Source organism: Panthera leo, chromosome B3, assembly GCF_018350215.1.
Source record: "Panthera leo isolate Ple1 chromosome B3, P.leo_Ple1_pat1.1, whole genome shotgun sequence".
Classification (NCBI taxonomy): domain Eukaryota; kingdom Metazoa; phylum Chordata; class Mammalia; order Carnivora; family Felidae; genus Panthera; species Panthera leo.
This window is the reverse complement of record NC_056684.1, coordinates 103,326,068-103,433,207: the sequence shown is the minus strand read 5'-3', so window position 1 is coordinate 103,433,207 and position 107,140 is coordinate 103,326,068. Positions and strand designations below refer to the sequence as shown.

Sequence of the window (107,140 nt, the reverse complement as noted above, 5' to 3'; positions counted from 1 at the left end):
AATCTAGTTACAGATATGTAAGAAAGAACCGCATCCTTGCTGTCGTGAGCTGCCGCTCATCTCCAGGCCACCCCTCCTCCACTTTCTTTACCTGTTCTCCCTGCCACGTCAGGCACCGCAGTCTCTCAGCTGTGTCCACAAAGTTCTCTTTGCTAGCTCCTTCTCCTCAGCCCTGAAGCCGGCCCTGTTCTGTCCAATCATTACATTGACGCCTGGCCCTCCTCCAGGAATCGGCCTGTTTCTCCTTCTCAGCCTGATTTCCTGGAGACCTGTCCGTACCAGCTGCTCAACCCCCCTGCCCCACCCCTCCACACTGAAACTGGGTGGGTGCCTCTACCCTCTCGTGAAGCTGCTGTCCTTGGACTGCTTCCTCTCAGTCGTACTTGACCATGGACCACTTCCTCCCTGCCGGGCTCGCCCGCCTTGGTCGTCTGATGCCACACGGACTGCTGCCTCCCAGTCTCCTTCCAGGGCACCACTTTCTCTGCTTTTCTTTTATGTTCCCTGGGGCTCCTCTTCTTCTGCTACTCTCCGCCCTGCAAGTGGGAGATCACAGGCACTCCGGAGGCGGCTTCGTGCGCCCTCTATCTGTCCGTGGCCTCCAATCCTCATCTTCAGCCCAGAACTCACTCCTGAGTGCCAGACTCGTGAATCCAGATTCCTAATGGAATCTCATTCCTTTATTCAACAAACATCTGACTGAAGACTCCTATCTGCCAGACACTGTTGTAGGTGCTGGACAGTAGTGAAAAAAAACCCGACAAAAAGCCCTGCCCTCATGGAGCATCTATTTTACTAGAGTAGGGGAAGTCAGACAATAAATAAAGAAGCAAAATAAATACTATGTTAGAGCCACTGGAAGGCGATGAACAGAGGAGGTATGCCATCTGCCCATGTTTTTAAAGACTCACCCTGGGGCGACTGGGTGACTCAGTCGGTTGAGTGTCTGACTCATGATTTCAGCTCAGGTCATGATCCCAGGTCATGGGATCGAGCCCACAGCGGCCTCTGCACTGAGTGTGGAGCCTGCTTAAGATCCTCTCCCTCTCTCTCTCTCTCTCCCTCTGCCTCTCTTCCCCACTCACATGCTCTCTCTCTAAACTTTAAAAAAATTTTTTTAAAAATAGAGGCTCACCCTGGCTGCTGTATTACAAATAAACAGGGGTGGGTGGGGGTTGGGCAGGCAGAAATGGGGATACTAGTTGGTTTCTATTTTTGAGTGCCCTTAGAGGCACCTCAGACTCAAAACTCCAAAACTGAACTCATTATTTTCCCCAAGCTTGCTCTTTCCCTGTGTTCTGCAGACCAGTGAAGGGCACCCGAATCCCTGACTCCAGCCAAAACCTGGAATCCCTGCCCCTTCCCCTCTTATCCAGCCAGTCACCAATCCAGTCCATTCTACAGTCTAAATATACCTCATTCATTCTTTCATTCATTGTTTCACTCATTCACCAAATATTACTGAACACAGAGCTGGTTTCAGACCAGTATTAGAGAGGTGAACGAACAGATACGATCCCTGCCCTCTTGCCCCTTAGAATTTAATGTGGGAAAGAGACGATAAAAACAAAAATGAGCCAATAAATATATGACTGCCTCTCATGGCAAGGGCTATAGAGAAAATGAGTTAGTTTCAACGAAGAAAAAAATTGAGAGAACTAGTTTCAATAAAGAAAAAAGTCAGCCCTATGCCTAGTGCTGCCATAGCAAATGACCACAAACTGGGTGTCTGAAAACAAGAGAACGGTATTCTTACAGTTCTGGAGGCTAGAAGTCAGAAATCAAGATATCAGCTGGGCCATGCTCCCTCTGAAGTCTCTAGAGAAGAATTTTCCCTCATCTCCTCCTAGCTGCTGTGGTTGTTGGCACAATTTCTGCCTCCCATCTTCTCATCGCCTTCTTTCCTCTGTGTCTATCTTTGTGTGACTTCTCCTCTTCTTATAAGGATACCAGTCATTGGATTTAGTCATTGGACGCCTTAATCCAGTATGATGTCATCTTAGTCACATTTACAGAGACCCTATTTCCAAAGAAGGTCACATTCTGAGGTTCTGGGTGGACATGATCATTTGGGAGCCACTCTTCCGCCCGGTACAAATGGCAAGATCTTTTTCAGGCAGATGGAGCAGTTTTCACACAGGCCCTCAGGTAGGAAAGGGCTTGGACCATTTGGGGCCAGGCAGGCTGAAATGTGAAAGGACTCAGAGGAGGGAGCTTGGAGAGAGAGACAGAGCCGGATCATGGAAGGAGGAGAGAGAGAGACAGAGACAGAGAGAGAATGAGACACCAGTGATGCAGAAGAGAAGATGCTTAAAGGAGCAGAGTCCTTGAGAAGGTGGCCAGCCCAGGATTTCAGGCTGTCATGGGTGTTGGCTTGTGATGGGAGGAGGCCTCGGGAGTGGAGAAGGGGAAGATGGGCACAGACGCAGGTGGGTGTGATGGTGAGGGGCAGAGAAATCCTTTCTAATGGCTTCTATTTTCTCAGCGACATAGGAGACAGCTAAGAGGTGAGGGAAGGGGGCCGGAGGTGAGAGGAGAGAAAGCAGCTGGTTGTGTTGACTGTAAGAGACCAAGCTTCCGAGGATTGTTGGCAGGCTTGCGGTTCTCCAGGGTATGCCCGTTTCCTTCATGCCCACCGCCACCCAGCTCAGGCCACACCAGCACCTCGCTGTGACCGCAGTCACCTGCAGTCCTCTTCCTCCGGCCCTGCCTCTGCTCCCAGGCGATTCCCTCCAGTGCCACTGCCCTCATCACTCTAAATTCACAGGGCATCACGCCCCAGTTGGAAACACTTCCCACAGTGTCCCCTTGCCTTCAAGATACAATCCAAACTCTTTAATGTGGCTCTTAAGACCCCTTACGAGCTGGTCCATTTTGGCCCACAGCTTCATTTCTTGCCACGTCTGCCTCCAATTCTGCACCTCCACCGTCTGCGTCCCTTAAATGTGCCATTCCCTCTCTCCCCTCCAAGGCTTCGTACTCGCCATTTCCTGCTTCCTGCGGTAGTCTCCCTCCCGACGTGCTGGCCCCCTCCCCTCATCTGTCCGGCTAATTCTCCTCCCATCCCCGAAGCCTGGCCTCCTCCCCAGGCAGCCCTCCCTGGCATCCTCCCACGTACAGGTGAGGGGGCTAAGTGTTCTACATAATCCTCTATGCCACCCTTACTATAATGCAATTGTTTCTTTACTTATCTTTGGCCCTCACGAAGTTATAAACCCCCTAACGTACTATATCTATGTTTTTCATATTACCTGACATATAGTAGATACTTCAGAAAAACCTGTTAGAAGCACCTGGGTGGCTCAGTCGGTTGAGGGTCCAACTTCGGCTCAGGTCATGATCTCATGGTTGGTGAGTTCGAGCCCCACAGCGGGCTGGCTGCTGTCAGCGCAGAGCCTGCCTCAGATCCTCTGTCTCCCTCTCTTGGCCCCTCGCCAGCTTGCACTCTCTCAGAAATAAATAAACATTTAAAAAACCTGGTTAAATAAGTAAATTAATGGAATCATTAAAACAGTTTATGTCTACGCTGAAGGTCACAAGTAACTCAAAGCTTCAGAGCAGTTGATCTTGCTTCCCCTCCAGGCACAACGCAATTGCACTTTATTTACTTATTTTTTATTTGTTTTCATTTTTTTAATGTTTCTTTATTTATTTTGAGAGAGAAAGCACAGGCAGGGAAGGGGCAGAGACAGGGAGAGATAGAGAATCTTACGCAGGCACCACACCCAGCGCGGAGCTTGACATGGGGCTTGGCTCGATCCTACGACCCTGGGATCATGACCTGAGCTGAAATCAAGAATCAGTCACTTTTCTTTTTTTTCCCCCTTCTCCTCCCCCATGGTCTTCTGTTAAGTTTCTCAGGATCCACATAGGAGTGAAACCATATGGTATCTGTCTTTCTCTGTATGGCTTATTTCACTTAGCATCACACTCTCCAGTTCCATCCACGTTGCTACAAAAGGCCATATTTCATTCTTTCTCATTGCCACATAGTACTCCATTGTGTATATAAACCACAATTTCTTTATCCATTCATCAGTTGATGGACATTTAGGCTGCTTCCATAATTTGGCTATTGTTGAGAGTGCTGCTATAAACATTGGGGTACAAGTGCCCCTATGCATCAGCACTCCTGTATCCTTCGGGTAAATTCCCAGCAGTGCTATTGCTGGGCCATAGGGTAGATGTATTTTTAATTTTTTGAGGAACCTCCACACTGTTTTCCAGAGTGGCTGCACCAGTTTGCATTCCCACCAACAGTGCAAGAGGGTTCCCGTTTCTCCACATCCTCTCCAGCATCTATAGTCTCCTGATTTGTTCATTTTGGCCACTCTGACTGGCATGAGAGAGGGAAGGAGGCAAACCATAAGAGACTCTTAAAAACTGAGAATAAACTGAAGGTTGATGAGGCGGTGGGAGGGAGGGGAAAGTGGGTGATGGGCATGGAGGAGGGCACCTGTTGGGATGAGCACTGGGTGTTGTATGGAAACCAATTTGACAATAAATTTCATATTAAAAAAAAAGAATCAGTCACTTAACTGACTGAGCCACCCAGGCACCCCTTTTTTGATTTTAGAGAGAGAGTGTGTGCATGAGCAGGGGTAGGGAGAGAGAGAGAAAGAGGGAAAGAGAGAGAGAGAGAGAGAGAGGGAGGGAGGGAGGGAGGGAGGGAGAAAGAATCTCAAGCAGGCTCCATATTTCAGCGTGGAGCCTAATGCAGGGCTCAATCCTATGACCCTGGGATCATGACCTGAGGCAAAATCCAGAGTTTGATACTCAACAGACTGGCTCACCCAGGCGCCCCTGCACTTTATATTGGTGACATCAGGGAACCACACTCTGTGCGGCCATTCAGACTCAGCTGACTGTTCAGGCTCTAATTCTCAGGTGGACTTGTGACCGTCCATCTCAAATTGCATGAAGCTTTGTGAGGTTTTCCCGGGTCTTTCTGGTCTTATCTACTTCCTGTCTCTTCTGCAACCCTTGGTCTCTTTCATTCCATTGCAGGTTATGCTTTTCTTTATAAGTGGCCTTCCAGCTTCTGAAAGCCTTGGGATTGTGTATCTATTGTAGTTTCTTGGTCACTTGATTTTGAGTTCCCAGAAATTCTTTTTTTTTAAGCTGTTCCTTTCCTGTATGTTGTCCCAGTTCTGACACTCGAGGGGCGCTTCCTACTCTGCTTTCCAGCAGCGTCCCAAGGATGGACTTCCACTCACACCCATGTTGTCCTAACATGGCTTCTCAAGTGACAATGCCGAGTGGACGATGCTCTGGGGTCTGTTTTGTGCTTCTTGCCTATGGGCAGGCCGTCTGATCTTTCTCGAAGTATGTTCATTCTATTGCTCCTGTGTGCAGACCCAATTCCTGCAGGTGGCCGTGACTTTACATCTTTAACCCATTCCATTAATGATGTGGCTGTTCCTTCTCTTACTTCTAGTCTTCACAGCAGGAAACTTCCCACCTGCTTCCATGTCATTAGTGGGTAAAATCAGCTGCCTCTTGCCCTTCCGCTCCGTGTTCTAGTTATGTACTGATTACCATCGCAGAAAGTAGACACAACACATTGATCTTTGCTAATTCCTCTATTGCTAGGACAGAGGAAATAAAATAATTCCCACCCTCCCCTGCCCTTTTTGTGTTAACCTCAGTACCTATAAATTCTTACTGGAAAAATCCTGCATTACTGATTTGTCCATTTCTGAATGCACATTATTTTTATTGAAGAAAAGAAGCTATTTGTTCTTGTGTGTAGTTTGTAAATAAGCTTCTTCAAATAAAAGTACGCTTTCACCTCTGTACTTGTCGGGACTGTAGCAAATCCAATGTATTAACGTTCAACACTTACTCCAACTACCTTCTAGAATGCCTTCTGTACTGTAGAAATGCAGTGAGAATGCAGTTGTCATTTCCCAGAGGCCCTTGCAGCTGGAGTTCCAGATGTGAGCACAGCTCAGCCATTCAGATGCACTCCATGGGATTTGGGAGGCAGGAGGAAGAGATAGCCCTCGTTTCTGCACTTCTCTGGCAAGCACAGTCAGGCACATTTAGCTCCCCTGTGTCTGATCACTAGCTTTGCAAGTGTCGAAAGCAGTGGTGGGATGGCCACTTGCTGGCATGATTTCCAGAGGGCACTTGGGTGGTTCTGGCTGTAGCAGGGGCAAGGACCTCCTGACCATGGTGGCTTCCTGAAGATGACAGTGATGTTAAGGTTCTGGAGTGGAAGGCAAGAGCCGTAGCTTCCAATTTTAACAGAGAGCTTCCTTGTTATAGAAGGGTATAGCTCTGATGGTGGTCAGGTTCTGCAGAGCAGTGCTGAGGTCATTCTGGAAGGTTAAACTTGGAACCTGTCTCCTCAGTCCTTCCTGTGATCCTGAGAGCCATTTAGTGCCTTGTAACAGTCCCTTTCTAGTTTCCCTAGCTGGCACAGGTTCTGTCCTTTGTAACAGGAGCCTGACTGATATACCACAGGAGTACTTATTTGCAATATTAAATATAGTTTCTGATTAGAAAGATCTGAAGGCAGGAGAAGCAGCTGAGAGGGAAGATTTAGGCATTTATTAACAGCTGCAACTATATAGGAGCCAAATCAGGACACTTGCCATTTTGGGCACGCATGCGACTTTCTGCGACAGCAACACCTATAGGATCTGGGGGCGTGGGTGTGAGGCAGAGCCCTGGAGACCCTAAGTCTCACATTAACTTGAACCTATCCTAAAACTCAGCCCTAAATCCATAAGCCTGCAGGTCAGATTCTTCTGCCACAGCCTTTTCAATGACGAATGTCCCCTCCCCATTCTCTCCCTGTTGTCTCTCTTTCCTTGCCTCCTCTCCTGCAAGAGTCCTTCACCACCATCTATTCCCACAACAAACATGCGTGGGAGACACCCAGACACCAGGGGGAGGAGTCCATTTGTAAAGAAACCTTGTGATACAAACAACACACAGAAGTTTCAAGGGAGACATGTGAACAAGATCTGCAGTCGAGCACATACCTGGGAGAAAGCGCTATTACCCCTATGTGAAAAGCACAAAAAGGGGGCGTCTGGGTGGCTCAGTCGGTTGGGCGTCCAACTCTTGATTTTGGCTTAGGTCGTGATCTCACTGCTCCTGAGTTCGAGCCCTGCTTAGGGCTCTGCGCTAATAGCACAGAGCCTGCTTGGGATTCTCTGTCCGCACCTCCCCCCCATCACCCCCCGCCCACTCTCTTAACACTAAAGAAATTAAACATTAAAAACAAAAGCACAAGAAGGGGAAAGTGGTTCACATGGCATGGGGAGAGGCTGTCCACAAGAACGGGTCTAGGAAAGGGCAAGTCTCTTCTCTTCTGTAAGTGTCGGCTCTATTTCACTACAAGTTTCGTATCAGGCAATACTTGCTCAAGGTGCACAACTTACAGCTCAAAATGACACAGCGTGTCTCCTGACACCCTTGAGCCCGCGCTCCTGGCTCCCCACCCAGAGGCTACCTCTCTGGCGAGTGCCTTCCCCAGCGCATTTTCCCCGTGGGGTGCCTCTGCTCCGGGGGTTGCGTGGAGGCCTCCGAACTGGTGGGGAAGCGCTCCAGAGGGGGACGAGGTGTCTGCGGTGGGGGGCGGGGGGTCCCGACAACCAGGATTCCAGACCCCCCCCCCCCCCCCCCGCCCCGGCAGTGCCTGGCCACGGGTCAGATCATGCACGTGGGCAGGACACCAGTGGCTGCCCAGTCCCAGTCACCCCTCAGGAGACGGCTGATTTGCGGGCAGGAGGTGGGCGCACGCCTTTCCTTTCCTTTACCTTATCCAAATAGGTAACGCCGTTGCCTGTTAGTTTCATTACGCTGTGCTCCGCCCTCTCCCCCCAGCTTTCCCTTCAGGTTACAGGGCTTGTGGCAGGTGTCTGTTTATGTATGTCATGTTGTTGTTCTTTGGGGTCCAAATACGTGCATCTGAGGCCGAAGACTGTTTGTTTTGTAACCTAAGTGGGCCTGCCAAACAACCCTCTGCCTCGGTCGTGGAAAGTCGCCCTATTCGGCATTTACACACGACAAATTGTGCCAGTTATCGCAGGTATTGAGAATGGGACAGAAGAAGAGACAGGGAACCTGAGTAATCCTTTGGCAAGTCTGAGTGTGACACAAGATTCTGTTCCTTCTTAGCCATTCTGTGCCTCGTTCCTGATAATTTTGGGGTCTGCTCTGTCTCTTGCTATGAGAATTAGCATCAGCAGCTTTCAGAATGACTTACCAGTTAACCCCTCCAGAAATCTTAAGACATTATTCTTTTCTTCTCCAAATTTCCCATCCCTAAGCCTTCTAATTCTCCTTCAAATTTCCATCTGTAAAGTTAATACAATCCAATAAGAAAATAATGTGCTCTTGAGACGTTGACATGCTCAGAGCCATTTTATCCTGCCCTAAAGCCTGGAAAGTTTGAATTTTCCTTAGGATAAAAAAGTAAGAAATAATAGAATAATTCACTGTACTGTAACAATTAAATCCAGCAATTTAACATTGCGCATTGGTAAATATAATGCTCGTAACAACCAAAAGTCTCCCATGTATTGACAGACAAAAACAAAGTTATAAATCTAAACCTCCTATTCCGAACCACATTCCTAAATGTAAATAAGCATCCAAGCATGTTGCTACATATCTTTACAGAAGCAATTACAAACAAGCCTTATCAGTCGCTAAGTCACCAATGCACACAACGCTTATCTGCTATGCCCTCTACTGGATAGAGTACACAAGACAAGTCGCATTATTTCCAATTAATTTTTGGCATGATCACCCTGCATCTGCTTTAGGAATGCAAGGCGTGAAATTTATAGTAGCAGGTTTAATATTCCAACCAGCCAAAATTATTTCGCTACAAGGACTTACCTTTGGTGGAATATTTGGGGTTGGATTTTTTTTTTTTAAATACATAGATTGCTTCTCCCCGTCTTGCAACCCACTGTCCAAACTCTCAAGCTGTCACCAAACTCAGTACGTGGCAGGAATAATTTCATGCTGAGTAAAATGTGTTTAATTTCACATCCTGTAAGAATAATTACTTAGCATAATGCCACTTAAAATGTATTTCTATCTGCAAATGCTAATGAAGCTACAAAAACCTGAATCATCTTCGGAAAGAATTAGGGTATTAAGGGGGCTTCTCCTTCACTCCCTCTTCTCCTGTAGTGACTGCCTGAAGAGAGAAACCGGGACCACAGGAATAATCCGAGACTAGATCCTGCTGTCTTTAAACTGGGTGTGAGTCCAGTGGCTTGCGGGGAATTTAATCCCACAGACCTCTGCTGAGCCTCCCTAAGATGCTGGAAATAGAGCCAAAGGCTCCCTGGAGATACCCAGTCCTCACCCAGGTCCCACTGGATAGGCACCAGCAGGTAGCTGAGGCCCAGTGCCAACAAGGACCACCTACCCTGATGGCAGGGCTGGGGGCAGGCCTGTGGCCTGTGGCCTTTGGCCTTAAGGAACTTGTCTCTTGATCATTGGTGTGGCCAAGTAGTGTAGACCACTGTTCTAACTACTGCTCATCTTGAGGCTGAAAGCGGTCAACAAAGAACGACAAGGAGCAAGAGGAAATAGGAGTACTTTGCCTTTAAAGAAGTTAAAAAAAGAAAAACAAACAACCTTTTTATTTTGAAATAATTTTAGGATTACAGAAAAGTTGCAAAACTAGTTCAGGGAGCTTGGGGCGCCTGGGTGGCTCAGTCGGTTAGGCAGCTGACTCTTGACTTCGGTTCAGGTCATGATCTCACAGTTCGTGAGTTTGAGCCCCAAGTCGGGATCCTCTGTCTCTCCTTCTCTCTCTGTCCCTCCCCTGCTGGTGCGCGCGCTCTCTCTCTCAAAATAAATAAACTTAAAAAAAATAGTGCAGAAAGCTCTTCAATACCCTTCACCCAGCTTCACCTAATAGAAGATCTTACTGACCACAGTACAATGATCAAGACCTAGAAACTGTTAGTACAATGCTGTTAACTACACTACAGACTTCAATGTGAATTTCACCGATGTTTCCACTAATATCTTTCTTCAGTTCTAGGACCCGAGCCAGGATCCCACATTGCCTTTAGTTGTCATATCTCCTCAGTCTCCTTTAATCTGAGACACTCTGTCCTTCCTTGCCTTTCATGACTTTGATACTTTTGAAGAGTATTCGTGGAGTGTCCCTCAGTCTGGTTTTGTGTGATGTTTTCTCACAGTGAAACTGTGGTCACACATCCTGGGCGAGAGTACGACAGAAGTGCTGATTCCTTCTCACTGCTCTGTAGAAGTGGGACCTGCTCCCTTCCTGCAGGGAAGTTCAAGGAGGCAGTGTGTGGAGGGCCTCAAGGAGTCAGTGCGCCTCTAGAACCTGAGTGGTGGGTCTCAGGAGAGTTAGGCACCGAGCCTAAGAGCACCTGACAGGCTTCTCTTACCCGCCTCTTCCTTTCTCTGTTACTATGAATGGTGACGGGAGACGTGAGAACATTTCCTTGCTATAGGAAGGCAGCACCAGTGTTTTTAAGTAATCTCTACGCCCAGTGTGGGCCTTGAACTCACAACCCTGAGATCAAGAGTCGAATGCTCTACTGACTGAGCCAGCCAGACGCCCCAGCACTAGTGTTCATTTAATCCGGTGCCGATGAGATCTGCAGAAGGACAAGGGGCAGCCAGGGAAGGCAGAGTATGGTGGGTGGTGGTGGGAAAAGGTGGTGTGGGAAGAGGACCACATGGCGGTGGGTCCAGTGCCTCCTTTTGTGGACTCAGCAGGGCTCTAGATAACCTGAGAATGAGATGCAGACATCTCTGTGGGTGGGAACTTGTTCATTTGTATGGAGGGAGTGGTGGTAAAGTTTCCAATCAGCATTTGTAACAGTGAAAAAACAGGTTTGATATCCTCAGCGGGGGCTAAAGAGTAGTAGTGGTGGCAAAAAAGGACCTTTGGGCAGATTTTTAAGACTCGCACTTTGGCTTTCTCCCCCTCTGGAAATGGAGGCTCCACAGGGGACAGGCCCTTGTCTGTCTGGTCCCCCTCTCCCTCTGAAAACCCAGTACACGGGCCTGGCACCTTGTAGGAACTCAAAAAATGTTTTTCCTTTCTGTTAAGTATTTATTTGTTTATTTACTTTGAGAGAGAATGCATGAATGGGGTAGGGGCAGAAAGAGAGGGAGAAAGAATTCCAAACAGGCTCTGAGCTGATAGCACAGAGCCTGATGTGGGGCTTGAACTTATGGACTGCAAGGTCGTGACCTCAGCTGAGATCAAGAGTTGAATGCTTCACCGACTGAGCCACCCAGGCACCCCCAAAATGTTTTTTTAATTAAATGAATTCATTCATTCATTCATTCGAAGGAGAGAGAGAGCAGTGTGAGCCAGGGAGAGGGGCAGAGAGAGTAAATCTTAAGCAGGCTCCACACTCAGCCAGGAGCCCAACTTGGGGCTCAATCCCATGACCCTGGGATCATGACCTGAGGCAAAATCAAGAGTTGGATGCCTAACTGACTGTGTCACCCAGGCGCCCCAAATGAATTAAAAAAAAAAAAAAATAAGCGAGTTAATGTAGTACTCAGGCACTCCAGTCATCCCCACTGGGAAATCTATGACTTTGTCCCAAGCATGGTTTTGAAAGCCTAGCACAGGTCCTGAGATGAGGACTCCAAGCTTTCTGCCCCATGTCAGTCCTCTAAGCGCTGTGAGAAGGTGTGTTGGGAGGAGACTACTCTTTGAGAGGTCTCTGGGACTGACAGACTCCACACTGTTTGGGGGAAGGTAGAAACAGATCAAATGTATAGATGGCAACATCTAAGTTTGGAGACGGAAGGCAAATGGTAGTAGTTGAAGCTTCCTTCCTGGTGGACCATGCTCTGGGGAAGCCAGTAGGAAGAGGGAAGGACCATTGTGGCACTGGGCTCACACGGGATGGATCACACTTGTGTGCGTGCACACACATGTTCACATTGAGACATTTCCCTTATCGATGAGACTGATTTCATTTCTTCATCTGCTCAGTGTTTCTTGGTTACTTTCTTTTAATTTCCAGTCTTCCCTAGAAGTTAAATAGCACATTACTTATAATTATCGTTGCAATTGAAATTGAATTGTCTATTTCATGCTTTCCAGATGCATATTTAGGGAGGACTTTTTTAAAAATTTCTTTTTAATGTTTATTCTTGAGAGCGAGGCAGAGCATGAGCGGGGGAGGAGCAGAGAGAGAGAGAGAGAGAGAGAGAGAGAGATACAGAATCCGAAGCAGGCTCCAGGCTCTGAGCTGTCAGCACAGAGCCCGATGGGGGCTCGAACTCACGAACTGCAAGATCATGACCTGAGCTGAAGTTGGATGCTTAACCGACTGAGGTGCCCAGTGCCCCTAGCGAGGACTTTTTCAAACATACAAGAGAGAAGCAAAGCAGAAGGAGGCTCGTTACTCATTTTACTCAGGTGTATAAAATGGATGAGAGCTGGTGTTACCGGCATGTTAATGAAAGCAACTGGCATTGTGAATAGTTGCTACGTGCCAGGTACTCTTCAAAGCACTTTATACATATCGACCCACTTCATCCTTGCAGACATATCATCAGGTGAATCTGTTATATCACCCACTGTACAGGGTGTATATACCCACTGTATATACCCAGGTTATATCCCCACTGTATGGAAAGGGAAATTAAGGCACAGAGACACTTGCTCCAAGCCATCCAGCTAATGAATGGCAGAGCTGGGAGTCCAGCTCTGAACATGGTACTGTCCAGTGCTTCTAGTGCAACCCAGAAAAGGCCTGTGCTTTCTGGAACAGCCTGTAACCTGGGAAAGTGAATGGAAGACTTGGGAAAGACTCCGTTTCTACTCTCTGCTCTTTCAGGGACAAAATGAGCCCAGCAGGCACACATCCTTACGTGTGCTTCTTCGTGCAGGCAGTCAGGACCCGAGCCGCCCTTCCCTCACTGGAAGGCCATGGGGTGTTCCTGCAGGAGACTAAGTGCGGTTACGGGGACCTTCAGGGATGAGACGAGGGTCTTTGTGAAGGTATTTATCTAATCCTGTGACAATCCTGCACTCTAATAAAAAAGGAAGATAGAATCTCCATCCTTACCAAAATTTCATGAAATTGCTTTAAAGCAAAGTTCTGGTTTTGTTTGATTCTTGTATAGGTCACACATTTTGCTTTTTTCACAAGTTACCTTGTATTAGCTCATAGTATTCGACAGATTTAGGTTCTGTGGATCAACTCACTGTTCAGAACGCACATGCAAAAGGAGAAAAGTAAGGTCACATAAATGTTAACCCTGTGAAATAGGTCGCCTTTGTCAAACGCCCAGGGGGCACGCAGCGTGGTTCGGGTGGTCTCTGTCTCATGGGTTATACCAAACTTCCTTGCCTCCCAAAGAGGAAGGCCAAACTACTTTCAACTCTCACAACTCAGTGTGGGAAATTTAGGTGATTTCAGATCACTGAAGCCATTCAGTGGATACTAATTGGAATTAGTTGTTTTGTCAACAACAGTCATAGTTATTGATATGACTATTATTATTGTTTATAGAGTTTTACAAATCATATATAGTCAAGAGCCAAATTTGGAAGAAATCACCATTACCTAAAGACTGAATTGGTAACGTTCACAATTAGAAAACGAAACCGTTAGGTCTTCAAAGAGGAATCTGCCTTTCTGGACACTTAAAAATATTTAATAGAGTGGCTGAACCAAACAGGATAATCATGGACACTGGCTCCCGATGGCCTTGGTTTCTAGGGAGAAGAGTCTAATTCGCAATCAGTGAACATTCCAGGGGAGCTGGGACATATTTCCTTCTGTAACACACAGAAATACTATTATGTTTTGAATCCTGCTTCGGAGGGGTAAGGAATATATAGATTAATGCGACATTTTTTCAATTGGAGTTTCCAGTAGCTGATTCAGCTGGAAGGTAATTTATGCTAACAACTTCCAAGATTTTAAAGCGACTTTTTCTTAACACACGAAAACCTTTTCATTTCGGTGTATGTTCCTAAGTCCAGAATGGGTAAGGAAATCCTCTGCCAGAGACCAGGGATACAACTGACTCTGTCTAAAACGGAAGGGGAAGAAAAGAAATTACATCCCAGAGGTCTGGAGAAGGGGAAGAAAGGAACTCAGTGGATGGCTTTTAAACCGTGTCCTACAACACAGTTCTTGGTTTTACATACCATTTGCCTCTAGAAAAGTTTATCGTAATTTTAATAGGGCCACATCATTTGGGGACTTTAATGTGACACACAGTTGACAGCGGAATGCAGCGGTTTTAGTGGACTGTGATGGAAAAAGGGGAAAGTACACCAGATTGAGCGCAAAAGCTCATGTTCTCGTCCCAGCACTGCCATGACCTAGCTGTGTGATATAAAGCAAGTCTCTTAGTGCAGGCGTCACTTTTCTCATTCATTAAACTAGATTACTTGTGCTAGTTATACTAGATGATCCCTTATTAGCTTTTTTGGCATTAACGGTCAATAAAGTTGGGTAAATTCTCCACGGCCAGTGGCTCTCCAATTTATTCTTTACTGTGATCCACAACGAGAAGTACCTTTTCTATTATGACCCAGTTCACATACATGTATAGATTTATATATAAAGGTCTTACACACACACGCACACGGATATATAGTATGATATATGTGTTATACGTGTAACCACATACACATGTATAGGAAATGAAACTGAAAGTTTCATCAAAGAATACCCTTGTCCCCTCAGATGCATCTTGATATTTGTATTCTATTTCATGAAGAAAGAGATGGTCAATTTCCACTAACTTGACTTCATGACCCAGGATGACAATCACCATGACTAGGCACAGTCCTGCACTGTGTGGAACAGCCTCAAGGCGAATGCAAGGTGACCGCATAGGCTAGTGGTGAGAATGCTGACCACTGAAAGGAAAATATAAAAACAGTGTAGATACCAGTCCACATATTGAAGGAATGTATTCTAATTTTAGTAAAAAAAGTTGTGACACACTAAATAAAAACAACCACTAGGTACAAGTACTCTCCCATCAGTGAACTTTCCCATTTTTTTAAGTAATTAAAAAAAAATTTTTTTAATGTTTATTTTTGAGAGGGTGGGGGAGGGGCAGAGAGAGGGAGACACAGAATCTGAAGCAGGCTCCAGGCTCTGAGCTGTCAGCACAGAGCCCGACGCGGGGCTCGAACTCACAGACTGTGAGATCATGACCTGAGCCGAAGTTGGACGCTTAACCGACTGAGCCACCCCAGGCACCCCTTAGGTATTTTTTTTTAAGTTTACTTATTTACTTCTTTTGAGAGAGAGCAAGTACATGCGGGGGAGGGCTGAGAGAGAGAGAGAGAGAGAGAGAGAGTCAGAGAGAGAGAGAGATTGAGAGAGGACCCCAAGCAGGCTCCACACTAACAGCGCAGAGCCCGATGTGGAGCTCAAACTCACGAACCGTGAGATCATGACCTGAGCCGAAAACAAGAGTGTGACGCTTAACCGACTGAGCCACCCAGAGCGCCCTGAACTTTCTTGTTTTTAAGTGATGCATAATTGAACTTTCGGTTTTCAATCTTTTTTTTCCCCAATTATTTATTTTTTTATTTGAGAGAGAGAGAGAAAAAGAGAGCGAGCTCAAGCAGGGGAGAGGGGCAGAGGGAAGAGTGAGAGAGAATCCCAAGCAGGCTCCCCACTGTCAGCAAGGAGCCCAGCACGGGGCTCAATCTCAACAACAGCGAGATCATGACCTGAGCTGAATCAAGGCAGCTTAACTGACTGAGCCACCCAAACACCCCTTCATTCTTTTATAGACAAAACTTCTTGAAACTTTCTCTCACCTGTTAGACTGGTTAACTCTTAAATCAAAGGAAACCTAGTGCTTTGGTCAATGAATCATCTTCCATTTATAAACAATTCCTTTTAGCGTTTTCCATAGCTTTTGCTAGAGTATTTTAAAAGAGCCCTTGTTTCTTATATATTAACTTTTAAAAGCACTGTTAATAATAATACAATAATATAATGCTTCCCTTCTATTTTCGGAACCTATTTTGAGGGAAGATACCATAAGAAGATTCCAGTCCTTGTGTCTTTTACCCTGTCTTCACATCCTAGATCACCCTCTGTTGGAGTTTTTGAGTTCACGTCTTGGCATGCCAGAGTATCCTTGGGATTTCTGTCACGATGCTCATGAATCTAGGGTACCAGGTGACACCTGTAGGTCCCATCACACCATAAGCCGATGATGAGAAAACTGGGTCTCATTTCCCAAGCAGCGTTCCCCTTTTGGCTTTAATCGCTCACACTTTCCCATACAAGCAACCCCCACAGGTATTAAGGGTATTTTCAGTGGTTCGACTGCCTAGGGAATATTTCATTTAGGTGAGAAAAATCTCAAAATGTCTTCTTTTTTAGAAGGTTACATGCAAAATAACCCCTTGTAAGGTAACACTTCTAAACACAAGATGATCATGGTGTGCATATTTTTAAAAACAGGATATAATGTCCATTTATTAGTTTAAAATCTGTACATAATACAAAAATAACTGATTGATATAAAGATTACACTGCATCTCTTGTACTTCTTTCGCCCGATAACTACTTACACAGATTTACAACAAATTATAAACAACTGAAATTATGAAAGGGTTAAATCTCAGATTTCGATTTCTATTGATTGTTACAATGTTATTTAACGCTATCCTCCCCTAATGGCAAGTAAGTACAGGACTGGAGAATACCGGGCCGCTCCAGAAGCTGGATCACTGGGATGGACACCATCCTCTGTGTTCCATCCATCTTGTGAAACTTTCTCAACCTTATCAACTCAACTTTTCTAACATCATCACAGTACCTATGTTATTGAAAATTAACCCCAACCATTCATGCTTTGGATCTGCACAAAAGATCCAGATAACTCCACGTATAGGTCAGTAATTGTAGGCTTCCTGTTTATAGTTTTAGCACCTCTACCCATCTCTCCCCCTGACGTTTTTCTTTTTGCAATAGGACATAAGCTAACCCTCCCAGTACATATAATTTCCACCAGATATACATTACATTGTTGAAGAGCAATCAGAATTTTTTTCAGAAAAATCCCTTTCTCAAGATATATTCCTATTAGTTTGCTTTCCTATATCCAGGTAAGCACATTGTGTTATTCCTGAGGCTTTTTTTTTTTTTATACCATCCTATGCTGATCCAAATCAAACAGACCTTTAGAGGGTACTGACAATGACGTCTTCATTAAATATGATCGCTGCTAAAGCTTTAGCTCCGTGTTTGCTCTGTAATGCTGTGCCAAGATATGGCCTTTAGATGTTCCCAGAATCCCTGGAAACGTGACTTATTTGTTTGTGAGCACAAGCTTTAGAGTGATTTTTGCAGCCACAACAAAATATGAGGATGAATCTTTCACTGGGCTGGAAATTTTGTCTTTACCCAACCATTGGGCTTGGAGCCACTTAGAAGAAGAGGACTACTCTACATTGGTGCAACTGTAAAACATACCAGCATTAAAACAGAGCAAAAGGATTTGCTCTAACAGCGAATTTTCATTTCTTCTGAATATTAAAAGTATTAACATTTCTAAATTCCAATGGCTATTGGTGGGAACTGTAAGGAAGGCCTCACATTGTAACTTTCAAAATACAAATTTAAAAAGCCGGTCTTCATATCCTAGCCTGATGACTTAAAGAAATCAGCAGGGTATCAAAAAATAACCCTAACACTCAAAATGGGCTTTGTTTAGGTATCATAAAGGCTAAGTCAACATAGTGGTTCTACCCTAGGAAGATGGCCAGAGATAACATTTCACAATTTCTACTAGAAGATCTCAAGAAAGCATACTAGTAATTGATGTCCTTCCAGTTTGGCTTTATTTTGAGTAATAGGACAAAAGCACTTTAAAAAAAAAAAAAATGAGACCTCTGAAGAAAGCAAAGGAAAGAGGAAAGTCGAAAGTAAGAACCAAGCACAGCTCCCATCAGTGGGAGTGCGGCTGGGGGGGCTTTGTCAGAGGGCTCGGAGCCACAGTCCCCTTCCCTGCTTGCCTCCCGTGTGCGCCAGCCTCCGCGCCAGGCAGGAGGGCACTGCATCGCGGGGAGAGGCAGACAGTTTTGTCGGCTCCCACTTGCTCTTCAGGCCAAAGTCCGGGCAGAAGTTGGCCTTATGGGGTTCCTGTCGCCCTGCCAACCCGTGGCACTCCAGGGACATTGCTAGGAGAATCCTGGCCAAATCCTGCATGAGAAGTCACCTCCTTCACATTGTCTTCCATGTCGGGGGGTTAGACAAAAGAGACCCCTTCTGTCAGGTTTTATGGTGTTTGTGCACCAGCCGGGGAAAAGTATGAGAGAGAAAAAGAAAGCAACTTGTTTAACCTCGCACAAGAGAAAGGAGAGAATTCTTCAAAATAGTTGATCTGGGAATGAAGCCCAACCTCCCCAAATCTCAGTTCAGTTTGCTATTTTTTCATTTACTGTTGGTTTTTAACAATTTAAATAATTATCACCCTATCTACTTGGGGCCATCATATCATTGCTTTCTCAAAGAGAGAGTGGTCCAAAGCCATTGTTGCCCAAGTACCGTCCAGAATAAATCCATGCACCATTTGACAACAGTCAGCACACAAAGCATATTCAGACGTATATATGTAGCACCACAGTACAGACACAAATAAGCCCATCTTCTCGAAGAGACTTTTATTTGCCGTTCTTAAGGCCATGAACAGGAAATACTACTTTGAATGAGGTTCTTCTGACGCCACGTGTATATAGATGCCCAAATGCATTTTCACATCCACCTGTATAGAGATGTTCAGAAACAAACACGATCATCTCACACATGCACGCGATCTCTTTGCTGAACCAATAAAAACAATGCACGTCCAGGAAATGTTTATTCGAATTTTACTGTACCTTTCGTAAGCAAAGTGGAAACCATAATCTCACATGATTTCTTTCAAATGGATAAACTTAGACAATTTATCAATGCCTCCTTAAATTTTTACACCACACTGAACTCCAACAGGTTTTTGTTTTAAGGTAAACCAGGTTTTCGGTTCTTCCCCGTGGAGAAGTTACTTTCAAGTCAGTGAAAGTTCTTGGCCCATGATTAAAAGTCTTTGCCAATTAGCACTCAACAACTCCAATTCATTTTTTTCTGGTTCAAGATGAGTAGGAGCCTAATAAGGCTGTGATAAAAGGGCAAAAGGCACTGAGAGCCAAAAGCGGATTAATGAGCTCCTCCGTTTATTTGTCTTCCTAACAGCTGAACTGTTACAACTATTGACACTCTTCAAAAGGTTCCGCTCTGAACCCTGTCCAGGCACTGCAGGCTCCAATGGACATCTTCAAATCCAGAGAATGGAGGGGCAAGAGCTTCCCCTGTGTGATGCCAAAACCAACAAAGCCCCATGGATCAGGTAATGAAACTTCAGCTTTTCCCCCTTTGAGATTTATTTACTGGCAGCTGACAAGGGGCAAATTCAGCTCGAATTGTGCAGTCAAGGCCCTGTCAAGCTTTGAGAGGCACCCTTGTCTTGAAGCACCTTCATGACTGGCATTTCACTCAAAAGCCCTCGGCGCTGGTCCTTAACAGCTTATGACATCACAAAGGACACTCCAGACAGATGCCTACATGGCATCCTGCAGCATTTTAAAAGAGAATTAGTGGTTTTAATTATGGTCGTAGTATGAAAGGGAACCATGCAAGCTCCACAGGAGACCTTTGATCAGACCCTTTTGCTAGTACAATGCCACGGAACTGTGACTATTCCTGGTAAGGGGCCTTTTCTTGCTGAATGACTCACCAGTGATCTTTGAATGCAGACAAGCTTCTAGCCCTCCCTCTTCATTAGTGAGCATTTCTATACAGGGGCCTATATAGCGCTTGGAGTCTAGGAGCTATACAATTGGGGGGAAAAGAATCCCTACAGATTCTGGCCTCTACTTAGGAAGTGCTGAAGGACTCGGAGTGACTTTATTCATTAAAACAGGTTGCTATTAATTAACTGTCATAATAAAATAAAGAACTATTATTTGCATTTCTTACTATGTTCTCTTTAGTAATATGTATAAAAGATGCTTGTAACAGAAATGAATTTATTGAACAACTTCCCCCATCCCCCCCACCGCCCCCCAATCCCCGCCTTTTTTTTTTTTTTTTTTTTTTGCATTTTGGCCGCAGGAGCTTACTAATTATTGGGCCCGGATTTATGAATCCAAATAGAAGTAAAACATAAATATAAAATTAAGCAAGGAACTACAAGATTCTTTTTATTTGCCACTTTATGCAACTGAGAGAAAGCAAACAACAGCTTAGCTTTATTTTTTAATGATTTCAGAGAATCATCAAAGACAATAAAACCCCAACTTTTTTCAAAATATCACTGGGTTGGTGTTTAGCTTGAAGTGTGAGATTATGTAATAACCAGAGCTACTCAAAAAAAAAAAAAAAAGTATTTTAACTTGAAGAAGAGCAAGATTCACTCTTAAAAAAAAATCGCTTTTTGGGAAACAGAAAATGTGTCTTTGGTCTGGTATGAATGTTTCAAGAATTTAACCTCAGAACGGATCCCAGTAAAAGGGCCCTTAAAAAGATCCACAATCGATATTTAAAGTATATGAAAATAACCCATTCTCTTCTAGCATCCAATCAAGCACAGTCATTAGGTGAAAGACGGAGGAAGTAGGAAGGTTTTTCTGAAAGATTCTCACTGAAATGCTAATTTGGTAACACTGGATAAACAGAATTTGCATAGGGAGCACATGGCAGTAAGGAGCACAGTGTACTGAACAGTATACTGCCTCTGAACAGTATACTGCCCTACCACGTTGCTGATATCTGGGAGCTGACTCGGTCTTCGAGTTTTGTGTACAATTTCTTTTCTTGGAGGAAAAACTTTTGGACTTGGGAATTTTGGAAGCGGGAGGATGAGCAGGTTTTTCACATTCTGCTGCCTCAGACATTTTTCTTATTCCTCAGACTCTGCAGTTCTTTTCTCAGGTGCTTTAGAGCAACTAAAATATCAGGCAGCTGTGGATCATTCCTTGCTTTCTGAGTGTAGAGACGGAAATGTCTGATGGTTTCCGATAACAAGACTTCAGGGTCTGAGTCTCCTGCCCGAAGGCGTAACATCCGCTCACAGGCGATGGCATAGTTCTTGTGCCAGTTCACCGGGTGCTCCTTTCGTAAATAGACAATCTCCTTATAGAGCTGAAAAACGGCAAAAATGTTGGTATTCCATTGTTATCCCTTGACTTTTTTTTTCAAAAACCAGAAAACACAGAGGAATTAATAACACAAGGAAAAAAAAATCCAGGCGGACGATAGTCAAAATCTAATCATTGCTAGGCCATGCAGAAAATGCAAGAATGTTACTGTAATTATGACAGTGGCAGGAGGCAAATGTACTTCATCTAAAACTGCTTCTGGGGTTTTCGGATGTGCAGAGGGAACCTAAGACACACGGTGTCAGGACATAATGCTCTTCCTCCAGAAAGATGTTCTGGGAAAGGGATTTAGTTCTAATTCATGGAAAGCTATTTACTCAACAGGCAGAAAGGTTGAAACTCTAAATTTAGCTGTTAGAGGAAAAAAAATAGCTTTCTTTAGAAAACTGCATGGAAAAAGAACTTGAAGGAATTTAAATTTTGACCCTCATTTTCACATAGATTTCTCTCTACATTAAAAACAACAGTAATAACAATAGCAACAATAAAACAGCTCAAACAAATCCGTCATCGAATAGGCTGGGCGTAACAGAATTTAAGAGATGTCCTCACGGCGAGATGCTCTTTGGAGCACCCTATAATTATAATTTTAATAGTTAACACTTTGCCCACAGGAATCAGGAATTTTGTTTTTCCAACATCAGAGATAGCATTAATCGGACAGAGCTGGAATCTTTGGTATTGAGTTTTCCAGGGAGAAACATCAAAATTCAACAAATGAAAGACACAAATCTGCACAACGGAATATTAGACTTGCTTATTGGGAAATTTCACAGCCTTCCTGAGGACTGTCAGATTGGACTCGGATGTACAGGAACTTGAGGTCAGCAGCAGACTCAACGCGCAGAACAAGCAATGATGCTTTTCTACAGGCACAAGGGCTTTTGCAGTTAGAACTGTATTCATCACATCATTCAGCTGAAAGGAACCCAACAGGTTATCTACTGGCCCGACTTCTACTCCAGGGCAGATAAATGCATATGTCATCTTGGTATTTACTAACCTTTAGTCTCCAAGCTGGCCTTTTTTTTTTTTTTTAAGTTTATTATTTTGAGAGGGAGAGAGAGTGAGAGTGAGGGAGGGGCAGAGAGAGGGAGAGAGAGAAGCCTAAAGTCTCCGTGCCGTCAGTGCAAAGCCTGGCTCATAGCTCAAACTCACCAACCGTGAGGTTATGACCTGAGCTGGTATCAAGTCAGATGCTTAACGGACTGAGCCACCCAGATGCCCCCAAGCTGGCTTTTAAAGCAGTTGGCCCATGCGCTTCTTTCACTCCATAACAAAGGAAACAGTCACCTCGCACTTGCATGTACGTGGAAACTGTGACGCTATCTTCCACTCTTCCATTCTCTTGGTCAGTTATCCAATGTTTCCCTGTCTTTCCTCAGGTTTTTTTTTTTTTTTTTTTTTTTTCTCTGTCTGCTGCTTCTTTTTCCAAGCCTTGCTGCCAGGCACAAAGCAGGCACCCAGGAACTGTTCAGAAAACGGTTCGGCTTTCAGAATCCCACCTGGGTTCTGGAGTTCAACACAGAGGCCAGCCCTTCAGTGAGCATTTCCCCAACGGCTCAAGAGGATGAGAGGCTCGCTCATGACCTCCCTGTTACAGTCATTAGATAACAGAATGAACATACCACCCGTCTCTCGAACGCTTTGTTACCGACGCATCATCAACTTCTACCAGGTGGCCCGTTAAGCCACGTGTGCTGCATCTTAAGAAGCCGGTCATTTCTCATCACATGGAATTACGTTTCCTCCTCTATGTGAATGTTACCGTGACATTAGTCTTAGCAGACTGTATTCTATTTAGTGGGGACACCAACTTATCGAATGCATTCCTAAAGCTAATGGGGATAGTCCCTGCTCCCCCACTACACCTGAACTTAATGTCTCCTGAACTGAAAGTTCTGCATCAGCTATTGAGTGGAATACTATAAATCATGACAAAAATGTCTTACACCTAACAAGAACGTTCTTGAAATACCGGTACTGGGGGGGGTGGGTTTGTGTTGACCCATCAAGTATTTGACTTCATTTGTCTTGCAAACAAAGTCACATATCTGGAGGCATATGCAAAGAAGACACCCACGGACTTGTGTCCACTGGAAAGAGTAAAGCTTCCAGGTCCAAAGGGACAATGAATCCGTGAATTAGCTTCAGTGGCGCCCTAGCAACGGTGGCCATGGAACAGGTCACTGATGAGAATATGAAGTATCAGTAAGTCTCAGGGATTTCTCCCAACTAAATACTATTTGTTTTTCAAGGAATCACAGGGTATGAGAGATGAACAGGATATGACATGACCAGGGCGTGAGAGATAATTAATAAAGCTTAAAGCCCACTTCTATTTTTAGAAAAAATCGAGGCCTGGAATGCTTAACTGACTTACGGTTGACAATTAGTGGTGGAGTAGGCCTTGAACCTGGATCTTCCAAACGCCAGACAGAACTCCAGCTTGCTGCCTCCTACAATCGATCCCTTGCTGTCCTCGAGTGGGCACCTCGGAGGGTTCTGCCTTTGTCCCTATCGACTGTCCTTCCTCGCCCACTCTCCCACTACCCTGCCCACAGTCTGTCTGGCTAGCTCGTCTGAGCTTTCAAGATGACACTCCAGTGACATCTCCGAAGACTTCCCCCTCCTTCCTCACCACCCCTCGCCAGGGGGGTGTACTCACGTACAGTGTGCTGTTCCCACAGCACCTCTGCAAGACTGAATGTAACCGAGGACTCTACCTTCTGTCTCCCTCTCTAGCCTGCTACCTCTTTGGTAGCAGGGACAATACTTGGCCATCTCCAACACAATATTTGGCACAGACTGGGCGATCAATAAGCGCTCTGTGAGTAAATGAATAAATGAACAATGAACCCACGATCACAAAATTTAGGAGTAAAATGAGTCCTACGGATTGGACGCTGTGTGATTTTGACTTAGCTCTAAACCACTGCCCTGGTGAGTAGACCCACAGCACCTAGAGGCTGCAGAAACACCTCAGGTGCTCACGTATATGGCTCCCGGGCTCTGGTCTCACTGGCCCATGCCAGGACATCTGTTTCCTACATAGTAGGCTCCAAGATGATCTCTGAAGGTGTCTGAGGAACCCAGGGCTATAAGTCACAGAAAAGAAGGGGCTCATTAAAACGGAGCAACAGCAAGCCTGTGCTCCACCCTCTCTTTTCCCGTCAGTGAGGACCGCCTGCACAAGAGTCTGTGTGTGGCCGGGCCATCTGAAGGTTGGGCTGGCTTCAGTCAGAAGACAGGGCCACAGTCAGAAGACAGAGCCTCTTGCCAAGACCCTTTATCTTTCTCATGAAATCCCACCCAGCCAGTAACCTATCCTTTCGAGTGCAGCCAGGGTCATGACTTTTGTCTAGAGGGCAAACCTGTCAGAACTTGTCTGGTGGTGACTGTTTCCTGTTCCAATGGCTTCCTATTAGTTTTCTCTGCTGTTGTAACAAATCAGCACAGACATAATGGCTTAAGACAGTATACATTTATTATCTTACCCTTCTGGAGGTCAAAATGCATAAAATCGAGGATTTTGTAAAAGCAGCAGCGCTGTGTTCTTCGAGGAGGCTCTAGAATCTGTTTCTTTGCCCTTGGTGGCTTGCAGAGGCTGCCTGCACTCCCTACCTTGTGGCCCCTTCCTCCCATCTTCCAGGCCAGCCACGTAGTGTCTTCGAATCTTTTCCTCTGACCTCTGCTTGCATCATCACGTCTCCTTCTCTCTGACCCTCCTGCCTCCTTCTTAAAAGGGCCATGTGATTATGCTGGGTCCACCTGGATAATCCAGGATAATCTCCCCACCTCAAGATCCTTAACTTAATCACATGAGCAAAGTCCCCTTTGTCACATAAGGCCGTATATTCACAGGTTTCAGAGATTAAGACATGGACATCATTTGCCAACCACACCGTTTACTTTAGACATTATTTGTGATGTACGAGTAGTTTTCCATTTACACTGCTTTATAAAAGCCAAATAAAACTAGAAACAAAAAAGTAAAAACTCTACTGGGATACACACTCCCTCCGTTCTAATCCCCACCACCTTCCTCCCAAATATATTTATATATATAAAAATGGAACTTACGTTATATGCGTGAGTGTAGAGTTGAGCCTTCACATTTGGAGGTACGTTTGCTGTTTCTGCCAGGTTAAAGATGAAGAACGGGGTTTTCATCCTGGGAGTGCGGGGGTGGGTGGGAATCTTCATTAAAACCATGATGTCAAATTTCACACGTACAGCTACATCGACCAGATTTTTCCACTGATAAGGAACACACCAAACCCTTTACTGCATGGTTTGTACCTCTCCCATATTCACAGAAGTTTATTCTGAACCAACAGCAACTCCTTCTTTCCCCACTGCCAACACGCTGCATCCGCACTGCTTGCCAAAGCTTTTAGAAAAAAAGCTTAAATTCATCATCGCTATTATACATCATTTCATTCTTCCTCCAGATGCACATTACTGTCATGCAGGAGCAGCCAGGAAGGGGGAGACTTGCTGAGTTTGTCAGCACACCCCTGAAGGGACCCATCGCCACGGCTCAGGCCACGTGTGACTAGTTCTTCAAAGGTAGCTGGACTCTTTGACTACATGCACTCATCCAAACTGTATTCAGCACGCCAGTTAAATCAATACCTGCCTGAATAATGACTTGCTTCCTTCTTTTAGGTGATTTCTCCCCCAGCTTTCCTACATTCAGTCACAGTAAAGCGTTGTACAAACATACGGTGCGGTGCATCTTTGATCAGTTCTTCAAAGCAAGTATTTGTCCCTATAGCTAAGCTGATAACTTGAATTATGCTGTTTTCTGGCTTTTCAAAAAACACTATTGCATAAACCACAGTACATCTATTTTTGTAATTGCTATTTTGGAGCGGTATTTCTGGACACTTTTTTTAAAAGCTCTTTAAACTTATGTAAATCCTTTATATCATAACTCAATCCTCGGTGTGGAGCACAGTCCCGGGCTCAGATTGGGCACCCTTCCTTTGCTGAAGGAAGTACTTCCTACGTACTTGGTATCACCCTCTGTATACCATTTAGGACTTTCATATTAATATCCAGGCCAAAGTCTGTTAGCGTTAGAGATTTTTGAATGTTTCAAAATAATGGCAGTCAACAGCATCACCACAACGTGTTCCATACAGGCACAACAGGAAAGTATAGCATCTAGGACGCTGATATTCAAATCTGCTCCCTTAGACTGTGAGCCCCTCGAGGGCAGGAAATGTGTTGTATTCATATGTGTAGCTTCCAAGCCTGGCATGGTGTCTGGCGTCTGGGAAGTATTCAGCAGGTGCTTAATTAAATTAGCACATTCCACATGGATCCAGGGCAGTATTAACTGACTCTCAACAATTACACTCGCTTTGGTTTACTCGAGGCGGAGAGCACCGGAGCACAGTGCTGTGCCTGAGTCAGGGAGATGTGAGTTTCATACTCCCATCACTTGCAGCAATCTGGCATTGGCCAGTAACCTCTCTACCTCCAGTGTGTTTCTTTTATAAGATGGGGATAAAAGTAACTTCTTCATAGGTTGTCGTGAGGATGAAATGGGATAATTAATGTACAATGATTAGCACAACGCCTCAAACAAAAGGACTGCTCATAAATGTTATTTTTATCATACCACTGACCCCCTACCCTACTGGCTGCTTCCCCACCATATGAAAAACAGACCACAAACACGTAAGTGTAGGATAGTCACCTTGCTTGCCACATCTCTTCGTTGGCCACAGATTCCCAAGAAGATGGGTCAAACCTGCAGTTACAAGAAAGCAGTGAGAGTTTTCTGCAAGCTACATTTATTGCTACAGGCAGGTATGGAATCCTTGTTTTATAATCTTACAAGGCAATAAAATAGGTTGGATCTTGAAGTACTGATAGGGATGGAAATAATAAACTTATCCTAGAAAAGTCTGATCCTTAGGAATTTGAAATTTTGGTAAATGTATTCTTAATCTGCATAATGAGCCCCGGTGCCTCATGGGAGCAAACGAAGGATTAGTGGGAAGAGGCTGGAGGCATCTGAGGAACCAGCTGTTCCCAAGAACTGCACGATGGGCAACAGGGCAGGGGCGAGGCCTCGGTCACTCTATGGACACAGCTAAGAGCCAAATAGCTGTGAAGCTAGGGGATAAGCTTGAGAGAGGGGACTCCTGGCTTTGATAAAAATCACTGCTGGAGCCAGGACGCTGCTCAAAGAACAATGGCTAAACCATCTGCTGGATTTTGACTTCTCTTAATTAAATTTCTTATTATGTGTCTATTTTGATGGAATGGAAATAACGAGTGGTGTCCTGTATTTGTACTATGGTCACTGTTTGCAGAAAAGGTTATTTTCTTTCTTTTTTTTAAAGTAAGCTCTATGCCTAAGGTGGGGCCCGAACGCACAACCCCAAGATCAAGAACAGCACACTCTACTGATTGAGCCAGCCAGGTGCCCAGAATAGATTATTTTCTAACTCACAATGGTCATGGAGTGCTTTTTTTTTAATATACATATGTAAGTTTATTTATTTATTTTGAGAGAGAGTGAGCAAGTAAGAGCGGGGGGAAGGTCAGAGAGGGGGAGAGGGAGAGACTCCCATGCAGGCTCCCCATTGTCAGCATGAAGCCCACCATGGGGCTCGAACTCATGAACCATGAGATCATGACCTGAGCTGAAATCAAGAGTTGGACACTTAAATGACTGAGCCACCCAGGCGCCCCTATGGAGTGCTTTGATATAAACCTACTTATCATCTCTGGTTGGTGCACTGTGGACTGTTTGCACATATTGATTCAAAAAACCTTTGTAGCATTTTTCATATGATCTCGCCTGTCCTTGAATTATAAGCAATAATTTTTTTTTAATGTTTATTTAGTTTTGAGACAGAGAGAGACAGAGCATGAACGGGGGAGGGTCAGAGAGAGAGGGAGACACAGAATCCAAAGCAGGCTCCAGGCTTTGAGCTGTCAGCACAGAGCCCGACGCGGGGCTCGAACTCACAGACCGTGAGATCATGACCTGAGCTGAAGTCGGACGCTTAACTGACTGAGCCACCCAGGCGCCCCTATAAGCAATAATTATCTAATCTTTAAGTAATTCATAACTTAAGAAATAGGCAAGAGAAGCACATTTCTAGAGATGGTGACTCAATTTCCATATGGGTGAGAGTCAGCTCTATACAGATGCTTCAAGGAAGACTGATCACACCCACAAACAGCATAACCAGGATTAATGACAAACAACATAACCAGGATAATGACTTTTTCCTAATGAGTAGGAAAAAGTTACTCAAGGGCCAGTCTCCCCTATAGACAAGTTATGTGCTACTCCTGAAGAGAAGAAAATATGGCAAGTTCATGCACATAAAACTCTCACGGGAAACAGAGTACCTTCTAAAGCTCTACTGCAGTTGATGGATCTCTTCCACCTTTAGGGTGCGAGACAGAGGATGGTGGACAATATGGCGTCACAAGAGCTGGAAGCGGAAGGTGCAGGGCACCAACCTGTTGTGGTGCCCACTCAACCGCAGCCCCCCCTTCCCCTCCCATCTCCCTACTGTTCTTCAAACATGAGAACAAGAAATACATGTTCTCTGTTACAATTCATGTGGGCAGTAAATAATACTAATAACTAATTAAAAAAAAATCAAAACTATTCATAGGCATCTCAAAATTTAGTTTTTTAAGCACACAAAACTGCCATACTCTGATGAAAAACAGAACTGCTGTTCCTACCTTCCATATTCTTCGGTCCAGTTATAGATATTTCTTGTGAGTTTAATCCATTCCTCAGGGTTGAATACAATCTCTGAAGGAACTAATTTGTCACAAGAACCCCAAGGCCAAAGTGAATAGTTCTTTTTCCAGGTTGGGTCACCTTCATGAATTCCTATGCAAACAAATGTTTTTTTCCTATTGAAAACAGAAAAGAAAATATTTTTAACTCAAAGTTCTAAATGTTAATAAATACAACTCATAAAGGGTCATTTTTGACTCCTTGAACCTTGGTTAGCAATAAACAATTGGTAAACCTTTCGGTTTATTTAAATCTTTCCCAAATAGACCGTTTAGAATTTATATTAGTGCAAAAAAAGCTGTTTGGGGAGAGCTGGGAAGAAGTTAACAGACATAAATAATAAAACCTACCTGCTCAAAACATAAGAAATCATTTGGGGACAAGCATTATTATAATGAAAGAAAGCTTCTGTGGTCCTGTTTCACATGTAAACTTAAATATTATTTGACACCTTTCTTTTTTCATTTTACAGGTGGAAATATAAGTCTTCATTTGTTTCCCTGCTTAGAAGTGGTTTCTCCTTCCTCAAATTCCCATTGCACTTTCTTCTTCTCTTTTATTGTTACTGTATTGTACTTATTGTTTGCATTCACAAATCTCCCCAAGTAGCCCAGAAGCATCCTGAGGATAGGCTCTCTATCTCTGAATTAACTCTAAACCACACATAGCAGGATGCTTAGCTAATCCACAATATTTGCTGACTAAAATCAGTTAGATTGAATAAACTATAAAAAGCTTCAAATCCTGCAAAAATTAGGAATAGAAACGATTTAAAAAGGTTGGTTTAAACTCACTATAATCGAATAGTTCTGTTCCGATTTGTGGTGTGTGACTGGGTAGCTATTATGAAATAGGAAAAAAGACGTATATTAGAAGAAATTACTTGAAAGTAATAAAAGACGCCATCAACTTTGAAACAAGATACTTCCGGCTTAGATTTTAGGTTTTTTCCCACCATCTCTGACCTCTGTGATTTGGAGGAAATTACTTAACTACCTGTGTCTAGTCTCCTCAGCTGTGAAATGGGCAAACCCTCTCAGAAGCTGTTTAAGATTAAGTGGGGATCTGATACCAAAGTGCGGTTTTAAAACAGAATAAGAGTTCCGGTTTTGGGGAAGATGGAGGAAGCACGCTCTACTCTGTCTCCCCCACTGCATACTAGACTTCTTGGACAGCATGCCTGGAATCTGAGGACTCTGAAGAGTAAATGGCAGAAACAAGCACGGGGAAAGACACCGGAATTCTGAGTTCTACCAAACCTGTGGGGAGTTTACCATTTCCCCGCTGCTGATATTGCCTAGCCTGGACTTAAGGGAAGCCTAATGCCAAGTGAGGACAAAAAGAGCTCCAAGAAAAGCCCCTGTTTTCAAGCCCAAGAAGGAGGAAAGGGAAGGTTGGGGAGAGTAGAGGAAATCCCCTGGATCTCCCCTCCTCTCCTTCCCCAGGCACCAGGAAGTACTGTGCCAGCAACAGAGGCAACAGCCCAGTGACGGCAGGGGCAACCAGCAGGTTCCTACAGTTCTGAAGGAAAGGAACACCTCTCTAATCAGAGTAGCTGTGGCTGCAAGAGCCAGGAGCAAATCCTCACTGCTCTTTACCTCTGTGCGGCCTCTGGCAGCCTGGCTCCAGACACAGACACAGTCACAGGATTTGCGTGGCAGGTGAGGGAAATTAAAGCTCCAGCTTTCTGGCCAGACAACCAGGAAAGAAGGCTCCAAAGAAGGAAAAGGGCAAGAGTGAAGACAGAAAGGAGGGAGGTCAAGAGAGCAATCCCATGAAGTTGTGTAGGAACTCCTGGCATATCTCTGAGCTCAGCATGCATGGATCTGACCCTAAATAGACTCTGAGAAATGAGTCACTGGACAGATGGCCACCCAAGTCCCAGACTGAGTAATGGGCAGCACACAGGGATTGATTCAGATCGCACTGCAAATGCTTTGAAAACAGAACCAATATTGGAACTACAGGACACAGAAGGCAGGTCAGAATTTGCAGCCTGAGATTTACCTGGCTGACAGCCTGCTACACCAACAAACAAACAAATCAACATTCTCGTTAGGATTTAAATAAGGCCCAAATATCCAAAATGTCCAGGATATAATCCAAAAATGATTTGGCTTATAAAGAAGCAGGAAAATCTCAATTCACAAGGGAAAATATAATCAATAGATGTGAATTCCAAAATGGTACAGATGTTAGAATTGCCAAAGACTTTAAAATATCTATTATAACAATGCCCCAAGAAGTAAAGGCAAATACTCTTGAAATGAATAGAAAAATAGAAAATCTCAACAAAGAAACAGAAGATATAAAAAGGAACCAAGTAGAAATTACAGACCTGAAAAATATGATGGAAATTAAAAATTCAGTAGATGGGCTTAATGTAAGTCTGGAGAGAGAGAGGGAGGGAGGAAGAGAGAGAGAGAAGCAGACAGTAAACTGAATGGTGACAGATCAAGAGAAATGAGACGATTTAAACCACAAGCAAAAAGACTGAAAAAAAAAAAAAAGTACAGTCTCATGCACCTGTGGGACAGTACCAAAAGGTCTAATGTTCATGTCATCAGAATCCCAGGTGGAGAAGAGAAAAAATGTGAAGCAGAAAAAGTATTTAAAGAAATAATGTCAAAAAAGCTCCCAATTTTTGTGAAAGACACAATCTTACAGATTTAAACAGCTCAGCGAACCCCAAACAGATTAGACTTAAAGAAATCCATGCTCAGATACACCATAACCAAACTGCTAAAAACCAAAGACACAATCTTGAAGGCAGCCACAGAAAAACGACACATTTCACACAGAGAACAATGAGGATGATATCCTGGGATCAAAAGAAGGGCAACGGATATGATAAATACCTTAAATTATTTTTTCTCTTAAATTAAAAAATATATGTATGACAGGTGAAAACAAAAATTATCAAGTATCTGGTATAATTAATATATATGATAACACAAAAGTAAGGAGGTTAAAGAGACTTATATGGCAGTAAGTTTTCTATATGCCACTCGAAGTAGCAAAATATTAATCCTAAGTAGACTGTGAAAAGTTAAGTATGTATACTGTGATACTCAAGATCAACTGTTAAAAAAAAATTTACCAAGAGACATAGCAAACAACTCAATAATTTGAAATGGAATACTAAAAAAATCAAAATTTCCAAAATATGACAGGAAAAGGGAAGCAGTGGACTGAGAAACAGAGGGAACAAACTGAGAGCAAATAATGAAATGGTAGACATACATCTAAATATGTCAATATTTTCATGAAATGCAAATGGTCTAAATACACCAATGAAAAGATAGACATTGTCAGAATGGAAAATAAAACAAGACCCAGATATATGCTGTCTACAAGAAACCCACTTTAACTATGATATGGGTGGTTAAGAACAAAAGAATAAAAAAGATATAACATGAAAACACTACTCAAATTAAAACCCAATCAAAAACCCAGAAGAGTTTTTTCTTTTGTAGATACAAAGATGAAAATGCCATTTAATGAAGAAAGGATGTTTTCAACAAATATTAGGACAACTTGACATTTATACACAAAAACAAAACAACAACAAAGAATCCCCAAGAACCTTGTCTTAATCCCTTGCTCCCTTACAAAAAGTAACTCAAAGTGGATCACTGATATGAAATGTAAAAGATAAAACTATTAAACTCCTAGAAGAAAACACGCAAAAATCTTTGTGACCTGCCACTGGGCAAAGAGTTCTTGGATACGACACCAAAGAGTATGATCCATAAAAGAAAAAAAATGATAACTGGATGTCATCAAAATAAAGAATTTATGTGCAAAAGCCACTTCAAAAAAGAATAAAAGTCAAGCTACAAAATTTATGAATCACATATTTGCTGAAGATTTGTACCTACCATACAGAAAGAATTCTTAAAACTCAATAGTTAAGAAAACAAACAATCCAGGCACCTGGGTGGCTCAGTTGGTTAAGAAAACAAACAGTCCAATCATCCCACTCATGCTCACACACAAACCTGTACATGAATGTTTACAGCAGCTCAGTCCCCAACCTGACAACCCAAATGTCCTTCTACAGGTGAACTGATAAACAAACAGGAACATCTATAGAATGGAATACTACTCAGCGAACGAAAAGGAACTGTTCTCTATCCTGATTGTTGTGGGGGTTATCCATGTATCCCACATGGATCTGCTCTGTATCCTAATTGTTGTGGGAGTTATATAAATGTATACATGTGTTAAAATTCATAGAACTATACATAAAAAAATATCACTGCATCTTAAAAATAAAATAGTAAGTGTTCAATAATATTAGCTTTGTTCCTTTTAAAAAGTGCCCATTTAGAAAGCTTTCGTGTGATGCTGATGGCTCAATGCTTTGGGGAAAAAAATCTCTATCAAGTGCCTTACAATTGTTCATGTACTTTGACTTAGTAATTTCACTTCTGAGAATCTATTCTAAGAATTCAAACTTCTATCCCCTCCAAAGAAAACTATATACACAAAGTCATTTGTTGTAGTATATAATTTTATGATAGTTAAACATTAAGATATTCTATTAACTATCTACTCATAGTTCCTTTCCCCTCTTATTATTAAAATATAGTACATGTACCTACTAAGAATAGTTTGTAAAAACATTAAAAAATGGTTTTATGATATTCAATGGAAAGACAGGATTCTTCCACATTATGCTTTCAACTTTGTAAAATTTTTGATTTATTTGTATATGTGTAATAGAACCATATTTTTTCTAGTTAAAAAATTTTTTTCTTGGGGTGCTTGGGTGACTCAGTCAGTTGGGCGTCCAACTTCGGCTCAGGTCATGACCTCACAGTTTGCGAGTTCGAGCACCACGTCGGATTCTATTCTATTCTATAATGAACAAGGCTAACAATAAACTAAAAATTTTATTTAAAAAAATTTTTTTAATGTTTATTTATTTTTGACAGAGAGAGAGAGAGAGACAGAGCATGAGCAGGGGAGGGGCACAGAGAGACAGGGAGACACAGAATCCGAAGCAGGCTCCAGGCTCTTAGCTGTCAGCACAGAGCCCAACGCGGGGTCGAAGTCACAGACTGCGAGATCATGACCTGAGCCGAAGTCGGATGCTCAACTGACTGAGCCACCCAGACGCCCCCAAAATTTTATTTTAAAAACTGATACCAATAAGCAATATTTATCTTGAGGCCTTGGTTAATCAAAAATATTAACAAAAATTTATGGGCCAGAAAGTTTATCACCATGCTATATTATAATAGTCAAAGTCTTCTAGACTTCACAAAAATGTCCAAAAATAGACTATTTGTTATCATGCATCTACATGAGAATATTAAACAGTCAAGAAATGATGGTAATAAAAGCATTTTTCTGAGTACATGGGGAAATGCTTATGATATGGTATTAGGTGAAAAAACTGAACAGAAAACTATTATCTCAGCTAGTATTGTAGCAGTCTGTGAGAGTGTATATGTGTTTGTAGAAGTAAATAATTGATGTTAAAAATGAATGAAATTCCAAAAAGCTTACCAAGATGTTATCAGTGGATATCTTAAAGACAGATAGTATTGATCTTCTTTATATTTATTTGCCTGTATTTTTTAGAATTTCCACATGGAGCATAGAGTATTTCTGTAACAGGGACATGCCTCATTCATGCCAATGGCCAATGGGGTAATGCCTTTCACAATCTGGGCCTCCCCGTGCCTCCCCACTCATCTCTTCACCTAGCCCTTTAAGCCCGTGCCCCAAGCTTACTGGACCACTCCCAGTTTCCCCAGGGCTCAGCAGGCCCTTCCCATGACTTTGCACATGGACTTCCCTTGAATTGGCCTTCTCCTACCCACTTGGCAAATTCCTACTTAGTCTTTAAATCTCCAACATTTTGTCCATACTGACACTTCCATGCTTACCAGATGACAATGTAATTTATCTGCTTCATATTTACAGCACCACCTGAAACCCTCTCCAAAAGACTGCAACAGCAGGGGTCATGCCCACGCATCTGTAGCTTATATAGTTGTTGGGTCATTTTGGACAGTCAATTATTTATTAAATAAATGCTGAATGAATGCCTCCAGGCAGAATTAATTGCTTCTTCACCCATGCTCCCAGTTAAATCATCCTCAGTAAACACATATTGAACATTGACTGGGTCTCACACTTCACAAAGCTCAGCTAGCATAGTAGAGAGCTTACCCCATTATATTACAGCCAGTTATACTCATATCTATGTGTATATACAACAAGATTGTGGTCTACTTAAACTTGGAACTGAGTCTCACTTTATTGCCAAGGCCTAACATAGGCTGGAGCATAGTAGATTCAATAATGTTTGTGGGGTTGAATTAAATAAAATTAACCAAAAAAATGTCCATTTAGGGATGTTAATGGCTCTTAATATCTTATTCAAAAATAGAACAATTAAAATTACTCTCACAGAACATTTATACTCATTACTTATCACTTCATTAGCCACAGTAAACTTCAGGTTCTGAACACCAAAAGTACCATGTTATCAAATTCTTAGTAAGGGATAATTTAACTTGGGAATTTAGAAAGAATTTCTTAAATCCCCTTTGTAAGAGAATAGAAATTATGAAATACGTTTTCTTTTTCACACTCTGGACAATCTCAAGCATTTCATGGATAGGAAAAATGTTCAACACTCTACCACTGAAGGAGTTATTTATTCTTGACCTTAACTATGAATAATTTTACGTTCTTAAGTCTAGAATTCACAGTTCTCATATGTTATCTCAGCCAGCATAACTGTAGGTGTTTTTCTTATTTACAAAAATGCCTTATCCTTTATTAGAAAAATCCTTAAGCTATTTTTATATAGTGATTATTCCTGGAAAAAATTTGCTTTACACTTAAAAGGGGGCCATGGTGTTGATCGGGGGGAACTATAATTGCTTGAGATCCACCTGCAATGATTTCAAGTAGACAGGCACATCTCCAATTTCTCTGAATTATACTAAGATCTTATTTGCTATTCTTGTTAATCTGTCCTTATTTTTCCTTTACCCAGAACAATAACATTTATTTCTGCCTGGCCTCATTTATGCACAGATATTCAATTTAATTACAAAGATAATCTCACCGGTGACAGGGAAATAGGTGTAGAAAATTGGTCTTTTGGATGAGGCACAGCTGCTACATAAACAATTTTAGAAAAGCTTAAGATTTTAGAAAAGCTATTATATGAAAAGAATGCTTACTGTTTATTTATTTCAAGAAAATGATAAAGATTAAATGTGACCATTCCACTAGGTAACATTCCTTCCACAGGATTCCACCGGTTTCCAGGAAAGCTGACACCTGGTAAGTGCTTTGCCATCTTGGGTAAATACCACTCATAAGTCATCATCTATCAGAAAAATAATAAGTGATGTCATATTTTTGATATACTTCTTAAAAAAGAATCAAGTTGACCAAGTACAATGAAAAAGTTCTAAAATATGGATATTATACTCATTAAATATTAACATGATTGAAAAATATGAACAAGCACAACCGAGGTATTCGCCACTGACTACTCCTCTAAATGACTTTAACCTTGGATTTCATTTCTTAAGCTGCGCCTACTATTGGTAACCTAAGCACTTAGTTTGATCTTACCTGCATGCACTTGACGGACGCACTGGCCAGAATGACCTTCCCCCGTCTCACACCTAGAGAATGTGTGTCCAACTTGCAGACCAAGCTTAAGTATCACTTCATCCATGATGCCCTCCCCAGGTTCCACCGCAGAATGATAGGCTCCTATAGCACCTTGTACCTACCTCTGTCACAGCTCTTACACTACTCACTAGACTGTGAGCTTCTCGAGGGAAGGGACTGTATGTTTTCATCTTTGTGCCTCTGCACCTAGCACAGTGCCTGGCATTGAATGGTTCTCAGATTATGTTTGCTGAAGTTGGAAGGTCTTTGGTGGCCAGGCTAGACAACCTGGGCAAGATACAGAGATGTGTCATTACTCGACTCTTTTGTTCATCCATTTACTCCAGAAACAAGTACTGCCCACCTACAATGAAGAAGATAAAATCCCTGCCCTTGAGAAGCTCAACGTATGACAATCTAGACCTCAAAGAGAAAAATTATCTGAATGTATCAGTATGTCCAAATTGTACATTCTCACATGGCCTTCTGATTAAAATAAATCATCAATATCAGGAAAAATCATTATTTCTTAATTCTATACTTAGTATATCCTTATCTATACTTTCATATGTACAGATTTACTTTTTTTTTTTTTAAAGAAAAGACTCCCATTTACACCTTCAAAGCTTTGTTATCGTTTAGATATCACCTTTTGAGCAATTATGCTTATGTGTTACTTGCTTTATATAAGTAATTTAACTAGAGATGACAAATTAATTTTAATCTAGGTGTACATTGTAAATACTCAAACATACTTATTGAATTAGATTTTATGACCCAATAGTTTCAGTTCTTAGGGATATTAACATTAATTCAACACCTTCTATATGCTACAACCTTAACATTTCTCATTTAATTCTCATAGTAACCTTATTGCATAGTAATCACATTAGACACTGCTGGGTGCCTACTCAACAGCTAATACCCTCTTCTTCCTCACTGACACAAGCCTGACTTTGACCTGGTAGTCCAGGGCAGCTCCATCCTTGGGTCTAGTCTTTCCCTTCTGCCAGCAAGGAGTTTAGGAATTAGCATATGACCCAATACTGATTAGAGGGCGGCCCTCGGGGTGGTCTGCTAGGGGCTTCTGGGGCACATGTTACTCTCAACAGAGAGGGAAAGAGAGATAGGAGGTTGGTGGGGGGCAGGGGACGGGGGAGAGAGAGAGAAAGAGAAAGAGGAGGAGAGGAGAGAGGAGGAGAGGCACTTTGCTTCCTTTTAGGATGTGATGCTTGGAACTGGACATTCATCAGTTCAAGATGGATGTAGAAAAGTGGGCCTGGAACACTGACATCACTTGAACTGCTTGTATTATCCATCTTAAAACCTCCTATCTTCAGACTACTTCTTACGGGAGATTAAACACTCTATGGTTTAAGCTACTCTTAGGTATTTTGTTTCTTGCATTCAAAAGCATCCTAACTTAAATGATGATCATTTCCATTTTATAGATCAGGAGACAGAAGCTCTGAGAGGAAAAATCATTAGCCCCATGTCACACGTCCTGGAAGTGACAGAATGAGGACTTGAATTTAGGTCTAATTAACTTTGAAATCCACGCTTTTCAACGATAGTGACTGCCGTCCTACACAGTATTTTAAAATCATGGTGGGATACCACATTATCAACTAATAACCTCGCTTTTGTCAGAAGCTAGGTTGAAGATCAAATTAATCAATTTGTGTACCTGATATAAAAGCAAACTGCTTACAAAAAAATGTGTAATTTGCAAGTTTCCCCATATTTGCAAATCTGTTTATCCAGTTTTCTCCAAAAAATTCCAATTATTCATTAATTCAACAAAATTTATTAAGTATTGTGCCTACTAATTTGCTCAATAAAACTAATCATAGTATTAAGATTAGTATAAAGATTAGGAATTCTCTTTCCCTGATGACTGCTCTAAAAACACTAGAGATAGATTTGTTCCCTTTTAGGTATTTATGGTTTAAATTAGAAATCTTATAGTTTAAATATATTTATTCAGTTCCAGAAGATTGTTTTAATAGACCTGGAAATTTTCACAAGTCCTCTCCAAACGTATTTTTGTCACAAGACCAACAAAGTTTACTCAAAATTCTATAGCAGAATTGGGGTTAATAATTTCTACTTAGAATGAAATGTTTACTTACCTGCAGTATAACTTATTTTATATTCAACCTAAAATATTTTAACCTCTGGACCAGTGGGCAGTGTTAATTTGAATGGCTGTGTTGTCCAAATATATTATTTGATTCTACCATAAAAACATTAATTCTTAAAACATTCAGTTTAGAAAAGTTTTTTTAAATATTTATTTACTTTTGAGAGAGAGAGACAGAGACAGAGTGTGAGCAGGAGATGGGCAGAGAGAGAGGGAGACAGAATCCAAAGCAGGCTCCAGGCTCTGAGCTGTCAGCACAGAGCCTGATGTGGGGCTCAAACTCACAAGCGGTGAGATCATGATCTGAGCCAAAGTTGGACACTTAACCGACTGAGCCACCCAGGCGCCCCCAAACATTCTGTTTAGATGAGAAGGAACCAATTCATATGGCTTATACATTAGTTAAAATAAACAAAAGAACATGATGTATATTCTATCTAAGAGTTTTCATGAAAACTGTACCCATCCACTGTTAAAAAATAGTTTAAAAAATATTTGCTTTAAAGCGATTACTGTTACTATATTCTAAGTATATTTTTCACATACTTACTTCCTGATCCACTAGTGAAATATCTGGCCTCAGTCCCTCGCAATAATGCATGTAACGGAGAGAATTCCCTGGCAAATCTCCTCTGAGTAAGATAATTGCATCATGAGGCATAGAGGCTAGAAGGTTCTTTGCAAATTTATCAATAACATAGTTGGTCCTTTGGTCACAAATGCTAAACAAAAGAATAAAGAAACATTAAAATAGCAACATATGGCTACAGTTTGAACAAGACTGAATTTATTTTCTGCACCATTCTTTTCCCATTACGCACTCTACATGTACTGTTTCAAAGTATTCTAATTTATATCTTTTAAGAAGATAAATATATTTGAAAAAAGAACACTATCATCTGAAAGAAAACTGATTGTGCAATTAAACAAAAATCAGTGGACTGCTTTGCTTCTGGAATTTATCATTTCTATAAAAAGGGAATCGGTTAGTGCTTAGAAATCAGTCCTTTTTTCCCCCCTAAAACCACACCCAATTTCACTAAAAAGAAGTAAGTCTTCTGATTTCACTTGGAATTCAAGGTAATGTCATGTCAACTTCATTTAGACCAAAGGACTTTTCAGAAATTGAAAGGAAATCTACCAATTTCTGGCATAACTTCGTATGACATTGGTCTGACTCTCTTGCATGCAAGGTTGATCCTTTTCACCACTTCCCCCGCACCATAGGCTCTTCTCTCCTTTCTAGACTGAGAACTAACTCATTAGGGAATGACACCAACAAGAAGGAAGGGAAGGAACCGCTGGTTGAGTTGTTTACTTCTCTCCAGGCATTTTTTGCTATTGCCAACAACAGCGGTACAACTCTTTTCAGTGATGGAGTGGACTTTCTAACTTCAAAGAAAACTGGCATGAATTCTAAGAGCTTCCCATGAAAAAAGAAATAGACTACAAGAGAGTAAACGCATCAAAACACGGAACAAGCAATGTCCTTCCTGTTATTATCAGGTCTGTTACATTTAATGGTTTGGAGACACACAGTCTAAAGTTGAATCACTGGGCTAGCGTCACAAAGCAAATGAACACTGCTAGGAACAAAATATTAACCCTTGCCTTTGAAACTGCTGCAACTGCTTCCTGCTAGGATTCCCTACTTCGCAGGGTGATGCCTCACATTTTGCCACCTAGTGAAGTTGCCATCTATTCCATTCCCCTGGGACAAATACAAGAATCAAAACAAAATAACCCAGCCTTGTACAAGCATCCCTGATGTCGAACCTGGATTGCCCTAAAGACCCGAGTCAGGAGGAGATTGGGATAAAACAAACGTGGGAAACATGTGGGCTTTGCAGACCCTTGTTAAGCTAGCTATGGAGTTGTGCCTGGGACACACGTCCCCTTCCCACCAGACCTCCTGTGAAGCAGCCTTCCCAACACTGGCTCTACCCTGGTATTATAAAGAACATCAGTTTTTAAAGTTAAGTTGAAAGGGGACATTTAACCTTTTAATCATTATTTTTTAAAGGCTTTAAGTATATATGCATGTATATATGTATGTATGTATTTATGAGAGAGCAGGCACATGAGTAGCAGAGGGAGAGGGAGAAAGAATCTTATGCAGGCACCACCCTACCCCCCCCCCAGCACAGAATCCCACGCAGGGCTCGATCTCACAACCTGAGCCAAAATCAAGAGTTGTACCTGAGCCACCAGGTGCCCCAGAAATTTAACCTTTTAAAATACCAATCAGTGCGCCTGGGTGGCTCAGTCGGTTAAGTGTCCGACTTCAGCTCAGGTCATGATCTCGTGGTTCGTGGGTTTGAGCCCCATGTCAGGCTCTGTGCAGACAGCTCAGAGCCTGGAGACTGCTTCAGATTCTGTGTCTCCCTCTCTCTCAGGCCTCCCCAACTCATGCTCTGTCTCTGTCTCTCTCTCAGAAATAAACATTAATAAAAAAACTTTTTTCAATACCAATCAAATCTCACTATCATAAAACTCCAGTGGACTCTTTCCACCTCTGTAACGTTTACTCAACGCTGATGGAAATAAATGAACTATCATCTAAAACTTGGACATCTCTTATGTTAGACTGAGGTTTTCATTGGCATGGTTATCAAACAGATTTTTAAAAGTACATATAATACTAATGCATAAGAATGAAGAAACTTTTAGAACTTCAATGATTTCAAAATAATTAATATTCACTGCTATGGAGTGAACTAGAAAAGGGCCAGGTGTTACTCAAAAGATGCAATCTTTGAAGGATAAAGGGAATTATTTCAGGGCATACAAAGAGGCCCAAATGCCTTTACTCTCCATCCAAGTGGTATTTAAAAAAAAATTTTTTTTTAAACGTTTATTTATTTTTGAGACAGAGAGAGACAGAGCATGAACAGGGGAGGGGCAGAGAGAGAGGGAGACACAGAATCGGAAGCAGGCTCCAGGCTCCAAGCCATCAACCCAGAGCCCGACGCAGGGCTCGAACCCACGGACTGCGAGATCGTGACCTGAGTCGAAGTCGGCCGCTTAACCGACTGAGCCACCCAGGCGCCCCCCAAGTGGTATTTTAGATCATGGACACATCACGGACGCATCCTCCAGATCCTACAAAGTCTCTCTAGGGCTCCTTGGGGGGGAGGAAAATATACAACTGGTTGGTATGTGCCACCCAAAGCCTTGCTGGCAACGCCCTGAAACTACGCATGAGTCAGGCTGAGATTCTGTTCAGGCAGAAGCACCGCATCCAGACCAAGCCGTCTCACTCTGAAAACCAGTGGAGGTTACAGGTGCAACAAAGTCCAAGGATCTAAACATCCAAACATCTCTTGTTTGGGTGAGACTTTTCATAAAATCAAGCATGTGTTACCTGAAATTAGAATATATTTGGTACATTATAAAAAGCGTTGCTGAAAGCCACTCCAGACACTGAAGCCCACTGGTGCTCAGCACTCGGTTGCTCTCAGAAACTAGCGCAGCCAAGCCGACGCCGGCGAGCACGGCCACCACAGCGTTGCTCTGCATCCAGAATCTTTCCACCTGTGCAAGAGACACAAGAGCAGCACGTCCGGCTGGCTGCTTTATGCAACCAATCAGGCACCTGTCGACTTAAAAAAATACACCGCGTGTGCCTAGCTGCTTAGGCCTGCTGTCACGCAGGTCTTGTTAACTGACTCTCCCCAATCCGACTCCACATCCCTCTAGCTTTCAATTTTCAAATATTTCCCCTTTCCCGTTTGACACACGAATCTCCCTTTTTGGATCCACACATTCTTTTCAATCCCGTGGCCTGCGCCTTGAACTCCTGCCACTTGTAAGGTGGAGGGGGTGGAGAAATGCTTTTGCTTTGCTCCTGGTGTCTCCTCCCACGTGGGGAAGCGCCACCAATGTAACACCCCTCACTTCTTTCCCGAGGGGTGCAGGCACTGAGCTGACAGGGGGTGGGGGGAGTCTGGGAGCTGAGGGTGGGTCCGCATAGCCCTCCCCTTTCCTCTTTCTCTTGGAAGTGATCTGCCTACAGGATGCACCTGTCCAGGGGCAGACTCTGTCCCTGTGGCGCCAGTGGGGTGGGTGTGGGGTGGGGAGGGTCTTGCCCTGGACAGTGCTGCCTGTGACTAGTAGGTGGGTCTGTCCATTCCAGGAAGTGCTATGAGGACGCCCCCTTGCCCGCAGACATAAACCACACTCTCCAATCTCAGAGTGATCAGTGATAAAGGTGATTCACCCTGGTTTATCTCATTTCTCAGTTGATTCAGGATTCAGATGATCAAATAGGGTATTGTTTATTAGGCCTCTCGAACACACACACACACACACACTGCATTGGTTTCCGCCATTAGAGAAGAGCTATCTACATTTATAATTTCTACTACAAAGAGAATACGCTAATAATTTTTGATCTATAATAAATTATACACAATTTTAACTATTCTAAGATAAGTCACTCTTCTACAAGATTCGTGAAGACAAGATTGTACATTCCTAATCACCTTTTGGGTCAAAGGGCCATATCCAAGTCAAACTTACCACACCCATGAAAAGTGGTTTTGAAATATCTAAATTCGCCCTCCAAGCGAAGAACAATGAATAAATGCAAAACATTCCAGTAAAAAGCCATACTAATGATGGGTTCTGTCTGTCCCTATAAAAAAATTTAAATATGTCCAAAATTATTTATGTGCATGAATATTAATGACAATATCACATAGGTTTAAACTACAGGAAAAAAAAATTAGATCCATAAAACTTTCCATTTTTAACTAGGGACAAAGAAAGATCTCAGTTGAAAGAAATCTGAGTGGGAACATATAACCAAAACATAGCCATTCACTACACACTGTAATACATATCACAGACGACTTCACTTGGAACTATACAGCAACAGATAGAAAGTTAAGATTTGCAGAAGAAATACAGGTTATTAATCTTGTTAAATTTGAGATGCAATTAAACATATGCAAAACAAAGGAATAATGTCATGCATCAAAATAAGATTTTACAATGACAAACCTCAATATTGGTGAGGACGTAATACTGTGAAAGCATGTGTTATTATAATCTTCAAGAAAAGATACTTTGATAATATATATGAAGAGCCTTAAAAATAATCACACTCATTGACCTAGCAATTTGACATGTAAGTGTAAATCTTTAAGAAAAACCAGAAATGTGGATAAAGGTTAATCCATAAAAATGCTTTAATATTACTTGTAGCAGAAAGAGTGGAAGCAATCTGAAAATTCTCAAATAGTTAAAAGTTAATTCTCCCAGGTCACAGAATGGAGTTTTACACAGACGTTTAAATGATTTTAAGTGTTTTTATGATACGGGAAAATGTTCACAATATAACGTTAAGTGCCAAGGAAACACAACTACAAATGTATGTACATGTATAAATTTACATAAAACACTTAGACTAGAAAGCAAATGAACAAAAAATTAATGGAGTGTTGCATTTTTCAGGTTTTCTTTTATCATCAGAGGTTACTTTTTTCTTCAGAGGAATTCAAATTATGGCTTACTTCTTTTGCAATGCAACAATAAGTGGCTATGGGCAGAGTACGGGATCAAACCAGAAGTTTAAGACATCAAATGACTTGCTTACTTAGATTGTAATGTAATGAATGCTCAATCTTCCAAAATCATTAATTTATAATCAGGAAAAAAAAAAACTAGCAAGAAAGCAATAGCTGTAACAAAAGTGTCAGAGTCATTTATATTTAATATAAAATAATACTTGCAATGTTCTACAATGACATATTAAAATATGAATGGAATTAGTGAATATGGGGAAGAGAACAGGGAAAAATTATATTACTCACTTTCTTGCTAAAGATATATTTGCCCAAACTGCGAGGGCTTGAATGTTGAATGAGAGTTGGGTCCTCATACTTGTTACTTGAGAACTGTAAAAGACAATCTAACTTATTGTTGGTAAAAACAAACTTGGTTAGTTCCAAATAAAACATTATTTGTAAGACACACCTGATAATGCACTGAATACTTTTAAGGGCTGGAGTCAGATTTTAAAATTACTTTGTCTTCTCATTTTAAATTTGGGAGAAAAGGTAGCACAAGAAAGAGTTAAACAGTTCTTTTTTTAAATTTATTTTTTAACGTTTATTTTTGAGAGAGAGAGACAGACAGAATGTGAGCAGGGGAGGGGCAGAGAGAGAGGGAGACAAAGAATCCAAAGCAGACTCCAGGTCTGAGCCGGTAGCACAGAGCTCAACGTGGGGCTTGAACTCACGAACTGCGAGATCATGACCTGAGCTGAAGTCTGATGCTTAATCACTGAGCCACCCAGGCACCCCAAGGGTTAAATAGTTCCAAGATGTTTTCCAATTGTGACATTGGGTTACCAATTTTATATTTGGCTTAGGATCAGAGCAAGTAATTCTTCTGTATTTGTAATATTGGTATGGTGTATCGATATCATAAACCAATTTGTATCCTCTGATTGGTTTGGTAAGAAGTCATCAGAAATGGGTTTTGGAACTTCTGTCAGCATTGTACACATGGCCTCCTGTGATTTCCTAATTGAAAACAAAATTAATTCAAATAATTTTCTGGAGATCCAATCATAAAAAAGGAAACAAGAACAAGAGAGGTGATCTCCCTTAAAAGGCTTCCTTGTTTTCTATATTATGTGGTTCAAAAATGTTGAAGCCATCTCTGAGAAATGTATTCTTTTTCCTATAATTAAACTAAATTCTTCCATTAACTAATAAGGATTTTCCAACTGCTTTCTGAGTTCTAAAACAGCTCTAGCAGTCTCCACTTTTCAAAAAAGAAACGACTCTATACACCATCTCAAAGAACTTTCTTCTCCCTACCGGCAATTTTGCTGGAGAAAATGCGATGCCATAATTATGGAAACCACACAATGTGTCTTTTACTAATGGAGACTCATCTACTATGAGAAGATATTCTTACCCATTTTCAAATACACTTGAAAAATTGATTCCAGCATGCGGCCCATTTCAAACCATTCTTCAAAAGGAATGAAGTCAGTCTCAAAATTAATTCTTGGAGATCTGTTGCTTAAGTGTTAGCTCTAAAACATGGTCACTGCCTAGGGTTAGATTCAATAATTTCCTTGTACAGGATTGCAATTTAGAGATATGCATGGGGAAAGAATTTAATTTGCTTGACTGGAAAAGGATAGATGATTAGGTCCCATCATTTTGAAGGATTTTCTAGTAGGTTAATTATGAGTTGCTTCTCTCAACACTCCTGTCCACCTGAAACAATTAAAGGCTAGAAATTCTCTCCCTCAGTCAGAGAGTGCTAGGATTAAGCCTCCATGCTACATTATGATTTGGTTTGAACAAATAGCGTGGGTGTGAGTGGTCATTACTGTTGTCATGTCTTTTTTCTGGGCATATTTAACTGCTATTCCTTCGCTATAAAGGAAGCTTTTGTGTTCCCCAATAGATGACTTTTATGTGCACCTAATAAAAGTTAGATGTAAAGTCCAGCATTACTCTTTTTTTTTTTTTTTTTTAATGTTTCTTTATTTTTGGGAAAGAGAGAGGGAGGAGAGGGGCACAGAGAGAGAGGGAGAGAATCCGAAAGGCTCCGAGCTGTCGGCACAGAGCTCAACGCAGGGCTCAAATCACAAACTGTGAGATCATGACCTGAGCCGAAGTCTAATGCTCAACAAACTGAGCCACCCAGGCGCCTTCACAAAGGTGCCTTACTCTTGAGAGTTCTTTGGAGTTCAGGTGGGATTTGTGAAGGTAAAATATACTAGCAATCTTCAGTGTGATAACCCTGTGAGGTGGGTAAAAGAGAGCAGCAGTGAGTCTTCTGGCATGGAGCAAAGCAGAATAAAATGAAAGTCCATGGCCACTGGTAAAGCTGTCTTTATAACTGAGCTTCTGGCGACCTTTTCTCCAAACGAAAAAGAAAAAGGACCCACAAAGGTTCAGTCAGACATAAAAAAAAATATTCAAAATTAGTTGTGAGAACCAACAAAAGGTTACATAAGAATAATTGGTACCAGGAAAGTGTTTTCAAATTACAGTATAAAATGAAAACCAGCAGGCTAATAAAACAGTATGCATATTACGATGCCATTTTTAAAAACAAAAACAGAGGAAATATTGGAAGGACACAGACAAAAATGTTACTGGATTAGCAACAGTGGTTATCTCTGTATGTTGGAATTATAATAATTTTAATTTTCTTATTTTTACTTACCTGGATTTTCTAAACTTCTTATAATGATTATGCATCATATTTTGGGAGTAGGGAAAAGGGTCATTTAAAAAGAAAGGAAGGATGGCAGGAAGCAAACAAGTTAGCAAGTTAACAAGACAGAAACTGTGAGAACCTATGAACTGCCTTGTATACAGAGTTGAAATATTCTCCCCATATTTTAAAAATGGTTTTCAGATTGGGGCGCCTGGGTGGCTCAGTCGGTTGAGCGGCCGACTTCGGCTCAGGTCATGATCTTGCGGTCCGTGAGTTCAAGCCCCACGTCGGACTCTGTGCTGACAGCTCGGAGCCTGGAGCCTTTTCAGATTCTGTGTCTCCTTCTCTCTCTGACCCTCCCCTGTTCATGCTCTGTCTCTGTCTCAAAAATAAATAAATGTTAAAAAAAAAACCAAAAAAAACAAAAATGGTTTTCAAATAGTCCTGGGAATCCCACATTAATAATTACTTAGGAGATCACCTGTGATAGAAGACTATTTGCCATAATTTTATATTGAAAATATTATAAAAATAGTAAAGGATTGGTATGGATATTTTTCAAGTTGTCTTAATCTGTGTGTTTAAAGCAAATATTAACCCATTTTTCAAAGAACCCTAGTGGGTAATGCAGATGAAATTTATTTGCTTAACCTGGCTCTAAAAAAGGCTGGATATTAAAAATATTTAAGTCCAAAAGAGAGCTTAAGGACAGCCTAAAGAAAAAGTCTTAAGAGACATCAAGTAAATAAAGCTCTCAAGAATTAAAGAACATAGCTCAATTCTAAATAAAAATAAAATAATCAAATTGCTAAATACAATGTTATAAAATATCTCTGAAAAAAAAGCATATATAAAACCAGAACAAAGAATAAATTATGTATAAAGAAACAGTGCATTGGATAATTTCGTATCCAAATGAAAGTTGAAACATTTTAGTTGCGTAGGTTCTATGTAGTCTCTTAATAACTGCTGTATTTATTACTCACTTCAATCTTTACCTTATTGAAGGAAATGCTAGAATGTTTGACAGTATACACACACAACTGTTACCTGTACAGGCTAAAGCTACTTCTCAGACATACTGCTTCACGAAGAGATAAACCCAGAAAACCCAAAATTCACTTAAAGGAATGAATAGAGAATTTACTTAAAATCAGTTTCAGGGGCACCTGGGTGGCTCAGTCAGCTAAGCATCTGACTCTCGATTTTGGCTCACATCATGATCTCAGGGTTTGTGAGATCGACCCCAAATGGGGCTCTGCGTTGACAGCCAGAGCCTGCTTGGGATTCTCTCTCTCCCTCTCTCTCTCTGCCCCTCCCCTGCATATGCACGCTCTCCCTCTCTCTCTCAAAAATAAATAAATAAACTTAAAAACAAAACAAAACACAGTTTCAAATATTTCATACTCACAGCAAAATTTCAGACATACTGGATCCTATTTCAGATTTGGCCTAAACATAAAAGAGAAAAATTTACTTGTGCAAGCATTAAACTGAAGCTTTGTTAGGCTATTGTATTTTAACTACCTTGATTTAAAATATGCGTGTTTTAAATAGACAAAGCAACATCTCTCTTTATTCAGTCTTTACTTCACAGCCTTGCTGAGTTTTTGCAGAGAAGTCAATGAAAACTAAACACTTTCTTTAGGAAGAATTAATGCAGAAATAATGATTGGCTAAAAATCAGTTAAAATATTTCCAGCAGGAATGATTAACACATTAATGAATTAACAGACTTTACACTTTTGTTACGGAGTCTCTTTAAGGCACTTTGATTAGAGCTCATTATCACATGTTAGTCTATAATTTCACAATTACATGTGAATTATACAAATTTCAAATCTGGAATGGCCCTCAAGCAATATTGTAATGGAATAACCAATATAAGTAAGCCAGAGTATAAATTTAAAGTATCAAACTTTCTAAGTCAAGAAGTAATTAATAATTATCCTTTCATTAACCTATTTTATTATGAAATATCTCCTCCATACAAATAACATATATAATGTGTATTTAAGGGATAAACAGTTTTTTTTTTTTTTAAAGTCTATAGAGCCACCATTCACTTAACAAACAGAACTGCACCAATACCATAGGGTATCTCACAAAGCACTCATCAGCCTCACTTTTCTTACCCCCCAGTGGTAACTATTACCTTGAATCTGGTGTTAATTATTCCCCTACTTTCTAATAATATATAGTTCTACTTCTTTTGTATGTCTCCTTGAGTAATAGACTGTTTAGTTTTTGTATGGTTTAGAATTTTCTATCAATGGTGTCAAATAACATGCAGTGTTCGGAGATTTGCCTTCGTAGAAGGCACAAAAAACACAAACCATGAAAGAAAAATCCGAGACAACTGTCTCTATTAAAAACAAAAAACAAAAAAAACATGAATTTGTCCTCCTATTTTTCAGATAACCTTTACCGTAACCACACTCAGTGTTTTGCCCTGACTTATGTTTTAGGGACAGTAGGGCCTTTTGAACTTTTATAACGCAATTTTAGTGAAATTATATTTTATAAAGTATTTACACATAGGTATTACAGTAAATAGTACCACGAACACTATTTGTCAAATGTGAAAAAAGGAAGTGTTTTGGTCGAGGTAGATTAAGAATTTTGAGTTTTTTTTTTCTTTAATCTTTTCCAAATATTTTTAAATCACAGACTGAGGGACCAAAGTGATACCCGATGCTAAGAATGAAGTGTTTCAAGTGCTGGCGGCAGAATCTTTTTAACTTTGTCATACTGAGAAATATATTCGAGATATACGACATTATGATGTCAGGTTTGGGGATTCCAATTTTTTTCTAATGTCTGTTAAAGGCCATATTCCAAGGAGCAAGTCTGTTATGTAAATAACTGAAATGAAAATTCTCTGTACTGTCATTGATAAATATTGTTTTTTTCAGTCAAAGCCCAGGCAGAACACTGAAGTTTTGCCATTTACTTCCTTAAAAGTGTTTTACTTATTTTTAAGAGTTTATCTTATTTTTTAAGTAATCTGTACACCCTACATGGGACTTGAACTTACAACCCGGAGATCAAGAGTCTCATGCTCTACCAGCTGAGCCAGCCCAGTGCCCCAAAAGGGTTTTAAATATAAATTTACCAGACTGAATGTTCCATATTCTTCCCTGAGAAAATGCGTCAAAAATCCTAGCAATGTTGTCTGGTCTCCCCAGGTCCAACGGGCTTGATTGAGGTAGGACGAGACAGGAAGGTAGACATAGGGCAACAAGCCAGCACCGAAGCACAGACTCAGCTTCAACAAAGAGCCCAGGGAGAGTTCCTGCATCAGAGCACATTGGGTTGTATAACAACGTTTATTTTAGTCCCTTCATCCCGGAACTTCCAGAACACAGCGAGGAAAACACCAAAATGTTTACTCAGAGCTGATCTCTCAATTTATAGTTAAGTTACCCCAGAATCCTATGTTAAACCTTCTGAGTCCTGTGGATTACTAGAGAATTGCATCAGCCTGAATTCCTTTGCATGGCAGGTGAAGCAAATAATATTAGTGAAGACTCCCGAGTATCATGTGGATTGCATCTTTTATATTTAAAACCATGTCATGACATGTATTATTCTAATACCAATTCACTTCACCACCATCATCGGGAGTAGGCTTCAACTATATTCTCTCTTGTGATTACACACTGATAATATGATTCTCTCTACAAGGGTTTTGGATATTTCGTGGAAATATTGGGCACAAATGAAGCTAGCTTTTAAATTACCTCCCAGCTCATCCAAATGCTTTCTCCTCAGTTTACATATAGGAAGGAGTACTGATGGAAATTTGTTGTATGTAACAATGCTGTTACGTTCGTATGAGAATGTATTTTTTCATCTGCACATTTCTAAAATAAAGGACAGTACTGACAAAGTCTCATAAAGATTATATCCAAAAGAATTCTGATATGCTAAAGATTCAAAGAGTGGTTGCTTTAGTAATTGGGAAAGGGAGTCTCTTACAAATATCATAATTGGAAATTGCCAACTTTTCCTTTACAAAAAAGGAAAATTCATATGTGACAATGAATACAAGAACTAAGGTTCACAGTCACCAGAAGTAGAACAGGCAGTTGACTTATATTAACATTTTCAAATAAACACTCTTAATTGAAAATGGAGTGTTTTTATTATAGTACTGATTTCATTAGATATTTCTAAAGAGGTAATGAGATGCACAAAAATGATGCATGAAAAGAGTGTAAGAAATAGCTAATCGGATAACATGTCTTTGCTATTCTTAAAAGTAATTTTAAATAAAGCAAATGTTTATATTTTGACAGTTCCTACATGTTATAAAGTTTGATTTAAAGTGGCACGATGCACAATTTTCCTTTTGTGGGGGAAATACACAGGGAGACAATTACATGAGAGCGTTTTCAGAGAGCACTGGAGAGTGGCTCAGAGTTCTAGCTGCACAGACATTAGAATCATCTGCAGAGCTTTTTGAAAATATTAATGCCTGGGCTTCACCCCAGACCAATTCAAACAGAATTATTTTAGGGTGGGATCAGCATAAACACACACACACACACACACACACACTATATATATATATATATATATATATATATATATATATATATATATATATATATATACATGGATGTATACATGCACATACATATATGTACACACATATACACTCTTTTTAAAAGCTTCCTAGGTAATCTGAGTAGCGAGGGTTGCAACCAACTGACTCAGGACTTCGTACTCTGCCTCAAATCACCTGACCAGTGAGATCCAAGTACCCTGTCACTTTACTGGTAGACCTTATTCTAGCCTCTGCTATTTAACTAGTGAAAATGAAATGCCCTTTGAAGAGTCATACTTCCCAAAATGTCATCATGCATCAGTAGCTGACCTAAGTATAGGAAAAACAGGCTCTCAGACAAGGCTCCCACCTTATCAACTCTGAGTCCTGCATGTTTCATAGAAAGAATATGGCTCTTCTTTCAATTAACTAACACAAGACATTTCCTTTTTTTGTTATTATATTTATTTATTTTTGAAAGTGAGACACAGAGCGTGGGTGGGGGAGAGGCAGAGAGAGAGGGAGACACAGAATCCGAAGCAGGCTCCAGGCTCCGAGCTGTCAGCACAGAGCCCAACGTGGGGCTCGAACCCACAAATGGTGAGATCATGACCTGAGCTGAAGTCGGATGCCTAAGCCACCCAGGCGCCTGAAGACATTTACTTTTTAAGTTCCTGACTGTCAATGCACCGCTCTGGTATCTGAAAGCGCCTTCTCTGATGTCAGAAGCCTATCTACGAGTAAGGCCACCAAGATGGCAACATAGATCATTCCTGACTTCAGTCTTCCTCACAAAAACACCAGCTAGCAACTATCCATAGACAAGACATCATTGTGAAGAATCCCAGGATTTAGGGGTGAGGCTGAAGCGCACTGTGCACCACAAGGACTAAGAAGGGCCGTGTTAGGAAGAAGGAGGAGCACTCTGACTACATCACCCCACCCCTAGGCCAGCACCGCACTGCACTGGCAGAGCATCCCTGGGGCTAGTTTTTCCAGTGGGAAAAGACAGTCCCAGATGGACATCCAGCTCCCCCAACATGCAGGACACTTCCCAGGAGGCTCATTCAGTTCTCACCTCATGAGGACCATGGTGGGGGAAAGGGGTTGGCTGGGCTCAACCACTGGGATCACACAGACAGGAGACGGGGAGCAGGGTTTTCAGCAACCAGTGCTCAGATTTGGCAGATGGTGTCCCTCCTGGCAGCGGTGCCCAAACAGAGATCCCAGCCAGGGTTCACCCACCTGCAGGGCTGAGCCAGTAGCTGATCCCACCCTAAAATAATTCTGGTTTAATTGATCCGGGGTCTACTTTAACATAACAAAGTCCGCATATGACAAGTCCATAGCTAACATCATACTCAATGGTAAAAGAAGGAAAGATTTTCCTCTAAGATCAGGAATAAGACAAGGGCACCCACTCTTACCAACTCCTGTTAAACACAGTCCTGGAAGTACTACAGAGTATTCAGGCAAGAAAAAGAAAGAAAAGGCATCCAAATCAGAAAGGAAGAAGGAAAACTGTCTCTGTTTGCAGACGACATGATCTTATATAGAGAAAATCCTGAAGACGCCACCAAAAATCTGTTAGACTAATAAATGAATTCAGTAAGGTTGCAGGATACAAAATTAATGCATAACATTAGTTGTGTTTCTATAGACTAAAAATAAATTGCCTGAAAAAAAAGAAAATTATCTCATTTACAATAGCATCAAAACCAATAAAATATCTAGCAATAAATTTAACCAAGGAGGTGAAAAATCGATACACTAAAAACTAGAAGGCATTGATGAAAGATATTGAAGAGGGCACAAATAAATGGAAAAATATCCCTTGTTCACAGATTGGAAGAATTAAAAATTTTTAAGTGTCCATAATACAAAAAGCCGTCTATAGATTCAATGAAATCCCTGTCAAGATTCCAATGGCATTTTTAACAGAAATAGAAAAATGAACCCTGGGGCGCCTGGGTGGCTCAGTCGGTTAAGCGGCCGACTTCAGCTCAGGTCATGATCTCGCGGTCCGTGAGTTCAAGCCCCGCTTCGGGCTCTGTGCTGACAGCTCAGAGCCTGGAGCCTGTTTCAGATTCTGTGTCTCCCTCTCTCTGACCCTCCCCCGTTCATGCTCTGTCTCTCTCTGTCTCAAAAATAAATAAACGTTAAAAAAAATAAAATAAAAAAAAAGAAAAATGAACCCTAAAATTTGTATGGAACCACAAAAGACCCCAAATAGCCAAAACAATCTTGCAAAAGAGGAATGAAGCTGGAGGCATCACACTTCCTGATTTCAAACTACATTACAAAGCTTCAGTAATCAGGAGGCAGTTCAAGATGGCAGGGTAGGAAGATTCTGAACTCACCTCCTCCCATGGACACAAATTTACAAAGACCTAAAAACTACCTGAACAAGCGCCTCCACAACAAAGAACAAAAGGGCCACCTGAAAATGGGTAGAAGAGGCAGAGACATGGTCTTACAGAAAACCTCACCCCAATGCTGCAACCCACAGTCAGGACGGATCTCATAAATACAGGACTTCTCCCTGAGGGGTATGGGGTTTGTGCCCCACATAAGGCACCCCAACCTTTGGAACCTGCACCAGAGTAACAACCCCCCACCAAATGTCTGGTTTTGAAAGCCAAAGGGGCAAACATTCAGGAAATTCACAGTGCTGTAGGAAACACAGACTCTGTTCTTAAGGGCTCAACGTGTAGACTCACTCGCCCCAAAACCTGGTACAGAAGCAGCAGTCTAGAAAGTGCTAGACCATAAGTGAAGAAGATTCATTTGTTAATCTTTTTTTAATTTTTTTTTTTTAACGTTTATTTATTTTTGAGACAGAGAGAGACAGAGCATGAATGGGGGAGGGTCAGAGAGAAAGGGAGACACAGAATCTGAAACAAGCTCCAGGCTCTGAGCAGTCAGCACAGAGTCCGACGTGGGCCTCAAACTCACGGACCGCGAGATCATGACCTGAGCCGAAGTCAGACGCTTAACCGACTGAGCCACCCAGGTGCCCCTCATTTGTTAATCTTAAAATGTCTGCTGTAGGCGCAGAAGCCTGGTAGAACTCTCTCTGGGGACAGAGACGCTGGAGGGTACCATTTCTGGCATTCTTTCTTGACCCTGTTATTGCCAGTGAGTGCGTCCCACTCCTGTGTGCCACTCCATCGTGGCTCTACCAAAGCCAGCCAGTGTGCACAGCCCACACAGGGGATGCCCCTTCAGTGCGTGGATCTGGTGATCAAGGGGGATTGCATTTAGGAGTCCTATGGGTCTGAAACCATTGGAAAGACGGTTCTTAACAAGCTACCATCCCCAAGGGGCTGCACCGACAACAGACTAAAACACACTCTTAGCCTTCCTGTGAAAAAACTTCAGCCGGAGGGGTGGGGAAGATTCAGATTTACCACACATCTAAAGGCTACAGAAGTGCTCTCAGGGAATGCTGGCTGAAGGATACCACCTTTGAGCTCTCACCTGGCCTCACTACAGCTTGCTGGCATCTCCCAGAAAGAAGCTCATATACTCGCCTAGAGCCCCGAATTTGCATCAGTTCCTAAGGGGAGGCCTCCAGATTGCTTGGTCTGGAGGCCAGCAAGGCCTATGATTACAGTCCCACGGGACTATATATATATATATATTTGCATACATTAAAGATGCTAATTGAAGTTCTAGTTTCCAATCAGCCTGAAACTAGGTGCTGAGATCCCTCCGTCTGGAACACTCACAGGCCTTGACACAATAACTGGAACCTACCAAGGAAAACCCAGGCTGCTCAGACAATCACAAAGGTTTGAGAGACAACTAGAGCAAGGTTAAACAATGAGGTACATCCCCTACACGATGCGACTCCTGCAAGACTAGGAGAGGCAGCCATTTTGCCTAGTATAAAGAATCAACCTCAGAGAGTCAAGTAAAATGAGGAGACAGAGGAATACATTTCAAATGAAAGAACAAGATAAAACCCTGGGGAAAAAAATCTTAATCAAACAGAGATAAGTAACTTGCCTGACAAAGAGTTAAAAGTACCGGTCATACAGATGCTCACCAAACTTGGGAGAAGAATGGACGTACACAGTGAGAAGTTCAACAAAGACATAAACATAAGGCAGTGCCAAAGTCACAAAACCAAAGAATACAATAACTGAACTGAAAGATACACTATAGGAGTTCGAGAGCAGGCTGGATGAAGCAGATAGAATCAGTGAGCTGAAATAGGGGGAGTGGCACTCACCCAAACCAAGCAGCAACAAGAAAAAAGTTGTAAAAGTGAATATAGCTTAAGAGATTCACAGGACAACATCAAGTAGAAAATCATGTGTGTTATAGGGGTCCCAGAAGGAGAAGAGAGAAAGGGGCAAAAAGCTTATTTGAAGAAATAATTGCTGAGAACTTCCCTTACCTGGGAAAGGAAAGAGACATCTGGATCCAAGAAGCCCAGAGACTTCCAAAGAAGATGATCCCAAAGAGACCCACACCAACACACATTATAATTAAAATGTCAAAAGTTAAGGAAGGAAAGAAGGAAGGAAGGAAGGAAGGAAGGAAGGAAAGAAGGAAAGAAGGAAGGAAGGTGGGGAGGAAGGAAGGGAAAAGAAAAAAGAAAATTATAGGCCATATCAGATATCCCTGATGAACATCAATGCAAAAATCCTCAACAAAATATTAGTAAACTCAATTTGACAATACATTTAAAGGATCATATACCGTGATCAAGTGGGATTTATTCCAGGGATGCAAGGATGATTCAACATCTGCACATCAATCAACATGGTACACCACATTAATGGAGTGAAAGATAAAAATCATATGATCATCTCAACAGATGCAGAAAAACCACTTATAAAATTCATTTACCATAAAAACTCCCAACAAAGTAGGTATATGGTCACTGAAAGGCCATACGTGACAAGCCCACAGCTAACATCATACTCAACAGTGAGAAGCTAAAAGCTTTCCCACTATTGTCAGGAATAAGACAAGGATGCCCACTCTTAACATTCTTAATCAACATAGTATTGGAAGTCCTAGCCAGTGCAATTAGGCAGGAAAAAATATAAAATGCATACAATTGGAAAGGAAAAAGTAAAACTGTCACTATTTGTAAATGACATGATTTTATATAATGAAAACCCTAAGGACTCCACCAAAAAGCTGTCAGAACTACTAACCGAATTCAGTAGAGTTGCAGGGTACAAAATCAATATAAAAAAGTCTGTTGCTTTCTTTTTATACAGTAACGATGAACTATCAGGAAGAGAAATTAAGAAACCAATTCTGTTTACAATTGCATCAAAAAAGAATAAAATACCTACAAATAATTTTTTAAATAATTTTATTTATTTATTTATTTATTTATTTATTTATTTATTTATTTATTTATTTAGAGAGTGAGCAGGCAAGAGGAAGAGAGAAAGAGAATCTTAAGCAGGCTCCATGCTGAGCATGGAGCCTGATGTGGGCTCGATCCCACAACCCTGGGATCATGACCTTAGCGGAAATCAAGAGTCGGACACTCAACCAAATGAGTCACCCAGGCGCCCCTACCTACAAATAAATTTAACTAAGGAGGTGAAAGACCCATACACTGAAAACAATAAGACACTGATTAAAGACACTAAAGAAGACACAAATAAATGGGAAGACATTCTATGTTCATGGATTGGAAGAGTTAGGACTGTTAAAACATGCAAAGCAGTCTACAGATTCAATGCAATCTCTAACAAAATTCCAAAGTCATTTTTCACAGAAATAGAACAATCCACTTGTATGAAACCACAAAAGATCCCAAATAGCCAAAGCCATCTTGAAAAAAAACAACAAAGCTGCAGGCTTTTCAAACTATGCTATAAAGCTACAGTATTTAAAACAGTATGGCACTGGGGTAAAAACAGACACAGATCAATGGAACAGAATACAGAGCCCAGAAATAAACCCAGGCACACATGGTTAATTAATTTATGACAGAGAGGCAAAAATACACAAGGGGAAAAGACCAGTCTTTTCAAAAAATGGTGTTAGGAAAACCAGTCACATGCAAAAGAATAAAACTGGATCACTATCTTACACCACAGACAAAATTAACTCAAAATGGATTAAAGACTTGATTGAAAGACCTGAAACTACAAAATTCCTAAGAGAAAACATATATACACACATACATAATATGGAGTATTATTCAGCCACAAAAAAGAAGGAAATTCTGCCATTTGCAACAACATGGATAAAACTTGACAGTATTATGCTAAATGAAATAAGTCAGACTGAGAAAGGCAAATACTGAATGACCTAACCTATATGTGGGATCTTAAAAAACTGAACTCCCGGAAACACAGAGTAGATTAGTGATCACTAGAGGTGGGGTTTAGGGATTGAGGGAAGTGAGTGAATGTGGTCAAAGTGTGCAAATAGTGATGAAATGAGAAAGTTATAAAATGAGTAAGTCTGGGGGATGGTCATTATAGTATTGTACTGTACATTTGAAAGATGCTATGAGAATAGATCTTAAGAGTTCTCAACACATACGCACACACAATTTTAACTACATGAGGTGATGGATGTGTTAAGAACCGCATTGTGGTAACCTCATATATCAAATCATCATCCTATATACCTTAAACTTACACAATATTATATGTCAATTGTATCTCAATAAGCTGGAAAAAGAAAAAGGAAAAAAATGAAGACTGGAAAAATAAAAAAGATGCCGGCTAAGATCACGGACAGCAGGGTGTGAGGGCACCCCCATCTGTGTATCTGTCAATCTGCAAGGAAAATATTTGTGCCTCCTCAGGTTTGTACTCTATAGAAAAGTCTTCACTGAATTATATATATATTTTTTTAATTTTTTTTTTAACGTTTATTTATTTTTGAGACAGAGAAAGACAGAGCATGAACGGGGGAGGGTCAGAGAGAGGGAGACACAGAATCTGAAACAGGCTCCAGGCTCTGAGCTGTCAGCACAGAGCCCGACGCGGGGCTCGAACTCACGGACCGTGAGATTCCATGACCTGAGCCGAAGTCGGCTGCTTAACCGACTGAGCCACCCAGGCGCCCCTGAATTATATTTTTTATGTTATATCTCCAACTTTAAAAATCAAGGGTTTATATAATAAAAGACCAGATAAAGAACTTTCTGTATATTCTATAATACCACTATTAGACACTGCCTGCTACGCTAATATTCCTTACATAATGGACGTGATTGACTTCACAGAATCCAGTTCCAAGAAAAAGTTGATCTCTCCTGTCAATTGTTATGTTCCGTTTTTTTCTATTTTTGATCGCATGAGAATTTTATAACCTCCATGTTATCCTTTTTGCTTTGTTGCCAGAAGCTAAGGACAAAATATGTTCAAGTACAGTAAATACAATTACCTAAAGTTTTGGAACAATTTCCCTATTTCTGTATAATAATTTTATTAAACATGTATTTTCTAATATAATTCTGACTATAGCAACAAACAATGAAATGATAAATAAATGTAGCTGACAAATAAACAATAATTAACAAACCAATAAACAATAAGTAAAATGACTCCAGTGTTGGCTTTGTATTTAGATTGTTTCCACCTCTGGGAGGAAGACTGACAGAATAAAGGGCTTCTGTCTTTCCAAAAACTCACACCAAACTCAGCTCCCTGCCTTCTTACGTACATCTCCTAACGCCTTACAGAGTATAGTAATTTTCTCATGTTGCTTTATACCGCTATTTAAATTAATAATAATTTTTCCTTTGAGAGAAAGGAAAAGCTGAAATAAATTATCTTGAATTCTACAGAAATCTCTTCTGAGAAAACAGGATTGTTATTAACCAGAGATTTTATTTTTTGGGTCACAATAGCAGTGGCAGTGTCTTGTTTTGTTGGGCGCTGCATCCCTAACACCTAGGGTAGCATCTGGCGGTGAGCAGGGGCTTGACAAACAGCTGGATGAATGAATAAACTATTATGAATACACTATCCTCTGTCTTAGAACATATAATAAAACAATCAAGGAAATCTGTTACTAGTGTTGTAACTCCTATTTTTATCAAGGTGCTGTTCAGAATCACTAAGAAAATGATGAAACAGGCGAGATGCCACTGCAATCAATACTGCATTTTTGTAAATCCTATTTTTTTTCCAGTCAATGTTGTTAGAGCCCAAGGTCACTTACACATTATAGAAAACTAAAAAAAAATTTAAAGCTACACATTTTCTGATGCCATAAGTGTTATATCGGGCCTTAATAAAATATTATGAATTTTCATTAAAAACACTCAAAAACCTACCTTCTCTTTTAAAAGTCGGAAGAGAATCCATGGTATTATGCACAAAATATAGAGTACTATTGTGTGCTGATTACATAAGCTAAGGCCACAGCAGAAAGCACCAATTTTAGCTACCTGAAAAAAAAAAATCTAAGTTAAAAATTTATCTAAAACTCGTAAGTAAGTACAATGGTAAAAAACTATTCTTTATATTAAAACCAAGCACTTGTACCATAGGTCAGGCTGAAGTCAACCTCTTAGACACAAGCAGTCACACTTCAACAGACACTAATATTTATCACCATTATTTTTTATAATATTGCCCATTCTCGTCCAATCACTGCAGTTTGACCTTACATGACTGCCTTCAAATTAAGTTTCCGAAAGTTCTGTGTGATGACTAGATAAGTCCTAACAATAATAGGATACTGTGTCATTGAAGTAAAACCTGTAACTAAAGCTCAGTCATTCTTTCCGTTTCATTTTTTCTCCTATTAAATAAAGCATAATAGGGACGCCTGGGTGACTCAGTTGGTTAAGTGGCCGACTGTGATTTCAGCTCAGGTCATGATCTCATGGTTTGGGAGTTTGGGAGTTTGGAGTTTGTGAGCTGCGCTCACAGCTTGGAGCCTGCTTTGGATCCTCTGTCTCCCTCTCTCTGCCTCTCCCTCTCTCTCAAAAATAAATAAATGTCAAAAAAAAATTTAATAATAAGTAAAATAAAGTATAACACTTTTTTATTTAGAAACCAAATCATGGGTGCTGTTTTTGCTTTTTTTGAACATGTGCAATTTTCATAATCAGAAAAAGTTATTTTGAACAAAAAGTAAACTCTAAAGCAGCACAGAACTGTTTATGGAAACCCCAGATAAACCAGGGTATTCTTCTGTTCATATATTCTTTAGCAACAAAAAGTTGCCTATACTAAGATGGTTTGGTACTTTCCAATGTGTAGACTGTAAGCTCCTAGAAGACCGGGTTCCTTCACATTTCAAATGATTCTGATATTAGCATTTGCCTTACAATTTATTGTAACCTCTTCTGAACTACTTTGTTTATACATTTGATACTCTTCTTATAGTTAAAAAATAGTACAATATTTTGGGGTTTTTTTGAGGGAGAGAGAATCTTAAGCAGGTTTCTCGCCCAGCATGGAGCCTGATGCGGGGCTTGATCTCATGACTGTGAGATCACGGCCTGAACCGAAATCAAGAGTCGGATGCTTAACTGACTAAGCCACCCAGGTGCACCCCGCCCCAACAGTACAAATTGGATCTTTTTGGCAATTAGAGAGTCAGTCAATGTACCATATTGGCATATAACCTAAGGTGGTCAGTCTGGAGCTTGGCCTCTTACGACCACACACGTGCACGTGCACACACACGTGACGGTGGGGCTAACCACCAAGCCTATCTCTCCCATAGGACTCGGAGGGGGTTCCAGTCCTCTCATTCTCCAGAAAGCTTCTGAACTCTGAGAGGAAAAAAAGTCCCATGTTGTATAAAGGCTATCACGGGTCACCGTAAAAGCACTCAGAATATTTTCTCTCTCGACATGCCTAGATTACCTTGACAGTAATCAGATCAGATACACAGCGCCCAAACCAAAGTTAAAAGGAAATATAGCAACTGCCTAAAAATTAAAACAAAAAGTGATTTCACTTTGATCAAAATAGGTTACCTTTGATCTTTCTTTGGCGGTTGCTGCCTCCTCAAAATGTACAGTAAGAGCCATAAGCAGCCCCACAAACAGATTGTTTAAGCTGAAAACCTCTGCTGCAATGGACCAGTGCCATGTTAGACGAGAGAATGAAAACACCCCCGCAGCAAGGATTCCTCCAGCATGGGAGCCAGAAAGCCTGCAAATACAGATAACATGAAATCTTCTTTCCCAACAAAAAGAACCGACTTTATTTTCCTTTTTAGAAACTGTAGCGGCAGAAATTATGACAGTCACCCAGCCCTATCCCAACACATTATATGGTTAATACATTACTTTCATGTAATAATTTCTTCCCACACGTTTTAATTAGCAAGTCCATATATTAACTTATCAACAAATGAGGGAACGAGCCGGCTGGGTCTTCCATGCACTGAATGAGGTTTAGTTCTCAGATGGAACCTCTAGGATTCGAGCCAGTGCAGAAAGCCTGAAGTGATAGTAGGTGGAGAGATAACAAGTAGTAGCTGGAGAGATACTGAGTCACTTTTCTTGCTATAGCTGCAAAGAAGGATGGTCTGGTTAACACGGAGCTATGCTGAATTGTAAAAATTAATGAAATGGCAGAAGATCTATTCAGGAACACCCTTTCCCACTTCTTGTGGCATGTACGGACCTAGGCACCTTCCACACGACCACACTAGAGTGTATCCCTCAACATATGGCAAAGACATCTTCGTCACAATATTTGGTGATTTTAAGATCTTGAAAGTTAAGGTCTTAGTTTCTAGTGATTTCTTCTCAACACAAAGTTGAAGTTGAAAACAGGGTATCTTCTTTTAAAGACAGGGATGGGAATGTGAACTTCATTAACACAAAGAGAACCAAATGCTACACTTGGAAACAAATTTCTCAGCCCCAATGCCAACGAGAGGCAGACATCTCAAATAGATCAGGAAGCTGGATCTCAATCCAGAGATCTGATTTGAGACTGGCAACGTGATGGAATATGTTAGCACAGCAATGTCCTATCTCACTAGAAGTCTAAAATGATGAAAGAGCTGTTACCAAATATCTCTAACACGTGTTGTGATTCAGTAAGCATTACCATGTCTAATAGTTACAATATTATATAGCCCTAAGTCATCACTTTTAAACTATATTGTTTTGTGTAAAAAGTGGAGTAATTTTGTGAAGTAGTTGTGGCTTTTAATCAAGCATTTTAGAAAAAAAGTTAAAATACAATTTTGATATCACTGAACCTGTTTTTGAGGTCCTCTTTGCAATTTATTTCTTTTCTTTCCCTTATAAAGGTCACCAGTTTCCTATTTCTTTCAGGGTTCCCCATTCTTCCAATGACCCTGATTCAACACATTAAAGCATTTCTTCCTTCCAAATTACATTCCAAATTCCTCTCAACTTGTCCTCATACTACCCTAGACTCAATTATTTTAATAGTTTCCTAAGTTGTCTTCTGTTTTCCAACCAATTCTGCAATATAACATCACATTAAACTTCTTAAAACATGCTCTTTATCACTACCTAGCCCCCCAATTTAAGGACTCTTCGTTGCCTGTAGGAAACGAGCCAGGTTGGAATCCACACTCCCAGCGAATAGTACCTAGCCGCTAATTACCAGCATTATTATCTCTACCAACCAGTTAGGCTCCTCAAAATTCCCTAATAAGACATGCTTATTTCCAGTGCCATACCTCTGCTCATGCTGTACCCACGAACTGAATGTCGTCTCAGCTTCTATTTATTCAACCTCTACTCTTTTCTCAAATTTCTCTTCAATTCCCAGGTTTCTAGCTCATCTTGGAATATTTATGGCATGTTAACTGCCTACAATAATTATTCTGACATTCTTTTTGAGATGTGAACCGGAGTTAAACTTCATTTATATTGGAAGTCTTTAGCTCCAAGCACAGAAAGGAAACTCAGTGAATGAGAGAATGAATTAATCTTAAAGAATGGTAACATTTTTAAAGGAATTTCCATGTTTCATCTGTCAATATTATTTTGGAAAGTCAGCATAAGATATAAGATTCCTTCCTCTACTTAAAACATAAATTCAGGGTGCCTGGGTGGCTCACTTGGTTAAGCGTCCTATTTTGGCTCAGGTCATGATCTCATGGTTTGTGAGTTCAAGCCCCGCATCAGGCTCTGTGCTGACAGCTCAGAGCCTGGAACCTGCTTCAGATTCTGTGTCTCCCTCTCTCTGCCCCTCCCCGCTCACGCTCTGTCTCTCTCTGTCAAAAAAATGAATAAGCATTAAAAAAAAACTTAAAAAAACACACACACACAAATTAGCTTCCTTGGAAAACTGGCTGATTCCAGGTCTGTGGTAGCTCAAGTATAAAATGAATCTGAACTATCTTGTGCCAGAACGTAAGGAAGTGTTCAAAAGGGGACATGACAAAAGGACAAGGAGTCAGCTTAAAGGGGCCAAATCAGGGATAATTTAAATATCAATAATTATAGTAATAGATTGCAACCCAACGAATAAATAACCTATAGTGATATAAACAAATAAACAGGAGAAGAGAAAGTCCATAGAAAGTCAACAACTAATAACTGTATAAGAAATGATGGAATTTGGCAGTGATCACCATCAGAATAATGGATACCAAAATCAGTGGGTAAAAGTTTTGCAGTAACAGAAATATGTACATAAGTCGAAAGGTGTCTGTCTAGAAATAGATTAACTACAAAAGGAAAAATGCTAACGTTACAGTGGCAAACCAGGCAGACACAATCTTAACCACATGATCAAAGTTAATGCCCAGAAATGGGACAAACATCATATACTTCCTGATCTAGTCCCATCAAAAGAATAGAGCATCATTTCTATGGTAATCTTGCCAAAATGTATTACCTGAAGCTACAGACAAATTCAAATTGAAGAACATTCTATAAAATAACTGGCCAATATATACCCCCGAAAATGTCAAGGTCTTGAAAGACAAAAACAAAAAGCAAAAAAAAACACAAAAAACAAAAAACAACATAGGTCCATATGAAGACTAAAGGGATACAACAACAGAATAAAAGTATGATCTTGAATTTTCTTCTGTGAAATAGGATATTATTGGAATAATTGGCAAAATCTGAATCACCTCTATAGATAACAGTGTTGTATCAGTGATAATTTCCTGACTTTAAGAAATGCACTGTGGATATGCAGGAAAATGTGCTTGTTTTTAAGAAACACCCCTTGAAGTATTTAAGGGTAAAAGGGTACCATCTATGCAGCTTACTCTTAAATGGTTAAAAACAAAACAATACACACATATGGCTTGTGGCTAATGATATTGAGCATCTTTTCAAGTGCTTATTGGCTATCTGTATGTCTTCCTTGGAGATGTTTATTCAGACCCATTGCCCATTTAAAAATTAGGTTGTCCTTTGTATTATTGTACAGTTCTTCTCAACTTCCTTTTGATACATTTCTTTTCTGTGAAACACAGCCAGAGTCCATTGCTTGCATCCAAGAGCCCTGACTGAAACACGCTGCCTTCCCTCTTTGTTATTTCCATTACGTTTTCAAGGGAAACTATGTGAGCAAATTCTGAAAATAAATGCTGAAGATGCCATAGCTTTGTGAAAAGCAGAAGAGACAGCAGTATGTCTAAGAACAGAATGCATGCATACATACATAAGATATGAAGAATACAAAACATTTTGGAGGCCTCATCATTTTACTATGTGATTTGCGGTTTTCCTAGCAATGTATATAAGCTAAGCTTATACAAATTTCATTGATTTCAGCAGCCTTTTGTAAACAGTGAATATCCATTAAAACACACGTATTTCAACAAACTGCCTTTAAATCTGCTTTATGCTAAGATTCAGAATCAATCACCATTTTCTCGACCATGTAACATGTATAAATGAGTGGGTTAAAAAAACAGAGACATGGCACAAGAACAGACACTCAGATCAATGGAACAGAATAGAGAACCCAGAAATGGACCCATAAATGTATGGTCAACTAATCTTTGACAAAGCAGGAAAGAATATCCAATGGAATAAAGACAGTCTCTTCAGCAAGTGTTGCTGGGAAAATTGGATAGTGACATGCAGAAGAATGAACCTGGACCACTTTCTTACACCAAACAAAAAAATAAACTTAAAATGGATGAAAGACCTAAATGTACGACAGGAAGCCATCAAAATCCTCAAGGAGAAAGCAGGCAAAAACCTCTTTGATCTTGGCTGCAGCAACTTCTTACTCAAAACATCTCCAGAGGCAAGGGAAACAAAAGCAAAAATGAACTATTGGGACCTCATCAAAATAAAAAGCTTCTGCACAGCGAAGGAAACAACCAGCAAAACTAAAAGGCAAACCGACAGAATGGAAGAAGATATTTGCAAATGATGTATCAGATACAGGGTTAGTATCCAAAATCTATAAAGAACTTATCAAACTCAACACCCAAAAAACAAATAATCCAGTGAAGAAATGGGCAGAAGACATGAATAGACACTTCTCCAAAGAAGGCATCCAGATGGCCAACCGACACATGAAAAAATGCTCCACATCACTCATCATCAGAGAAATACAAATCAAAACCACAATGAGATACCACCTCACACCTGTCAGAATGGCTAACATTGACAATTCAGGCAACAACAGATATTGGCGAGGATGCAGAGAAAGTGGATCTCTTTTGCATTGTTGGTGGGAATGCAAGCTGGTGCAGCCACTCTGGAAAACAGTATGGAGGTTCCTCAAAAAATTAAAAATAGAACTACCCTATGACCCAGCAATTGCACTACTAGGTATTTATCCACGAGATACAGGTGTGCTGTTTCGAAGGGACACATGCACCCCCATGTTTATAGCAGCACTATCAACAATAGCCAAAGTATGGAAAGAGCCCAAATGTCCATCGATGGATGAATGGATAAAGAAGATGTGGAATATGTATACAATGGAGTATTACTCGGCAATCAAAAAGAATGAAATCTTGCCATTTGCAACTACGTGGATGGAACTAGAGGGCATTATGCTAAGTGAAATTAGTCAGAGAAAGACAAATATCATATGACTTCACTCATATGAGTACTTTAAGATACAGAACAGATGAACATAAGGAAGGGAAACAAAAACAATATTAAAACAAGAGAGGGACAAAAGATAAGAGACTCTTAAATATGGAGAACAAACAGAGGGTTGCTGGAGGGGTTGTGGGAGGGGGGATGGGCTAAATGGGTAAGGGGCACTAAGGAATCTACTCCTGAAATCATTCTTGCACTATATGCTCACTAATTTGGATGTAAATTTTAAAAAATTAAATAAAAAAAATATAAATAAATAAAGGAGAATCTCCCCCACCCCCCAAAAAGAAAAATTAAAAAGGAGACAATTCAAAACATCTGTTGGGGGGCACCTCCACAAGTCGAGGAGGGACACATACAAGGATTTGCAAGTTGCAATAAATGCTCAGGGAGGGTGTGGAGTGGCAGGATCCATGGGCGTGGCTGTGGAAAGGTCTGAAGCAACCTGAGCTGGCCTGGAAAGGCTGGATAGAGACAGGGTTAGTGGCTTTACTATGTGGGTAGGACAGAAGGGCAGGAGGGAAGGGAGTCTGTACTGAACCATGGGGCCTAGACTGGGTAGGGAAGGAAGCAAAGCAGCAGAAGGCTGATGAAGGCAATAAAAAGGATGAGCAAAGGGCTCTAGGTCTCAGTTAAATGGAAGACAAGTGTAGAGGCATCAAGGAAATGAGTGAACTGAAAGCTGAAGTCACTCCAGGTAGTGGAAAGTCAGCTGGGGAAGGGGACATCGAACTGGTAAAGGGTGGAACAGCCTGTTAAACAAGAACTCGATTCTATTATTGAAAGCAGGGGATGGGAAATCCCATGCTAACAAGGACATGTGATGCCCCACATCGGCACACTGCAAGCTGAGTCTGGGTTCTGCTGACAAGTCAAAGGATGATGTCTGCAATGGGAAGCATGAGGACTTTCTGAAGACTCTGGCGGTCTTCAGTTCGCTCACTGACTGTGCACAGCCAGGCAATCTCGGTATATTGTCCAAGGCATATTTCATTATCTGAGCTTTCTTCGTTTCACCCGAATGGACAGAGCTAACTGACTAGAGAGCAAGTTGAAGTCAACGGTGATTTCACGAAGACATTTCAGGATCATTTTCAGGATCATTAGCTTCCTGTTGTCCACATCCGTAGCCTCTATTCTCTGTTCTCACCTTAGCATTCTCTTGAAATAGCACCCAGTTATCCAACTGCTAAATACAACAGGCCCCCAGGACCTCTCTGCTGTACTGATCCCAGACCCAGACCCACTCTACTGAGTTGACCCGGGCTCTGCCTCCCTCTGATGTTCCTTCTGTGTTTTCTCTGAATGGCTCCCCTTCATCCGTTATGTCCTTCAAAGCTGATGTTGCCAAGATCTCATTCTCAGCCAACTCTTCTCACGCGTACATACTCCACATGGGTGGCCTTATCCACTCGCTGTCTTGACTTCGACTACCGACTGCAAACTTAAGTAACCAAATCTGTCTCTAGTACTGCCTCCCCCTTAGTTGCAAACTGACGTGTCTCCAACTGACTGCTGTACACCTCACAACAAAGCCACTCCAGCTCTGGGTGTCCCACAGAACCTGAATATCAACATGCACAAAGTCAATTTCTCATCCTCTTCCCTAAATGATTCCTGCTCCTGTATTCTGTCTTAGTGGTTTTCAGTATCTACCTAGTTTAGTTAGCTAAGAAACCTAAAGTCGTTGTCAAAGCTCCTGTCCCTATCTCCACGTCGAACATACCATTTCCTGCCAGTTTTACTTCATCAACGTTTTAAAAACTCATTCGCCTCTCCGTCCATACTGCTACTGCCCTATCTCAGCTGTTAGGCTCACATCAACTCGACAGCTTTGCATGTTGTGTGCCTCCAGCCCTCAGCTCACCATTGCCACCAGAACGAAGGATCCAAAACATACTTGCTCTTGCATTCTGCCTCCAACCCTGTAATGACTCCTCTTTGATTATAAAACATTTTACAATGTCCTCATTACGACAGGCAAGACCTTTCGTGATCTGGTCTCAGCCTACGTGCAGCTTCATTTTTTGACATAACCCATCTCATAGTTTGTGTTCTAGCAACACTAGGTGAGTTTTAAGTTCCAGTACTTACAGGCTGTTTCTACTCCATCTCTGGGTTTCTTTGCCAATGAGCAGTGCTGCTAGGTACATTTTTCCAGCCAGTTTTTCCTAAAGTACTTTCACTAAGACTAGGGTAGTTTGCTCCTTCTCCAGATTCTGTTAAGTCAAATGTATTAAGTGGGTACTGAATAGACATGTTTTTCTGTATTCCCAAAACTGTACAATCCTGAGGAATAGAAATTTTTAACCGCAACCTAATCAAAACACAGTTAAGGAAGCCAGATATGGGGAACTTGAAATCCTCTAAATAATGTATTACAAAGCCAACAGAATTATTTTTGGACTACTGAAACCACTGTATGGCCATTTCAGCATATCTGTATATTTTAAAAATTAAAAGCATATCTCACTTTACATATGTGTGCTTGTCCCTAAAAAAGCCTTTTGATTTTTGGGAAACTAAAGGTTTTTTCACCTATGTGTTTCAGACATTCTTTATCTTTAGGTTTTGATGCTCTCTGAATAACAATGGTTTCTAATTATCTCAACATAAGTCCAAGTATTTCTAAATAAAGCTTTTATAAAGTTACATATGCCACTATTTAGAAGTTGATCTTTTTTTTTTTTTCATTGCAAAAAAACTGAAAGGAAAAATGTTTTGGTATCGGGGTAAATTTTGTTTACCAATCATGTTGTCTTTCATTGTTGTGCTTTACTATTATAAAAGTGCTACCTTAGTAACAAATGAAATTGAGGGAAATATTAAAGGATTCATGTTTGCTTCTGTTACATTAACTTTTATTATACTAGTTTTTGTTACATTAGTAACAAAATTTTATTTTTAAAAAATAAAGCAATGTCCATATGGATGTATCTTACAGAAACTAGGGAATAATCCATTTTTCCACCCCGTACTTTAATTCAAGTGTTTCAATATTCTCTTGGCAAGAGTATAGAAATCATAATTTTACCTAAAAGAATTTTATATTACTTTGTTCCTTGTCTAAAGTGAATATTTCAAAGGAGATAAGAAAGTAGAGATTTACAGTTACTCACATTGCCTTTCACATACTAATGTATAAATAAAGTCCCTTAAATTTTCTCACGTTTTTCAGAAATTTCAAACACAATAGGTTTTCACCTTATGTCTTATTGAGCCAAATATCAATGAACCATCCATATCAATAAGCCACTGCAAGTCTAAGATAGAAGACATTAAATGTGCAAAAGATTTACTTAAGTGATGATGCAAAAATCACACTGATGAATACGTCTGAAGGTGAATCTTGTTTAAGCAAACAAGATGACTGAGCAAACCCTTTTATTATCTGTTTATGTATGAATCTTTAAAAAGGTATTTTTGAGGGCGCCTGGGTGGCTCAGTCGGTTAAGCATCCGACTTCAGCTCAGGTCGTGATCTCATAGTTTGGTTCAAGCTCTGCGTTGGGCTCTGTGTTGACAGCTCAGAGCCTGGAGCCTGCTTTGGATTCTGTGTCTTCTCTCTCTGCCCCTCATGTTCTGCCTCTTAAGAATGAATAAACATTTAAAAAATTAAAAAAAAATAAAATAAATAAAAAAGTATTGTTGTATGAGCGTACAGAATACCTACAGCCTCCAACTAAGCCATCATCTATTCTGATTCCTGGGGTCTTTGTTATTTTATGAGCCTGGACAAAGATGATCCCTCTGAACGAAGGGTGCCCAGAGTAAATGATTAGGCAAGTCAGCTGTAATCTCTTTTGGGGAATAACCATTTTTTATCTATTTATTTATTCATTAAGAACAATTTTTTTTAGACAGGGGGAGAGAGAACACGTTGGAGAGAGGGGCAGAGGGAGAGAGAAAAAGAGAATCTTAGCTCCCTGCTCAGCATGGAGCCCCAACGCGGGGCTGGATCCCACGACCCCAGGATCGACCTGGGCTGAAACCAAGAGTCCAATGCTCAACTGACTGGGCCACCCAGGCACCCCTTGGGGAATAATTCTAACCAGAACACATATTCCGCAATTTTTTTTTTCCCTCAAAAGGCTACAACATATATTTATAGTTTGGGGTGGGAGGGCAGAATTAAATTATGTAAGTAGAAGGAAACACTATTCATACACATTATGGAATACAATACTGTTAAGTGAATTGGTAGTCTAAACTTCTGGCTAAGTAATCTTTCTTTCAAAAATATACAGAAGGAGGGCTGCCTGAGTGGCTCAGTCAGCCGAAGTGTAGGACTCCTGATTTTGGCTCAGGTCATGATCCAGGATCATGGGATTGAGCCCCGCCATGGCTCAGTGCTGAGCACAGATAGAGCCTGCTTGGGATTCTCTCCCTCTCTCCCTCTCTCATCTCCCCCACTCATCCCCTCTCTCTCTCTCTAAAAGAAAAAAAAAAAAAAAAAAAAGAAAAAAAATATATGGAAGAAATTTCCAATCTGACATTATTACTTAAGCATGAGATTTAAGTAAAATTGTTGTTCTGGGTCCACAAAATGAGCTGTTTGGTATCAATCCATAAAGTCAAATGTACAGATGGACTATAAATAGACGTAAATCCAAAATAAGGTAAAACAACTGTCATCTACCCATAGACGTAGTCTGAGGATTTTTTTTTTTCAAATTAAAATGACATAATTAAAAACACCATTGTGTTTTCACTCAGCAATCCCAGAGTCCTACTTTCCATTTTCATTTTATTCTTTTGAATAAATATGCTTAACCATTTTTTTACAAAGCAACTAAGGAGTTAGTAAATTTATTTATATATACTTAATGCATTAAAGTGGCATCTTAAAATGAGCTCACTAAAAAGAGGCACATTTATCTACTGACATTGATGAAACTGCTTCAACAAAAAAGAAAAAGAGAAGTTCAAATGAGGTGGTGAATAAAATAAGAAGTCTCTTCACCAGAGCTCAAGAATAAATTGCAAAACAGTCTAAACTATTTTCCATTTTAATTTAAGGACACCTTATGATATGAGAAAAAATGTTTTCCATTCTCATTTTGATTCTCACAGAGACTCATAGAAGGAGGTCAGAAAACACATTTCTTCAACTGAAATACGTATTTTTAGAATCTAACCTGACTTATAGAAAGATAACATGTTATGAAGCTGTATGAAGAAATGATCGCATCCTTAAAACACCATTGCTGTGATCATTTTAATAACACAACCGCTATATTGTAAAAGATGGTCACATGTCAGTACTAACAATCAAAATCCAAGTTGTTACACTTTGAGAGAGGGATGCTGAATTTAAGGGCTCATACTAATAGAGTAAAGCAATGATATAGATGATTCAAAACATCCAATAATCTAAAAGTCACTGAAGTATGTTTTCTTTTATATAAACACATTTTTATGTTACATGTAAAACATATTTTCCAGTATATTTGCAGTAAATAAATCTTCCAAATTGCTTTGTGCTCGGGTTAACACTAAATGTCATGCAGTTCACATTCTAGTAAAGTACAGTGGTTAGTCAATAAAGAAAGACAGTATGGGAAGGGTGGTCAAGTATTTAAAATTTCATCCAGATAATGCAAATAACAAGAATTCTCCACTGGGGTACGGAATATGGGGTAAGGATTAAGATCGTCCTAACAAATGTGAAGCTCAGAATTCTATGGTTAATACACAAGTGCCTTCTTTTTGGTCCACAAAATCCATGAGACCTAGATAAGATTCCTAGGAAAGGTACTGATTGTGCAGGAGTTTTCTCACTGATGGAATACTCTTCATCTGTTGACACAATGGATAAATCAGGAGGTTACAATTTACACCATTGACACAGGTTTGCTATTGATGATAAGGTATATTTTTCTTTCTACTACGTGGTATTTGATTTTCATGTGTAGTCACATGTTTGTCTAACCCACAATCAAAAGGCAAATAACAGAAACCTGAGATTCTTTCAGAACACACATTTGACGTGCCTCATAAAATTCATGAATGTATTTGTCTTCAGTGTTACTTGCATGCAAAGGACCCAACATGGAAGGTACCCGACACTCCCTTCTACGCTGCAAACTCCTGCTTGAAGTAAGCAGGACCGAGCAGGCAGGCCACAGTGCAGCATTCGAGAATTACTGTTAAGTATTTACTATTAGCGTCAACTCTTACTGACAACTAAAAACACGTAATGGCTTACAGGGAAGAAGTAAGGTAAAGCAGGACACAACGAACAGCACATCTACCACCCTACCCTCCCAAGTTCTTATCCTTCTTGTTCACGAAAACTATATAAATGTTACTTCTGGCTCAATCACATAATCAACACTTATCTAGGTATCTCTTCAGTGCACCTGGAAAAAGGTCAAACTGGGAAGCCAGCTACTGCTGAACCTCTCTTTCCATGGTCGTTCACTCACCCCCAGTTATAACAAATACACACTGAGCATCTCATATGCTCCAATACTCTGTGGGCAAATTACAGTCAGTGGCCAGTTTGGACCTGATTAACATAAACCAATCATTGAGGGCAGGGTATATTAAAGTTACATCATGAAAGATAATTAATTAAAAAAGTAAAGTTACATGTTGGAAGCCACCACCACTGCCTCTAAAAAAATGTAAAATACTTCCACCTTTAATAACTTGGCAAACAATCCCTTTTTCCACATTTTATAAAAATTTACTTTCACTCCAGATAAAATCCTACCAAGGTTTGTTCCATTTCATGAGATTCAATCAAAAGGAAAACTGGTTCTAGCCTGAATTTTCAGTTACATAAGTATCAACTACTAAAAGTATGCTAAAAGGAAAAGTATGAAGTATTATTCCTGATTTTAAGCCACTAAATAACATTGGGGGAAAAACTGTAAAGTCCTCAAAAACACCCAACTGAAATGGAAGGAGTAAGATTATGAATATCTTCCATAAAGTATAATCACACAATTCCCATTAAAATTCAGATTTATGCATTAACCACTAAATAATAAAGTTACTCAAGGTTTAGAACAATTCCTTTTATTATAGCTCATCAACTTACACCTAAATGTCTGAAGGAAAAAACACTGAACTGGGCTTTCTAGGAATCACCATCGTACGCTTCACTTTTTACTAAGTTTTCATGGTATGCCAAATAATTTGCACAGTGGGAGGCACGATTTCTTGAAAGCAACCAACTTCAAAATAACCCCCAAATTACAAATTTTCATCACATTTTGTCTGAAATGTTTAAAAACACAGAAGACCCCCAAACAGCCTATTACCCAAGCTTGATGGCGTATTTTGTGTTCAGTAGCAAACCCGGATGGTTAAAAAGTGTACTCCAGCCGATTGTTCTCAGAGCCCTTGGCCATGACACGGCATCACGCTAAGTCCCTTTAAACCCAAAACTTAGAAGATGCTGCATACTTTTTTAAACAATTAAGATACGAAACGTGTACGAAGGAAACTTAAAAGATCCAAATAACTCAACTCAGCAGAATGAGCGTATTAAACTGTTTTCACCAGCAACACTAACCAACTCAATAAACAATAGAGATTTAATGTTAAGTAGTTTCATTATGCAAAGTTATGAAGCATATCTTAATACTTCCATTCCTTCAGACTGCTTTGTTTTTATGGCTTTGAGAAGTAGCAAATCTATATGAGTTATGATCTATAATTTTATTTGTAATTTTAAGAAATATATGCATTTATGATTATAGCCCTAATGACTGATGACTAGTTCCAGTGGCAAAATCTCGGCAGGAAACAGATTTAGCAATTTGAATGTTTTATAAGTTTTTGTAATTGAGGAAACTTTTCATAATCTGACATTTGTTAAAACCACTTATTAGAAATTATGCAGCACAGTAGCTGTGGAAATATGAGCTAGCTTCACAATTATAAAGTCAGCCTATGTAGCCCTTTCCTATTGTATATAGTGGCATAAACCCCACAGCGGCCTATCAGCTAACTGGCAGGCAGGGGGCTGCTCTATTCAAAGTGAGAGATACAAGCTGCAGGGCAAAAACCTGGCAGCTCCCATCTGACCCCACAATCCCCTACTGGTGACAGCTCCAAGCTCCATGGCAAATTAGGCCTTCTCATATTACAATTGGAGAAGACAGATTCCATTAGCAGTATCTGAAATTGAGTGGAGAGCTGCACTGTTATCAGACTTGACTCATAAGCACTGCTATTAATCAGAGCTATGATAGCATTTATATATTTCAAGCTATCTGCTGCCGCTGTGATATTCTGCTACAAAGGGTTGATGGGACTTAGGAAAGTGAACAATAGAGCTTTCTGGGAAAAGCAGAGTAAATCAAGAAAGTCTATGACTTCCGCACATTCTGAAGGGATTGTGGTTTACATAAATTTTCTCCCAATTGGAGATTGAGCTCTTCCTCATCTTACACATGGGATTTAGTTGTCACTCAATGGTAACAGCTGTGAAAAGGTGAAGCGGCCCACCGCTCAGAATATTGCCTTCGCTTTTAAAGCAATTAACCCATGAACAGGAGGATACCTGGTGATATCAAAGGGATTAGGCCAGCCAGTGCATTATTAACATTTCCTTGAACTAATTCTAACTCTGACTAGCTGTCAGAAAAGACTCTACAGTCTTAAAAAAGAGTTTTTGCCCTGCTTTTTTTCCCCTTCAAAATGAAGTGCTGCTATTTGAGCCTAATATGTCCCTCTACTTATAAGAAAATGCAAATGAACCAAGCTCTTAATATGCTTAACCAGTCTGAGTCAATGCAATTTTAATACAAGTATGAGAGAAATATATGATCAATTAACCAGGGATCAAGACAGATATTCTCCTGAATGGAAATTAATGCTCCAGTACTTTCCATTCTTCTTCAACTACAAAAACTTGGGGCCTATTTGTTACTTATGCATAGTTACCTCTGAAATTAGGAAGAGCTTCACATTATTCTCTATGGCAATAATCTAAAATACTCTCTGAGCTGGAAAATCCAAATGTCCCTTAAGCAGGAGATTCTACATTCTCTAAGGTATGGCATTTTAATTTTCTATTCTTTATTGAATGGAGTCTTAGCTGAAGCTCAAGAGTCGCAGACACAGGGCTCAGAATCAAGTATTCCTCTTCTAAAAGTTTAAGCAAATTAATTTTTAGCAGCAGCATAATGTTTAGAATTATATTGCTTATACAAAACAAGATATCCCACAAATAAAATACTGGCACAAAACAACCTGCCGGAAGATATTTAAATAGCACTGAAACTGGTTAAGTTCTTTGCAGCAAGTAGGCAGTTTCAATATACCTTTAATTATTATTTGTACTCATATTCTAGCTAACGTGGTTGACATCAAGAGACCTGATTTCTTACTGTACAGTGTTAACAGTGTTAGAAAGTTTTCTTTATGCAAGTGTCCTAAAACAGTAGTTCCTAGAAAAAAAAATTGAAAACCTGTTTAATGGTTAGCGACTTTGTCTTAATTCCTTTAAAATAAGCACTGAATTTTGATTATAAAAACTAAAATAGTTTTACTTTTGAGCCACGTTAGTCCTCAACAAACACTGTTGAATGAATTCTTCTATAGTTCCACTTGGTCCATAAGAGTTTGGAAAGGATATGCTGACTCTCAAACCTATCGAGAATATATTTCCTGCCCTGTAACTCCCAAAATAAACGATACAAGATAACACCCTCATCTGAGATCATAGGCAATTTAAATCTTCCCTGAGGTAAAGAATTTTTAACAATGCTATCAACATACTCCATCTTCTTTTAGTGATACCAGAACATATGAGACGTAAGCATGTTGACGTTTAGTGACCGTGATTTCAGCGCTCCTTCCTTATTAAGTACATAGGACCGAGTGTGATACTTCTTAGGAAGTAAGTTTGAAATTCAAGTAGTAAGCAATGCTAAGGCTTACTCATGTTCATATTCATGATTTACAAGACCTATAACTTCTTAAATTTTGTATTAATAGGATTTGTGAATTTCGAATATGACACTTTAAATATTGTGCCATTAAACTTAAAAATCATTTGCTTTAATGGCCTTAAAAGAGAAAATCCCAGTTCCTACGAATCACTGACTGCGTTTCGTAGTCTTAAAAACACAGATGTACATATTAATAAAATGAATACTATTTCATATAAATGAAATGCATTAAACTCTCTTAACATAATGAATGCTTAAAAATACCCCTGAAGGGGACAATACATAAATAAATACATACAGAAACAACTGCCATGATCTTACTATTTTTAATTCAATAAACTACAATGACACATACAGCTTTCCACGTGCTGTTTTCCTCATATGCTTTCTACATTAAGGCAAAGCACACAGACATGAGTTCTTGCCAACCATTAGGAAAGATTGACAAAAAATGCAGTGTTAATGACATCTTATGGCTTTTAAAAGCAAGAGAAAGACGCAAGGAAAGCAAAAATTACATCGTAATTGGAAACAACGAATAAATTGTTCTTTCAACCTAAGTCATGTTTACTGAAAAAAACGCAGCTTTTTACATCAACACATTTAAACAGAAATTTGCTTTTAAAATGCAATCTTTGTTTAAAAGGTACAGAAGGTCTTTATGTCCACCCCAAGAGCTAAATATAGTGAATGCTATGTGAACAATTACCTGAGAAAATCTAAACCTGTTAAAAGAATTAATTTACTGCACACCAGTCAGCACTAATCCTACATGTACAGTAATGTTCTCTTAAGTGATGGGGGAAAGAAAGAATAAAACTGTTTCCTAGATCAAAACCCTTCAATATTCAACAACGAAACGGAATGATGATTTGGCCTGTAAATGAATAAAGTAGTAAAATGTCCCCTCAACAAATTCTGATAAAAGGAGTCAACCTGTAAAGGAATACATTTACTATACGCTGATACTGGGGAAAAAAGCTGTCACTGTAATGGCTGTACAAAAACTGTGTCCTGCTGTTGGGTTTATATTCACAGAAGAAAGGTTTTAAAGGTTAAGTTCAGGTCATACAACAAATGAAATTGTAACAAGCCAGCTGACATTGTATAATGTCTTCTTCCACTCAATCAATAGGCTACTGTTAGTCCTATTACCATAGAGATGGCTTGCTCTTTCCTGAAGGGTGTCTATTGTTTGACAAAACAGATTTGCCACTTGAACTAGGTTGTTCCCAAAGGACGTGTACCTTGTCAATTATTTGTATTCAAAATAATGAAGTATTTTCATATTAAAATGTATGTAAGAGATAATATCGTTAGATCCCTTTTCTGAAAGAAAGCAACTTTCCCAAGTACAGTATTACTAAAACATTACTAAAACCACTCAAATATCCAGTTTAGTCATATTAAGAGTTTTTGATTTAAAGCATCTGTCAGCAAATATACAAATTTATCATTAAGACTGTATTAAAAGAAAAGGGTCACAGGTTAAGTGTGCTAATCTAAAACCCATTATAATCAAGCATAATAATAAAAGGTATTTTAAAATGTGGACAACTCAAAGGAAAATTATTGTCCAAAGCTATTTGGATTCAGTAAAGATAAAGACTTCTATGTACGATTTTTACAGCGGTTTTCATGGGGAATGGCATCACCAATGAATACAGTGAACAGCATGAAAAAGTTTTAGAAACCAAATCACTTTATTTGCATAAGAGCTTTTTATAGCCACATAGCATTTAAATACACATGTTACAGAAATACCTTCTAAAATACAGGTAAAGAATTAAAAATAAAATAAATAAAATACAGATGAACTAACAAAATAAATACAACTATTAATTTTCTTTATGTGCTTTTGTCTTAAATGTCTTATGAAAATTATTAATTTGTACACTCAATACAGTACAAGTAAGTTCTGTATTTCAACCTAGATATTTAAAAATTAAAAAGATCAGTTTTTTTTGTCTGAATAGAAATAATGACAGATTCTTAATTATAAAAGACTCAGGAGAAAGAATTCTAAAGAAGATTATTCTAATCATTTAGAAAAAGAAAGTATTCGTAATACTAATCAATTCAAGCAGAGATGTTATTTTCAACACTTCATACTTAAAGAACTGGCTATCACTGAAAACCTGTAAGACTGAAATAAAAATGAATTAAATAATATAGATAAAAATTTAGTAAATGATCAACAGTCACGACATTTGAATCTGAAATCTTTCCACAAATAAATTTAAAAGTAAGCTTTAGAGTCATAATTATGTTAACTTTTACCTTTCTGTAAATAATGAAAAAGGAAACTTAGGAAGAATTTAGCCAAAGGGCAATATTATGACTAATGCAAATAAAAACATTAGTCTCCAAAAATGGCATTTGAAATTGTCTATTCAAATTACACTATATTTACAGACAAAAATTTATTGTTATATTAAAAACTACAGTAGTTTTTGAAAGAAGCATTTTAATTTGTCTCTCCCTTTGCAGGAAGTATCATTGTATTTTTTACTATAATCTCCTTAGGCATAGGTTAGACTGAGTTAAGAATGAAGAAGACAGGAACAGCAAAGACAAATAAGTTTACCAACACCCTAAACTAATGACCCATTTTTTAAAACAAGGTAGCCTTTCAAACTAAGAAAGCCTTCCATCCATGAAGTAAGTGGGGTCTAATTTGCCTCCCTTTCCTACCGATATACTGGAACAAAGTGAAACCTTACTAAATCCTTATCCCAAATTTATTTCCTTAGTTAACAGCCTCATTTCAAAACGTAGACAACATGTGCGTATTTAGAATACAACATAATTAGGTAGTAGCTCTGGCCCTGACAGGCAGCTGCCCATCAGCAACACTGTGAGTAATTAAATGATATTTACCATTTACCAAAAGATGAACGTCATATTGTTGAATTAAACTGGCCCATCTGCATCTTCATAAAATGACAAACCTTATTAGTTCTGCCTAACCAGAGAACTGCGATAATGAACTTGTGACACCTTTACTCCATTGTACGAAGCACAACCAACTGTGTCATCATCTGAGGGGTCAAATGCATATGAAATTACCGGAAATTAAGAAAGTGAAATCACATGAGTGATTAGGAAAACCATTGAAGCAACAAAAGCTTTTTTTTTTTTTTTTAACATAAGCACTTAGACCATAAGACAGCTACATCTCCAATTAGCCAAGATTAACTTTAACTGATCAACTACTTTACCTGAAAACGGTGAAAAACAGTAATGCTGCAGCTACTGCTCCAAATAAGCCACACAGAAGATTGACTCGGTAGGCAACTGAACCGAAAGGAAATAGTCTAATTGCCAGTTTAGCCACCAGAGTGAACAAAGGATAGCCAGGAGGATGGGCAACCTATGGAAAAATCAGCAGGTTAGGAGGTTTTCACCCACTGAAGAGTCACACTGGCTTTAATTGGACAGGAGCCTTTTTCTCAGGCAAGTAGCGAGATTAAGAGGCAATGACTCAATGTTTGAATGGTGGTTTTCTATTGTAATCCTTTTGTGCCAATACAAATAAATATTTTCTTTCGTGGATTTGGCAGTGTCTACCACATGGTGTGTCACCTACAGAAAGGGTGACATATTTCATTGTCAGTTCTTAAGCAGTCTGTTCTCTGGGTTCACAGTGCATTAGGGTCATTTAAAAGGCTATTGAGAAAAAAGCAGGTTCTGAAATACCGTATTGGTTAGAAAGTTGAAAGACCACACTGCTATCGGATTACCACCACGCTGACAGTCCTAAGGTCTTGCCTAAAGGGATCATGCACCATAATAAAGTTTATTAAATAATAAACTTATTAAAACTGTTAACCCGATTTATTTTATTCTCCATAGCTTATACAAAATTTGGGGTGATAATAAGCCAGCTACTGTATATATAGTAAAGGCTTTGCTTTATAATTTAGTTTAATTGGATTTAAAACTTAAAGTAAATTGTCACGTACTGTACTTATAAGTTACTAAAAACTGGGGTTTGAAAATAAATTAATCTACTTTACTCCATGCTTAATTAAACTTTCTTAATTCCTAAAACTGTTAATGAGAGCATTGATTAAACAATAAAACTAATACTTACTCCAAGCTCATGTGCGGCTGTGATCAGTTCCCCTGTGAAAAAATAATGTAAAACCAATAATTACTATTAGAAAATGACACTCCTCCAAAGTTTTCAAAATCCAAATGCTTGCACTGGGGTTTTGCATTAATTTGACTGGATAAAACTGTAAATCTGTAGAGATTTAACAGCATGAAACAGTCTAAGGATATTTTCTCCCTTAGGTCTTACTGAACAAATGATCTTTGATAGCTTTTAATAACTGGTCAGTGGAAATATAGGTGAATTCCCGTTTCTAAAAAGTGCCTATTGTCCTTCCTAAAAGTTGTACACACTTACAAATATATAAAATCTCTTGTGAAATGATAGTGTAATATGCTGTATTGTCCAAGATTTTAGTATTAAAATGTCTACAAAGATGCAACTTTATGATACATAACATGTGCAGACATCTGAGGCTTGGACACTCCATTACATGTACCATTCTGCCCTAAACTGGCGTTTGAATACCTTCTCTACATTAATTACGTTGGAGATCTTTAAATGACTGCTAAATACTTCTTGCTCCAGGTTATTTTGGGAAGTTCCGACTACCATAATACATTTCTTCAAACCACTAAATCATTATATTACTTATAGCCCTTTGTAATTCTTCGCCATCAGTGATTATTTCTAAAATTACGATGCAGTCATTCAATGCCTATTTGTTAATATTTTAAGTATCCAGAGCACAGGGACTGTAATACATACAGTACAATGTAAGAAATCAATGTTGATGATTTATGAGTTACTATTATCTATTAAGAAATCTATTAATGGCCATTTTCTACCCTTCGATGGATGTTAATTTGAATACTCTTAATTTCTACTGTCCCAGCTACGATGTAGATCTTCACCCTCTGGCCTGGACTACAGCAAAAGCTTTGACAGTTTTCTACTTCAATTCATCTTCATACTGAAATCACTTATCACCATACCACCCCCCAAAAAATGTTGGACTAGATCACTATTCCAAAATTTCTCAGTTGCTGCTCTCATTTTACTAAATGAAGTTCAGATTCCTCAGCACAACAGGCTAGCCCTCTATGGCTTCGAGGGCCCTTTACAAGGCTTACATCCTACGAAACCTATGCTCGCCTCAGTCAAATCTTACTACTCACCGTTCCTCTGGAATGGTTCTCTTTTGCACCTCTTATCACTCATTTCCTCACCCAGTATTCTCTCCTAAATCCTTCAAGGCCTAATTCAATTGCCACCTTCTCAGTGACACCTTTCCTTATACATATCCTTCCCCAGCCTCCCCCATCAAGATTAATCACCTCTTCCTCCTCCATAGAACCTGCTATAAGCTCTCTACGCAGCACTTAGATTGCCTGATATTCCGGTTAGTTGTTTTCATTTCTGTCGTTCCTATGAAGTTGAAAATATTACCTTAGCCACTTCAGGAGTCTGTCAAGACACCACCACCTCTCCCTCCTCTGGTCACACAAAGAAACTAATTCAAGCCCTGCACACAGAGGTTGACAATAAGACGAATCATATTGTCACCCTTGCTACTAAGATGCCCTTAGTAGCATCCAAGGGCCAGTGAATGGTTGCATCATGGAAGCCCCATAAAGGCACCCAGAGATACTAGACACTGCTCACCTAAGTCAATGACGTAGGGACATCTTTTAATTCTGGAGATATTTAAGAGCACCTTGGAAACCAAAGGCATTTTTTGTATCTTAAAGACTTTTTAAAGAAATTGTTTACGGCCTAAAAACATTTAAAGTAACCATTCCCTTTAGAACAACCATCAAGAATATTGGATAATTTTACTCCAGAATGGATTAGCATGTCTTCAGTCCCAAACTGTTTTCATCAGCTTTTGATATTTCTATAGTTATGATGAAACACAGTTACATTCAAATTTTCAAAGTCACTATTCTCCATGTAAAATACCTTTAGAATTACATTTAACACGAAGAAAAATAGCCTACTTTCTCTAACTTCTTTTTACCATTAAAAAGTCATAATGCTGTTATTTTTTTTTTTCTTGAAGTTAATTTATTTTGAGATACCCATGCACGTGAGGGAGGGGCAGAGAGAGAGAGGGAGAGAGAATCCCAAGCAGGTTCTGCACGGATAGCACAGAGGCAGATGTGGAGCTTCAATTCATGAACTGGGAGATCACGACCCAAGCCAAAGTCAAGAGTTGGACACTTAACCAACTGAATCACCCAGGAGTCCTATAATGCTGTTATTCTTTGCTGGAGTTCTGTTGGCATAAAAATCAGGAATGTGACAAACTTCCATCATCAACTCTTATCAAATGTTAAACTAGTATCTACATAGAAACCATAGCTATTATTAAATTATTAAAGCCTATAAATGTATCCTTGGAAAAAGCTAAAGGGAGACGTTACTCTTAAAGTTGAATATGATTAAGAGGAAAGAGAATGTGACTTGGGGGGGAGGGGGCCGGTGAAGGAAGAACCTCCTGAATACTTGCTTTCTCCCAAACCTTTACCCTAGGGCTTCCTCAAATTTAACTCCTACTACAACTTGCACCAGAATGCTTTTTTAAAATGAAGATTCCTTGACCAAACCTACCTACATTAAGACCCTCTGGCATTGGGGCCCAAGTTTCCTAGGCAATTCTGAGGTGCATTCAAGTTTGAGAATTACAGCTTTTCTAAGACACAAACGGGTGGCAAGCTCAGAACTGTTAGCAGATGCTTAACGTTTACAAAAACTAGCTCCCTCTGTATTATACTTTTTGTATTAATTACAGTTAATTTTCATCTATCAAGTCTATTAAAGACAGCATCCTTAAAATATATAAACACATAAATAAGCTGATTTATTTTTCCCAAGAATAACAAGAGAAGTGATGGCTAGATTCCCACACTCTCCTCCAAAGGATGAGTATTTCCTGCCCATAAATCAACTATGTGTATCAAGTAGTACAAAAAATAATTTTGGCAAGGCCACACAATGTGATAGATTTATGGAGTATAAGACTTATCAGGAAGAAAAATACATACTTTATATTGGTTTTGAGATGTGTTCCATTTATTGATAAAAAATATATTTCATAAACAGAAACATTCAAGGAGGACAGTACTTCCATCATATAAACAAAATTGTCAAAGACATGATTATACAAATTCACTGGCAATACCTGGAAAAGTTTATTTATCATTTCCAACAATGAACCCCAAAATATTAGAAGCAACCACTATTTAGCATCAAATTAAATCAGAACACCTAAAAAGTCTGGTAACTCAATCTGAATAAATAACTTTATTCTACTGGGGAAAATGTAAAAGACAATATTAATAAAGATACCAATCACAGATTTTAAATATCAGTATATATGTAATGACGGGTTTAACTACGAACTTAGAGCAGAAGTTAAGAGAGCATGTTCTAAGTCAATCTACTGGAGTTCTTTCCTCGACTGCCCCTACTTTCTAGCTGTGTGATTCTGGACACAGGTTGGCCTCAGTTTTGTCAGCTATCAAAGAAAGATATTGGTAGTGCCTACCTCATAGGGATAGTAACTGAATTAAAATGACAATCCATGTAAAGCACTTGGAACAGTGCCTGGCATACAGTAAGAGCTCAGTAAGTGTTTGTTTTTATTCATCCCCTCAATACTGCAGGCTCAAAGAACCGTGGTAACCTGCAATGTTTTTTTTCTTTTTTTTTAAGGTACAGAACTACTCAATCTTTGAGTAATGCTCTCCATTGTCAAAACTCTCACTTGCACTGCTGGTGGGAATGCAAACTGGTAGAGCCACTCAGGAAAACAGTATGGAGGTTCCTCAAAAAACTAAAAATAGAACTACCCTACAACCCAGCAATGGCACTACCAGGTATTTATCCAAAGGATAAAAAAATGCTAATTCAAAGGGGCACATGCACCCCAAAGTTTATAGCAGCATTATCGACACTAGCCAAATCACGGAAAGGGCCCAATGTCCATCTACTGATGAATGGATAAGGAAGATGTGATACACACACGCGCACACACAATGGAATACTACTCAGCGATGAAAAAGAATGAAACCTTGCCCTTTGCAACAACGTGGATGGAACTAGAGTGTATTATGCTAAGTGAAATAAATCAGAGAAAGACAAATACCATGTGATTTCACTCATATGTGGAATTTAAGAAACAAAATATGTGAACGAAGGGGAAGGGAAGCAAAAATAAGATAAGAAAAAAAAAGAGAGGGATACAAACCATAGGAGACAAATACAGAGAACAAACTGAGGGTTGCTGGTGGGGGGTTTGACTAAATGGCTGATGGGCATTAAGGAGGGCACTTGTTGGGATGAGCACTGGGTGTCATATGTAAGTGATGAATCACTAACTTCTATTCCTGCCATCATTATTATGTTAATTAACTGGGATTTAAATTTTAAAAATAAAAAAAACTCTCACACCTTAAAAAAAACCACCTCTCACAACTATAGTTATTTCTATTATTTAATGTAAACCTTGGATACTGCTCCTATTTGTTCAACAGGACTTGAAAGAAAGATTAAAGGTAATGATTTGTAAAAAAAAAAAAAAAAAAAGTATCTTCAATGTGGCAGACAGCCCTGAAGACGGCCCCCAGTGATCCCCAACTCCTGGGGTTCTCACTATATAATCCTCTCCCCCTTGAGTGTGGGTTGGATTTATCGACTAACTTCCAGGAATAAAATAGGGCAGTCCTGCATCAATCACTTCCAAGACTAGGTTTACAAAACGACCGACGTGTCCGACGAAGGTGCCATCTTTCTGGTCACAAGAGTCGGCTTCCCAAGAGACCCACTTGGCAAAGAACTGGATTGAGGTTACAAGCGGTTCCTCTCCCCAAGATGACCCTCGAGAAGACGACAGCTCCCGTCCACACCATGACAACAACCCCGTCCTGAGTAAGAGCACCCAGCTAAACTGCCCCCGGATTCCTGATCCACAGAAAATGTGAGATCATAAACATTTGTTTTAAGCTACTAAATTTGGGGCTATCTTGTCAGGCATCAAAAGATAACTAGTACACTCCATGTTTTCGACCTATAGATTCACTACCTGAAGTTACAACACCATTCTGACAAAATTAGGAATTACTGGATGGTCATTTAATTTGGCTACAAAACAAAAACAAAAACGGAACCTGGGTCTTGTTCCTCATCCCAAATATAAGACAATCCTATAACAAACACAACAATTGCTCGTGTCATTTAAATGGTCCCTGCTTTTCTTTTTAATAAATCAGCTTGTTTTAAGCCACACCTAGCTTCCACTTTTTCAAGTGTTCGCCCTCAAATTTCCTGCATGGCCGGTTCCTTTTCAACACCCAGGTTTCAACTACAATATGCTGCTCAGAGGCCTTTCCTGGCTAGCCTTTCTGGTGGAGCCCCACTCTCCATCCCGTCTCCCTCCGACTCCCTCCACTCATCACTACTCAACTTATCACTGTTTATGCAGTAGTTGGTGTACGGTCTCGACCTGCACTGGAATATTCTCCACGATACTTGGTCACCACCACTGTTATTCCTTTTGTCTGGAACACGGTAAGGACTCAGTAAGTAGTATTTGGGGGGGGGGGGGGCGCTGAAAAGGAATGGACAACGAAAACTCGGGTCCCGAAAAATGGAACCCGGGCAAGCGGAGAAGTCGCTGAGTCCCACCGGGTGAAACCAACAAGCCCCTTCTCCAAAGCCTGAGAACTACAGAACCCGGTTACAGGAATGGAATCACAAGCCGGTTCTGGGACGCAAAACGTTGCACTGAGCCAGGGGGGGGACGGGGAGGGGGGCGATGAAGGGCGCGAGCCGACCGACGAGGGAGAGGGGCAGGAGGGCGGCCCTGAGATACTTTACCCGAGTCTCCCCCCGGCACCGAGGGGGGCAGCGTGAGGGTGAACACGGCGGCCACGGCGGCGAACACGGCCAGGCCGCCGCGGAGGCCCCCGGAGCGCCGCGGCCCCACCCGGGCTGCCCGCCCCCCGGCCGGGCCCCTGCCGTCGTCATGGAGACCCATGGGCCCGTGGGGCCCGGGGAAGGAGGCCGCGACGGGCCCAAGGACTCGGGTGGCCCGGAGTTTCCCCGGCGAGAGGCGAGCGCAGCCCGCGCGGCGGCTTCCGGGTCGGGCCCCGGGCCGGCCGGAGCGCACCTTCCTCGGCCCGGCAGCGGGGGGGTGGGGGGGTGGGAGAGAGAACGCGGCCGGCCTGGCGCGAGCGGCTCGGGGGTTTTGCGGGAGCGCGCCAGGCGGTGGGAATCCGCGGGGTTATTTGGTGCTTTACCGACGCCCACCACAAGCACGAGCCTACTCTCGAGAAAGCAAGCCGGGGCGTGGGGCTGCCGTGTCCACGGCCTCCCCCCGCTCACGCTGACTTGGTCGGGTCTGACGGAGACGGAGCAGGGTCGCAAACCGGGCGGCGCCGGGACCGCCTCTGCCCCCGCTGGTGTGGGGGTGGAACTACACGCCGGGGCCGTGATCGCCAGCCTCAGCCTTCAACTGGGCGGGAACCAGGGGAGGGGTGCGTACGGTGGGCGCCACGCGGGCCAATACGGACGTCGGTCGCGTGTTGGCGGCGATGAATTCCGAGCCCGTGTGCGAATTGTTGAATCGCTGAGTTAGTTTCAGAGAGATTAAAATAAGCTAGTTGGTCTTTTTTTTTTTTTTTTTTTTTTTTTCTTATACAGCATGAGGAAAACTCAACGATGAGTTGAGAAACTTGAGTTTCTGCGTTAATCCCAATAACTCCTATCCTGCTAAAGTTGCCTCCTATTTTAACGAAGAGGGGTATTTTGGTGGAGTTTGACCACAGCATGGCAAATGAAATGGAGACACGGTGCTTCACGATTAGCTGCACTGCAAAAAAAAAAAGAACTGGGACTATTGAACAACCCACATAGCACGGCTCTTAGTGAGATTTTTAAGCTTACATTTTGCATTATTATAGCAATTATTCTGGAGTGGGAGGAGGGGAGGGCATCCTCTGTGGAATGCATCTCAAAGTACGCCAAAGATTAGCGACGATCTAAAACGTGTCACGGGTAACCTGCCAGGAACACAGCGTCTGGACTGTAGAGTAACATACACCTACATAAATTGGCAATTGTACCAGCAATACCTTAGTCTTTCTCACGTACTTACATAATGCTTTCTCAGCCATGTTGGGGGTTGCTGGAGGGCAGGGGCCCTGTGATAGGCAGCTCCTAAAATAGCTCCCAGGGATCCCGGGCTGCTGGTATTCACTCCTTCATGCAACCCTGTCCCTTGTGTGGGGGCCAGATCTATCAGCAGAAAAAGGCAAGAAGTGATGGATGAGCCTTTGCAGATTTGGTTACAAAAGTCTGACCTCCGTCTATCTGACACAGGTTGCTTTCTGCTTCTTTTCTGAAAGAGCATGCCAACGATTAATACTGACCGAACCAGGCATGTCCATTTCATCTTTTGCTCGTGAGCTTTATAAAGAGATACATTTTTATCACGGCACATTACTTTCAAAAGGGCCTAATTCTTTGCCCATGTTTGGGAAGGAGAGATCCGTGCTGGAAGGAGTTCTCAAGCAGGGATGAGAAGGATGAATCAGTTCACAGAGGCACAGTGTAGTGAGGACAAGGTTAAGGTCAAGCATTAGCCCACGTCTTCAATTATTTAGCCTAATAATTAGCAGGAGAGGAGGAGAGAACAGTGGCAGAGGGTAACCTGTCCCGAGAAGCTAAGGAAGAAATGATGTCCGTGAAGGATATGTGGTCAGGTAATCACAGAGAGGTGAAGGATGCTGAAGAGGACCACATCTAGGTTTTATGGGGCTTGAGGACATACAATTTGGAGAATCATCTAAGCAAAGGAATACAAAACCGCAGATACGAAATTAGGTACAGGCATTGGAAGGAGCCTGTGCTAGTGACAGGTGGTGAAACAAGTTTTGTTAGCTTCACAGTTAATCTCTTATGAGGATGAGGTACAGCTAGTTCTCCGTCTGTACCTGACCCTGCTTTCAGGAAGAGTGCTGCTAACTCTTGCCTCCCCCGCCCCCTCCAGCACTTTCTCCTCCAGGCTTCCCTGATAGCACACTGCTTTGGCTCTCCTTTTACCACTGGCTTCTCCCCCCCTGGCTCAGCTTCTGTCAGACCTCCAAATACTACAGTGTGCCAGGGCTTAGCTGTAGACTTCTTTTCTCTCTTTCTGCCTTCTTTCCCAAAATAATTGTATTGAAATGTTAAGTAGTGACTTCAAATTATTAGCCTAAACTATAGGCTAATAAATCCCAAAACTACATACCACCCACCTTTCCTTTAATCTACTGCTTATTAAAAAAAAAAAAATAGCTGCACTGTGGTTTCTCTATATATCTAAACATTTCAAACCTGGCAGACTTTGCTTTTCTTACTTGCCTAAAATGGTGCCTGGCACAAAATAGTACTTAACAAATATTTGTGTAATGGATGGAGAAATGAACAATGATGGGCCACTGGTGTATCCATTAGGGATTGCATTTAGCTGCTGATAACAGAGACTCTGATACAGTGTCTTAAACATGCAAACATCTATTTTCTTATATAGAGGTCTGAAGGAAGTCAGTCCAACATTCATTTGGCAACTCTCTCGGGTCATTAAGGGAAAAATTGAGGTCCTTATATCTCTCTGCTACATCCTACTCAACATATGTCCTCAAAGTCATCTCTTGACCCATGATGGATGCTAATGCTCCAGACATTTCATCTGTATTTCAGGAAGAAAGAGAAAATATGGCAAGAGATGGCAATACCCCATCCTTTTAAAGAATGTTATGGAAATGCCATTCCACAATTATCCTACATCTCATTGGCCACAGCTGAGTAACAGGCCACTCCTAGGGCCAAAGGCAGTTGAGTAATGTACCTTTTCGCCTAGATGGCTTTTCAGGATTCTACTGCCAAGGAAGAAAGGGGAGAATGGATATTGGAAAGCAACTAGCAGGTCCTGCTATAGTTGGATTTGGTGAATTGGAAGTATTTGAACTTTGAAAGTTCAAGGGGTCAGTTTCCGTAGAGTAGTAGGTATGAAAATCAGGCCATAGGGGGTAAGATATGAGGAAATGGAAGAAGAGAAAATAGAATACATTTGTAAGAAGTTTGACAGTGAAGGGAAAGAGAGAAGTAATATCCAAATTCATAGGGATTGAAATGTCAAATGAGTTTTGTGTAATCCAAGGGAGTATTTGGAGAGAGATAGTGATGAAGAAAAGATGTACAGGAGGCAGAAGGAGATGGAACCAAGGACGAAAGAAGAGAATGGATGAAGACAGAAAATATTAGACTTAGGAGGGAAATTAAGAGAACACATGACAACTGAGCTCGATCCTTGGGGGAGACTAGTAAAATATATAAGGAACCCATACCTATGATGTATGCTCTGGTTCACTCCACAAAGAGTTAGAGACAGCTACTATAATAAATAGTGTAAATGAGAAAAACATGTGTACCACTTAAGACTCAGCCAGAGAAACAAAAGTAGTAGGTGATATATGAGTGTTAGAGATATATTGCAAGAAATGATCTCACATGATTATGGAGGCTGGCTAGGCAAGTATGAAATCCCCAGAGCAGAAAGGGCAGGCTGGGAAGGAAATCCCTTTCCCAGAAAGGGTAGGCTGGAAGCCTTGGGCATGGGGATGGGAGTTGAGCGGGGAGGGAGGTGGTGGATGCTGCTGTCCACAGGTGGAATTTCTTCATCAGGGAATCCTCAGCTCTGCTCTTAAGGACTTTCAACTGATTGAATCGTGTCTACCCAGATTATTTAGGATAATCTCCCTGTCTTAAAGTCAACTGATCACAGACTTTAATCATAGCCACAAAATACCTTCACAAGAACACCTAGATTAGTGTTTGATTGAAACACTGAAAAATGCAGCCAGGGCAACTGACTCATCCAAAGAACATCACAGTATGCGTAATGCAAATTCAAGGACAGGGAACATGTGAGTTAGAACATCAGACTGAAGGAAAGTAAATGCATGGATGTGTGGGCCTATGGTATACCACATTTGCCTCTGGGAGCTGTGAAAGCAAAACAAAAGGGAAATAAGATCATTCGTGTCCCCGGGGAAAGCAAAGTCTTCCTGGCACTTAGGGCCAGCATCTAGCCTCTATTGACACCTAAGGGAGTGGCTCATCCATACAGTTGAGCAGGCATGGGCTTTCCAGCTCCCCATTACGTCTCCATTGAAAACTTCCCTAGCTGGACGGGGAGTAGGAACATCTTATTGATACCAGGATGAAGGCTCTGGCTCCTTCCTCGACCTTCTCCAACATCACCCTGGTGGGTGTTTTGGGGCACCTGGAGAGGGTAGAAGTTTAGGTCCCCACTCAGCCTTTGCTAGAATGGTCAGGGGCCGGGGCCACAGTTTTTTCTTTGGCTTTTGGCTACAGCAGAGATGTCACTTTCTAAATGTATCTGTCCTGACCCCTTCCCTGTCTTTGGACCAGAGAGAGCAGGATTTTGTTGGGGCCTTTTTTGTTCTGTGCCCATTGCTGTCCCAGGTTGCCTGCTTTTCTAGCATCCAATCAGGGTCCACAAGGCAAAAAGAAAACCCAGGGAATCCGCTACCGTGGATTCAACTTTTGAGGCTCCTATCTGGTCTGCCTTCTTCTTTCTACCTTTCAGTCTTTTTTTTTTTTTTTTTTTATGTTTATTTATTTTGAGAGAGAGAGCGAGTATGAGCAGGGGAGGGGCAGAGAGAGGGAGAGAGAGAATCCCAAGCAGGCTCCATGCTGTCAGTGCACAGCCTGATATGGGGTTCCATCTCAGGAACTGTGGGATCATGACCTGAACCCAAATCGAGTCGAACGCCTAACCGGCTGAGCCACGCGGGTGTGCCATTTCAGTCTTCTTATCTTTGTCTTACATATAATGTTTAGTTGTACTTAGCAGGAGAAATAGGGAAAAGCGTGTCTACTCCCATCTTGCTGGAAGCAGGAGTCACTCCCCTTTGTTGTATTCTTTCTGAATATTTATAGCAGCCTCATAGACATTAATGCACTGAAATCCTCCTTCAAAAATTGTCATTTAGAAGTCATGATCTCTGGGGCACCTGGCTGGCTCAGTCAGTGGAATATGTGACTCTTGAACTCAGTCAGGGTTGTGAGTTCAAGCCCCATGTTGGCTGTAGAAATTACTTAAAAATAAAATCTTAAAAAAAAAAAGTCATTATCCCAAATAAGCCCCACTTAAAATAAAGTCAAATGTGTCTTAATCTTTTAATACCCATGAAATTTTAGATTCAGAACCTTGGATTAGAAATTAGATACCTGGAAAACCACCCAATACATCATATACAATAGGACAGTATAGGAAGGCACAAATGTCTCTGTAAAGGGCCTTAGAAAAATAATTTTAAACACTGAAATGTACTAGTAGCCACACATATTTGAAATAAAAACAAAAAAGCCATTTTCAATCTTTCCAATTGTTGAAGATATTTAGTATCTATAGAGCATTAGTGATAAAGTAATTTGGTACATTTTAGAGGGCAACTGAGCTACATGTGTCAAAAATCTGTACAAAATTCATATAATTTGACCTAGAATTGCCAGTGAATGTCCCAAAATGTGTTCAACTTCATTAGTAAACAGAGAAATGCAAAATAAAACCACAGTGGGATTTTTGCTACCTACCAGGGTAGCAAAAACAAAAATCTGACTGCATCTAATGCCAGCAACTGTGTAGAACAATGGACATGCTAACAGGAATGTGAATTGGTACAACCACCTTGGAGGACACACGTTTTTCTAGTAAAGACAAAGATATGCAGAGCTTGTATCCTAGCAATCCCATGCCACACTTGTACCTAGAGAAGCCAGAGACAGATACGAAAAACGTTCTTAGCATTATTGTTCATAAAAGCCCCAAAATAGGAACAATCCCAAACACCCCTCAACAATGGCATAGAGAAATAAATCCTGGTATATTTATACCATAAGATGCTATACATTAAAGAGAATGAACAAACTACAGTTAACCACCATGAAAAGTATGGGTGCCTCTCATAAAAAGCACTGAAAGAGACAATTATAAAATGCTACAGATACAATGTTTCTAGCTATTTAAAGTTGAAAGATAGTGAAACTAAACAAAATTGTTTGGCGATCTACCTGTAAAGCTTTCAACTATAAAGGAAATAAAAAATCATTGTCACCAATGTTGGGATAATGGTAGTTACCTCTGGGGGGTTGGTGGGGGCCGTGACTGGGGGGTACATATGGGCTTTACTGTCTGTCAGTGCTTCTGTTCTAGGCTTGAATAGTGGCTTCCTGGGTATTTTCTTTACTTAATTTTTTTAAAGTTTATTTATTTATTTTGAGAGAGAGGGAGCACAAGCAGGGGAAGGGCAGAGAGAGGGAAAAAGAGAATCCCAAGCAGCATCTGTGCTGTGAGCAGGAAGCCCAATGGAGGGCTCGAACTCATGAACTGTCAGATGGTGACCTGAGCTGAGATCAAGAGTCAAACGCTTAAATGACTGAGCCACCCAGGCGCGCTAGGCATCTTCTTTATAATTATTCTTTAAATTGTTTACAAATGTTTTACACACTCTCCGATAGGTGATACATCTCACAATGAAAAAACAGGAAGGAAGGGAGATTGTGGAGCAGTTACCTAGCAGACAGTTTTGTAATGAATGCAACCAGAATATTACTCTCAGTCGGCATGTGGTAACTCATGACTTTTCCTGCATCTTTTTAGTTGTGTGTAATATAAGGGATTCCACGGAGGTGTTTTATACTCAAGGAAAATAGATTTCAGCATGAAAGTAAATTTTCTTTCAAAATCCCTTCTGGTAGTCTAATGTAATGGCATAGTAAACTCTCTCTTGAAACCAATTTACTTTTGAACATAAATTTTGTGAATTATGCTCCAGACCTTGGGCAAAAATAAATACTGGGTTTTATAGCGTGATGTCTATCAGTGTTCTTCAAACTTCCAATGAACCAACTTCTTTAAACAAAACTCTAAGAATGTCACTAAAAAAAGAATGTTATTTAAAGGAAAAAAGGCAGCAGTTAGATAAGGAGGCGAGGATTGTAGCAATGAACCAAATCCTCATTCTGTCTGTCTATGCTCACTCATCAAGAGATAATGTCTTAAATTGATAAATCAACAGGTAGCTTTGCAGGCCTATTATTTAGGGAAGTAGTCATGAGAAGGACCAAAACCAGAAAAGGTTAAAAGTGATTGCCTCTGAAAAAGGAGTCTTGTGGGAGGGGAAGAAACAGGATGTGAGATATTTCTTTCATTAGAAGTTGTCCTGTATATTATATATTTTGCTTTCATTACAAGTTGCACTGTTCTTTTTCTCTTCTTTTCTTTTTCTAATGTTTATTTTTGAGAGAGAGAAAGACAGAGCACAAGCTGGGCAGGGGCAGAGAGAGGGAGACACAGAATCCAAAGCAGGCTCCAACCTCTGAGCTGTCAGAGCCTGACGTGGGGCTTGAACTCATGAATCACACGATCACAACCTCAGCTGAAGTCGGTGCTTAACCCACTGAGCCACCCAGGCGCCCCATAAGTTGCACTGTTCTATTATACATTTTGCCATGTACATTGTATTACTTTGATAAAGAAAAAGAAAGTATTTGTAAAAATGAGAATGATAAAAAAGCCAAAACCACAGCTGTTCGGAATTGCAGATTATATGCATATGAAGAGCCTGAAACATAGGAGCCATATAAATGTTTGCCCTAAATCGGTTGTTTCCTGTTCCAGTTACATTTTTACAAGTCTCGCATTTAGCCATTCTACTTTGATTTGTAAATATAATTTCATCCAGATTTGAGAAATTAATTGTTCATAAAGTATTTTGAAAATCTGTGTTCCAGTTACCTGCTTTTGTGTTTAAAAACTACCCTAGGGGCGCCTGGGTGGCTCAGTCGGTTAAGCAGCCGACTTCGGTTCAGGTCATGATCTCAAGGTCCGTGAGTTCGAGCCCCGCGTCGGGCTCTGTGCTGACAGCTCAGAGCCTGGAGCCTGCTTCCGATTCTGTGTCTCCCTCTCTCTGACCCTCCCCCATTCATACTCTGTCCTCTCTCTGTCTCAAAAATAAATAAAAGTTAAAAAAAAAAATTAAAAAAAAAAAAACTACCCTAAAACTTAGTGGCATATCACAGCAACCATTTATTATGAATCAGTTTTGTAAGTCAGAAATGTGGATAGGGCTCAGCTGTAAGTTTCTCCTGTTTTGTGTGGCACGGAGTCAGGTCACTTGGGGGTATTCAGCCAATAGATGGTCTGCAAGGCCCAAGACACCTTCCTTACGTGTCTGATGCCTGGGTGGGGATGGCCAGAATGCTGAGCTCAGCTGAAACTTTTGATCTAAGGGGTCACATGTAGCTTCTCCAGCCCTGCAGTCTCAGGGCACTTGACCTTATTACCTGCTCAAGTTTCCTAAAGAATTAACAGAGGCCAGGATGGAAGCTGCAAGGGTTTTTATTTTGTTCTGTTTTGTTTAATATTGTGCCCTTAGAAGGCCAGAATGTCACTTTTGCTGTATTCCATGGGTCAGACAAATTATGAAGGCCAGCCCAGATTCAGGGGAAGTGGAGTTACACTCCACATAGCAAAGGGAATAGGAAAGGAATTACAGCCATCTTTCATATTCCCTCCAATACGGCCCTTGATACAACAATAAAGAAAATGTGTGGGGCAAATGTTACATATTTTTTCTGCCCGAGGAAAGAAAACACATTTGAAATAATATAGCTGGAAAATTCAAACCATTAACACAATATGCATTTAAGAAAGGAAATGTCTCGTCCCAACACGGAAAAGTCTTGTAACGTGTATTTCTGTTTCAAAATCTGGTGAGTTTACACCTGAATAATTCAACTAGAGTTTTTAATGGTTTGTGCCATTTTCAAAATGTTTTTGTTCTAATTCAGGGTCAAATAATGAAGTTTTTTTACACTCAGATGTAAAAAATGTAAAGATGATATTAAAATATACCTATTGGGGTGCCTGGGTGGCTCAGTCTATTAAGGGTCTGACTTGCTTTTGGCTCAGGTCATGATCACACATTCTTGAGTTTAAGAGCTGCTTGGGATTCTCTCTTTCTCACTCACTGCCCCTTCCCTGCTCACACACATGCTCTCTCTCTCTCTCTCTCTCTCTCTCAAAATAAATAAATAAATTTTAGGGCTGCCTGGGTGGCTCAGTTGGCTGTGTTCAACTTCGGCTCAGGTCATGATCTCACAGTTCGTGAGTTCAAGCTCCACTTCGGGCTTTGTGCTGACAGCTCAGAGCCTGGAGTCTGCTTCAGATTCTGTGTCTCCCTCCGCCCCTCGCTCACTCACACTCTGTCTCTCTGTCTCTCTCTCTCTCAAAAATAAATAAATATTTAAAAATTTTTAAAACTAAAGAAAATAAATAAACCATAAATAAATAAATAAATAAATAAATAAAATGTACCTATTAGATTGAATATGGATATTGAATACTATAGCGGTGGATTTATCTTAGTGCCTATCATAGTACCTAGATAAGCACTCATAACATATTTGGTGATTGGCAGTAGAAAGGTTGTAGAGGGGATATATAACTTTACCAATTATTTTCAAAAGAGATTATATCTAAACCACCCACTCTAAGGAAGATCTTTCCTAAAGCAGACTTAAGATATAAATCAAATGACAAAAGAAATTTAAGAAACATGTAACTATACAGTAATTTTTAAAGTAATTATAGCATATACGTGACATTAAATATTTTCATAGTAGTTCAGGGAGCAGCTTGTGTTAACTCCTGGCCCTACTAATTATCCTTGTGATCTTGAACAAGTTTCTTAGCTTCTCTGGCCCTCAGATTGCTCATTTAAAAAATGAGAATGACAATAGCACAATCTTTGTAAGTTTGGCCTGAACATAAGTAAAATAATGAAAAGAACAAAGACTGGCTCATTGTGAGTTACAATAAATATTCTAACATTTAGAAGAAAGAGCCAAGGATACGATTTTAAAATAGAGTAAATAAAAGTCATACTTTTCTACTTCCATTTCAAAGTTAACTTGTTAGAAATGAGAACGTATGAAAGAAACAAAGCATCCATTTGCAGCCTAGCTGTGATCTGGGAAGCTCCTTCCTCCCTGGAGATGTAGTCTAACTTGGATAAACACCTAATTCCATGGTCTGTGGAACTCTAAATCCCTTCCCAATATTTGGGGGTGGGAAACCTTGCCGCCATGTTCCCTCTGCCTCTAGCTCTTTGGTCATGCTGCATCAGCCCAAACGCAGCCCTTTTTACAGTTTTCATGGAAATCCACTTGTGCCAAATGAGCTGAGTTCTAGTAGAATGGAAAGAAGTGTTCCACCAACAACCATCATCTCAGCTTCCTACTCGCGCTCTCCTCCTCATCCTCCTCTCTCCCAAAGGTGCCTCTGCAAACTCAAGTTCGTCCCCCTTTTTACGTACAGCATATTAGGTTGCCCAAACCAGGGTACCCAAAGTCATCAAAGGCATTTAGTTAGTAGAAGAAAGGACCTTCCTTATGACAGGGTTTATACGCTCCAAATCACAGGAATAATGATCTAGTACCTGACTCTCAGTCTAGTTTCTTTTCTTTTCGCTCAGGTTTTCTGCATTGAGGCTTCCAACATCTATAGAAAAATTACTGAAGTATAGATATGCAACATCTTGATGAGTTTATAACAGTTGATAAATTGAATTAAATATTTTCATATATATGCATACGAGTAGTGATTCCACATACAGTTAAAACTGCAATGACATATCACCTCACACCTGTCAGAATGGCTAAAATTAATAGCAGGAGAAACAACAGGTCCTGGTGAGGGCGTAGAGAAAGGAGAACTCTCTTGCACTGCTGGTGGGAATGCAAACTGGTGCAGCCACTCTGGAAAACGGTATGGAAGTTTCCTCAAAAATTTCAAAATAGAACCCTACAATCCAGCAATAGCACCACAAGGTATTTACCCAAATATACATGCATCTCAATATTTATAGCAGCATTGTCTACAATAGTCAAATCATGAAAAGAGCCCAAACGTCCGTTGACTAATGAACGGATAAAGAAGATGGGGTATATATGTGGTAGGGTCCCCTCCTGAAGGAAAGAAAAACCAAAACAAAACCCCGAGGCAACTTTGCTATTTGCGTGCTTGGCAACATCCCTCACGACCTTGTAACATGAGACTACTTAATCAGACTACATGTTTGTGTGTTACCATATCTGGGAGACAAAGAAGTAAAAAATATATAAAAAAAACTACGCTTTGTGGCGTTCGGGGCTCAGTTCTTTGGGTACGAAACCAACTGAGCGGTGCCAGCAGGAATAAAGTTGCTTCCTGGAAAGAAAAGCCTCAATGTCACGGCTCTCTGTGCTAGAATCCTGCTACATATATACAATGGTATTTATTCAGCCATCAAAAAGAATGAAATCTTGCAACTCGCAATGATGTGGATGGAGCTAGAGAGTATTATGTGAAGCAAAATAAGTCAGTCTGAGAAAGACAAATACCATATGATTTCACTCATATGTGGGATTTAAGAACCACAACGAATAAACAAAGAGGGTGGGGTGGAGACAAATCAAAAAAACAAACTCTTAACTGTAGAGAACAGAGGGTTACCAGAGGGGAGGTGGGTAGGGGGATGGATTAAATAGGTGATGGGTATTGGCAGGTGGTGCACTTGTGATGAGCACCAGGCATCGTATGTAAGTGTTGAATCACTAAATTGTACACCCGAAACTAATATTACACTGTATGTTAACTAACTGGAATTTGAACAAAAACTTTAAAAATTAAAAAAGTGAGTACGTAAAGTCCACCTACCATGAACTATGCAGTGGTCTCTCTGACTGTAGTTAATAGAGTCCCTGGATGGTGCTCTTTGTTGAGGATCAATAACCCGTACCCTATAGGCCACTCAGGCCATGACCCAACTCTTTACTTCTCCCTGACCTGAAATTCTATGATGAGTCATTAGCCACACTAAACACACAACTCAGGGGTTTTTGCCTCTAAAAGTGTCAGTTTGCTTGTGGTGATCTAATATTGGAAGTTAGGGAGAAAAAATGTCAAATGGGTGTCAGATTGTATCTTAATGATTTTCTGAGACTGATACTTTTCTGTCTTGTTAGAAAATAGGGTGTTTAGAATAGGTGGGGTTTAGGAGAAGGCAAACCTTGGCTCAAAATGTTCTGAGAGTCAGTGACAGGGTAGTGCTTCATGACCCATCAGAAGAGTGTCTCGTTAAATTTCTCTACTTAAGTAAGACAAGATGGATCATCTTTCGTCTGTTTGGACCTTAGGGAGAAAATAGAATGAGGGAGGGAGAAGCCCCTTACCTCTTGGTTAGTAGAGCCCAGGGGGAAACTGGCTCTTCTCTGAAGGATGGGAACTCCAATAAGGATGGGAGCTTGCATAGAGTAGGAAGAGGGGGGCACTTCTGGAATCTGAGCCCCACACGGATTCTGGGCCTGGCTTTGCATCCTGTTAGATGATGCCCTAGATCTATCCCTCCTGCTTGTCTCTCTGAGATGGGAAAAGTGAGGATGCTGAGAGTTGAATCCTCACCTCGGAAGGATAGTAACAGCAAGTCCAAGTGAAGTCAAACATAAGCCATGATGAAGAATAGCTGAACACATGAGACTTCTTTCAGGCGTCAAGAGAAGGAATATGGCAGACAAGGCAGTTAATGCCATTCCTAGTGTTTTATTTTTCCACAAACGCAAAAAAGGGCTTTGTTTCCTTGTGAGAATACACCATGTTGAGTGCATCATTTGGTTGAATCATGACAGTTGGGTTCAGGACGTTGGCAATAAGCTGACTGTAAATGAGTGGCATTAGGTGAGGTGCCACCCATCAAGTGTTATTTAGATTAAAATATCATATCTGAGGGACAAATGAGGACTCCCTCCCCATGTATATGCAAGAAGATGGGTTTAGTAGGCTTTCACCCTAGAAGGCAACATCCTAGATATGAGGGTAGTACATAAGCATACATGTTTGTAGAAATGAAGGAAGGTAGCAAAAGCAGTAGGGGTTGGGGCATGGAGTGAGTAGACAGTATGTTTGGACTGTAGGAAATGGTCATGAATGGTGAGATGGGCCTCTCAGCAGAATGGTAGTCTTGCTGAAGTCCAGGAATATGTGGTACCTGGACTAGCAGGATGTATGCTCCTCTCAGGACTAGAGGGCAATGGTTAACTCCATGGGCTTTGGTGTTAGACTGCCTGAGTTCAATCCCACCACAATCATCTATGAACTGGGCAAGTTGCTTAATTTATCTTACCTTATTTTTCCCATTTATGAAATGGGAATATGATGAGAATTTAATGAAACAATCTAGGTTAAGTCCTTAGCAGCCAGCCTGGAACAAAGTAAAGCCTCCAACAAATGTTTGTTCTTATTATTATTCACCTCAGAAACATCAGTTGGGTATCTATCTATTGTGTGCCAAGCCTTGTGCACTTGTAAGCAATTAAAAGTATGGCAGGCATTATTTCTGTCCTCCCAGAGTTTACAGACCTTATTATGAAGGACAATAAATAATCTGGCAATCAAAATACCATGTGATGAGGGCTATGATGGGGACGTGCAGGGTGTTATGGGATCGCACAGGTGGCTTTAAAGACGCTGAGGCCTGACGTGGAGAAAGAGTTTGGAGTTTGCTGGAAAAGGGCTGCCTGGGTGGGTGGGTGGGTTGGGGTTTGTGTGTGAACACCTGGAGTTGAGGAAGTCATGGTGTACTCAAGCAAACAAATCTGTGGGCCTAGAATGCAGAGCACAGGGTAGGCTGTAAAGGATGAGGCTAAGGTAGGTCCAGGGAGGCTACATCATGGAGAGTGGAGCAGAGAGGAATTTTAATTCACACCATAAGTGTACATTGATTTTATTTCAGTAGTTCAAACTTAATCTGTTTTGAGTCTCTATCCCATTTGGTTGTTAGGAAATTTACCCAAGTCATTAGTGGGGCTTCTTTCCTCTCTCTCCCGGTCTTATGGGAGTCTTGGGGCTTACATGGCCACAACATTCTGGGCTTAATCTGTATGGTGGCCTCTACTGATGTGCCCCTTGTCCAAATCCACATTCTCCCTTGAAGGCAGATGTCATCAATGCCAATGCCAGGTTTGGGCCTGCAGAAATATCCCCCCAGATATGAAAGAGATATTTCTGTGTCTATATAGCCCCATCCTTGTTCCCTTTACCCCACTCCAGCATTCTCCATCATTGCTTAGTCTCAAGTGTTGCTAGCAAATGAACCTTGGTCTCTACCTGCTTGAAAACCTTTGAGAATCTGATCTCTTATCTCTGGAAATCTGTCTCACCTCTCTCGTTTGGTTACTTCTGTGTCTTAAATCCTCAGATTTCCTGCCTTTCCTCTCTCTCTTTGGGATAGGATAACATCCATGAGCCCAACTGTCACAGATAAACCTGGGTCTGGAGTTGTCTTCTTCCTGGTAACCTCTCCTTTTAGTTCCCCAATGCAGAGCCACATGAGCTCAAAGATCTGACTTCCTTTTTGGAATGGAGAAAGAAAAAGTATCTAGAGCAGCAAAAACAAAACTCAAGCTAGTGTCGTATTTTATCTGCTCACACATGTAATTCTAACACCTCTTTCCTAAAAAAATGTTCGGAAATTGTCAAAGGGTTGTATGATTTATGTTGTAGGGATTTCACTCTGGTTGTGTAATGGAGAAGAAAGATAAGTAAGAGTAGAGGCAGGGAAATTGGTTAGCAGTAACCAAACTGGTAGTCTAGGTGAGAGCCGACATCAGTCCTATGGAGTAACGATAGTGGAGATGAGAAAAATGTAAATACGTGATAGTATTTATATTTAAATAAAGTGCTTTATCAGGCAATATTTAGATTTGCCAACATGTTTTTCATTTTTTTCCCCATTATTTCTTCTTTCATCATGCCATTTCCTTCTGGGTTCATCTTTTCTTTTTTTTTTTTTTTTTTAATTTAATCTTTGAGTAGCTTCTGAATCTCTGTGTATCTATATTTGTCACTTGTTTCACCGTGATTCTGAATCATGTTTAGCTGGGTATAGAATTTTAGATTCATCATTTTCCCCTCAGTTCTTTCATTACTGTATTTTTCCCCCTCTGCCATCTTCTGCTAAGAAATCCACTACCAATCTGTCATTCTTTTACCTACTTTGCCTTGGGATTTTTTTTTCCCCACCTTCATTATTTTTGCATTTTCTGTGATGTATCTGGGCATAGAACTTTCTACACAGAACTTTTTTATTCTGCTTGGTACTCATTTGTGCTTTTGGTTTTGGAAAATTATTAGCTATTATATTTTCAAAGATTGTTTCTTTATCATGTTATCTTTCCTTCTGGAATGCCAGTTGAATTTCCCTTTGTTTCTACATCTCTTTCACATTTTCCATTTCTAATCTCTCTGAGATACATTTTGAGAGATTTACTTCTTTCTTCCAATTTACTAAATATCTTTTCAGTCATAAATAGGCTACTAGCAAGCTCATCTAATGAATTTTTTTAACAGTATATATAATCAACTGTATTTTTCACTTCATGATTTCTAATTAATTCTTATCCTTTATTGTCCTATTCATAATTTCATAATTATAAGTTTTCATAATTATAAAATTTTCTTTTTTTAACGTTTTATTTATTTTTGAGAGAGAGACAGAGACAGAATGTGAGTGGGGGAGGAGCAGCGAGAGAGGAAGATGCAGAATCCAAAGCAGTCTTCAGCTCTGAGCTGTCAGCACTGAGCCCGACGTGGGGCTCGAACTCATGAACTGCGAGATCATGACCTGAGTCCAAGTCAGGCGCTCAACCTCCTGAGCCACCCAGGCACCCCTATATGTTTTTCATAATTACAAGTTTTTCTCATAACTTCCAGTTTTTGTTTTATGCTTGCTAGTTTCTTCTTAATGCCCTGAGACTTGCTCTATTGTATTTATTTCCTCAGGTGTGCATTTTCCCATTTCTTCTATTTGTTGACTTTATTTCATGCCATTTAGACCCTCATTGGTCTTGAGATTATAGTTTGCATGCATATTTTCTATTGTGAGTTTTTCCTCATGTATATTCTAAGACTGTCTTATAGTTACTTCCCCTTTAACATGGAAAGATCCACAGCTTCAAATTAGGTCTTATCTTAATAGCTTAGCTTGGAGTTCTACCATAAGTGGCACTGATGTCAAATATTCGGTTCTGATCTTATTTTGTGACTCATCATTTGTCTATAGCAGTTTGTTCATTCTATTCTCTTCCTTTCTCTCTCCCTTCCTCCTTTCCTTCTTATTTTTTTTTTAGTTTTTATTCCTATTTTATTTTTCTAATTTACATCCAAATTATTAACGTATAGTGCAACAATGATTTCAGGAGTAGATTCCTTAATGCCCCTTACTCGTTTAGCCCATCTCCCCTCCTACAAACCCTCCAATAACCCTCTGTTTCTTCTCCATATTTAAGAGTCTCTTATGTTTTGTCCCTCTCCTTGTTTTTATACTATTTTTGCTTCCCTTCCCTTACGTTCATCTGTTCTGTGTCTTTTTTTTTTTCAATATATGAAGTTTATTGTCAAATTGGTTTCCATACAACACCCAGTGCTCATCCCAAAAGGTGCCCTCCTCAATACCCATCACCCACCCTCCCCTCCCTCCCACCCCCCATCAACCCTCAGTTTGTTCTCAGTTTTTAAGAGTCTCTTATGCTTTGGCTTTCTTCCACTCTAACCTCTTTTTTTTTTTTTCCTTCCCCTCCCCCATGGGTTTTTGTTAAGTTTCTCAGGATCCACATAAGAGTGAAACTATATGGTATCTGTCTTTCTCTGTATGGCTTATTTCACTTAGCATAACACTCTCCAGTTCCATCCATGTTGCTACAAAGGGCCATATTTCATTCTTTCTCATTGCCACGTAGTACTCCATTGTGTATATAAACCACAATTTCTTTATCCATTTATCAGTTGATGGACATTTAGGCTCTTTCCATAATTTGGCTATTGTTGAGAGTGCTGCTATAAACATTGGGGTACAAGTGCCCCTATGCATCAGTACTCCTGTATCCCTTGGGTAAATTCCTAGCAGTGCTATTGCTGGGTCATAGGGTAGGTCTATTTTTAATTTTTTGAGGAACCTCCACACTGTTTTCCATAGTGGCACCAATTTGCATTCCCACCAACAGTGCAAGAGGGTTCCCGTTTCTCCACATCCTCGCCAGCATCTATAGTCTCCTGATTTGTTCATTTTGGCCACTCTGACTGGCGTGAGGTGATATCTGAGTGTGGTTTTGATTTGTATTTCCCTGATGAGGAGCGATGTTGAGCATCTTTTCATGTGCCTGTTGGCCATCCAGATGTTTTCTTTAGAGAAGTGTCTATTCATGTTTTCTGCCCATTTCTTCACTGGGTTATTTGTTTTTCGGGTGTGGAGTTTGGTGAGCTCTTTATAGATTTTGGATACTAGCCCTTTGTCCGATATGTCATTTGTAAATATCTTTTCCCATTCCACTGGTTGCCTTTTAGTTTTGTTGGTTGTTTCCTTTGTTGTGCAGAAGCTTTTTATCTTCATAAGGTCCCAGTAGTTCATTTTTGCTTTTAATTCCCTTGCCTTTGGGGATGTGTCGAGTAAGAGATTGCTACGGCTGAGGTCAGAGAAGTCTTTTCCTGCTTTCTCCTCTAGGGTTTTGATGGTTTCCTGTCTCACATTCAGGTCCTTTATCCATTTTGAGTTTATTTTTGTGAATGGTGTGAGAAAGTGGTCTAGTTTCAATCTTCTGCATGTTGCTGTCCAGTTCTCCCAGCACCATTTGTTAAAGAGACTGTCTTTTTTCCATTGGATATTCTTTCCTGCTTTGTCAAAGATTAGTTGGCCATACGTTTGTGGGTCTAGTTCTGGGGTTTCTATTCTATTCCATTGGTGTATGTGTCTGTTTTTGTGCCATGTTCTGTGTCTTAAAGTACTCATATGAGTGAAGTCATATGATATTTGTCTTTCTCTGACTAATTTCACTTAGCATAATACCCTCTAGTTCCATCCACGTAGTTACAAATGGCAAGATTTCATTCTTTTTGATTGCCGAGTAATACTCCATTGTATATATATATACCACATCTTCTTTACCCATTCATCCATCTATGGACATTTGGGCTCTTTCCATACTTTGGCTATTATTGATAGTGCTGCTATAAACATTGGGGTACATATGTCCCTTTGAAATAGCACACCTGTATCCCTTGGATAAATACCTAGTAGTGCAATTGCTGGGTCATAGGGTAGTTCTATTTTTAATTTTTTGAGGAACCTCCATACTGTTTTCCAGAGTGGCTGCACCAGCTTGCATTCCCACCAACAATGCAAAAGAGATCCTCTTTCTCCACATCCTCACCAACATCTGTTGTTGCCTGAGTTGTCAATGTTAGCCATTCTGACAGGTGTAAGGTGGTATCTCATTGTGGTTTTGATTTGTATTTCTCTGATGATGAGTGATGTGGAGCATTTTTTCATGTGTCGGTTGGCCATCTGGATGCCTTCTTTGGAGAAGTGTCTATTCATGTCTTCTGCCCATTTCTTCACTGGATTATTTGTTTTTTGGGTGTTTGCTAAGTTCTTTATAGATTTTGGATACTAATCCTTTTTTCTGATATGTCATTTGCAAATATCTTCTCCCATTCTGTCGGTTTGCCTTTTAGTTTTGCTGATTGTTTCCTTCGCTGTGCAGAAGCTTTTTATTTTGATGAGGTCCCAATAGTTCATTTTTGCTTTTGTTTCCCTTGCCTCTGGAGATGTGTTGAGTAAGAAGTTGCTGCGGCCAAGATCAAAGAGGTTTTTGCCTGCTTTCTCCTTGAGGATTTTGATGGCTTCCTGTCTTACATTGAGGTCTTTCATCCATTTTGAGTTTATTTTTGTGCATGGTGTAAGAAAGTGGTCCAGGTTCATTCTTCTGCATGTTGCTGTCCAGTTTTCCCAGCACCACTTGCTGAAGAGACTGTCTTTATTCCATTCTTTCCTGTTTTGTCAAAGATTAGTTGGCCATACATTTGTGGGTCCATTTCTGGGTTCTCTATTCTGTTCCATTGATCTGAGTGTCTGTTTTTGTGCCAGTATCATACTGTCTTGAGGATTGCAGCTTTGTAGTATAGCTTGAAGTCCAGGATTGTGATACCTCCTGCTTTGGTTTTCTTTTTCAAGATTGCTTTGGCTATTTGGGGTCTTTTCTGGTTCCATACAAATTTTAGGATTGTTCTAGCTCTGTGAAGAATGCTGGTGTTATTTTGATAGGGATTGAATTGAATTTGTAGATTGCTTTGGGTGGCATCGACATTTTAGCAATATTTGTTCTTCCTATCCAGGAGCATGGAATGTTTTTCCATTTTTTTTGTGTGTGTCTTCTTCAATTTCTTTCATAAGCTTTCTATAGTTTTCAGTGTATAGATTTTTCACCTCTTTGGTTAGATTTATTCCTAGGTATTTTATGGTTTTTGGTGCAATTGAAATGGGATTGATTCCTTGATTTCTCTTTCCGTTGCTTCATTGTTGGTGTATAGGAATGCAACCGATTTCTGTGCATTGATTTTATATCCTGCAACTTTGCTGAATTCATGAATCAATTCTAGCAGTTTTTTGGTGGAATCTTTTGGGTTTTCCGTATAGAGTATCATGTCATCTGCTAAGAGTGTACGTTTCACCTCCTCCTGGCCAGTTTGGATGCCTTTTATTTCTTTGTGTTGTGATTGCAGAGGCTAAGACTTCCAATATTATGTTGAATAAGAGTGGTGAGAGTGGACATCCCTGTCTTGTCCTGACCTTAGGGGGAAAGCTCTCAGTTTTCCCCATTGAGGATGATATTAGCGTTGGGTCTTTCATATATGGCTTTCACGATCTTGAGGTATGATCCTTCTATCCCTACTTTCTTGAGGATTTTTATCAAGAAAGGATGTTGTATTTTGTCAAATGCATTCTCTGCACCTATTGAGAGGATCATATGGTTCTTGTCTTTTCTTTTATTGATGTGATGAATCACACTGATTGTTTTGCGGATATTGAACCAGCCCTGCATCCCAGGTATAAATGCCACTTGGTCGTGGTTAATCATTTTTTTAATGTATTGTTGGATCTGGTTGGCTAATATCTTGTTGAGGAGTTTTGCATCCATGTTCATCAAGGAAATTGGTCAATAGTTCTCTTTTTTAGTGGGGTCTCTGTCTGGTTTTGGAATCAAGGTAATGCTGGTTTCTTAGGAAGAGTTTGGAAGTTTTCCTTCCATTTCTATTTTTTGGAACAGCTTCAAGAGATTAGGTGTTAACTCTTCCTTAAATGATTGGTAGAATTCCCTTGGAAAGCCATCTGGCCCTGGACTCTTGTTTTTTGGGAGATTTTTGATTACTAGTTCAATTTCTTTACTGGTTATGGGTCTGTTCAAATTTTCTTTTTCTTCCTGTTTCAGTTTTGGTAGTGTATATGTTTCTAGGAATTTGTCCATTTATTCCAGATTGCCCATTTTAGTGGCGTATAATTGCTCATAATATTCTCTTATTAGTGTTTTTATTTCTGCTGTGTTGGTTGTGATCTCTCCTCTTTCATTCTTGATTTTATTTATTTGGGTCCTTTCCTTTTTCTTTTTGATCAAACTGGCTAGTGATTTATCAATTTTGTTAATTCTTTCAAAGAACGAGCTTCTGGTTTCATTGATCTGTTCTACTGT

General features: G+C 40.4%; 1 protein-coding gene and 1 long non-coding RNA gene across 7 annotated transcripts; one reads left to right on the top strand and one right to left on the bottom strand.

The window, feature by feature from the left end:
• Positions 1 to 13,635: 13,635 nt before the first annotated feature.
• TMEM260 (transmembrane protein 260) lies at positions 13,636 to 86,581 on the bottom strand. 6 transcript variants are annotated; one of them, XM_042943334.1, is made up of 16 exons: positions 86,330 to 86,581; positions 80,489 to 80,520; positions 79,614 to 79,765; positions 61,440 to 61,617; positions 59,781 to 59,894; positions 50,069 to 50,248; positions 48,365 to 48,405; positions 44,577 to 44,660; positions 43,282 to 43,396; positions 42,125 to 42,294; positions 39,311 to 39,482; positions 36,176 to 36,324; positions 28,904 to 29,080; positions 26,886 to 26,939; positions 25,259 to 25,349; positions 13,636 to 14,866 (listed from the first exon to the last, which is right to left on the bottom strand). In XM_042943334.1, exons 1-16 carry the CDS (start codon positions 86,487 to 86,489, stop codon positions 14,816 to 14,818), a joined length of 1,920 nt encoding a protein of 639 aa, XP_042799268.1. In that variant the 5' UTR covers positions 86,490 to 86,581; the 3' UTR covers positions 13,636 to 14,815. The 6 variants fall into 6 exon arrangements, with proteins under 6 accessions (XP_042799268.1, XP_042799269.1, XP_042799267.1 ...); XM_042943335.1 differs by lacking the exon at positions 13,636 to 14,866 and adding an exon at positions 17,799 to 18,248; XM_042943333.1 differs by lacking the exon at positions 13,636 to 14,866 and adding an exon at positions 18,627 to 18,744.
• Positions 19,558 to 26,861, top strand: LOC122222747. Its single transcript, XR_006203841.1, has 3 exons — positions 19,558 to 19,721; positions 25,630 to 25,747; positions 25,847 to 26,861. It is a non-coding gene; the product is annotated as an uncharacterized LOC122222747 (long non-coding RNA).
• Positions 86,582 to 107,140: the final 20,559 nt, after the last annotated feature.

What these genes read in the sequence shown, in the direction of transcription:
- TMEM260 (XM_042943330.1), bottom strand. Translation starts at nt 86,489, where the DNA reads ATGGGTCTCCATGACGACGGCAGGGGCCCGGCCGGGGGGCGGGCAGCC. An exon ending in AATATGGAACATTCAGTCTG is followed by an intron (nt 48,406 to 50,068) that starts GTAAATTTATAT and finishes TTTTATGTTTAG; the next exon opens with GCCAAATCTGAAATAGGATC. An exon ending in AACCACTTTTCATGGGTGTG is followed by an intron (nt 42,295 to 43,281) that starts GTAAGTTTGACT and finishes TCTCTTGCACAG; the next exon opens with GTGGAAAGATTCTGGATGCA.